This window comes from Ranitomeya imitator, chromosome 4 (genome assembly GCF_032444005.1).
Source record: "Ranitomeya imitator isolate aRanImi1 chromosome 4, aRanImi1.pri, whole genome shotgun sequence".
NCBI lineage: Eukaryota > Metazoa > Chordata > Amphibia > Anura > Dendrobatidae > Ranitomeya > Ranitomeya imitator.
This window is the reverse complement of record NC_091285.1, coordinates 494,291,030-494,435,208: the sequence shown is the minus strand read 5'-3', so window position 1 is coordinate 494,435,208 and position 144,179 is coordinate 494,291,030. Positions and strand designations below refer to the sequence as shown.

The 144,179-nt window shown below is 44.0% G+C and overlaps 1 protein-coding gene across 3 annotated transcripts; it reads left to right on the top strand.

The window, feature by feature from the left end:
* The first annotated feature begins 48,042 nt into the window (after window positions 1-48,042).
* Window positions 48,043-117,911, top strand: LOC138676559 (tropomodulin-3-like). Of its 3 annotated transcripts, none has more exons than XM_069765988.1 (10): window positions 48,043-48,368; window positions 75,188-75,384; window positions 78,134-78,290; window positions 94,580-94,702; window positions 97,867-97,935; window positions 99,985-100,115; window positions 102,499-102,606; window positions 104,486-104,629; window positions 105,592-105,736; window positions 116,009-117,911. In XM_069765988.1, exons 2-10 carry the CDS (start codon window positions 75,259-75,261, stop codon window positions 116,041-116,043), a joined length of 1,038 nt encoding a protein of 345 aa, XP_069622089.1. In that variant the 5' UTR covers window positions 48,043-48,368; window positions 75,188-75,258; the 3' UTR covers window positions 116,044-117,911. The 3 variants fall into 3 exon arrangements, with proteins under 3 accessions (XP_069622089.1, XP_069622092.1, XP_069622090.1); XM_069765991.1 differs by lacking the exon at window positions 48,043-48,368 and adding an exon at window positions 55,182-55,312; XM_069765989.1 differs by lacking the exon at window positions 48,043-48,368 and adding an exon at window positions 55,226-55,275.
* The last annotated feature ends 26,268 nt before the right edge of the window (window positions 117,912-144,179 follow it).

Here is a 144,179-nt window from a genome sequence, read left to right as displayed (position 1 = left end):
ACACTATGTTGATGCCTTTGCCCAAAAAAACTCTACTTTTGTCTCATCTGACCAGAGAACATTCTTCCAAAACGTTTTAGGCTTTTTCAGGTAAGTTTTGGCAAACTCCAGCCTGGCTTTTTTATGTCTCGGGGTAAGAAGTGGGGTCTTCCTGGGTCTCCTACCATACAGTCCCTTTTCATTCAGACGCCGACGGATAGTACGGGTTGACACTGTTGTACCCTCGGACTGCAGGGCAGCTTGAACTTGTTTGGATGTTGGTCGAGGTTCTTTATCCAACATCCGCACAATCTTGCGTTGAAATGTTAGTTTTTCTTTTCCGTCCACATCTAGGGAGGTTAGCCACAGTGCCATGGGCTTTAAACTTCTTGATGACACTGCGCATGGTAGACACAGGAACATTCAGGTTTTGGAGATGGACTTGTAGCCTTGAGATTGCTCATGCTTCCTCACAATTTGGTTTCTCAAGTCCTCAGACAGTTCTTTGGTCTTCTTTCTTTTCTCCATGCTCAATGTGGTACACACAAGGACACAGGACAGAGGTTGAGTCAACTTTAATCCATGTCAACTGGCTGCAAGTGTGATTTAGTTATTGCCAACAGCTGTTAGGTGCCACAGGTAAGTTACAGGTGCTGTTAATTACACAAATTAGAGAAGCTTCACATAATTTTTTCGAACAGTGCCAATACTTTTGTCCACCCCCATTTTTATGTTTGGTGTGGAATTATATCCAATTTGGCTTTAAGACAATTCTTTTTGTGTTTTTTTCATTTAAGACAAATTAAATGAAGATAATAATATCAAATAATTTGTGTTTGCAAACATTTTCAGGAAGAAAATGAGTATTATCTGACAGAATTGCAGGGGTGTCAATACTTTTGGCCATGACTGTAGGTGGGGTCGTTACGGACGTGGCGATACTAAATATGTGTACTTAAACATCTAAATATTTTTTTTTTTAACTTTATAACATTGTCCCAGGGGGGGATATCACACTACAGGGTCAGATCGCTGATCTGACACTTTGCACATCACTGTGTTAGATCAGCGATCTGACAAGCAGGGCTGCAGGCTTACCAGTGCCTGCTCTGAGCAGGCGTTTGTAAGCCACCTCCCTGCAGGACCCGGAAGTAGCCCTGCGGCCATTTTGGATCCTGGGCCTGCAGGGAGGAGACGCTCAGCACAAGGTGAGCACATCGCCTTGTACCGAGGGTCTCGGGGAAGAACGCAGGGAGCCCCCTCCCTGTGCGATGCTTCCCTATGCCCCCGGAACGCTGCGATCATGTTTGATTGCAGTGTTTCGGGTGTTAATGTCCTTGACCGCTCCTAGCACATGGTGCCAGATGTCAGCTGCGATACTCAGCTGACACCCGGCCACTATCGGTCACGCTCCCCCCGTGAGCGCGGCCGATTGCATATGACGTACTATCCCGTCACTGGGAATTAAGTCCAGGTTGCCTCAACGGGATAGTATGTCACATGGGATTAAGGGGTTAAAGATTTCTCTGTATTTTCATGACTATGAAAATTGTACAATCACACTGAAGGCATCAAAACTATGAATTAACACGTGGAATTATACTGTATACTTAAGAAAAAAGTGTGAAACAACGGAAATTATATCTTATATTCTAGATTCTTCAAAGTAGCCACCTTTTGCTTTGATGACTGCTTTGCACACTCTTCGCATTCTCTTGATGAGCTTTAAGAGGTAGTCACCGGGAATGGTCTTCCAACAATCTTGAAGGAGTAGTAAATAGCACAGCCCACGTAGTATATTGCCCAGCCACGTAGTATATAGCACAGCGACGTAGCTTAGCACAGTCATGTAGTATAAAACACAGCCTATGTAGTATATAGCACAGTCACGTAGTATATAGCACAGCCCATGTAGTATATAGCACAGGCCACATAGTAAATAGCACAGACACCTAGTATATTGCCCAGCCACGTAGTATATTGCCCAGCCACGTAGTATATTGCTCAGCCATGTTTTATATTGCCCAGCCATGTAGTATATAGCACAGAGATGTAGTATAAAACACATCCCACGCAGTATCTAACACAGCTCACATAGTATATAGCAATGTGGGCACCATATCACTGTTAAAAAAATAATTAAAATAAAAAATAGTTATATACCCACCTTCCGTCGGCACCCGGATCCAGCCGAGGCGTTTACCGATGTTCCTCGCGATGCTCCGGTCCCAAGAGTGCATTGCGGTCTCGTGAGATGATGACGTAGCGGTCTCGCAGGACTGCAATGCATGGACCGGTCACCAGAGTGTCGCGAGGAGCGGGAAAGGTCTGGGCTGGATCCGGAAGGTGAGTATATAGTGATTTTTTATTTTTTTATAATTTTTAACATTAGATCTCGTGCCAATGTCGCTGATTGGTCGCGCCGGCTGGGCGCGACCAATCAGGGAACCGGGATTTAAATCCCGCGCCAATGTCATCCAATCAGCGAAGCGGGATTTAAATCCCACGCCAATGCCGCTGATTGGTCGCGCCAGCTGGGCACGAGCAATCAGCGAAGCAGGATTTAAATCCCACGCCAATGGCGCTTATTGGTCGCGCCGGCTGGGCGCAAGCAATCAGCGAAGCGTGATTTATATCCCGCACCAATGTCGCTGATTGGTCGTGCCGGCTGGGTGCAAGCAGTCAGCGAAGCAGTGGGACCGGAGCATCGCGAGCCGCAGGAAACGCTGCTGCGGAGGCGACGGAAGGTGAGAATATCACGATTTTTTATTATTTTTATTAGTTTTAACATTATATCTTTTTACTATTGATGCTGCATAGGCAGCATCAATAGTAAAAAGTTCGTCACATAGGGTTAATAGCAGCGTTAACAGACTGCGTTACACCGCGTTATGCCGCGGTGTAACGCAGTCGGTTTAACGGACTGCTACAGCGCTATGTGGGCAGCGGGCGCTGACTGGGGGGTAGTATAGAGGGGGCACTGACTGCAGGGGAGTAGGGAGCGGCCGGACTGTGCCCGTCGCTCCCAAGAGTGCATTGCGGTCTCGTGAGATGTTGACGTACGGTCTCTCGAGACCGCTACGTCATCATCTCGTGAGACCGTAATGCATGGACCGGTCACCGGAGCATCGCGAGGAGTGGGAAAGGCCTGGGCTGGATCCGGAAGGTGAGTATATAATGACTTTTTTTTTTTTTTTTATTATTTTTAATATTAGATCTTTTTACTATTGATGCTGCATAGGCAGCATCAATAGAAAAAAGTTGGTCACACAAGGTTAATAGCAGCGTTAACGGAGTGCGTTACACCGCGGCATAACGCGGTCCGCTAACGCTGCTTTTAACCCTGTATGAGCGCTGACTGTAGGGGAGTATGGAGCAGGCACTGACTGCGGGGAGTAAGGAGCGGCCATTTTGCCGCCGGACTGTGCCCGTCACTGATTGGTCGTGGCTGTTTTGCCGCGACCAATCAGCGACTTGGGATTTCCGTTACAGACAGACAGAAAGACAGACAGAAAGACGGAAGTGACCCTTAGACAATTATATAGTAGATTCTATTCTAACGCATCAGGTATTCTAGAATATGTATGTAGTTCATTTACTAAGTTTTCAGAATAATGCAATTTATACACAGGATTCAGCCTGCTGGCCGCGACCAATTAGCGAAGCGTGGTTCTAATTCTGCGCCAATTCACGGCCAGACTGTGCCTGTCGCTGATTGTTCACAGCCCGGCGTGACTAATCAGTGAAGCCAGGGCCGGCTCCAGGTTTTTGAGGGGCCCGGGCAAAAGAAGTCTCAGTGGGCCCCCTCTTTAACACATACTACGATTCATAATGCACAGATACAGCAGAGAAATATAGCACAGCCAAGTAGCGTATAACACGGCCCACGTAGTATATAACACAGCCCATGTATATACGTAGTATATAACACAGCTACGTAGTATACAGCACAGCCATGTAGTATATAACACAGCCACGTTGCATACAGCATAGCCACGTAGTATATTGCCCAGCCACGTAGTATATAGCACAGCCCACGTAGTATATTGCCCAGCCACATAATATATTGCCCAGCCACGTAGTATATTGCAGACACATAGTATATTGCTCAGCCATGTAGTATATAGTACAGACACGTAGTATATAGCACAGACACGTAGTATATAGCAAAGCCACTTAATATATTGCACAGCCAGGTAGTATATTGCACAGCCACGTAATATATACTACAGCCACGTAGTATACAGCACAGCCCATATAGTATATAGCACAGAGATGTAGTATATAACACAGCCCACGCAGAATCTAACACAGCCCATGTAGTATATAGCAATGTGGACACCATATCCCTGTTGAAAAAAAAGAATTAAAATAAAAAATTGTTATACACTCACCCTCTGTCGGCCCCCCGGATCCAGACGAGACGTTTACCGATTCTCCTCGCGACGCTCCAGTCCCAAGAGTGCATTGCGGTCTCGCGAGATGATGATCTAGTGGTCTTGCGAGACCGCTATGTCATCTGTCATGATCCCAATGGCAGGGGATCACAAAAGGACAAGCACAAAAACAAAACAAGCTCTAGGGTGATGGAACCTGAGCTGACCGCGATCCTGAACCTAAACACACAACTAGCAGTAGCCGGGGAACGTGCCTACGATGATTCCTAGACGTCTCGCGCCAGCCGAAGGATTAACTTCCCCTATAAGAAGAAACACAGACCTCACTTGCCTCCAGAGAAACACCCCACAGAAATAGCAGCCCCCCACATGTAATAACGGTGAAATGAGAGGAAAGCACATACGTAGTTATGAAAATAGAATCAGCAAAAATGAGGCCCGCTAAAGCTAGATAGCAGAGGATACAAAAGTGAACTGCGCGGTCAGCGAAAAACCCTTCAAAAAACCATCCTGAAATTACTTGAACTCATGTGCCAACTCATGGAACATGAGGAGTAATTTCAGCCCACTAGAGAAACCAGCAGCAAGGAATCACATATCTGCAATCTGGACTAAGACAAAAAGTAAGCAAAACGTAGAACAGGAAAATCAAAACTTAGCTTGTCCTGAAGATAACAGACGCAGGGAGCAGAGGTAAAAAGACACGCTGATTACATTGATAGCCGGCGAGGAAATGACAAAAAAGCCAGGTTAAATAGGAAACACCCATAACCTGATGGAACAGGTGGACACCAGAGACCGCAGAGAACACAAGTCACCCAGTACCAACAGTAACCACCAGAGGGAGCCCAAAAACAGAACTCACAACAGTACCCCCCCCCCTTGAGGAGGGGTCACCGAACCCTCACGAGAACCACCAGGGCGACCAGGATGAGCCCTATGAAAAGCACGGACCAAATCGGCAGCATGAACATCAGAGGCAATTACATAGTTACATAGTTATTAAGGTTGAAGGAAGACTATATGTCCATCTAGTTCAACCCATAGCCTAACCTAACATGCCCTAACATGTTGATCCAGAGGAAGGCAAAAAAAAACCATGTGCAAAGAGTAAGCTCCACATTGGGGAAAAAAATTCCTTCCCGACTCCACATACGGCAATCAGACTAGTTCCCTGGATCAACGCCCTATCAAGGAATCTAGTGTATATACCCTGTAACATCATACTTTTCCAGAAAGGTATCCAGTCCCCTCTTAAATTTAAGTAATGAATCACTCATTACAACATCACACGGCAGAGAGTTCCATAGTCTCACTGCTCTTACAGTAAAGAATCCGTGTCTGTTATTATGCTTAAACCTTTTTTCCTCCAACCGCAGAGGATGCCCCCTTGTCCCTGTTTCAGGTCTATGATTAAAAAGATCATCAGAAAGGTCTTTGTACTGTCCCCTCATATATTTATACATTAAAATGAGATCACCCCTTAGTCTTCGTTTTTCCAAACTAAATAGCCCCAAGTGTAATAACCTATCTTGGTATTGCAGACCCCCCAGTCCTCTAATAACCTTGGTCGCTCTTCTCTGCACCCGCTCCAGTTCAGCTATGTCTTTCTTATACACCGGAGACCAGAACTGTGCACAGTATTCTAAGTGTGGTCGAACTAGTGACTTGTATAGAGGTAAAATTATATTCTCCTCATGAGCATCTATGCCTCTTTTAATGCATCCCATTATTTTATTTGCCTTTGTAGCAGCTGCCTGACACTGGCCACTGAATTTAAGTTTGTCATCCACCCATACACCCAGGTCTTTTTCATTGACGGTTTTGCCCAGAGTTTTAGAATTAAGCACATAATTATACATCTTATTACTTCTACCCAAGTGCATGACCTTACATTTATCCCCATTAAAGCTCATTTGCCATTTATCAGCCCAAGCTTCTAGTTTACATAAATCATCCTGTAATATAAAATTGTCCTCCTCTGTATTGATTACCCTGCAGAGTTTAGTGTCATCTGCAAATATTGAAATTCTACTCTGAATGCCCCCTACAAGGTCATTAATAAATATGTTAAAAAGAAGAGGGCCCAATACTGACCCCTGTGGTACCCCACTGCTAACCGCTACCCAGTCCGAGTGTGCTCCATTAATAACCACCCTTTGTTTCCTATCCCTGAGCCAGCTCTCAACCCACTTGCACATATTTTCCCCTATCCCCATTATTCTCATTTTATGTATCAACCTTTTGTGTGGCACCGTATCAAAAGCTTTTGAAAAGTCCATATACACTACATCCACTGGGTTCCCTTGGTCCAATCCGGAACTTACCTCTTCATAGAAACTGATCAAATTAGTCTGACATGAACGGTCCCTAGTAAACCCGTGCTGATACTGGGTCATGAGGTTATTCCTCTTCAGATACTCCAGTATAGCGTCCCTTAGAATGCCCTCCAGGATTTTACCCACAGTAGAGGTTAAGCTTACTGGCCTATAGTTTCCGAGTTCAGTTTTTGTTCCCTTTTTGAATATTGGCACCACATTTGCTATACGCCAGTCCTGTGGCACAGACCCTGTTATTATGGAGTCTTTAAAGATTAAAAATAATGGTCTATCAATGACTGTACTTAATTCCTGCAGTACTCGAGGGTGTATCCCATCCGGGCCCGGAGATTTGTCAATTTTAGTGATTTTTAGACGCCGCCGCACTTCCTGCTGGGTTAAGCAGGTGACATTTAATTGGGAATTTTTATCACTAGACATTTTGTCTGCCATGGGATTTTCTTGTGTAAATACTGATGAAAAAAAGTCATTTAGCATATTGGCTTTTTCCTCATCCTCATCCACCATCTCACCCAGACTATTTTTAAGGGGGCCAACACTATCATTTTTTAGTTTCTTACTATTTATGTAGTTAAAGAATATTTTAGGATTATTTTTACTCTCTCTGGCAATGAGTCTCTCTGTCTCAATCTTTGCTGCCTTGATTTGCTTTTTACAGAATTTATTTAATTTTCTGTATTTATTTAATGCCTCCTCACTACCTACTTCCTTTAATTCTCTAAATGCTTTCTTTTTGTCCCTTATTGCGCCCCTTACAGCTCTATTTAGCCATATTGGTTTCCTCCTATTTCTAATATGTTTATTCCCATACGGTATATACTGTGCACAGGTCCTATCCAGGATGCTAATAAACGTATCCCATTTTCTCTGTGTATTTTTGTGTCTCAGGATATCGTCCCAGTTAATTGCACCAAGATCCTCTCTCATCCGTTGGAAATTTGCCCTCCTGAAGTTTAGTGTCCTTGTAACCCCTCTACTACACATCTTTTTAAAGGATACATGAAAACTTATTATTTTGTGATCGCTATTTCCCAAGTAACCCCCAACCCTTATATTTGATATGCGGTCTGGCCTGTTGGTTAATATTAGGTCTAGCAGTGCCCCCCTTCTTGTTGGGTCCTGAACCAGTTGTGAAAGGTAATTGTCTCTCATAATTGTCAAAAACCGATTACCTTTGCTGGAACTGCAGGTTTCTGTTCCCCAATCTATTTCAGGGTAGTTGAAGTCCCCCATAATAATGACTTCTCCTTGAGTCGCAGCTTCATCTATTTGCTTTACGAGGATATTCTCCATTGCTTCCATTATTTTTGGAGATTTATAACAAACCCCTATCAGTAATTTATTATTTTTTCCCCCTCCCCTTATCTCCACCCACAGGGATTCTACATTTTCATTAAATTCACCTATATTATCGCGCAGGATGGGTTTTAAGGATGATTTTACATATAGACACACCCCTCCCCCTCGCTTATCTGTACGGTCATTTCTGAACAGGCTATAGCCCTGCAAGTTAACAGCCCAGTCATGGCTCTCATCCAGCCACGTTTCAGATATCCCCACCATGTCATAATTATGCTCCAACAACATTAGTTCTAATTCGTCCATTTTGTTGGCGAGGCTTCTGGCATTAGTATACATGCACTTTATGTTCCTCTCTGTACTTCTATTTCTTAAATTATTAACTGTTCTGACCCCACCCCCCATGCCACCGCCACCCCCAACTTCCTTATTTGTGCCCAGGACTCTGTCTGCACTATCTTCCCCTCCTATAAAATGAATACCCTCCCCCCCCAAGAATTATCCTCCTGACTAGAGTTGAGCGACCTTGACCTTTTTAGAGTCGAGCCGGGTTTCGCGAAACCCGACTATCTCAAAAGTCGGGTCGAGTGAAATCGGCCGATTATGACGTAAAGTCGGGATCGACCGAAACACGAAACCCAATGCAAGTCAATGGGGCAGCATAGTCGGCAGTGAGTGGGGGCCAGGAAAACACCTAGAGTGCCCATTTTAATGTCAAAACCATCCATTCTTCTTAATGAAGCTTGTCAAGCGTAATTTACCTTATAATAATTGGAAGGCATTTGAAATTGGGGGTCATTTGGCTAAAGTTGTGTGGGGTAGGGCTGGTTCAAGTAATTAGTGGGCCCAGGAAATCTGGACCACGTCACGGCAGTGGAGCAGGGAGAGGTAAGTATTTCAACTTTGCAAGTGCTGTGATCCTGAGCAAGCAGGGGGGGCCCACTTGTTGGCATTGGCACTGGCACAGGGCCCCTCAAAGTACAGCGGTGTGTTTGCACGGCGGGGGCGCCTCCCACCGGCAGCAACACTTTTGCGTACTATGAGAGGCCCTGTGCCAGTGACGTCGCCAACTAGTATTCCTCCCCCCACCTGATGAAGGAACCTGCACTTTCATCTGCACCTTCCTCTTTGTCCCCGTGTAAGGTGGTATGGTATGCGGGAAGAGCAACCTGACTTTCAGCAGGGTCACAATGTTGTTGTGTAGCATGCACGGGGAATGTTGCGTTATGGGTCAATGTACCAGCAGACTCATCTATCACTGGCTGGGCAATGGGCACGATGAAGTGGAAACACAGATATAGGCCCAAAGAATAAAGTGGGCTAAATGCAGTTCAAAATTGGTAACACAGGAATAACCAGGGGGCATTGCAGTGGAGGACAACTGGAATGAGAGGCTGACACAGAGAGTAGGGCCAAATCAGTAAGTAGTCGAAATGCAGTTCAAAATTGGCAACCGTAGTAAACAGGCGGCACAGCTTTGTTCAGTGGAGGAGAACAGCAAGGAGTGGCAGACACCGATAGTAGGCCCCAACCCAACTAGTAGGCCAAATGCAGTCTAACATTAACAACTACTTAACGAGAGCCTGAAAATGGAATTTCAGGACAGGAAACCAGGAGAACAGCAAGGAGTGGCAGACACCGATAGTAGGCCCCAAACCAACTAGTACGCCAAATGCAGTTGTTCCATTTAACCACAATTTAATGAGAGCCTGAAGATAGAAGCTCAGGAAAGGCAAGCTGGGGAACACCTTGGAGTGTAACACACCATCTCTCTCCACCCCATACCCATTTTGTAGGCCTAATGCAGTGTACTTTTCTACAACTACTAAACGAGAGTCGGAAGACCGAAGCAATGGCAAGGAAACCTGGGGAACACCTTGGAGTGTAACACACCATCTCTCTCCACCCCATACCCAATTTGTAGGCCTAATGCAGTGTAGTTTCCAAGAACTACTAAACGAGAGCCGGAAGATCGAAGCTCAGGAAAGGCAACCTGGGGAACACCTTGGAGTGTAACACACCCTCTCTCTACACCCCATACCCAATTTGAAGGCCTAATGCAGTGTAGTTTCCAACAACTACTAAACGAGAGCCAGAAGATCGAAGCTCAGGAAAGGCACCTTGGGGAACACCTGGGAGTGTAACACACCCTCTCGCTACACCCCATACCCAATTTGAAGGCCTAATGCAGCGTAGTTTCCAACAACTACTAAACGAGAGCCGGAAGATCGAAGCTCAGGAAAGGCAACCTGGGGAACACCTTGGAGTGTAACAAACCCTCTCTCTACACCCCATACCCAATTTGTAGGCCTAATGCAGCGTAGTTTCCGACAACTACTAAACGAGAGCATGAAGATCGAAGCTCAGGAAAGGCAACCTGGGGAACACCTTGGAGTGTAACACACCCTCTCTCTACACCCCATACCCAATTTGAAGGCCTAATGCAGTGTAGTTTCCAAGAACTCCTAAACGAGAGCCGGAAGATCGAAGCTCAGGAAAGGCAACCTGGGGAACACCTTGGAGTGGAACACACCATCTCTCTACACCCCATACCCAATTTGAAGGCCTAATGCAGCGTAGTTTCCAACAACTACTAAACGAGAGCCGGAAGATCGAAGCTCAGGAAAGGCAACCTGGGGAACACCTTGGAGTGTAACACACCCTCTCTCTACACCCCATACCCAATTTGAAGGCCTAATGCAGCGTAGTTTCCAACAACTACTAAACGAGAGCCGGAAGATCGAAGCTCAGGAAAGGCAACCTGGGGAACACCTTGGAGTGTAACACACCCTCTCTCTCCACCCCATACCCATTTTGTAGGCCTAATGCAGTGTACTTTTCTACAACTACTAAACGAGAGTCGGAAGACCGAAGCAATGGCAAGGAAACCTGGGGAACACCTTGGAGTGTAACACACCATCTCTCTCCACCCCATACCCAATTTGTAGGCCTAATGCAGTGTAGTTTCCAAGAACTACTAAACGAGAGCCGGAAGATCGAAGCTCAGGAAAGGCAACCTGGGGAACACCTTGGAGTGTAACACACCCTCTCTCTACACCCCATACCCAATTTGAAGGCCTAATGCAGTGTAGTTTCCAAGAACTACTAAACGAGAGCCGGAAGATCGAAGCTCAGGAAAGGCAACCTGGGGAACACCTTGGAGTGTAACACACCCTCTCGCTACACCCCATACCCAATTTGAAGGCCTAATGCAGCGTAGTTTCCAACAACTACTAAACGAGAGCCGGAAGATCGAAGCTCAGGAAAGGCAACCTGGGGAACACCTTGGAGTGTAACAAACCCTCTCTCTACACCCCATACCCAATTTGTAGGCCTAATGCAGCGTAGTTTCCGACAACTACTAAACGAGAGCATGAAGATCGAAGCTCAGGAAAGGCAACCTGGGGAACACCTTGGAGTGTAACACACCCTCTCTCTACACCCCATACCCAATTTGAAGGCCTAATGCAGTGTAGTTTCCAAGAACTACTAAACGAGAGCCGGAAGATCGAAGCTCAGGAAAGGCAACCTGGGGAACACCTTGGAGTGTAACACAACGTCTCTCTACACCACGGAAGGGCTGATTCTTAGGAAGGAAGGCTGTTGGAAATAAGCATTGCGCGTCCGAGGGTGATTATATTCTTATTAGGTATATACTCACCCTCGGACGCGCCCTGCTTCTTTATTTGGAATGAATGTTTATTTGCAATGTGGTGTTGACTTTCTCTATTATTTTGGTAATTAATGATTTTATTATTTTCATTGTTTTGCATCTTCTCGGCAATAATATAAAGAAGACGCGACAGGACAACACTCGGTGGATGCCATATGTGTGTTTTCAATTTAAAAAACCTTTCAGTTAACTACTTGCAGGAGAAAGTAATTGTAGCTGGTGGCCATTTTTAGTACTGTACCAGATTTTAGTTGTGTGTTTGTTTTTAATGTTAAAATGTCTGCATTTGATATCTCTCCAGTATTTTCTTTTTTGTAAGCAAAATACTTATTTTTATATTTTCTGATGTTGGTTCCAGGGGTACACGGGCAGCAGTGCCCTGGTCAGTGTAGTAGTAGTTGAAAGAATGGACCGCAGACAGGCATCGAAGGCCTAAAATAAAAAAATTGGGCTGGCTGTAGGCAATTTTAAATTGGTTCCAGGGGTACACGGGCAGCAGTGGTGTGGTCAGTGGAGGCCTAGTGGAAGGAGTGACCGCAGACAGGCATCGAAGGCCTAAAATAATAACACATGGCTGTAGGCAATTTTAAATTGGTTCCAGGGGTACACGGGCAGCAGTGGTGTGGTCAGTGGAGGCCTAGTGGAAGGAGTGACCGCAGACAGGCATCGAAGGCCTAAAATAATAACACATGGCTGTAGGCAATTTTAAATTGGTTCCAGGGGTACACGGGCAGCAGTGACCTGGTCAGTGTAGTAGTAGTTGAAAGAATGGACCGCAGACAGGCATCGAAGGCCTAAAATAAAAAAATTGGGCTGGCTGTAGGCAATTTTAAATTGGTTCCAGGGGTACACGGGCAGCAGTGGTGTGGTCAGTGGAGGCCTAGTGGAAGGAGTGACCGCAGACAGGCATCGAAGGCCTAAAATAATAACACATGGCTGTAGGCAATTTTAAATTGGTTCCAGGGGTACACGGGCAGCAGTGGTGTGGTCAGTGGAGGCCTAGTGGAAGGAGTGACCGCAGACAGGCATCGAAGGCCTAAAATAATAACACATGGCTGTAGGCAATTTTAAATTGGTTCCAGGGGTACACGGGCAGCAGTGGTGTGGTCAGTGGAGGCCTAGTGGAAGGAGTGACCGCAGACAGGCATCGAAGGCCTAAAATAATAACACATGGCTGTAGGCAATTTTAAATTGGTTCCAGGGGTACACGGGCAGCAGTGGTGTGGTCAGTGGAGGCCTAGTGGAAGGAGTGACCACAGACAGGCATCGAAGGCCTAACATAACAAAAATGTCAATACAATGGTATTGTCAGTGGCAGGCATTGAAGGATGTCAGCGCATAGACTAAACATTGGTGGAGCTGTGAGATAATTTTGCAAGTGGTAGAGCACTGTTTGAGCTGGGGTGGGGGGAAACTGTCTTGTGGCCGGCGGTACAGGCCCAGGGCCCCTCATATTACAACGGTGTGTCTGACGTTGGGTGCGCACCACCACCACCAGAGACACTTTATTGTACTAGGAGGGACCCAGTGGCAGTGCCGTCGACCAAAAGCGGGCTCACCCACCTCTTCAGACAAACTGCACTCTCACGGGTGCTGTCGCCAAGTGTCGATACCACGGCCCCGTGTGGGGAGTTTGGCCATTTAGTGAGGTGTAAACATGTCGTATGCTGGACAATCAGGTGCTGAAAATTACGAGATTGGAAAAGGCATTCAGAATAGTCCACAGGCAAGACCTTTTCATAGGAAAGCTAGGTGTCAGCCGGGCAAGGTGGGGCAAAAGATTTCGAAATCCAGTTGTGGTTCATTTTAATGAAGGTTAGATCATCTACATTTTGGGTAGCCAGACGAGTCCTTTTTTCTGTTAGTATTGAACCTGCAGCACTGAATACTCTTTCTGATAGGACACTAGCTGCCGGGCAAGCAAGCTCCTGCAATGCATATTCTGCCAATTCTGGCCAGGTGTCTAATTTTGATGCCCAGTAATCAAATGGGAATGACGGTTGAGGGAGAACATCGATAAGGGATGAAAAATAGTTTGTAACCATACTGGACAAATGTTGTCTCCTGTCACTTTGAATTGATGCTGCAGTACCTGTCCTGTCTGCGGTCATAGCAAAATCACTCCACAACCTGGTCAGAAATCCCCTCTGGCCAACGCCACTTCTGATTTCTGCCCCTCTAACTCCTCTGGTCTGCTGGCCCCTGCAGCTCGTGTGAGAACGATCACGGGCGCTGTGTGCAGGGAATGCCAGAAGCAAACGGTCAACAAGAGTTGATTGTTTGGTTGCTAATATTAGTTCCAAGTTCTCATGTGGCATTATATTTTGCAATTTGCCTTTATAGCGAGGATCAAGGAGGCAGGCCAACCAGTAATCGTCATCATTCATCATTTTAGTTATGCGTGTGTCCCTTTTGAGGATACGTAAGGCATAATCCGCCATGTGGGCCAAAGTTCCAGTTCTCAAATCTGCGGTTGTGCTTGGTTGAGGGGCAGTTTCAGGCAAATCCACGTCACTTGTGTCCCTCAAAAAACCAGAAACCGGCCTTGCCGCGCCACCAATTTCCAGTGGCCCCGGAAAAGCTTCCTCATTAAAAATATAATCATCCCCATCATCCTCCTCGTCCTCCTCCTCCTCTTCGCCCACTACCTCGTCCTGTACACTGCCCTGGCCAGACAATGGCTGACTGTCATCAAGGCTTTCCTCTTCCTCAGCTGCAGACGCCTGATCCTTTATGTGCGTCAAACTTTGCATCAGCAGACGCATTAGGGGGATGCTCATGCTTATTATGGCGTTGTCTGCACTAACCAGCCGTGTGCATTCCTCAAAACACTGAAGGACTTGACACATGTCTTGAATCTTCGACCACTGCACACCTGACAACTCCATGTCTGCCATCCTACTGCCTGCCCATGTATGTGTATCCTCCCACAAAAACATAACAGCCCGCCTCTGTTCACACAGTCTCTGAAGCATGTGCAGTGTTGAGTTCCACCTTGTTGCAACGTCTATGATTAGGCGATGCTGGGGAAGGTTCAAAGAACGCTGATAGGTCTGCATACGGCTGGAGTGTACGGGCGAACGGCGGATATGTGAGCAAAGTCCACGCACTTTGAGGAGCAGGTCGGATAACCCCGGATAACTTTTCAGGAAGCACTGCACCACCAGGTTTAAGGTGTGAGCCAGGCAAGGAATGTGTTTCAGATGGGAAAGGGAGATGGCAGCCATGAAATTCCTTCCGTTATCACTCACTACCTTGCCTGCCTCAAGATCTACAGTGCCCAGCCACTCGGACAGAACTTCCGCGGTGTGTCTGTTGTCGCCCAAACACTTCATAGCCAATACAGCCTGCTGACGTTTGCCAGTAGCTGCCCCATAATGGGAGACCTGGTGTGCAACAGTGGCAGCTGCGGATGGAGTGGTTGTGCGACTGCGGTCTGTGGACGAGCTCTCGCTTCTGCAGGAGGACGAAGAGGAGGAGGAGGGGGTGCGAACGGCTACAGCCAATTGTTTCCTAGACCGTGGGCTAGGCAGAACTGTCCCAAACTTGCTGTCCCCTGTGGACCCTGCATCCACCACATTTAACCAGTGTGCCGTGATGGACACGTAACGTCCCTGGCCATGCCTACTGGTCCATGCATCTGTTGTCAGGTGCACCTTTGTGCTCACAGATTGCCTGAGTGCATGGACGATGCGCTCTTTAACATGCTGGTGGAGGGCTGGGATGGCTTTTCTGGAAAAAAAGTGTCGACTGGGTAGCTCGTAGCGTGGTACAGCGTAGTCCATCAGGGCTTTGAAAGCTTCGCTTTCAACTAACCGGTAGGGCATCATCTCTAACGAGATTAGTCTAGCTATGTGTGCGTTCAAACCCTGTGTACGCGGATGCGAGGCTAAGTACTTCCTTTTTCTAACCATAGTCTCATGTAGGGTGAGCTGGACTGGAGAGCTGGAGATCGTGGAACTAGCGGGGGTGCCGGTGGACATGGCAGACTGAGAGACGATGGGAGATGGTATTGTTGCCACCAGTGCCTTAGATGCAGTGTTTCCTACTACGAAACTGGTGATTCCCTGACCCTGACGGCTTTGGCCTGGCAAAGAAACCTGCACAGATACTGCAGGTGGTGCGGAAAATGGTGGCCCTACACTGCCGGAAGGGATGTTGCGTTGCTGACTAGCTTCATTGGCCGAGGGTGCTACAACCTTAAGGGACGTTTGGTAGTTAGTCCAGGCTTGCAAATGCATGGTGGTTAAATGTCTATGCATTCAACTTGTATTGAGACTTTTCAGATTCTGTCCTCTGCTTAAGGTAGTTGAACAGTTTTGACAGATGACTTTGCGCTGATCAATTGGATGTTGTTTAAAAAAATGCCAGACTGCACTCTTTCTAGCATCGGATACCTTTTCAGGCATTGCAGACTGAGCTTTAACCGGATGGCCACGCTGTCCTCCAACAGGTTTTAGCTTTGCCACGCGTTTTGGGCAAGATACGGGCCCGGCAGATGGAACCTGTTGCGATGTTGATGCCTGCTGCGGCCCCTCCTCCTCCGCTTCAGAACTGCTGCCGCCTGCACCCTGTTCCCCCAATGGCTGCCAATCGAGGTCAAGAACTGGGTCATCTATTACCTCTTCTTGTAGCTCGTGTGCAACTTCGTCTGTGTCACCGTGGCGGTCGGTGGTATAGCGTTCGTGATGGGGCAACATAGTCTCATCAGGGTCTGATTCTTGATCAGCACCCTGCGATGGCAATGTTGTGGTCTGAGTCAAAGGACCAGGATAGTAGTCTGGCTGTGGCTGTGCATCAGTGCACTCCATGTCAGATTCAACTTGTAATGGGCATGGACTGTTAACTGCTTCACTTTCTAAGCCAGGGACGGTATGTGTAAAGAGCTCCATGGAGTAACCCGTTGTGTCGCCTGCTGCATTCTTCTCTGTTGTTGTTTTTGCTGAAGAGGACAAGGAAGCGACTTGTCCCTGACCGTGAACATCCACTAACGACGCGCTGCTTTGACATTTACCAGTTTCACGAGAGGAGGCAAAAGAGCTAGAGGCTGAGTCAGCAAGATAAGCCAAAACTTGCTCTTGCTGCTCCGGCTTTAAAAGCGGTTTTCCTACTCCCAGAAAAGGGAGCGTTCGAGGCCTTGTGTAGCCAGACGATGAACCTGGCTCCACAGCTCCAGACTTAGGTGCAATATTTTTTTTCCCACGACCAGCTGATGCTCCACCACTACCACTACCCTCATTACCAGCTGACAATGAACGCCCCCGGCCACGACCTCTTCCACCAGACTTCCTCATTGTTTTAAAAACGTTAACAAACGAACGGTATTTGTTGCTGTCACACAACTTACACGGTGAGCTATAACTTCAGTATGATTTAGCTACCCCTTTACAGGTGGGTGAGACCACAACGAAAATCAGCCACAATGTTACACACTCTGTTGTTGTTGGCAACAAATGAGATGGCACACACGCAGGACTGTCACTGAAGCGCAAATGTAAATATTTATCTCCCACTGATTTGTGTTTGTTTTTTTTAAAAGGGAGACTTCAGAAAAAAAAAAAATTAAAAAAAAATTATTTTTTACAGAAGAATTTATAAAACAAATAAAATGAAATGATTGTTTCAGGGAGAATTTAGGAAAAAAAAAAAAAAAAAGGCTTTGTAGGGCCCACTGAGTGAGAGAGGACGCACACAGGAGTCAGGAGTGGCACACAAGCCCAGAGGCCAATATTAATCTCCCACCGATTGATTTAGTTATTTTTTTTGGTAGATTTTGGAACCCAAATCAAGCAAAAAAAATTAATAGGCTTTCTATGGCCCACAATTGGGGAGAGAGAGAGATGGCACACCCAGGAGTCAAGACTGGCACACAAGCAGAAGGGGCAATATGAATCTCCCACAGATTTTTTTTTTTTTTTTTTTCAGGGAGACTTGAGATAAAAAAAAATACCAAAATAATGATTTTTTTCAGGAATAATTTAGAAACCAAAGAAAATAAAATTATTGTTTCAGGGAGAATTTAGAAAACAAATAAAACAAAAAATAGGCTTTCTAGGGCCCACTGAGTGACAGATGACGCACACAGGAGTCAGGAGTGGCACACAAGCCCAGAGGCCAATATTAATCTCCCACCGATTGATTTAGTTATTTTTTTTGGTAGATTTTGGAACCCAAATCAAGCAAAAAAATTAATAGGCTTTCTATGGCCCACAATTGGGGAGAGAGAGAGAGATGGCACACCCAGGAGTCAAGACTGGCACACAAGCAGAAGGGGCAATATGAATCTCCCACAGATTTTTTTTTTTTTTTTTTTTCAGGGAGACTTGAGAGAAAAAAAAATACCAAAAAAATGATTTTTTTCAGGAATAATTTAGAAACCAAAGAAAATAAAATGATTGTTTCAGGGAGAATTTAGAAAACAAATAAAACAAAAAATAGGCTTTCTAGGGCCCACTGAGTGACAGATGACGCACACAGGAGTCAGGAGTGGCACACAAGCCCAGAGGCCAATATTAATCTCCCACTGATTGATTTAGTGATTTTTTTTGGTAGATTTTGGAACCCAAATCAAGCAAAAAAATTAATAGGCTTTCTATGGCCCACAATTGGGGAGAGAGAGAGAGATGGCACACCCAGGAGTCAAGACTGGCACACAAGCAGAAGGGGCAATATGAATCTCCCACAGATTTTTTTTTTTTTTTTTTTTTCAGGGAGACTTGAGAGAAAAAAAAATACAAAAAAAATGATTTTTTTCAGGAATAATTTAGAAACCAAAGAAAATAAAATGATTGTTTCAGGGAGAATTTAGAAAACAAATAAAACAAAAAATAGGCTTTCTAGGGCCCACTGAGTGACAGATGACGCACACAGGAGTCAGGAGTGGCACACAAGCCCAGAGGCCAATATTAATCTCCCACTGATTGATTTAGTGATTTTTTTCAGGTAGATTTTGGAACCCAAATCAAGCAAAAAAATTAATAGGCTTTTTATGGCCCACAATTGGGGAGAGAGAGAGAGATGGCACACCCAGGAGTCAAGACTGGCACACAAGCAGAAGGGGCAATATGAATCTCCCACAGATTTTTTTTTTTTTTTTTTTTTTCAGGGAGACTTGAGAGAAAAAAAAATACCAAAAAAAGGATTTTTTTCAGGAATAATTTAGAATCCAAAGAAAATAAAATGATTGTTTCAGGGAGAATTTAGAAAACAAATAAAACAAAAAATAGGCTTTCTAGGGCCCACTGAGTGACAGATGACGCACACAGGAGTCAGGAGTGGCCCACAAGCCCAGAGGCCAATATTAATCTCCCACTGATTGATTTAGTGATTTTTTTTGGTAGATTTTGGAACCCAAATCAAGCAAAAAAATTAATAGGCTTTCTATGGCCCACAATTGGGGAGAGAGAGAGAGATGGCACACCCAGGAGTCAAGACTGGCACACAAGCAGAAGGGGCAATATGAATCTCCCACAGATTTTTTTTTATTTTTTTTTTTCAGGGAGACTTGAGAGAAAAAAAAAAAAAATGATTTTTTTCAGGAATAATTTAGAAACCAAAGAAAATAAAATGATTGTTTCAGGGAGAATTTAGAAAACAAATAAAACAAAAAATAGGCTTTCTAGGGCCCACTGAGTGACAGATGACGCACACAGGAGTCAGGAGTGGCACACAAGCCCAGAGGCCAATATTAATCTCCCACTGATTGATTTAGTGATTTTTTTCAGGTAGATTTTGGAACCCAAATCAAGCAAAAAAATTAATAGGCTTTCTATGGCCCACAATTGGGGAGAGAGAGAGAGATGGCACACCCAGGAGTCAAGACTGGCACACAAGCAGAAGGGGCAATATGAATCTCCCACAGATTTTTTTTTTTTTTTTTTTCAGGGAGACTTGAGAGAAAAAAAAATACAAAAAAAATGATTTTTTTCAGGAATAATTTAGAAACCAAAGAAAATAAAATGATTGTTTCAGGGAGAATTTAGAAAACAAATAAAACAAAAAATAGGCTTTCTAGGGCCCACTGAGTGACAGATGACGCACACAGGAGTCAGGAGTGGCACACAAGCCCAGAGGCCAATATTAATCTCCCACTGATTGATTTAGTGATTTTTTTCAGGTAGATTTTGGAACCCAAATCAAGCAAAAAAATTAATAGGCTTTCTATGGCCCACAATTGGGGAGAGAGAGAGAGATGGCACACCCAGGAGTCAAGACTGGCACACAAGCAGAAGGGGCAATATGAATCTCCCACAGATTTTTTTTTTTTTTTTTTTCAGGGAGACTTGAGAGAAAAAAAAATACAAAAAAAATGATTTTTTTCAGGAATAATTTAGAAACCAAAGAAAATAAAATGATTGTTTCAGGGAGAATTTAGAAAACAAATAAAACAAAAAATAGGCTTTCTAGGGCCCACTGAGTGACAGATGACGCACACAGGAGTCAGGAGTGGCACACAAGCCCAGAGGCCAATATTAATCTCCCACTGATTGATTTAGTGATTTTTTTCAGGTAGATTTTGGAACCCAAATCAAGCAAAAAAATTAATAGGCTTTCTATGGCCCACAATTGGGGAGAGAGAGAGAGATGGCACACCCAGGAGTCAAGACTGGCACACAAGCAGAAGGGGCAATATGAATCTCCCACAGATTTTTTTTTTTTTTTTCAGGGAGACTTGAGAGAAAAAAAAATACAAAAAAAATGATTTTTTTCAGGAATAATTTAGAAACCAAAGAAAATAAAATGATTGTTTCAGGGAGAATTTAGAAAACAAATAAAACAAAAAATAGGCTTTCTAGGGCCCACTGAGTGACAGATGACGCACACAGGAGTCAGGAGTGGCACACAAGCCCAGAGGCCAATATTAATCTCCCACTGATTGATTTAGTGATTTTTTTCAGGTAGATTTTGGAACCCAAATCAAGCCAAAAAATTAATAGGCTTTCTATGGCCCACTGAGTGAGAGATGGCACACACAGGAGTAAGGAGTGGCACACAAGCCCTGAGGCCAATATTTTTCTCCCACTGATTGATTGATTGATTTTTTTAGGTAGAATTAGGAACCCAAATCAACCCAAAAAATAAATAGGCTTTCTATGGCCCACTATTTGTGAGAGAGATGGCACGCTCAGGACTGGCACACAAGCCCAGAGGCCAATATTAATCTCCCACTTTTTTTTTTCTTCCAGGGAAAATTTATAAACCCAATAAAAAAAATAATAATAAATAGGCTTTCTATGGCCCACTATCTGAGAGAGAGAGATGGCACGCTTAGGACTGGCACACAAGCCCAAAGGCCAATATTAATCTCCCACTGATTGATTGATTGATTTTTTCAGGTAGAATTATGAACCCAAATCAACCAAAAAAATAAATAGGCTTTCTATGGCCCACTATTTGTGAGAGAGATGGCACGCTCAGGACTGGCACACAAGCCCAGAGGCCAATATTAATCTCCCACTTTTTTTTTTTTTCCAGGGAAAATTTATAAACCCAATAAAATAATAAAAAAATAGGCTTTCTATGGCCCACTATCTGAGAGAGAGAGAGATGGCACGCTTAGGACTGGCACACAAGCCCAAAGGCCAATATTAATCTCCCACTGATTGATTTATTGATTTTTTCAGGTAGAATTTAGAACCCAAATCAAGCAAAAAAATTAATAGGCTTTCTATGGCCCACTGAGTGAGAGATGGCACACACAGGAGTAAGGAGTGGCACACAAGCCCTGAGGCCAATATTTTTCTCCCACTGATTGATGTTGTGATTTTTTCTGGTAGATTTTGGAACCCAAATCAAGCAAAAAAAATAAATAGGCTTTCTATGGCCCACTGAGTGAGAGATGACACAGACAGAGATGGCACTCTAGCAGAAATGTCAATCTTAATCTCCCACAAAAAAAAAAAAAAAGGAACTGTCCTTCAATTACTATCTCCCTGCAGTAATCTCAGCCAGGTATGGCAGGCAGCAATAAGGAGTGGACTGATGCACAAATTAAATAAAAAGTGTGGACAAACAAACAAGATAGCTGTGCAGAAAGGAAGGAACAAGAGGATTTGTGCTTTGAAAAAAGCAGTTGGTTTGCACAGCGGCGTACACACAGCAATGCAGCTATCAGGGAGCCTTCTAGGGCAGCCCAATGAGCTACAGCGCTGAGGAAAAAAAAAAAAAAAAGGAGCTTCCACTGTCCCTGCACACCGAAGGTGGTGTTGGGCAGTGGAAATCGCTACAGCACAAGCGGTTTTGTGGTTAATGGACCCTGCCTAACGCTATCCCTGCTTCTGACGAAGCGGCAGCAACCTCTCCCTAAGCTCAGATCAGCAGCAGTAACATGGCGGTCGGCGGGAACTCCCCTTTATAGCCCCTGTGACGCCGCAGACAGCAAGCCAATCACTGCAATGCCCTTCTCTAAGATGGTGGGGACCAGGACCTATGTCATCACGCTGCCCACACTCTGCGTTTACCTTCATTGGCTGAGAAATGGCGCTTTGCGCGTCATTGAAACGCGACTTTGGCGCGAAAGTCGCGTACCGCATGGCCGACCACGCACAGGGGTCGGATCGGGTTTCATGAAACTCGACTTCGCCAAAAGTCGGCGACTTTTGAAAATGTTCGACCCGTTTCGCTCAACCCTACTCCTGACCATAACCCTTCCACTTGACCAAATACTGGAGTTTCCGTCTGGAAACACGAGAATCCAAGATCTTCTCCACAACATACTCCAATTCACCCGCCACCAGCATCGGAGCAGGAGGCTCAAGCGAAGGAACGACAGGTACCTCATACTTCCGCAACAACGACCGATGGAACACATTATGAATAGCAAACGATGCCGGGAGATCCAAACGAAACGACACAGGGTTAAGAATTTCCAAGATCCTATAGGGACCGATGAGCCGAGGCTTGAACTTAGGAGAAGAGACCTTCATAGGAACAAAACGAGAAGACAACCACACCAAGTCCCCAACAAGAAGTCGAGGACCCACGCGGCGACGGCGATTAGCAAACTGCTGAGCCCTCTCCTGGGACAACTTCAAATTGTCCACCACATGACTCCAAATCCGATGCAACCTATCCACAACCATGTCCACTCCAGGACAATCAGAAGGCTCCACCTGACCAGAGGAAAAACGAGGATGAAACCCCGAATTACAAAAGAAAGGAGAAACCAAGGTAGCAGAACTAGCCCGATTATTAAGGGCAAACTCGGCAAGCAGCAAAAAGGAAACCCAGTCATCTTGATCAGCAGAAACAAAACACCTTAAATAAGTTTCTAAAGTCTGATTAGTTCGTTCCGTCTGGCCATTCGTCTGGGGATGGAATGCAGACGAAAAGGACAAATCAATGCCCATCTTAGCACAGAACGTCCGCCAAAATCTAGACACAAACTGTGATCCCCTGTCAGAAACGATGTTCTCCGGAATGCCATGCAAACGGACCACGTTTTGAAAAAACAGAGGGACCAACTCAGAGGAGGAAGGTAACTTAGGCAAGGGTACCAGATGAACCATCTTAGAAAAGCGGTCACACACAACCCATATGACGGACATTTTTTGAGAGACAGGGAGATCCGAAATAAAGTCCATGGAAATGTGCATCCAAGGCCTCTTCGGGATAGGCAAAGGTAACAACAATCCACTGGCCCGAGAACAGCAAGGCTTAGCCCGAGCGCAAACTCCACAAGACTGCACGAAAGAACGCACATCCCTCGACAAGAAAGGCCACCAAAAAGACCTGGCCACCAAGTCTCTAGTACCAAATATTCCAGGATGACCTGCCAACACAGAAGAATGGACCTCGGAGATGACTCTACTGGTGCAATTATCCGGAACAAACAGTCTTTCCGGCGGACAACGATCAGGTTTATCCGCCTGAAACGCCTGCAAAGCACGTCGCAAGTCTGGGGAGACAGCCGACAAAATCACCCCATCCCTAAGGATACCAGTGGGCTCAGAATTTCCAGGGGAGTCAGGCACAAAACTCCTAGAAAGAGCATCCGCCTTCACATTCTTTGAACCTGGCAGGTATGAAACCACAAAATTGAAACGGGAGAAAAACAGTGACCAACGAGCCTGTCTAGGAGTCAGACGCTTGGCAGACTCAAGGTACATCAGATTTTTGTGATCAGTCAAGACCACCACACGATGTCTAGCACCCTCAAGCCAATGACGCCACTCCTCAAATGCCCACTTCATGGCCAAAAGCTCCCGATTACCAACATCATAATTCCGTTCAGCGGGCGAAAATTTTCTAGAAAAGAACGCACATGGCTTCATCACTGAGCCATCGGAGCTTCTCTGTGACAAAACCGCCCCCGCTCCGATCTCGGAAGCATCAACCTCAACCTGAAAAGGAAGCGACGTATCTGGCTGACGCAACACAGGAGCAGAAGAAAACCGGCGCTTAAGTTCCTGAAAGGCCTCCACAGCCACAGGAGACCAATCAGTAACATCAGCACCCTTTTTAGTCAAATCCGTCAAAGGCTTAACAACACTAGAAAAATTAGTTATGAAGCGACGATAAAAATTAGCAAAGCCCAAGAACTTCTGTAGACTCTTAAGAGATGTAGGCTGCGTCCAGTCACAAATAGCCTGAACCTTGACGGGATCCATCTCAATAGTAGAAGGGGAAAAAATATACCCCAAAAAAGAAATCTTCTGGACTCCAAAGAGACATTTAGAACCCTTTACAAACAAAGAATTGGCCCGCAGGACCTGAAACACCTTCCTGACCTGCTGAACATGAGACTCCCAGTCATCAGAAAAAACCAAAACATCATCCAAATACACGATAATAAATTTATCCAGATATTCACGGAAAATATCGTGCATAAAAGACTGGAAGACAGAAGGAGCATTAGAAAGTCCAAAAGGCATCACCAAATACTCGAAATGGCCCTCAGGCGTATTAAATGCGGTTTTCCACTCATCACCCTGCCTTATCCGCACAAGATTATACGCACCCCGAAGATCAATCTTAGTGAACCATTTAGCCCCCTTAATGCGAGCGAACAAATCAGTCAACAATGGCAAAGGATACTGATATTTGACTGTAATCTTATTCAAAAGACGATAATCTATGCAAGGCCTCAAGGAACCATCTTTTTTGGCCACAAAAAAAAAACCTGCTCCCAAAGGGGACGAAGATGGACGGATATGTCCCTTTTCCAAGGACTCCTTAACATAATTCCGCATAGCAGTATGCTCTGGCACTGACAGATTGAACAAACGACCTTTAGGGAATTTACTGCCAGGAATCAAATCTATAGCACAATCGCAATCCCTGTGAGGAGGAAGCGAACTGAGCTTAGGCTCCTCAAAAACCTCCCGATAATCAGACAAAAATACCGGAACCTCAGAAGGAGTAGATGAAGCGATAGAAATCGGAGATGCATCATCATGAACCCCCTGACATCCCCAGCTTAACACAGACATTGTTTTCCAGTCCAGGACTGGGTTATGAGTTTGTAACCATGGCAGACCAAGCACTAAGACATCATGTAAATTATACAGTACCAGGAAGCGAATCACCTCCTGATGAACGGGAGTCATACGCATGGTCACTTGTGTCCAGTACTGAGGTTTATTCATAGCCAAAGGTGTAGAGTCAATTCCTTTCAAAGGAATAGGAACTTCCAGAGGTTCCAGACTAAACCCACAGCGATTGGCAAATGACCAATCCATAAGACTCAGGGCAGCGCCTGAATCCACATAGGCATCGACGGAAATGGATGACAATGAACAAATCAGCGTCACAGACAGAATGAACTTAGACTGTAAAGTACCAATGGCAACAGACTTATCAACCTTTTTTGTGCGTTTAGAGCATGCTGATATAACATGAGCTGAATCACCACAATAAAAACACAATCCATTTTTCCGCCTATAATTTTGCCGTTCACTTCTGGACTGAATTCTATCACATTGCATTATCTCAGGTGCCTGTTCAGAAGACACCGCCAAATGGTGCACAGGTTTGCGCTCCCGTAAACGCCGATCAATCTGAATAGCCATAGTCATGGACTCATTCAGACCTGTAGGCGCCGGGAACCCCACCATAACATCTTTAATGGCCTCAGAAAGGCCATCTCTGAATTTTGCAGCCAGAGCGCACTCATTCCACTGAGTAAGCACCGACCATTTCCGAAATTTCTGACAATATATTTCTGCTTCATCTTGCCCCTGAGAGAGAGCCAATAAAGCTTTTTCAGCCTGAATCTCTAGGTTAGGTTCCTCATAGAGCAAACCCAATGCCAGAAAAAACGCATCCACATTGAGCAACGCAGGATCCCCTGGTGCCAATGCAAATGCCCAATTCTGAGGGTCACCCCGCAGGAAAGATATAACAATCTTGACCTGCTGAGCAGGGTCTCCAGAGGAGCGAGATTTCAAGGAAAGAAACAACTTGCAATTGTTCCTAAAATTCAGAAAACTAGATCTATCTCCAGAAAAAAACTCTGGGACAGGAATTCTAGGTTCAGACATAGGCGTATGTACAACAAAATCTTGTATATTTTGAACCTTAGCAGCAAGATTATTCAGGCTGGAAGCCAAACTCTGGACGTCCATGATAAACAGCTGAGGTCAGAGTCATTCAAGGATTAAGAGGAGGAAAGAAGCAGTCAAGTTGCAATTAAGGCTAGGCAGCAAACACTGAGGAGGGAAAAAAAAAAAAAAAAACTTCCTCAGACTACTTTTCCTCCTACTTCAGCCAAAACGATGACCAATTTTTTAGGGCCGGCTATACTGTCATGATCCCAATGGCAGGGGATCACAAAAGGACAAGCACAAAAACAAAACAAGCTCTAGGGTGATGGAACCTGAGCTGACCGCGATCCTGAACCTAAACACACAACTAGCAGTAGCCGGGGAACGTGCCTACGATGATTCCTAGACGTCTCGCGCCAGCCGAAGGATTAACTTCCCCTATAAGAAGAAACACAGACCTCACTTGCCTCCAGAGAAACACCCCACAGAAATAGCAGCCCCCCACATGTAATAACGGTGAAATGAGAGGAAAGCACATACGTAGTTATGAAAATAGAATCAGCAAAAATGAGGCCCGCTAAAGCTAGATAGCAGAGGATACAAAAGTGAACTGCGCGGTCAGCGAAAAACCCTTCAAAAAACCATCCTGAAATTACTTGAACTCATGTGCCAACTCATGGAACATGAGGAGTAATTTCAGCCCACTAGAGCAACCAGCAGCAAGGAATCACATATCTGCAAGCTGGACTAAGACAAAAAGTAAGCAAAATGTAGAACAGGAAAATCAAAACTTAGCTTGTCCTGAAGATAACAGACGCAGGGAGCAGAGGTAAAAAGACACGCTGATTACATTGATAGCCGGCGAGGAAATGACAAAAAAGCCAGGTTAAATAGGAAACACCCATAACCTGATGGAACAGGTGGACACCAGAGACCGCAGAGAACACAAGTCACCCTGTACCAACAGTAACCACCAGAGGGAGCCCAAAAACAGAACTCACAACAGTCATCATCTCGCGAGACCACAATGCATGGACCGGTCATCGGAGCGTCGCGAGGAGCGGGAAAGGCCTCGGCTGGATCCGGGGGCCCACGGAAGGTGAGTATATAATGATTTTTTATTTTTTTTATTATTTTTAACATTAGATCTTTTTACTATTGATGCCGCATAGGCAGCATCAATGATAAAAAGTTGGTCACACAGGGTTAATAGCAGCTTTAACGGAGTGCGATACACCGCTGCCCGTTAACGCTACCATTAACCCTGTGTGAGCGCTGACTGGGGGAGAGTATGGAGCGGGCACTGACGGCAGGAGAGGAGGGAGTGGCCATTTTGCCGCCGGACTGTGCCCGTCGCTGATTGGTCGTGGCCGTTTTGCCACGACTAATCAGCGACTTGGGATTTTCGTGACCGACAGAAAGAAAGACAGACAGAAGGACAGACAGAAAGACGAAAGTGACCCTTAGACAATTATATAGTAGATTCTATTCTAACCTGTCAGTGTGTGTAACAACTCTGCGGCATGGCCTCTCATCTCTCACACTATCTTACCCACTGCTCCAGGTCATGATGTGGTTTCTGTTTCTTGCCAGCTCGATTGTGGCCCGATTCTGACGCATCGGGTATTCTAGAATATGCATGTCCCCGTAGTATATGGACAATGATGATTCCAGAATTCGCGGCAGACTGTGCCCATCGCTGATCGAGGCAACCTTTATGACATCATTGTCGCCATGGCAACCATTGACATCTACGTCGATACTGTGCCCGTCGCTGATTGGTCGAGGCGAATTCGCGGCAGACTGTGCCCGTCGCTGATTGGTCGAGGCAACCTTTATGACATCATCGTTGCCATGCTGTGCCTGTCGCTGATTGGTCGAGGCCTGGTTGCCTCGACCAATCAGAGACGCGGGATTTCCAGGACAGACAGACAGACAGAAAAACCCTTAGACAATTATATATATAGATTCTATTCTAACCTGTCAGTGTGTGTAACAACTCTGCGGCATGGCCTCTCATCTCTCACACTATCTTACCCACTGCTCCAGGTCATGATGTGGTTTCTGTTTCTTGCCAGCTCCATATTCTGTGCCTCTGCTCTCTGCATGCTTCCTGGCTGTGTGCATAGGGGGGCGGTGCCTGAACTCTCTGGTTCTTATAGGAATCAGGTGCACCTGACTAATCTGTTCTGACAAATTACCAAGAGACCTCCAGTATTTAGTGCAGCTCCACCCAGTGGACTGGGCCTGTGCAATGTGTTAGCTCAGTTTGTGTTTAGCTTCTCAGTTTGCCAGGCCTTGCTCTGTGTTACTCCCTCTCTAGAGGCTCTTCTCCTTGCCTTGCCTTGATCTTGTTGGTCTGCCCTGCAGGAGGCTGTATATCCTGGTCTCTGTGTCCTTACCTTGTTTAGGTTGTCCGCCCTCCAGGAGGCAGAATATCCTGGTCCCTGTGTCTTTGTTCATGTACCTTTTCTTGTTCCACTACTTTGTCTGAACTTAGTCCTATCTTTGTTTCCTTGTCTGTGGCTTCTTTCCCTGCTGTGTCTTTCCTTGTGTTTTCAGTCTGCTTATGCTTCGCACTCTTGCGGCTCTGCCTGCTCTGTACCTTTGTGGCTTTACCTCTGCTCCGAACTCCTGCAGTTCTGCTCCGTTCTACTCTGCTCTGCTCCTGCTGCAGTATTCTCTTGCTGCAGCTCCTGTCTGCATTCCTTGCAGTTCTGCTTTGCTGCTGCAGAAACCTCTTGCTGCAGCTCCTCGCCACATTCTTTGTGGCTCCTCTCTGCTTAGCTTCTGCAGTAATCTCTTGCTGCAGATCCTCTCCGCATTCCTTGCGGTTCTGCTCTGCTTTGCTGCTGCAGAAACCTCTTTCTGCAGCTCCTCTCCACATTCCTTGTGGTTCCACTCTGCTTAGCTTCTGTTGCTATGCTATCTCTTGCTACTCTTCCACTCCTATCTGCAGCCTTGCACTTCTCTTCCTGTGTGAACAGGTCCCAACCTGTTCCTTCATTCTCCTTTCCTTTTGGCTTCTTTCTGTACCTGCACCTCCAGTGTGAACAGGTCCCTACCTGTTTCTCCTACTACATATCCACCTGTTTCTTCATACACCACACCAACCAGCCCTGTCTGTGCCGTTCCTGCCAGCCCTGTGTCTGTGTTCCTGCCAGCCCTGTGTCTGTGCCGTTCCTGCCAGCCCTGTGTCTGTGCCGTTCCTGCCAGCCGTGTCTGTGCCGTTCTTGCCAGCCCTGTGTCTGTGCCGTTCCCGCCAGCCCTGTGTCTGTGCCGTTCCCGCCAGCCCTGTGTCTGTGTCGTTCCCGCCAGCCCTGTGTCTGTGCCGTTCCCGCCAGCCCTGTGTCTGTGCCGTTCCCGCCAGCCCTGTGTCTGTGCCGTTCCCGCCAGCCCTGTGTCTGTGCCGTTCCCGCCAGCCCTGTGTCTGTGCCGTTCCCGCCAGCCCTGTGTCTGTGCCGTTCCCGCCAGCCCTGTGTCTGTGCCGTTCCCGCCAGCCCTGTGTCTGTGCCGTTCCCGCCAGCCCTGTGTCTGTGCCGTTCCCGCCAGCCCTGTGTCTGTGCCGTTCCCGCCAGCCCTGTGTCTGTGCCGTTCCCGCCAGCCCTGTGTCTGTGCCGTTCCCGCCAGCCCTGTGTCTGTGCCGTTCCTGCCAGCCCTGTGTCTCTGCCAGCCTTCCATTCCAAGTTTCAGCAGTGCTCATCTGCCAGTCGCCCACACCTGTCCTAGTGTTCCTGTCTCCCAAGTGGGATCAGCAGCCACAGCCTGACACTACCCTAGAGTAGCACCTGGCAGCTGCCTGCTGCACAAGCCTGACCTCACTATCAGAGGCTCCAGCAAAAACCCAGGCAGCTGTCTTAGTCACGCTCCTTCCAGGGTAGTTTGGTTTGTGGCTCAGTGGGACCACAAACCCCCCGAGCTCAGGCCCACCAGTCAGGGCGTGAGCATGACAGTGTGATTTTACTGTACACTGCGCTGAATTACCGTTTTTTCTATAGGACACCGGTGTGTATTTCTGGCAAGTCACATGCATGGTCCGTGTGTAATGCGTATTTTTCTCGCCCCCATAGACTTTCATTGTTGGATTTTTTTGTGCAGTATGCTGACAAACGCAGTATGCTGTGATTTTCTCAGCCCGTAAAATATGACCGAGAAATACATGGCTGATGGAAGCTGCCCCATAGAAAAACATTGGTCCGTGTGCAATGCATTGTTTTTGCGCCTCTCACTCGTCCATATTCCTCTCTAGTGCCCACATTGCTATATACTACGTGGGCTGTGCAATATACTACGTGGCTGTTCTATTTAGTATGTGGGCTGTTATATACTACGTGGCTGTGCTATATACTACATGTCCGGCTACGACATGTCAATCAGCGATAGGCGCAGTCCGGCCGAATCCTGTGTATTCAATGTATTATTCTAAAATCTTCATAAATAAACTGCATACATATTCTAGAATACCCGATGCGTTAGAATCGGGCTACCATCTAGTGTATATATATATATATATATATATATATATAATTGTCTAAGGGGTACTTCTGTCTGTCTGTCTGTAACGGAAATACCGCGCTGTAGAGTTAGTCGCGGCCGCCAGGCTGCGACCAATCAGAGACGGGCACTCCGGCCGAGAATTAGTCCCTCCCTACTTCCGTCCAGTCAGTGCCCAGCGCCCGCTCCATACTCCCCTCCAGTCACCGCCTATGCCTATGCAGCATCAATAGTAAAAAGATCTAATGTTAAAAATAATAAAAAAAACAAAAAACCTGCTATTCTCACCTTCCGTCGTCCGCCGATGCGCGCGCGGCTGCCGCCAGCTTCCGTTAGCAGAGATGCATTGCGAAATTACCCAGAAGACTTAGCGGTCTCGCGATACCGCTAAGTCATCTGGGTAATTTCGCAATGCATCGCTGGGAACGGAAGCTGGCGGCAGCAGCGCGCGCATCGGGACAGCTTTGCTGGATGCCGGCGGGTGAGTATATAACTACTAGATGGTGGCCCGATTCTAACGCATCGGGAATTCTAGAATACGCATGTCCACGTAGTATATTGCCCAGCCATGTATATTGCCCAGCGACGTAGTGTACAGCACAGAGCCACGTAGTATATTGCCCAGTCACGTAGTATATTGCCCAGTCATGTAGTATATTGCACAGCCACGTAGTATATTGCCCAGTCACATACTATATTGCCCAGTCACGTAATATATTGGCCAGCCATGTAGTATATTGCCCAGCCACGTAGTACATTGCACAGCCCACGTAGTATATTGCCCAGTCACGTAGCATATTGCCCAGCCACGTAGTATATTGCCCAGCGACGTAGTATATTGCCCAGCCACGTAGTATATTGCACAGCCCACGTAGTATATTGCCCAGTCACGTAGTATATTGCACAGCCCACGTAGTATATTCCCCAGTCACGTAGCATATTGCCCAACCTGTTGTGAATTCTGCTCTTGGGCTCCCTCCGGTGGTTATGAGTGGTAGTGCTGCTGTCTGTGGATCGCAGCATTCATCAGGTGTGTTCAATTTGGACTCAGCTATTTAGTCCTGCTTGATCCTTTAGTCAGTGCCAGTTGTCCATTGTTTTTGGAGGATTCACTTCCCTTCTGGTCTCTCCTGTTTGCTGTGCTTTTCTTCAAAGATAAGTCCTGGCTTTGTTTTTGCTGTCCACCTGCTGTGGACCTTATAGTTCTGTGCATTTTCATGTTTTGTCTTGTCCAGCTTTGTCTGTGAAGGATTTTTGGCAGCCAAGCTGTGTCTCTGGAGATGCAGATATACCCTCCATGTCTTTAGTCAGATGAGGTGATTTGTATTTTCTGTGGTGGATATTTTCTAGTGTTTTAATACTGACCGCATAGTACTCTGTTCTATTCTTTCTTTTTAGCTAGTATGGCCTCCTATGCTAAATTCTGATTTCATGTCTGCGTATGTTATTTCCCTCTCCTCTCACAGTCAATATTTGTGGGGGGCTGTCTATCCTTTGGGGATTTTCTCTGAGGCAAGATAAGTTTCCTGTTTCTGTCTTTAGGGGAAGTTAGTTCTTAGGCTGTGTCGAAGGGTCTAGGAAGTGTTAGGTACCCCCCACGGCTACTTCTAGTTGTGCTGCTAGGTTCAGGGTTTGCGGTCAGTACAGGTACCACCTTCTCCAGAGTACGTCTCATGCTGCTCCTAGGCCACCAGATCATAACAGTACAACTGGCCAACAATGAGTTAATTGCATCTCAGAATAAGGGAGGGAAGGTTTTGATCTATTTTTTTTTTCCTTAGCCTGTTTTGTATTTTCCTCCCTCTTAATCTCTGGGTGGCTACGGAATCTAGTAATAACATGAATGTTCAGGAGTTAGTTTCTCGGGTGGATCAGCTTGCTGCTAGGGTACAGGGTATTTCAGATTATATTGTTCAGACTCCTGCCTTAGAACCTAAGATTCCCACTCCTGATTTATTCTTTGGTGACAGATCCAAATTTTTGAGTTTCAAAAATAACTGTAAACCTTTTTTTGCATTGAGACCCCGGTCTTCTGGTGATCCCATTCAGCAGGTTAAAATCATCATATCTCTGCTGCATGGTGACCCACAGGATTGGGCATTTTCCCTGGAAACTAGCAATCCTGCTTTGCTTAATGTTGATTCTTTCTTTCAGGCATTGGGGTTGTTGTATGATGAGCCTAATTCTGTGGATCAGGCTGAGAAAATCTTGTTGGCCCTGTGTCAAGGTCAAGAAGCAGCAGAATCGTATTGCCAGAAATTTAGAAAATGGTCTGTACTGACTAAATGGAATGAGGATGCATTGGCGGCAATTTTCAGAAAGGGTCTTTCTGAATCCGTTAAAGATGTTATGGTGGGGTTCCCCACACCTGCTGGTCTGAGTGATTCTATGTCTCTGGCCATTCAGATTGATCGGCGCTTGCGCGAGCGCAGAGTTGTGCACACTGTGGCGTTGTCCTCTGAGCGGAGCCCTGAGCCTATGCAGTGTGATAGGATTTTGTCTAGAGCTGAATGTCAAAGATTCAGGTGTCAGAATAGGTTGTGTTTTTACTGCGGCGATTCTGCTCATGTTATTTCTGATTGCCCTAAGCTTACAAAGAGAATCGCTAGTTCTGTTACCATCAGTACTATACAACCTAAATTTTTGTTATCTGTGACCTTGATCTGCTCATTATCATCATTTTCTGTCATGGCATTTGTGGATTCAGGCGCTGCTCTGAACTTAATGGACTTAGAATTTGCCAGACGTTGTGGTTTCCCCTTGCAGCCTTTGCACAACCCTATTCCTTTAAAGGGAACCTGTCACCCCGTTTTTTGAGATTGAGCTATAAATACTGTTAAATAGGGCCTGCGCTGTGTGTTCCTATAGTGTATGTAGTGTACCCCAATTCCCCATGTATGCTGAGAAATAACTTACCAAAGTCGCCGTTTTCGCCTGTCAATCAGGCTGGTCAGGTCGGGAGGGCGTGGTGACATCGGTGGTTCTTCCTCAGCTTTACGTTGGTGGCGTAGTGGCGTAGTGGTGAACAAGCAGCGCGCGATCTGCGCTGTAATCCCTTGCATCGGTGGGGGCGGCCATCTTCCTGGGGCCGCGCGTGCGCAGATCGAGTGCTCTGCTGCACGGGGCTTCAGGAAAATGGCCGCGGGATGCCGCGCATGCGCATTAGAGATCGCGGCGGCCATTTTCCCAAAGCCGAGATGCAAACTCGGCTTTGGGAAAATGGCCGCCGCGATCTCTAATGCGCACGCGCGGCATCCCGCGGCCATTTTCCTGAAGCCCCGTGCAGCAGAGCACTCGATCTGCGCACGCGCGGCCCCAGGAAGATGGCCGCCCCCACCGATGCAAGGGATTACAGCGCAGATCGCGCGCTGCTTGTTCACCACTACGCCACTACGCCACCAACGTAAAGCTGAGGAAGAACCAGCGATGTCACCACGCCCTCCCGACCTGACCAGCCTGATTGACAGGCGAAAACGGCGACTTTGGTAAGTTATTTCTCAGCATACATAGGGAATCGGGGTACACTACATACACTATAGGAACACACAGCGCAGGCCCTATTTAACAGTATTTATAGCTCAATCTCAAAAAACGGGGTGACAGGTTCCCTTTAAGGGGCATTGATGCTACACCGTTGGCTAAAAATAAACCTCAGTTTTGGAGACAGCTGACCATGCGCATGGCGCCAGCCCATCAGGAAGATTGTCGTTTTCTGGTGTTGCATAATTTGCATGATGATATTGTGCTGGGTTTTCCATGGTTACAAGTACATAATCCAGTGTTAGATTGGAGATCTATGTCTGTGACTAGTTGGGGTTGTCAGGGGATTCATGGTCACGTTCCTTTGATGTCAATTTCCTCTTCCCCCTCTTCTGAAATTCCTGAGTTTTTGTCAGATTTCCAGGATGTATTCGATGAGTCCAAATCCAGTTCCCTTCCACCGCATAGGGACTGTGATTGTGCTATTGACTTGATTCCAGGTTGTAAGTTCCCTAAGGGCCGACTTTTCAACCTGTCTGTGCCACAACATGCCGCCATGCGGAGCTATATTAAGGAGTCTTTGGAGAAGGGACATATTCGGCCATCTTCTTCACAATTGGGAGTTTTTTTTTTTGTTGCCAAGAAGGATGGCTCCTTGAGACCGTGTATTGATTATCGCCTCTTGAATAAGATCACGGTCAAATTTCAATACCCTTTGCCTTTGCTTACTGATTTGTTTGCTAGGATTAAGGGGGCTAGCTGGTTTACTAAGATTGACCTTCGAGGGGCATATAATCTTATTCGTATTAAGCAGGGTGACGAATGGAAAACTGCATTTAATACGCCCGAAGGCCATTTTGAATACCTTGTGATGCCATTCGGTCTCTCTAATGCCCCATCTGTGTTCCAATCCTTCATGCATGATATCTTTCGGAGTTATCTTGATAAATTCATGGTTGTATATTTGGATGATATTTTGATTTTTTCCAATGATTGGGAGTCTCATGTGAAACAGGTCAGGATGGTATTTCAGATCCTCCGTAATAGTGCTTTATTTGTGAAGGGGTCAAAGTGCCTCTTTGGAGTGCAGAAGGTTTCTTTTTTGGGTTTCATTTTTTCTCCCTCATCTATAGAAATGGATCCGGTTAAGGTTCAGGCCATTCATGATTGGATTCAGCCCACATCTGTGAAGAGCCTTCAGAAATTCTTGGGCTTTGCTAATTTTTATCGTCGTTTCATTGCCAACTTCTCCAGTGTGGTTAAACCTCTGACCGATTTGACGAAGAAAGGCGCTGATGTGACGAATTGGTCCTCCGCGGCTGTTTCTGCCTTTCAGGAGCTTAAACGCCGATTTACTTCTGCCCCTGTGTTGCGTCAGCCGGATGTTTCTCTTCCATTTCAGGATGAGGTTGACGCGTCTGAGATTGGGGCAGGGGCCGTTTTGTCTCAGAGGAATTCTGATGGTTCCTTGATGAAACCGTGTGCCTTCTTTTCTCGGAAGTTTTCGCCTGCAGAATGCAATTATGATGTCGGCAATCGGGAGTTGTTGGCTATGAAGTGGACATTTGAGGAGTGGCGACATTGGCTTGAGGGGGCCAAGCACCGTATTGTGGTCCTGACCGATCATAAGAATCTGATTTACCTCGAGTCTGCCAAACGGCTGAATCCTAGACAGGCTCGATGGTCCCTGTTTTTCTCCCGTTTTGATTTTGTGGTCTCGTACATTCCTGGTGCTAAGAATGTTAAGGCGGATGCCCTCTCTAGGAGTTTTTTCCCTGATTCCCCTGGGGTTCTTGAGCTGGTCGGCATTCTGAAGGAAGGGGTGATTCTTTCTGCCATCTCCCCTGATTTACGACGGGTTCTTCAGGAGTTTCAGGCTGATAAACCTGACCGATGTCCAGTGGGGAAACTGTTTGTTCCTGATAGATGGACTAGTAAAGTGATTTCTGAGGTTCATTGTTCTGTGTTGGCTGGTCATCCTGGGATTTTTGGTACCAGAGATTTGGTTGGTAGGTCCTTTTGGTGGCCTTCTTTGTCGCGGGATGTGCGTTCTTTTGTGCAGTCCTGTGGGATTTGTGCGCGGGCTAAGCCTTGCTGTTCCCGCGCTAGTGGGTTGCTTCTGCCTTTGCCGGTCCCCGAGAGACCTTGGACGCATATTTCTATGGATTTTATTTCAGAGCTTCCGGTTTCCCAGAGGATGTCTGTTATCTGGGTGGTTTGTGACCGGTTTTCTAAGATGGTTCATTTGGTACCTTTGCCTAAATTGCCTTCCTCTTCTGATTTGGTTCCGTTGTTCTTTCAGCATGTGGTTAGTTTGCATGGCATTCCGGAGAATATTGTGTCCGATAGAGGTTCCCAGTTTGTTTCTAGGTTTTGGCGGGCCTTTTGTGCTAGGCTGGGCATTGATTTGTCTTTTTCTTCCGCATTTCATCCTCAGACAAATGGCCAAACCGAGCGAACTAATCAGACTTTGGAAACTTATTTGAGATGCTTTGTGTCTGCTGATCAGGATGATTGGGTGGCTTTCTTGCCATTGGCCGAGTTTGCCCTTAATAATCGGGCTAGTTCTGCTACCTTGGTTTCGCCTTTTTTTTTGTAATTTTGGTTTTCATCCTCGTTTTTCTTCAGGGCAGGTTGAGCCTTCTGATTGTCCTGGTGTGGATTCTGTGGTTGACAGGCTGCAACAGATTTGGGCTCATGTGGTGGACAATTTGGTGTTGTCTCAGGAGGTGGCTCAGCGTTTTGCTAACCGTCGTCGGTGTGTTGGTTCCCGGCTTCGGGTTGGGGATTTGGTCTGGTTGTCTTCCCGTCATGTTCCTATGAAGGTTTCTTCCCCTAAGTTCAAGCCTCGGTTTATTGGTCCTTATAGGATTTCTGAGATTATCAATCCAGTGTCTTTTCGTTTGGCCCTTCCGGCCTCTTTTTCCATCCATAATGTTTTCCATAGATCTTTGTTGCGGAAGTATGTGGTGCCCGTTGTTCCCTCTGTTGATCCTCCGGCTCCGGTGTTGATTGATGGGGAGTTGGAGTATGTGGTTGAGAAGATTTTGGATTCTCGTTTTTCGAGGCGGAAGCTTCAGTATCTGGTCAAATGGAAGGGTTATGGCCAGGAGGATAATTCTTGGGTTGTTGCCTCCGATGTTCATGCTGACGATTTGGTTCGTGCCTTTCATTTGGCTCGTCCTGATCGGCCGGGGGGGGGGCTCTGGTGAGGGTTCGGTGACCCCTCCTCAAGGGGGTGGTACTGTTGTGAATTCTGCTCTTGGGCTCCCTCCGGTGGTTATGAGTGGTAGTGCTGCTGTCTGTGCAGGGCTGCCACTAGAAATTTCGGGGCCCCATACTGGCAAAATTTTCGGGGCCCCCTTGAAACTCCGCCCAGGCTCCACCCCAGCCCCGCCTCCAGGCTCCACCCCACGAACTGTCCACAGTCCCACCGCTCTCTCTTGGAAAATCTCCACTTCTCACCTATCACACATTAACAGTTCCCATCACCAGATCACACATATAGCCGGCAGCTTTTGTTTTGGCCAAAAGATTTTTTAAGCCGCCACCACAACAAGGTAGACACTTTTGGCCGGGCCCTACTCTACTGTAACCTACTAAATATTTGTTAAAATATGCAATACAATTTAGGTATATTTTTATTTATTTTTCAATTTTTAAAATGACCTATAATACTACATACAAGGAACAAATACCACAGCACTATGACCAGATGACATATTACCACCACAGTGATCGAATAATATAAAATACAAGGAACAAATACCGCTACACCATGACCAGACCACATATTACCACCACATCATGACCAGACCACATATTACCAACAATGACTGAATACTACAATACTGATCAGTAATAAAAAAAAAACCCACAATACTATCACCATCAGTGCCATTATGCACAGGAGATCTGTAATTAGTAAGCAGTGTCTGTGTACAGGTAATACAGTGATCACTGGTGACATTACACACAGGAGCTCTGTATATAATGTATAGATAATACAGTGATCACTGGTGACATTGTACACAGGACCTCTGTATATAGTATACAGTGTATAGTGTAAGTGTATAGGTAACACTGACTCACCAGTGACGTCTCTAGGTGAAGTCCTTCATCTTTCATCCAGCACAGACCGCCATCACTTTATCCAGCCAGGACTCGTCTCTGCAGGAAATAAAACAGTTATCTCGAGTTCCGCTTGTAGAACACATTACTTAATTTTCCCAACTTCTACATTACACCACATGAAGAAGGCAACATAGTATCACTCTACACAGTAACAGGACCGCCCCCCCATTTAAAACAGTATACTCAAAAAATAAAATAAATACATCACTGCAATAATAATATCCCTTAATTAGCCCCTATGGTAATATTCGCCATCCTAGCCCCCGTGTGTCTCATTCCAGGCTCCAGCCATATGTTCTCCCATCCTGCCCTCATGAGTATCCATTCTGCCCCATATGATCTCCCCATCCTGCCCCATCTGTCTCCATCGTATCCATCCTGCCCCATCTGTCTCCAATCTTGCCCCATCTGTGTCCAGCACTCTGCCCCATCTGTGTCCAGCACTCTGCCCCATCTGTGTCCAGCACTCTGCCCCATCTGTGTCCAGCACTCTGCCCCATCTGTGTCCAGCACTCTGCCCCATCTGTGTCCAGCACTCTGCCCCATCTGTGTCCAGCACTCTGCACCATCTGTGTCCAATCCTGCACCATCTCTGTCCAGCACTCTGCACCATCTCTGTCCAGCACTCTGCACCATCTCTGTCCAGCACTCTGCACCATCTCTGTCCAGCACTCTGCACCATCTCTGTCCAGCACTCTGCACCATCTCTGTCCAGCACTCTGCCCCATCTCTGTCCAGCACTCTGCCCCATCTCTGTCCAGCACTCTGCCCCATCTCTGTCCAGCACTCTGCCCCATCTCTGTCCAGCACTCTGCCCCATCTCTGTCCAGCACTCTGCCCTATCTCTGTCCAGCACTCTGCCCCATCTCTGTCCAGCACTCTGCCCCATCTCTGTCCAGCACTCTGCCCCGTGTCCAGCTTTCTGCCCCCCATGTGTCCAGCTTTCTGCCCCCCATGTGTCCAGCTTTCTGCCCCCCCGTGTCCAGCTTTCTGCCCCCCGTCCAGCTTTCTGCCCCCCCCGTGTCCAGCTTTCTGCCCCCCCTGTGTCCAGCTTTCTGCCCCCCCCCGTGTCCAGCTTTACTGCCCCCTCTGTGTCCAGCTTTACTGCCCCCTCTGTGTCCAGATTTACTGCCCCGTGTCCAGCTTTACTGCCCCCCGTGTCCAGCTTTACTGCCCCGTGTCCAGCTTTACTGCCCCCTCTGTGTCCAGCTTTACTGCCCCCTCTGTGTCCAGCTTTACTGCCCCCTCTGTGTCCAGCTTTACTGCCCCCTCTGTGTCCAGCCTTCTGCCCCCCCTGTGTCCAGCTTTACTGCCCCCCTGTGTCCAGCCTTCTGCCCCCCCTGTGTCCAGCTTTACTGCCCTTCTGTGTCCAGCGGCCTTCTGCCCCCCTGTGTCCAGCTTTACTGCCCCCTCTGTGTCCAGCCTTCTGCCCCCCCTGTGTCCAGCTTTACTGCCCCCGTGTCCAGCCTTCTGCCCCCCCTGTGTCCAGCTTTACTGCCCCCTGTGTCCAGCCTTCTGCCCCCCTGTGTCCAGCTTTACTGCCCCCCTGTGTCCAGCTTTACTGCCCCCTCTGTGTCCAGCTTTACTGCCCCCTCTGTGTCCAGCCTTCTGCCCCCCCCTGTGTCCAGCTTTACTGCCCCCCTGTGTCCAGCCTTCTGCCCCCCCTGTGTCCAGCTTTACTGCCCTTCTGTGTCCAGCGGCCTTCTGCCCCCCCCTGTGTCCAGCTTTACTGCCCCCCTGTGTCCAGCGGCCTTCTGCCCCCTCTGTGTCCAGCTTTACTGCCCCCCTGTGTCCAGCCTTCTGCCCCGTGTCCAGCTTTACTGCCCCCCCTGTGTCCAGCTTTACTGCCCTTCTGTGTGCAGCGGCCTTCTGCCCCCCCCTGTGTCCAGCTTTACTGCCCCCCTGTGTCCAGCGGCCTTCTGCCCCCTCTGTGTCCAGCTTTACTGCCCCCCTGTGTCCAGCCTTCTGCCCCGTGTCCAGCTTTACTGCCCCCTCTGTGTCCAGCCTTCTGCCCCCCCTGTGTCCATCTTTACTGCCCCCCTGTGTCCAGCCTTCTGCCCCCCCTGTGTCCAGCTTTACTGCCCTTCTGTGTCCAGCGGCCTTCTGCCCCCCCTGTGTCCAGCTTTACTGCCCCCCTGTGTCCAGCGGCCTTCTGCCCCCTCTGTGTCCAGCCTTCTGCCCCGTGTCCAGCTTTACTGCCCCCTCTGTGTCCAGCTTTACTGCCCCCTCTGTGTCCAGCCTTCTGCCCCCCCTGTGTCCAGCTTTACTGCCCCCCTATGTCCAGCCTTCTGCCCCCCCTGTGTCCAGCTTTACTGCCCCCCTGTGTCCAGCCTTCTGCCCCCCCTGTGTCCAGCTTTACTGCCCTTCTGTGTCCAGCGGCCTTCTGCCCCCCCTTTGTCCAGCTTTACCGCCCCCCTTGTGTCCAGCTTTACTGCCCCCCTGTGTCCAGCAGCCTTCTGCCCCCTCTGTGTCCAGCTTTACTGCCCCCCTGTGTCCAGCCTTCTGCCCCATGTCCAGCCTTCTGCCCCCCCGTGTCCAGCTTTACTGCCCCCCCCTGTGTCCAGCGGCCTTCTGCCCCCCCCCCCCTGTGTCCAGCTTTACTGCCCCCCTGTGTCCAGCGGCCTTCTGCCCCCTCTGTGTCCAGCTGCCTTCTGCCCCCTCTGTGTCCAGCTGCCTTCTGCCCCCTCTGTGTCCAGCTTTACTGCCCCCGTGTCCAGCGGCCTTCTGCCCCCCTGTGTCCAGAGGCCTTCTGCCCCTGTTGTGAATTCTGTGGCTGAATTCACTCCTGTGGTCACAAGTGGTATTGCAGCCTCTGGGCTTCCTCCCTCAGGTGTTTTGGTGAGCTCGTTGGCTGCCTTGCTATTTAACTCCACCTGAGTCTGTCTTCCTTGCTCCTTGTCAATGTTCCAGTGTTGGATCTGAGCTACTGCATCTTTCCTGTGGCCTGCTGCTCTGCTAGATAAGTGTTACTTTGTTTTTGTTTCCGTTTTTTCTGTCCAGCTGTGCTATTCTCTTTTGCTGGAAGCTCTGAGACGCAAAGGGTGCACCGCCGTGCCGTTAGTTCGGCACGGTGGGTCTTTTTGCCCCCCTTTGCGTGGTTCTGCTTTAGGGTTTTTTGTAGACTGCATAGTTCTCTTTGCTATCCTCGCTCTGTCTAGAATATCGGGCCTCACTTTGCTGAATCTATTTCATTCCTACGTTTTGTCTTTTCATCTTGCTAACAGTCATTATATGTGGGGGGCTGCCTATTCCTTTGGGGTATTTCTCTGAGGCAAGTCAGGCTTGTATTTCTATCTTCAGGCTAGTCAGCTCCTCAGGCAGTGCCGAGTTGCATAGGTAGTGTTAGGCGCAATCCACTGCTGCTTTTAGTTGTGTGAGGATAGGGTCAGGTATTGCAGTCTGCAGAGATTCCACGTCTCAGAGCTCGTTCTATTGTTTTTGGGTTATTGCCATATCACTGTATGTGCGCTGATTACTGCACACTGTGTTGCCTGATAGCACAGCATAACATGCCCCCCTGTGTCCAGAGGCCTTCTGCCCCCTCTGTGTCCAGCCTTCTGCCCAACCCCCCCCCCCCCGATCGCCGCTCTCAATAGAAAAAAAAAAAAAGTTCTGCTTACCTGCCGCGCTCCTGATCTCTCCACGCAGCTGCACTGTGCACTCGCCGGCAACTGACAATGACGTCAGACGCCGGCGACATGCACGCTGCGGCTGGCGGCTGTTAACTATTGACGTGCGGGCGCGGGCCCGCATGTCAATAGCGTACAGCTGCAGCGCCGGCCGCCGCTAAGGGCCCGGTTCAGCCTGCGGCTGCCGGTAGGGGCCCGGTGAGCAGGTAAGAGGGGGCCCGATGCGGGACCCCTCTGCTCACCGGGCCCCTTACGCCAGTCACGGCTGTAATGCCCTGATGGCGGCCCTGTGTCTGTGGATCGCAGCATTCATCAGGTGTGTTCAATTTGGACTCAGCTATTTAGTCCTGCTTGATCCTTTAGTCAGTGCCAGTTGTCCATTGTTTTTGGAGGATTCACTTCCCTTCTGGTCTCTCCTGTTTGCTGTGCTTTTCTTCAAAGATAAGTCCTGGCTTTGTTTTTGCTGTCCACCTGCTGTGGACCTTATAGTTCTGTGCATTTTCATGTTTTGTCTTGTCCAGCTTTGTCTGTGAAGGATTTTTTGCAGCCAAGCTGTGTCTCTGGAGATGCAGATATACCCTCCATGTCTTTAGTCAGATGTGGTGATTTGTATTTTCTGTGGTGGATATTTTTTAGTGTTTTAATACTGACCGCATAGTACTCTGTTCTATTCTTTCTTTTTAGCTAGTATGGCCTTCTATGCTAAATTCTGATTTCATGTCTGCGTATGTTATTTCCCCCTCCTCTCACAGTCAATATTTGTGGGGGGCTGTCTATCCTTTGGGGATTTTCTCTGAGGCAAGATAGGTTTCCTGTTTCTGTCTTTAGGGGAAGTTAGTTCTTAGGCTGTGTCGAGGGGTCTAGGCAGTGTTAGGTACCCCCCACGGCTACTTCTAGTTGCGCTGCTAGGTTCAGGATTTGCGGTCAGTACAGGTACCACCTTCTCCAGAGTACGTCTCATGCTGCTCCTAGGCCACCAGATCATAACACCAACCACGTAGTATACAGCACAGAGCATATTGCCCAGCGACGTAGTATATTGCCCATTTACATAGTATATTGCCCAGTGACGTACAGCACAGAGCCACGTAACAGAGCCCAGTGACATAGTATACAGCACAGAGCATATTGCCCAGTTACGTAGTATATTGCCCAGTTACGTAGTATATTGCCCAGTGACGTAGTATATTGCCCAGTGACGTAGTATATTGCCCAGTTACGTAGTATATTGCCCAGTGACGTAGTATATTGCCCAGCCACGTAGTATATTGCCCAGCCACGTAGTATATTGCCCAATTACGTAGTATATTGCCCAGTGACGTAGTATATTGCCCAGTGACGTAGTATACAGCACAGAGTATATTGCCCAGCTACGTAGTATATTGCCCAGTCACGTAGTATATTGCCCAGCGACGTAGTATACAGCAGAGCATATTGCCCAGTTACGTAGTATATTGCCCAGTGACGTACAGCACAGAGCCACGTAGTATATTGCCCAGTGACGTAGTATACAGCACAGAGCATATTGCCTAGTTACGTAGTATATTGCCCAGTGACATAGTATATTGCCCAATGACATAGTATATTCCCCAGCCACGTAGTATATTGCCCAATTACGTAGTATATTGCCCAGTGACGTAGTATACAGCACAGCCACATATGTTGCAGGTTAAAAAATAAAAAATAGATCCGAGGGCCCCTTGTAGTTCTGTCGCCTGTTCGCCAGCTTCCGGTCCCAGGGTGTGATGATGTCGCGGTCACATGACCGTGACGTCATGGCAGGTCCTTCTCGCGCAGGACCTGTGATGACGTTGCGGTCACATGACCGAGACGTCATGGAAGGTCCTTCTCGCGCAGGCCCTATGATGACGTCACGGTCACATGACCGTGATGTCATGGAAGGTCCTTCTCGCGCAGGCGCGCAGGACCTGTGATGACGTCACGGTCACATGACAGTGACGTCATGGAAGGTCCTTGTCGCATACCATCTTTAGCATCGGAGCGTCGCGAGGAGTGGGAAAGGCGCTGGAGGGTGAGTATATGATGATTTTTTTTATTTTTTAATTATTTTTAACATTAGATCTTTTTGCTATTGACGCTGCATAGGCAGCATCAATAGTAATAACTTGGTCACACAGGGTTAATAGCGGCGGTAACGGAGTGAGTTACCCACGGCATAACGCGGTCCGTTACCGCTGGCATTAACCCTGTGTGAGCAGTGACTGGAGGGGATTATGGAGCGGGCACTGACTGCGGGGAGTATGGAGCAGGGAGTATGGAGCAGGCACGGGGGACACTAACTGTGGGGAGTATGGAGCGGAGCGCCGGGGACACTGACTGCGGGGAGTATGGAGCGGGCACTGTGACTGTAGGGTAGGGACTAATCGGACTGTGCCCGTCGCTGATTGGTCGCGGCAGCCATGACAGGCAGCTGCCGAGATCAATCAGTGACGTGGGATTTCCGTTACGGAAGTTGAGGACAGGAAGACGGAAGTACCCCTTTTTTATTTTAATTATTTTTATGGTGGTGCCCACACTGCTATATACTACGTGGGCTGTGCTATATACTGCGTGGCTGCTATATACTACGTGGCCAGTGTTATATACTGCGTGGGCTGTGCTATATATTACGTGGCCTGTGTTATATACTGCGTGGCTGCTATATACTACGTGGCCTGTGCTATATACTATGTGGCTGCTATATACATACATACATACATACATTAGCTAGAATACCCGATGTGTTAGAATCGGGCCACCATCTAGTGTATATATATATATATATATATATTTTTTTTTTTTTCACGAATATTTGAGCCCATTGATCTATTTTATGTCCATTTTGCAAACGGGTGAGAAAATCTCGCCGTACGGGTACTTACATGCGAGAAAATCGCATCCTCGCACTGCACACGGATGACGTATGGATCACTGGTCAGGGAACATTTCCGCGATTCTCGTCTGTGTAAAACGGACTGATTTTTTTTTTTTATACATTGTGTGTGACTCCAGCCATACGCACAAAATGGTAGGACCACATTATAGGCCTGGGTACAGAAGCTCACTTGATGCTTTATAGCTCAGTAAAATTATGTTCACACATCAGCTTTTTTCAGATTTTTTTTGCTATTTCTGCTCCAAAAGACGGCAGAAAAATCACTCAGAAAATTCTTGAAAGAGTTTAAATTCATCCCTATTATAACACAATTGCTGTTCACGTCTCCACAAACACCAAGCGGTTAAAAGAAGAGAGCGAGCGTTCTCCGTGCGATGTGAGGCAGCTCCATCCTGTAGGAACGCTAGAGACCACCGAAGATGCAGCACCGCCTCTGGAGCATTTGTGTTTGCTTCAAAAACAGCAAATTTTCTTCATGTGGTTAAAAAACCGTTTAGCGTTTGCCCCCAAAAAAACTAAAAAGAAGGGTTACAGAAAACTAACATGACATTCACAGAAAAAAAAATATATCCTTGTGGGTAAATTTAGCAACAAATTCACAGAGAAAACCCCAGTACTAAATGATTAAAATATTACCTTTTATTAATTAAATTAAAAAACAAACAAAACATAATTAGTGCACTACATAAACCATCACCATAACAACAGCATCCAATAGGAAAGGCCAAGGTGGTGCCTAACCCTGCACTTCACAACATGCACCCTATCAGCGGAGGTTGGCACCCTATTACTTGCGCAGATGGCGCCCCCGCTCCCCGTCAACTGTCATTATATCGAGGGGATCTGCCCTGAGGTGCTGAAGATCAGATTATGTGAAACCGGTCATCTATGGATAAGCTAAGTAGTCCTGTGGGATATATATTTTTTACTCCTGATGAACCTCAATTACTTGTGGAGGGGAAACGCGTCGAGTTGTTTGAGGGACATACTTATTGATGAATCTTCTAAAGGAAATATTCGGGGTTTGTAGTTTTCTAGTGTGGGTATATATATTTCATAAGATAAAGGTATTGGTATTATCTACTCTGAATTACTCTGAATATGTGGTTGGGCCATTTGATGGCCAGTCCATAAGTTCTGGACGAAGTTGGTACTCTGTCTCGTATATATGAGCTATGAATGATTGTCACACTGAGAGAACCCATATATGTATATATGTAGGAAACTCTGAATATTTCCAATTACTAGCACTAAAGCACCTTATAATTTTTTATCTACCTAATAAGGGATATAGTAGGGTATCAGCCGTCGAGGAGCAGGGGTGCCAATCACGCGTGATTTGTTAATAGGGTGCCAACCTCCGCTGACAGGCAGGGACAAGATAGGGACAGTCCCACGTTGCCACTATATCCTTGAGGGTCAATTTCCAATCATGACAGTCGGCACATTGTATATATGAATAAGTATCTATCCCACCCCATAAGGGCCCAATAGGGTAGTAGGGACAGTTGACGGGGAGCGGGGGCACCATCTGCGCAGGTAATAGGGTGCCAACCTCCGCTGATAGGTAGGGTGCATGAAGTGAAGTGCAGGGTTAGGCACCACCTTGGCCTTTCCTATTGGATGCTGTTGTTATGGTGATGGTTTATGTAGTGCACTAATTATGATTTTTTAAATTTAATGAATAAAAGGTAATATTTTAATCATTTAGTACTGGTGTTTTGTCTGTGAATTTGTCACAGAAAACTAACAAAACCGATCATGGGTAAAAAAAATACTTCCATTTAGTAGCGTAGCTACTGGGGGGCAGAGGGTGCGGGCGCCCCGGGCCCAGTGCTCAGAGGGGGCCCACCCGGAGCTACGCTACTGTAACTGTATTGGCGCGCGCAGCCAATCTCTCTGCTCTGCCGCCCGGCCACTATGGTGCCCCTGAGCAGGCGGGGGGGCCCAGTGCCAGCAGTGGGCTCCCGCAGTCATCGGAAGATCAGCTGTACCAGCATTAAGGGACATACGGCAGCAGCGGCTCAGTATTGGGGTATCAGGTGCAGTAATAGGGACACATACAGCAGCAGCGGCTCAGTATTGGGGTATCAGGTGCAGTAATAGGGACACATACAGCAGCAGTGGCTCAGTATTGGGGTATCGGGCAGTAATAGGGACACATACGGCAGCAGCGGCTCAGTATTGGGGTATCAGGGGCAGTATTAGGGTCACATATGGCAGCAGCGGCTCAGTATTGGGGTATCGGGCAGTAATAGGGACACATACAGCAGCAGCGGCTCAGTATTGGGGTATCAGGTGCAGTAATTGGGACACGTACAGCAGCAGCGGCTCAGTATTGGGGTATCAGGGGCAGTAATAGGGACACATACAGCAGCAGCGGCTCAGTATTGGGGTATCAGGTGCAGTAATTGGGACACGTACAGCAGCAGCGGCTCAGTATTGGGGTATCAGGTGCAGTAATAGAGACACATATGGCAGCAGTGACTCAGTATTGGGGTATCAGTATGAGGAGTTTGTGCAGGTTGGTAATAGATGGGGATGGGGCTGGAATATGAGAAGTGAAATGTGTCTTTGTTGTATTCTCTGCAGATGAGTTGTAGCTGGAAGTTGTCATGTCGGTCTGGGCAATATGGAAAATATGAACGATTCCATCAGAAAGGACGTCAGCGGTAAGTCATTATCCGTAACTGTGCTGTGATCTCATATGTTCTGTAGGACTGGTATCTACCACTGAGCATAAGGAGGTAATATCCATGTTGGTCTTTATATAGACATTATCTTCAGTAACAGCGCGGTCATCTGCTGAGGTTCTCCTCCAGTGTTAGGCTGCCGTCACACAGTCAGTATTTGATAAGTATTTTACATCAGTATTTGTAGCCAAAACCAGGAGTGGAACAATTAGAGGAAAAGTATAATAGAAACATATTCACCACTTCTGTATTTATCACTCACTCCTGGTTTTGGCTACAAATACTGATGTAAAATACTGACCCAATACTGGTAGTGTGAGGGCAGCCCTTGGGGCGCGTCACCCAGCTGTAATCCAGGTTACCTGGTTAGGGGCCCACTCAAAAGCTTCGCCCCCCTGAACCAAAACCCTAGCTACGCCTCTGCCTCCATTGTTTCCTGAATGGTCCCCGCCGCACTACAGGCCACACTCCCTATTGCATGTGACGGGTTGTTGGCAGCCCCGCTCCCCCTCTCTCTCCCACAGATGTCTCTGCCAGGTGAGCGCCACAGTTCTTGCGCAGACGCCTATGAGGCAGCAGCTTGTGAGTACAGCGCACACAGGGACAGTGCCCGGACCGCTGCCTGCACCTCTGCTGCTATATGGACACTATCGCAATCGCACCCATCATCCTCCTCTACAACTGTGCAGAGTAGACATTCCAAGCCGGTGACTCCTCCACACTACAACTCCCGGCGTCCTGTGCGCGCTGGTTTCAGGGCGTGTCTGCGCCTGCGCCCTCCTGCTGCCGGAGCAGCTTGCTCTTGCAGAGTGTCTCCTCGGTCAGTGGGTGCGGGCGGCTTCCTGGCTGCGGTGTTGGGCACGTTACACCGGGTAAGGCGCTGCTTCCGCTGCTGTGCACCTGATTTGTGCCTTACGGTTGTGACCAGTGGGGAGAGGGTGGTTTACGGCAGTGGCAGAGTGAGCTGCAGAGGGGGGAAACTTGTCTCCAACTTCTGGAGTGTATGAGGAAGTGTGCGGAGGAGACACAGCCCTGACTGCACCTGCACTGAGAGCTGCAGCGGCTACCTGAGCGGCAGGCTACTGCTCCCTGGTGTCAGCCTGTGGGATGTCACTGTGTGTAGTGCTGGTCCTGCTCCAGGGGTGACAGCTGGCACCTGCTGGGCTCCTTATCAGTATGGGCACACAGGTGGGGCAGGGTAGGGGGCAGTGCTCCCATCTATGTTACCCCATGTATGTCACCTGCTGGGCATCTTATCAGTATGGGCACACAGGTGGGGCAGGGTAGGGGGCAGTGCTCCCATCTATGTTACCCCATGTATGTCACCTGCTGGGCATCTTATCAGTATGGGCACACAGGTGGGGCAGGGTAGGGGGCAGTGCTCCCATCTATGTTACCCCATGTATGTCACCTGCTGGGCATCTTATCAGTATGGGCACACAGGTGGGGCAGGGTACGGGGCAGTGCTCCCATCTATTTTACCCCATGTATGTCACCTGCTGGGTACCTTATCAGTATGGGCACACAGGTGGGGCCGGGTACGGGGCAGTGCTCCCATCTATGTTACCCCATGTATGTCACCTGCTGGGCATCTTATCAGTATGGGCACACAGGTGGGGCAGGGTACGGGGCAGTGCTCCCATCTATTTTACCCCATGTATGTCACCTGCTGGGTACCTTATCAGTATGGGCACACAGGTGGGGCCGGGTACGGGGCAGTGCTCCCATCTATGTTACCCCATGTATGTCACCTGCTGGGCATCTTATCAGTATGGGCACACAGGTGGGGCAGGGTATGGGGCAGTGCTCCCATCTATGTTACCCCATGTATGTCACCTGCTGGGTACCTTATCAGTATGGGCACACAGGTGGGGCCGGGTACGGGGCAGTGCTCCCATCTATGTTACCCCATGTATGTCACCTGCTGGGCACCTTATCAGTATGGGCACACAGGTGGGGCAGGGTACGGGGCAGTGCTCCCATCTATGTTACCCCATGTATGTCACCTGCTGGGCATCTTATCAGTATGGGCACACAGATGGGGCAGGGTACGGGGCAGTGCTCCCATCTATGTTACCCCATGTATGTCACCTGCTGGGCACCTTATCAGTATGGGCACACAGGTGGGCATGGTACGGGGCAGCGCTCTCAGCTATGTTACCCCATGTATGTCACCTGCTGGGCACCTTATCAGTATGGGCACACAGGTGGGCAGTGCTCCCATGTATGTTACCCCATGTATGTCACCTGCTGGGCTCCTTATCAGTATGGGCACACAGGTGGGCAGGGTACAGGGCAGCGCTCTCAGCTATGTTACCCCATGTATGTCACCTGCTGGGCACCTTATCAGTATGGGCACACAGGTGGGGCAGGGTACGGGGCAGCGCTCCCAGCTATGTTTCCCCATGTATGTCACCTGCTGGGCGCCTTATCAGTATGGGCACACAAGTGGGTCAGGGTATGGGGCAGTGCTCCCAGCTATGTCACCTGCTGGGCGCCTTATCAGTATGGGCACACAGGTGGGGCAGGGTATGGGGCAGTGCTCCCAGCTATGTCACCTGCTGGGCACCTTATCAGTATGGGCACACAGGTGGGGCAGGGTACGGGGCAGCGCTCCCAGCTATGTTTCCCCATGTATGTCACCTGCTGGGCGCCTTATCAGTATGGGCACACAAGTGGGTCAGGGTATGGGGCAGTGCTCCCAGCTATGTCACCTGCTGGGCGCCTTATCAGTATGGGCACACAGGTGGGGCAGGGTATGGGGCAGTGCTCCCAGCTGTGTCACCTGCTGGGCGCCTTATCAGTATGGGCACACAGGTGGGGCAGGATACGGGGCAGTGCTCCCAGCCATGTTACCCCATGCATGTCACCTGCTGGTGTCAGCTGTGTGCAGGGAATAGGGCAGTACTGTGCCTCCAGTACCTTATTACATATTGATATTCTGTATAGGTTTACAATCTGGGTCCTTAAAGTCAGGATTCCATTTTAGACCATGAACAGTTCCCAGACTTAACAGCATGGTGACATTTGATGGAAGGATGGGCGCTCATCTCGGACCCTCGTCCCCTGTGAGTGGCGATGGTCACCGGCAGATATGAGCCTTCTGCCCGTAGTTGGGATGACACAGCATGGTTGCTGGGCTGAGCGCCGCTTTGGATTCTTCTCTGTCCTGCGCTGAGTTCAGTATATTATATCACTCCTTTTGAAGTGTTGAGAAAAAAGTTGATTTCTTTTTTGGATGGCACACTCACACGGATGTGTAAATCTCCCCTTAATTTTCACTATGATAGCCACCAGCACTAATATAATACATTAATGCACATAATGGACACAGATTGGAGCATAACACCCTCTGCTCCCTGATATTTTATGATAAACTTGATTTTTTTTTTTTTTTAAATACTCCCTTCTCCAATGTGTTTCTATTAGCATCAGTTTTCGTCATCCCTTTCCCCCCTGCAGCAGCTAGACTATCTGGACTTTTTTTTATCCATTGACTCTTAACATTGTATCAGTTAAAAATGAACGAGACCAGGATGGCAGCCTGAAGTGCAAAGCCTCGGACCCCACAAACTTTAATGACATATTACGGTAAGTATTTGATGAGTTTTTTACATCGGTATTTGTAAGCCAAAACCAGGAGTGGGTGATAAATACAGAAGTGGTGCATATGTTTCTATTATACTTTTCCTCTCCTGATTTTGGTTTACAGATACTGCTGGTAAAAAACTCACCACTACTCAATGTGTTAATGTGGCCCAATGGTCAAGTCTGATCCCCAAACAGATGATAATAGGACACAAGAGCAGAGACATGGACTCTTTAAAATTGTGTATGGATCAAAGAAACTCTCTGTCCGAGGAAAAGGATCAGATAGCACTAGGACGTGTCACCTGGATTGTCTTGGCTGGAGTGACTCCATACTCTCTTGCTGCAGGTGCTATTCCCAGACTCTTGCAGTGGCACCTAGCGTGTAATAAAAGAAGGTAGATTTAGTCTCTGACATGCCCCTGACATGATTTTTTGCAGGAAACCAAGCATGACCATGTAGAAGTTTGAGTCGGGGCTCATACAGCAAAAACACCATGTAAAACCCAGTATAAGGCCGTAGAAATAGCAGTCTGTGTTCTTGTATATCATCTTTTTGCATTATCCATCTGAACATTTATGATCAATTTGGCAATATCTTTTCCAGGACAGCACCCACATCATCCACCGCTGACACACTGTAATCAAGTCAGTATAGACAGAGAATTGCTGACTGCTCGTTGTTTGGCTGATTATTAGGTTTATGGCCAACTTTTAACAAGAGGTGTTGACGATAGAAGCCACTCCTGTAATGGCTGACTGGTAATAACGCCTCTTCACAGCGGCATGTTCTGCAAGGTGTATATGTAACAAGCTAATGCCCTGTTTACTACTGCGACTTCCAATATATTGTTACAGTATATCCATTAATTCATTATTTCTCCTAATAGTAAAAGTAAGTTCAGCCTTCAAACTTACAGAGAGATATTTAAAGGAAAAACATTTCTGTAAAACAATTTCTAGTTTGATTATATACAGTCATGGTCGAAAGTGTTGGCATCCTTGAAATTGTTCCAGAAAATGAAGCATTTCTCCCAGAAAATTGTTGCAATTACACATGTTCATTTCCTTTGTTTGTATTGCAACAATAAAAAAGAAGAAGAAAGGCAAATTGTACATAATTTTACACAAAACCCAAAATTGAGCTGGACAGAATTGTTGGCACCTTTCGAAAATTTTCGGTTAACAACTTTGTTTCAAGCATGTGATGCTCATTCCCCCGATAAATAGGATACAACTTCATTCAATCTTTGCATGTGTGTCCTACACTAAGCATTGGCGAACAAAAAGAGAAGATGGATAACTTTGTGAGATCTTGAGAACAAAATTTGTTGCAAAATATCTACAATCTCAAGGTTACACGTCAATCTCCAGATCTTGATGTTCCTTTGACCACACAGCGCAACATAATCAAGAAGTTTACAACCCATAGCACTGCAGCTAATCTACCTGGATGGCAGAGAAAAATTGATGAAAGGTACTACACAGGACAGGTCAGATGGTGGAATAGCAGCCCCAGTCAAGTTACAAAGAAATTCAAATTGTCCTGCAGACTCTGGGTGCATTAGTGTCTGCAAACTATCGACATTTGAATGAAATGAAACGCTATGGCTGGAGACCCAGGAGGACCTCATTTCTAACAAAGAGACATAAAAAAGCTAGACTGCAGTTTGACCAAATGTATGTGAGTAAGCCTTCTGGGAAAGTATCTTGTGAACAGATGAGCACAATATAGAGCTTTTTGGTAAAGCACATCATTTCACTGTTTACCGAAAATGGAATGAGGCCTACAAAAGAAATAACACAGTACCTAAAGTCAAATATGGTGAAGGTCCAAAGATGTTTTGGGGTTATCTTGCTGCCTCTGGCACTTGGTACCTTGACACTGAGCAAGACATCATGAAATCTGAAGATTACCAAAGCATTTTTCATTGTTATGTAGTGCCCAGTGTCAGAAAGCTGGGTTTGCATCCTAGGTCATGGGTCTTCCAGCCGGACAATGACTCCAAACATTCTTCAAGAAGCCCCAGAAATGCATGGAAACAAATCACTGGAGAGTTCTGAAGTGGCCACTGGCCAGCAATGAGTCCAGATCTAAATCTCATTGAACACCTGTATAGAGATCTTAAAACTTATGTTGGGAGAAGGTACCCTTCAGATATAATAATCTTTATTTTGAGACCTAGAGCAGTTTGCTAAAGAAGATTGGTCCAAAATTCCGGTTGAGAGGTATAAAAAGCTTACTGATGGTTATAAGAAGGAATTGATTGCAGTTGTTCCAAAGGATATGCAAACAAATATTAAGCTGAAGGTGTCAACAATTTAATTTTCTTGGAGAAATACTGACTAATCCTCATACCGTAGTTCTTACTCTTCTGTAAATTTGGCTTGTACAAGATTTTGGCAACATGGTGTTTGCGTGGGTTTCCTCCGGGTTCTCCGGTTTCTTTTCACACTCCAAAGACATACTGATAAGGAAATTAAAATTGAGAGCCCCAATGGAGACAGTGATGTTGTCTGTAAAGCGCTGCGGAATATGATGGCGCTATGTAAGCAAAGCATAATAAATCATATAGAGGATGGCACAGGGAGGGCCAGAGGAGATGTGGGCAAACTTGATATCTACTCTGCAAAAAGCAAGATGTGTCTATCATGAGGCATGGATACAAGTCAATAGGAGTATGCATGAACGCTTAAATGAGCAGCTCTGGGATAACTTTGTTTTTTTTGTCTATTTTTAATGAGGCTAATTTTTCTTTTAACTTGCTCCATTTTAATGACTTTTTTTTACATGTTATCATTTTACGGAGAAGTTTTGGGGTTTCCAGATGTTTTTAGCTGATTTAAAAAAAAAAAGTTGCATAATTTTTGCGCAAATATACTCCCCCACGCCACCAACCCCTTGGAGTGATTTAATGTGCACCAATTAAGTTGTCACACATTTTGCACCATTTCAGCTGAATTTCCAACTTTTTGGGGCTAAAAATGTTAAAGCCCAAAATAAAGAATATTTTTGTTTTTGCACAAAATTCCTGAACGTTTGAGTTTGCCATTTAGATTAAGTTGAAATAAAAATATCAACAAACAAGACAAAAAAAGAAAATCGACTTAAAAAAAAAAAAAAGAAAAGGAAAAGTACAAATGCTAACTACAAATGATAACTGTCTGTTCCTCTGTTGGACTTGACCAATTCCATTTTTACTTTTTAAACTTACACTATAGATCTCTATACTGTGTTAAACCCCCCCCCCCCCCCCCCACAATGGAGCAAACACCAGCTCACCGGGTTGAGAGATTCCTGGAATAAGGGTGCCGTGCTCTGAGACTTCAGGCTGGGTTCCTTAGTGACTAGAACCGTGAAAAAAATGTGGAAAATCCAGCAACCGCAAAAGTAATAAAATATGATTTATTAGTAGATTAAAACATGAAAAAGAAAAATGTAAAAACCATGATGGTTTAACCGTCTTGATTAAGAGCTAGTGTGGCACCAAACTCGTTGACTGTTTTTACATTTTTTTTCATGTTTTAATCTATATACTGTGCCTGGTATTGTACTGAAGGAAACATTTGACAGCGCTGCCCGTATCGAATTCTCCTGATGATTGAGATCATCTGATGGGTGTTCACCCCGTGCTCCACTAATCTCTGAGAATGAGGAAGGACTTCATCCCACCCTGATGATGTAAATACAAAATGTACTTGTTAATTGCAAGACAGCCGGTAGTATGGATCCTTCACTGTGGCTGTAAATATTTTCCAGGTTTCTTCGTAGTAAGGGTTAGAAATCAGCCCATAGCCCCCCACGCATTATTCACTTCTGCTATTCGCCTGAAAACAACGGCCAGGTCTTTTTTACCATCACCCCTCCAACTCGCCTTTTAGCCTCGTGTACCTCCACCTTTTGATAAGCTCTGAAATCACATTGAGACAGCGCCGTGTAGGAGTTGTATTCACTATTTTGTATTAATGGTCCCAGTACACTTCCTATGGCATCGGTGTGCTGTTCTGAGTCACTGTGAGGAAATTCTTAGCAGTTATTTGTTTCTGGTCCTAATCAACTAGTGACCTCACCCTACTGTTTTGGAATGTTTCAGTCTTTGATGAGATTTTCTCAGTGCTGTTTGTTGATATTGCTCAGTACCGGGACACGCAGCTGTGGGATCAGCCACGGAGCCGTCTTCTGATATTCCTGTAAGTCTTTATATTGTGGCGATACAGGTCCCACAAGGTAGGAATCTTCTCCTGAATACTAATTTTTGGGTTGTCTTCTATCTTACAGTATATATAGTTTGAAATCTATATTTAGAATATATGGAGAAAAAGTAATGAAGGAGAAAAAAAAAAATTGCCATTCACAAAATCCGTCAGCCATTCTGGAGAAACAGGTTTACCTCTGTGGCGGCTTCCTTGTGCTCACCGCGTGTACGTAATGGACTTGTGTATGTTTAGTCTTTTCTCTTGTTGGCCAATGACAACAGTTTGTAGGATCCTTTTGTGATCCTTTTTACTTTTTCTAAGTGTGTGCCTATAGCATGAGACGCTCGGCGCCTTTTGTTCTGTGACCAAGAAAGTATAATATCTTGTAAAGATCTTTATTTTTTTAAAGAACTTCGAAGTTCTGGGGAAATGCACGGGTGCGCGAGGCTCTGGGAACTTTTTTACAAAGGGGACAGGTTTTGTGCTTTGTCGTACTTTATAATAAAGGAATTTTTGATTTTCTGTGGATTGAGAAAAATGTTCATATTGAAAAAATTTGAAGGAGTATTACAGTCTACAGAATTTTTTTAACTATCCAGTAGATGGGTTATGGTTGTTCGGTGTGGGTCTTACTGCATTTAGAGGTTTGGCTGATCCCACTGAAATTGGCAGATTTAGCTGAATGTAACGTCTATTAGGGCACATGTAAGATCTGTAGCTTGAGATCTGTTCTCATAAGGGCTGTGTCAGAAGTCTGTGATTATTGGCCCAAAGTAGGATGGCAATGCACGGGCTGGCCTCACATCTGACCTGAGCATGACAACTTCATAGAAATATATGAAGCTATCACACTTGGTTCAGGATTTGTGCGGCTAGCCGGTGCATTGCCATCCTACATTGGGCCAATAATCCCTTCTGAAACAGCCCTAAGCGTTAATGAGTTCTATTGTTCTACTCCGCCATATTTACAGAGCAATGAAATTGAGGTCCTTGCTGGAGCCTCCAAAGCAGATGTGAACAGATACCCAAGTTGCAACCACAGATCCTACCGGTGTCATAATGAAGCAGCCATCTTCATAGAAGACAAGTAGAAGATGAGCTTTACCCATGGGGTAGTGGCTTAAACTCTTGGGGCCCAAGATATTCACATCAGAATTCTGCCATAAAACGTCTTGAAATGTTGCAAACTTTTTGAAGTAGTACAATTTGTTTTGCAACTTTGGCCTTTTAATGCCAATCCGGTCAGCTTCACCAAAGTGTGTGGAGCTGGGGTGTAGTGAAGCCCACCTGGCAAATTAATCAAAAATTACATCAGAATGGACTGATTAAAGTAACGTTAGAGGACACCCATGCCAGTTTGTAGGAGATGCCTAATTCAGATGCTGCCGGCAGCTTATCTCCAAGGAGAACAAAAGGATCGGCTTCTGAAATTCAGCAGGCTGGATCCTTCGCTCTCCCATGGTTATCTCTTAGGGGTCCCCCATATACATCACACGGTCTGATCATGAGGACCTTTAGACACTGTCCACCCATGAATGTACGTTTTCATGAGTTACATTTTTGTGAGATGAGCATTACTCATTCATCATAATTTGGACTCGTATAATCTAATCACACCCCATAATTGCACATCAAATCTGCATGTGTTGCATGCGTTACTCTGTGGATTTCACCGATGATGCTGCTTTAAAAGGGGTCAAATCTGTGCTGACATCTGCAGTACAGGTCCGTTTCTCTGGAAGATTACAGCAGCATGTGGATGAGGTTTCTAAAGTGTTCTACAAGACATGAAGAAGCCATTAGATATGTGTAGTTTTTATTTTTAACGCATCATTGACCAGCGTCGGACCCTTACCAGCACACGTTCACATTGTCAGATGTACTCTTAAATGATGTATTCTTTTTATAGGACAGAGGAGAATTTGATGTAACGTAAGTTATGGAGAAAACGTTGGCTGAATAATCTGCCAATGCTGCAGGCATTGTGTTAACACTATACATGCCATAACCTCTCGTTACCGCAGCGGATCACAAGCTCCTCACTTCTAGAAGACCTTTCATCACCGCTGAGTCTAAACTGTAATTTGCCTCAGAATGTATAGCTGGTGATGGTCCGCAGATGAGTCGGCCCCATATTTTAAATCCCGAGGTCATAGGGCTCCATTCCTTGTTCCTGGAATGAATTGAGAGCTTTTTCCATCAAACAGCTGGAAATATTTCAGAACAGACAGAGGGAAGCTGGAATGTGATTAATATCAGCTTGTGGACTCCCCTCCGGTTTCCATATTCTATAGTACTGATGATTTACAGGTCTGGAAACACTGGAAAAAACTACAGGTGATAAATGCTGTAAAGGCAAAGTACTACCCGAGCATTTATAAAGCAGTTTCATATATTTTGTGCTTTCAGTAATACGTTTGTATTAAAAAGGCAGCCATTGCAGATGTTAACATCCATTACAGAGGTTGACCCAACAAGACCACCCCGGTATGTCGCTCTGTAAGGGTATGTGCACACGTTGTGGATTTGGCTGCAGATCCGCATCAGTTTTCCATGCGCTGTACAGTACCATGTAAACCTATGGAAAACCAAATCCGTAGTGCACTTGCTGCGGAAAAAAAATGCACGGAAACGTGATTTATTTTCCGCAGCATGTCAATTCTTTGTGCAGATTTTGCAGCGTTTTACACCTGTTCCATAATTGGAATCCGCATGTGAAATCCGCAGGTAAAACGCAGAATCTGCGCGGAAAAATCTGCACACGAATCTGCAACATGTGCACATACCCTTAGGGTTTGTGGATGAGGGGGTTGAGTCAATTGTTTTTATGCTGTTCACTTATTCTGCTATAGAAGTAAATGGGTAAGTAATATATACCTTGCTGTTTTTGCCCTCTCATTCTATGGAAACCCAAATATAGAGCTCTGCGTTGATCATTGTATATTGTCAACATGGCCTTAAAGGGAATCTGTCAACATCATCAACTCCTACCCAGTCTAAACCATTTATATGGGCATTTAGGTCAGTCAAAGATAAACATATCGGTACCTGCACATCCACTATCCATTACCTCAATCTGGACAAATCCATGATTTTTGAATTATGCAAATGATGCATTAAGTGCCTTGTTCCGTCCGGAGCACATAACCAAATTTTGCCTCCTGAGGTTATTTGCACCCATAGCGCCTTCCTCTGTTATGTTTTACAGCTGAATGTGTCTGTCGTCAGGAGCGAGCCAGGAAATCTATTGCCTGAGTAAACCACCGCTCTCCTCGCTTCCACACACTAAGCTGTTCTGCTTCGGGCACTGGCATCAGAGTTCTCCTGCGGATGCCTAGTCACTGTGCACACCCAGACATGCTAAGCGTCGTCCTTCTCTTCTGGGCCCATACCACGGCTGCATACTGATCTGTTTGCATAAATTGTGGATTTCTCTGGACTCAGGCAACAGGTATTGGATGTAAAGGTACCGATGCGATTATCATTCACTTACGTACATGCCTATATAAACAGCTTAGAGGGGTTGATCTTGCCGACAGATTCCCTATAAGGCTTTCTAAATGAGGTTTTAAAAAGGAAATGCTTCCCGCTTTGATTGACTCCGCCTGGCCATGCGCTACTTGATCTGTTATTTGTACAGTTGACATTTCCTTGTCCCGATCAGAAATGTGTGGCCCAAAGCAGCCCAACTCTGTGATAACGACTGAGTGCCAAAAGATTACTATTGTTATTATTATTGACAATCTGATGGAAATAGAACAAACTTTTAGGAAAGGTAGGACATGGTGACGTTGAGGGGCTTGTTTAGCATTCGGAGTACAGATGATGGCAGGAAAAGTCAGCGCCTATCTCTTCCTCTGAGTGTTGTGCTTATCAGAATAATTTCCTGCAGCAGGATTATTCCTAGAGTCAGGCCGTGTTCACACCACCGTATATCATGGTACGAATCCAGACAGCAAAGTTCAGACTGTGTTTTAGATTTCACCTACAGGCTCATAAATGGCTGTAAGTTTGGGGTGACCTGCCTGCAGAACGGGCATTGTGGTCCCTATACGGTCTGTAGAATAGGCTTGTGTGAACCCGGCCTTGGTGAGACACAGGTGCTGAGCTGGTCCTTTTACTGCCATCATCTGTAATAAGTACATTCGATATCAGTGTAGCTACAGGCAGGGAAATTGACCGGTGGACGGAGGGCTTTGAAAGACACTTACATACAATTTTTTTTTTTAAGAGGAATGATGACGAATCCCATAATAACGTGATTTGCAATTTTTCCATGGTGAACAGAAAATCTCCCGTATATGGCTGAATTACTCATTAAAGGTAATGGAAGTGGCAAAGCAGACTACATCTGTGTTTTAAAGACCTGGGATCAGACTGTAAGGGATTTTTTATGGGCATGAGTTATTTGGACTTCTCCTGATGTAGCCATTGACCGCTGAAACCGTAACTGGCAACATGATTTGTTACATGTGACTTTCATTACTCTCATGGACATTCTTCTCTTTGGCTACCAGGGTTTACTAGTGACTGTGTTGCTCCGGGCAATCATCCTGATTCTAGAAGTCATTAGTATTCAGGAGCGAAGAACACAATGAGTGCAGAAACCTAACTGAATTCTGTAGGCACTTACCCACATTCTCTCCTAATTGTGGACGTTGTACGTGTTTATTGTTCCTGTCAGTTGGGTACAAGAAGCGAGAGCTCTAAGAATAAGGCTTTTCTGATTTTTCTAAGGGCATTCTCTTACTGACCATTGCAACCTTTCTTATTTCTTTGTGAAAGGCTTCACGTCATCTTTGATTAGAAATATGAGCTACATGATTATATCACCAGGAGCTGTATTAATGCCAGCAGCACGGTCGGATACAGTCCAGACAAAGCTGCCATATTTTCTCATGAAAATTAAACTTTGAAAAAAAGTTTCCTGCTTTGTCCTGGTAGACTAAGGGGCCTTTAGTCTTCCTGTTTTACTGCCATCTCAGTGCAGTTTTTTTCTCCTAACTCTTAAATAGTAGATATGAAGTGTTCTGTAAGCACATCTATGCAAGGGATATTATCCTGTGAAATTGTGTAATTTCCAAATCTTGCAAAAGTAGTTTTTTTTTCCAGCTTTTAGATCTATCCTAGTCTACACATTAGACTAATGTCGACTGAACCAGCCGATATCGACAGGTTCGGCCCACGGTTATGTATAGGGTTAATGGCTGACTTATGGTCAGGAGATATGTTGATTGCTCATTTACACTGGCCAATTATGGAGAACGAGTGTACTAAGAACACTCATTACCAGGTGAAACTATTTTTAAGCCTAGAAAAATGACAGTATGCGCAATCAGTGGCAATAGAAGTGTGGTCGGCTGTTCTAAACAGGCTAATAAATAACCGCGGTTTGGCTACTATGTAGTAAGTGGGCAGTTATGTAACAGTCGCAGGTCGGACATTCTGAGCATTCCATGAAGCCCCCCCATACTCCTTAGATGGCCATCAACCGAATGGTTTGGTTGTCAGCCACCTACGCCATCTCTCCCATACACAGGTGTGCTCCAGTGTTCTATATGAGGGAGCCGCTGATGGCAATCTGGGAAGGCAGCTCATCTTTGGGAGCAAAAAGGATTGGCAGTCTGAAATCGGATATGCCGGACCCTTATCTTTCCTGAAAATCATCTAATCGGAGACCCCACATACATTAGACTGTCAGCTGAACCAGTCTGTAGTAGCGGGTAGGACAGATGTTAGTCTAATGGGTATGGGGTGGGCTTTACAACTATTTTTCAAAGCTTTAAACTCTATTATCTACTCTCTGCCATTCAGATATGGAAGGGGAAAGGAGAAAGGCATTTTTCTAAGGCCTCTTTCACACTTCCGTCGGAATGTGAACGTCGCAATGCGTCGTTCTGTGAAAAAAACGCATCCTGAAAAGTTGCCCGCAGGATGCGTTTTTTTCACATTGACTTGTATTACCGAGGCATCGCGATGTATGGACACACGTTCCATATGTCGTGCACAGGATGCGTCTGTATTTGGCGGCCCGTCGTTATGAAAAAACGTTCAATGTAACGTCTTTTCGTCCATCGAAACCGCCATTTCCGACCGCGCATGCGCCGCCGGAACTCCGCCCCCTCCTCCCCGGAACTCACAATGGGCAGCAGATGCGTCTGAAAACTGCATCCGCTGCCCACGTTGTGCAGTCCATCGGTACGTGGGGCCAACGGTTTCCGTACCGACGGAAATGTGAAAGAGGCCTAAACGGCACTGTGTTCACATTCATCTTTATTTTTCAAAAACCTGGCCGGCACATCCAAACATAGACTAAGTGTGAACAGGTGCTGAACCTAGAGTCGCCAACTCGTATACAGTCAAGTAAATGAGGCAGCACACTGCAGCGCTAAAACATGCAACCATGAAACACGAAAATTGAACTGCATTACTGCACTAGAAATATGAAAAATGAGAGCGTTTAGCGCATAAAAATGGCCAATTTTATGTGTAACTGGTAGCCCCTTTACGGCATCTCTTATACCAGGTCCTAGGGGCGATCTAATAACCATGTATAAGTATATAAGGGGACAATACAACTATCTCGCTGAGGATCTGTTTATACCAAGGAAGGTGACGGGCACAAGGGGGCATTCTTTGCGTCTGGAGGAGAGAAGGTTTTTCCACCAACATAGAAGAGGATTCTTTACTGTTAGGGCAGTGAGAATCTGGAATTGCTTGCCTGAGGAGGTGGTGATGGCGAACTCAGTCGAGGGGTTCAAGAGAGGCCTGGATGTCTTCCTGGAGCAGAACAATATTGTATCATACAATTAGGTTCTGTAGAAGGACGTAGATCTGGGTATTTATTATGATGGAATATAGGCTGAACTGGATGGACAAATGTCTTTTTTCGGCCTTACTAACTATGTTACTATGTTACGCTTGCCTTACCTCGCTGAGAATAAACGTCTCCATCTGAATGGGTACCTGTGAAACCTCTTCCTAGACTAAAATTCTCTCTCTCTGTGGAGGGGTATTGGACCTGCTGTAATTAAAACACCTGAAGCTAGGAGGCGGAGTGCACGATCAGAAGGCTAAAGAATACATTTAAAAAACCTGACCGGCACATCCAAACATAGACTAAGTGTGAACAGGTGCTGAACCTAGAGTCGCCAACTCATATACAGTCAAGTAAATAAGGCCGCACACTGCAGCGCTAAAACATTGGCCATTTTTATGCGCTAAACGCTCTCATTTTTCATATTTCTAGTGCAGTAATGCAGTTCAATTTTCGTGTTTCATGGTTGCATGTTTTAGCGCTGCAGTGTGCTGCCTTATTTACTTCACACTCATCTTTATCACACAAAGCATTGGTGACATGGCCACTAGCTGTAGTGAAAACATAATGTAGGCAGTAGACCTCTCCCTGGGAATTCGCCTGCCTGCACTTGTAGGTGTTTAGAGATAGATCAGGGTGTATTGTTATGGTGGTACAAAGTCTCAATCACTTCTAAGAACTACGGGTGCTACAAACTAACATGCTCCAAGAACTCTTATGTTTCTTCCATACTCCTCTGCCGCAGTGTAGATTGCACGGTCACGAGAAGTTTCTATTCACGTCTGAATACCATATAGTCCTGGCTTTCCTTCATAAATACACAGACGCTTTCATTTTAAATTTCGTAGATGGGATGAAGTCCACCAGAGTGCAGTACAGCTGATTGAAAGCCGACCTCATGTTATATCACCAGCAGAATGTGAATGCTATGATTATAGCTTGTAGACGGCACCTACGCCATTACCACGCTTTGTTCACCTATTCATTAGGTGCTAGTTACGCTCTATGGAAGCATGCACATCTATGCTATGCCATATTATATCCAATCCAGGTCTTTAAAAGTTAGGGCTTTACCTTAGGAGATTACATTAAACATACATCATTATTAGGTAGTAAATATCAGATATATTAGATACATCAGTATTAGTTTGGTTAGGCTGACCATGATGTTTTATCAGCTCTTTACTACACTCTTCCTTGGGAGGGGGAAGGGTACAGCCTGAGGGCGGATTCTGGAGCTAAGGCAAGATAAGTGGCCCCGGCATCTTCACCATCAGAAGTAATCCAGAGAGCAGGGCAAGCTAGGGCACCCCCAGCGTTAGGGACAAGGAAGGAGCTCCTGACCCTGGGGCACCCGACAACAGTCCTGACACTAAGGATTTAGCTCACATATGTTTTTATATACATGTTAAAAAGTATATAATTGATAGCAATGGAAGAGCTTTTGGTTAAACCATACAGCTGCTGACTGGGCAGCTTTCACTCCTGAAAACCCTAAACAAGAACATGTTCAACTTGGCCAAGATATAAGTACCGTAGCTTCCATAAATATCTGGACTCAGCTTATAGCTTGTGAAAAGAGTTGGGCTTGTTGAAATCCAACATGTGCTACTACTTTCCCCTGGCTTCTGGGAAGATTCAGGACACCCCCATAAACATTAGATAGCCACCAGATCATGACAAACTTGTCATCGTTTCTTTTATGAATGGGCACCTTTCCATTGTTATATAGGACACTGGACCTGTAAAATACTGAAACATTGTTTAGAAATTTAGTTGTTTTCTTGTTGTTGTACATGTCCATTGACCAAAGGAGAAGGTTTCTACCTTCGACAATCTATGAATTGCTAAGCTGATCACTAGGAGAACTTGGTAGTAAGTGTTCAGTTCTCCTACTCTGCCATCATAAGGGAAAGTAAGTTACATGATGTCCGTTGAAATCAGTAGGCGATTTCCATCATGTCAGGCCTTCTTGAGGGAGATACGATGCAAAAAGTCAAATCCACAGTGGGGGTTAAATCTGCTCTCTGACATGGCCCTAAAGTTTAGCATTATAAGACTGCAGTACGGCATGCCGATTACTCGGGAGATACCTGATGAGGTAAGACTTTCCTTCATGGTGAGTAGGAGATCCTTCTTGTCAGATTATAATGCGTTGAATTATAGTCACTTGGGAGCAAATAAACCTGACTCTTTTGAGGCTCTTGGCATACCGTGATCTCCCTCCATGTTTCGGTGACCTCAGGTCTGGCCACCATTCCAGTCTTTGGCTCCTGTACTTGTTTTCAGCTGCTGGAAAGGCTTTTCTTGATGTTGTGCTGATGTAATTTCATGTCTGTCTCTGCAGGCAGGAAACGCTCCCCTCACTCTCATGGTTCACTTATTTTTTTCAGACCTTATTGTAATACTAAACAGTATTGTTATGTCTTTAGAAAGAAACTTGAAGCATGCAGGTTCCTTACTTTTGTCAGTCTTTGGTAGAATTTTTCCATCAATGAATGGACCAATTTTCATCCATTGTCTGTGCGTCAGTTTTTAACCACGTGTGTGTCATCCATTTTTCTTGTATGTTAAAAAAAAAAAAAAAAAAAAAAAAGGACTTTTCCCAAGCAGTCAGTGGAAATTGCTGAGTGCAACTTGGATGGCATTTATCTGCTGTTTTTTTTGGGGGGGGGGTTTGCCGACCCATTCACTTGAGTGGGTGAGTTGGGTCTGTAGATTAGATCAAAGTTACACAAATCAGTTGCCCCCCACCCCAAAAAATAAATAAAAATGACAAATGGAAAGCTCCACAGAATGTCAGTGCCTTCAAGAAAAAAAACGCTACATTCATACGAAGAGCAAATAATCATGTGAATCAGGCCTAATATCTCCTAATCTTTTGACTTTGCTATGCTGTAGTTCTGCAGAAATGTTATGGGAAAGAAATCCTTACTGGAAGAAGGTTTGTGTTAAAGGCCCCTTCACATTAAGCGACGCTGCAGCGATACCGACAACGATCCGGATCGCTGCAGCGTCGCTGTTTGGTCGCTGGAGAGCTGTCACACAGACCGCTCTCCAGCGACCAACGATGCCGGTAACCAGGGTAAACATCGGGTAACTAAGCGCAGGGCCGCGCTTAGTAACCCGATGTTTACCCTGGTTACCATGCTAAAAGTAAAAAAAAAAACAAACACTAGATACTTACCTACCGCTGTCTGTCTTCCAGCGCTGCGCTCTGCTTCTCTGCTCTCCTCCTGTACTGGCTGGGAGCCGGAAAGCAGAGCGGTGACGTCACCGCTCTGCTTTCCGGCTCACAGCCAGTACAGGAGGAGAGCAGAGCGCAGCGCTGGAGGACAGACAGCGGTAGGTAAGTATGTAGTGTTTGTTTTTTTTTTACTTTTAGCATGGTAACCAGGGTAAACATCGGGTTACTAAGCGCGGCCCTGCGCTTAGTTACCCGATGTTTACCCTGGTTACCAGTGAAGACATCGCTGGATCGGTGTCACACACGCCGATCCAGCGATGTCAGCAGGAGTCCAGCGACGAAATAAAGTTCTGGACTTTATTCAGCGACCAACGATCTCCCAGCAGGGGCCTGATCGTTGGTCGCTGTCACACAGAACGATTTCATTAACGATATCGTTGCTACGTCACAAATAGCAACGATATCGTTAACAATATCGTTATGTGTGAAGGTACCTTTAGTGGCGTCCTGGTAGTGAATTCCTGCAGAGTATACATTATTGTGCATTATGCCAGTCTCAAGATGGCTGTGGAGTTCAGAGCTGTGAAGCCTCATTAAACCTCTCATTGGATACTGTTTCTTCCTGGCTGCTTCCTACAGATAAGCAGTACCCAGTTTCTTGCCTTGATAATAACCTGCCTTTATTTTCTATGTTTGGTAATGGAGCACTAATGGCTTTGGCTTGTCACTCTACAATGAGGCTATGTGCACACGTTCAGGAATTCATGCAGAAAATTCCTGACAATTCCGGACATTTTCTGCATGAAATCCGCAAGAAAACCGTGTGCGTTTTTGCCGTGATTTTGCCGCTGTTTTGACGCGTTTTTGACGCGTTTTTTTCCGGACACTTCCCAATGCATTTTGGAGTGGGAAATCCGCAAAAAAAACGCAAAAAGATAGAGCATGTCCGGATTTTGTGCCTGATGCGTTTTTTTTGCGGAAAAAAACGCATCATGTGCACAAAACATCCGGAATTCATTCTAAATGATGGGATGCTTATTGTATGCGTTTTTTTTGCGGTTTTATAGCGTTTTTAGCGGGAAAAACCGCGAAAAAAACGGAATGTGTGAACACAGCCTTAGAGGAACTTGCGTTGCTGAATTGCGTGTTGTTGAAATAGTTACGGTAACTTTATTCTTTAATTTGATAACTTAGTCATCCTGAATATGAAAGCTAGTTGTAGGAAAAAAAATTTGACATACGAGGGGCGATCCAAAAGTAATGATAATCAATACTAAACACAATGAATATAGTCAAAACAATTTTTTATTTTTTTACATAGTCTCCTATCAAGTCTATACATTTAGTCCATCTCTTTTCTAAACTTAGAATTCCCTTAGAAAAAAATTCTTGATCTTGACCCTCAAAAAAAATCCCCAACAGCGGTTATCACGTCGCTATTGTCATCAAATTTCTTGCCCCGGAGGTGTTCCTTGAGTCGAGGAAAGAGAAAGAAGTCACTGGGGGCTAGATCTGGCCAATAGGGGGGGGTGTTCCACCAGTTCAAAGCCCGCTTCTTGAATGGTAGCCATGGCAACTGCAGCTTTGTGAGCCGGCACGTTATCTTGGTGAAACAACACTCCAGCCCGCAGTTTGCCGCGCCTTTTCTCCTTGATAGCCTCCCGCAATCTTCTTATTTGTTCTGCGTAGTAGGAGCCCGTAATAGTGGCTCCCTTCTCCAAATAGTCCACCATAATAATTCCTTCATCGTCCCAAAAAACGGACGCCATAACCTTCCCTGCTGAACTTGACACTTTGAATTTCTTCGGCGTTGGTTCGTCGGCTCATTTCCACGTCATCAATTGTTGTTTAGTTTCGGGATCAAAGTGGTGGATCCAGGTCTTGTCCATGGTCAAAAAACGTGACAAAAAATGTTCCTTGTCTGCTTGGAACTTTTCGAGATTTGCTATTGAAATGTCAACTCGTTTCTTCTTTTGCTCGTCGGTTAAAATTTTTAGCACCCAACGCGCGGAGACCTTTCTCATATACAATTCTTTTGCAAGGATTCTTTGAATACTGCCATATGAGATCCCTGGGACCTCAGCTACATGCCTGATAGTCACTCTTCGATCTTCCAATACAACTTCTTCAACTTTTTTCACGTTTTCTTCATTGAGGGACATGGATGGGCGTCCTTGACGATGTTCATCTTCCGTCGATGTTCTTCCCAGCTTAAATTCCTTGGCCCAGCATGCAACTGTGGAATATGGAGGAGAAGAGTCCCCCAATGTTTCCACCAAGTCGCTGTGTATGTCTTTGGTAGTCATTTTTTTCAAGCAGAGGTATTTGATGACAGCTCTGAGCTCGTTTTTTTCCATTTTGATGTTCACTCCTCGGCAGTTCATATTCAAATGAATGTAGCTCCCGGGAATCGTGGTTTATTTAAGTGATTTTTTTTTTTTTCCTGGACTAGTGGGTACCTAAGAGAGAAGAAAACATTTTATTTTAATTTCTGTGTGCAATAGAAATAACCGATTATCATTACTTTTGGATCGCCCCTCGTAATTCCCATCTTGCACTGATGTTTGAAAGAAACCTGTTATATCCCCGATTTCCCCCTCATAGATTACAGTATCCGATGCAGGATTAGTCTTGGTGAACAAATGCCTCGCCGTGACCTGGTCCCTTTAAAAAGTCATCGCTATCTTCTTACAAGGAGATGGCACATCGCTAGGATATGCCATTACTTTATGACCGGTATGGGTCTGCCCTCTAAGACCCCTAGTGATCCTTAGAATCAGGGGGTCACAGCGCTGTGGCCTCTTTTTCGAAAGAAAAAAAAAAAAAAGATACATACACAAATGAGATTGCTGTTGGTTGAATCATAAAGCTGCCCATATATCTTGGTCAAAAGCCAACTCTCCTGACTCCCCCATGCACATAAACTTTTAACCCTCCGCCGAGTGTTAATGAGTTTTCAGTGGGCCGAGGAATGAAAACAACTCCTGGCGTATTATCTCCCCCTTAATGAACCACTCCCACAAAATTTGTACCATCTTAATATATTGCAGTCCTCATATTACACTGGTCAACGCAGTTTTTCTGGCAAAAGGTTTTAAAACATATTTTAAGTCAATTTTGGCTGCTGATTACGAATATGAACTCCGTTTTTGGCAATCACATCAGGATTTCGAGATATTTTCAATTTTTGATGAAAATTACTCCTAATCTTTTTTATGATAAAAACACATGATTTTCGGTACTACATTTTGTATATTTTTAATCAAGGAATAACAAAGATTACAAAGTCTGTGTACAGCAAATCAAACATACTTACAGAATTAAACTACAAAATATAAAAACACATATATATGGCACCCAGATGAATGACAAATGGCAGTTATTTGAACTTTCTTTTCTTGGCTGATCTGTGATGTACAGCTTCTGGGTTGTCTCTCATCAAGCTCCAGCAATAGTCAGCCATCATATGAGAGTCCCACCGGCCTTGATACCGTTCTTCCATTGTTTTAATGTCCTGATGAAAACGCTCCCCTCGTTCCTCGCTCACATCCCCAAGGTTCTCTGGAAAAAAGTCCAAATGGCTGTGTAAATAGTGAATCTTGATACTCATTCTACATCCAAGATTTTGCAGACTCATTAGTATCTCTTCCACAATCTCTTCATAGTTGTCTGCTTTCTTATTCCATAGAAAATTCTGCACTACATTACAAAATGCATTCCAAGCTCTTTCTTCTGTCTCATTCATTGATGTGATAAAATTTGGGTCTCTCATAAGTGTTCTTATTTGAGGTCCATCAAATATTCCAGCCTTTTTCTTCTCTTCACTAAGACCAGGAAAAGTTGAACATACAGGTCCTTCTCAAAAAATTAGCATATAGTGTTAAATTTCATTATTTACCATAATGTAATGATTACAATTAAACTTTCATATATTATAGATTCATTATCCACCAACTGAAATTTGTCAGGTCTTTTATTGTTTTAATACTGATGATTTTGGCATACAACTCCTGATAACCCAAAAAACCTGTCTCAATAAATTAGCATATCAAGAAAAGGTTCTCTAAACGACCTATTACCCTAATCTTCTGAATCAACTAATTAACTCTAAACACATGCAAAAGATACCTGAGGCTTTTATAAACTCCCTGCCTGGTTCATTACTCAAAACCCCCATCATGGGTAAGACTAGCGACCTGACAGATGTCAAGAAGGCCATCATTGACACCCTCAAGCAAGAGGGTAAGACCCAGAAAGAAATTTCTCAACAAATAGGCTGTTCCCAGAGTGCTGTATCAAGGCACCTCAATGGTAAGTCTGTTGGAAGGAAACAATGTGGCAGAAAACGCTGTACAACGAGAAGAGGAGACCGGACCCTGAGGAAGATTGTGGAGAAGGACCGATTCCAGACCTTGGGGAACCTGAGGAAGCAGTGGACTGAGTCTGGTGTGGAAACATCCAGAGCCACCGTGCACAGGCGTGTGCAGGAAATGGGCTACAGGTGCCGCATTCCCCAGGTAAAGCCACTTTTGAACCATAAACAGCGGCAGAGGCGCCTGACCTGGGCTACAGAGAAGCAGCACTGGACTGTTGCTAAGTGGTCCCAAATACTTTTTTCTGCTGAAAGCAAATTTTGCATGTCATTCGGAAATCAAGGTGCCAGAGTCTCGAGGAAGACTGGGGAGAAGGAAATGCCAAAATGCCTGAAGTCCAGTGTCAAGTACCCACAGTCAGTGATGGTGTGGGGTGCCATGTCAGCTGCTGGTGTTGGTCCACTGTGTTTCATCAAGGGCAGGGTCAATGCAGCTAGCTATCAGGAGATTTTGGAGCACTTCATGCTTCCATCGGCTGAAATGCTTTATGGAGATGAAGATTTCATTTTTCAGCACGACCTGGCACCTGCTCACAGTGCCAAAACCACTGGTAAATGGTTTACTGACCATGGTATTACTGTGCTCAATTGGCCTGCCAACTCTCCTGACCTGAACCCCATAGAGAATCTGTGGGATATTGTGAAGAGAAAGTTGAGAGACGCAAGACCCAACACTCTGGATGAGCTTAAGGCTGCTATTGAAGCACCCTGGGCCTCCATAACATCTCAGCAGTGTCACAGGCTGATTGCCTCCATGCCACGCCGCATTGAAGCAGTCATTTCTGCCAAAGGATTCCCGACCAAGTATTGAGTGCATAACTGAACATTATTATTTGTTGGTTTTTTTGTTTGTTATTAAAAAACACTTTTATTTGATTGGATGGGTGAAATATGCTAATTTATTGAGACAGGTTTTTTGGGTTATCAGGAGTTGTATGCCAAAATCATCAGTATTAAAACAATAAAAGACCTGACAAATTTCAGTTGGTGGATAATGAATCTATAATATATGAAAGTTTAATTGTAATCATTACATTATGGTAAATAATGAAATTTAACACTATATGCTAATTTTTTGAGAAGGACCTGTATATAGTTAAAGCATTCCCCACTGTGATTGAGAGCTTTGACGAACTGCTTCATCAATCCAAGTTTTATGTGTAAGGGAGGAAAGACAATGTCCTTTCTATCCACTAGAGGATCATGGATGACATTCTTATCGCCAGATGCCAAACTCTGTCGCTGTGGCCGTTCAGTTTTCACCCAATGCTCTGCTGTAGCTCTACTGTCCCAGTAGCACAGAAAACAAGGGTGTTATCATAACAAATGGGAATTATGCATGTTCAAAGAAAACAAAGATATTCTCACATTTATTGGAAGACTAAATGAAAACTAAATTTACTTTAGTGAACCGTATAAACCGGCACTTTTCATACACTACTTATATTTATCATGGAACATGAAAATGGGCTATATACCTATAGCGCAAAAATGTGATAGAGAAATTATAAGATCAGATTTGAATTCAGCACCCTCAAATTAGTCTAAGGCTACCTTCACACTAGCGTCTGACTCGGCCTGTCGCAGTGCGTCGGGCCGACGTACCGACGCTAGCAGTGAATGCGCCACACAACGGGGACAGCGGATGCAATTTTCCAGCGCATCCACTGCCCCATTGTGAGGTGCGGGGAGTTCCGGCCGCGCATGCGCGGTCGGAAATGGCCGGACAGTCGGCAGCAAAAAACGTTACATATAACTTTTTTTGCTCACGGCGGTCCGCCACAACACGGCGCAACTGTCGCACGACGGTTGCGACGTGTGTCAATGCGTCGCTAATGTTAGTCTATGGGGCAAAAACACATCCTGCAGACAACTTTGCAGGATGCGCTTTTTTCCCTTAAACGACGCATTGCGACGTATTGAAAAAAAACGCTAGTGTGAAAGTAGCGTAAGGCTACTTTCACACTTCCGTCTTTTCAGAACCGTCACAATCTGTCGATTTTTGAGAATGCAGGATCCTGCAAGAAAATTTGCAGGATCCTGCATTTTCCCATAGACTTGTATTAGCGACGGATTGTGACGGATAGCCATCCGTTTCATCTGTCCTGCACTGGATCCGTCGTAAAATAGCGGTCCGTCGTGCGGAGAAAATGTTCATTGTAACATTTTTTGTGCACGTCGGAAAATCGGTCAGCGACGCATCCTGCGCTGCCCGTCGTCGGCTACAATGGAAGCCTATGGACGCAGGATCCGTCAACTGATCCAGTTTTCCCCTTCTGACCATGGCCAGAAGGATTTTCAAGTCTGGGAAAATCTTTCTCTTTCTTTCTTTCTTTCTTTCTTTCTTTCTTTCTTTCTTTCTTTCTTTCTTTCTTTCTTTTTCTCTCTTTCTTTCTTTCTTTTTTTCTTTCTTTTTTTCTCTCTTTCTTTCTTTCTTTCTTTCTTTCTTTCTTTCTTTCTTTTTTTCTCTCTTTCTTTCTTTCTTTCTTTCTTTCTTTCTTTCTTTCTTTCTTTCTTTCTTTTTCTCTTTCTTTCTTTTTCTCTTTCTTTCTTTCTTTCTTTCTTTCTTTTTCTCTCTCTTTCTTTTTCTCTTTCTTTCTTTTTCTCTTTCTTTCTTTTTCTTTCTTTCTTTCTTTCTTTCTTTCTTTCTTTTTCTCTCTTTCTTTCTTTTTCTCTCTTTCTTTCTTTCTTTCTTTCTTTCTTTCTTTCTTTCTTTCTTTCTTTCTTTCTTTCTTTCTTTCTTTCTTTTTTTCTTTCTTTCTTTCTTTCTTTCTTTCTTTCTTTCTTTTTTTCTCTCTTTCTTTCTTTCTTTCTTTCTTTCTTTTTTTCTTTCTTTCTTTCTTTCTTTCTTTCTTTCTTTCTTTTTCTCTCTCTTTCTTTTTCTCTTTCTTTCTTTTTCTCTTTCTTTCTTTCTTTCTTTTTCTCTCTCTTTCTTTCTTTCTTTCTTTCTTTCTTTTTCTCTTTTTCTCTTTTTCTCTCTTTCTTTCTTTTTCTCTCTTTCTTTCTTTCTTTCTTTCTTTTTCTCTCTTTCTTTTTCTCTTTCTTTCTTTCTTTCTTTCTTTCTTTCTTTTTCTCTCTTTCTTTCTTTCTTTCTTTCTTTCTTTCTTTCTTTTTCTTTCTTTCTTTCTTTTTCTCTCTTTCTTTTTCTCTCTCTTTCTTTTTCTCTCTCTTTCTTTTTCTCTCTCTTTCTTTTTCTCTCTCTTTCTTTTTCTCTTTCTTTTTCTCTCTTTCTTTCTTTTTCTCTCTTTCTTTTTCTCTTTCTTTCTTTCTTTCTTTCTTTCTTTTTCTCTCTTTCTTTCTTTCTTTCTTTCTTTTTCTTTCTTTCTTTCTTTTTCTCTCTTTCTTTTTCTCTCTTTCTTTTTCTCTCTCTTTCTTTTTCTCTCTTTCTTTTTCTCTCTCTTTCTTTTTCTCTCTCTTTCTTTTTCTCTCTCTTTCTTTTTCTCTCTTTCTTTTTCTCTTTCTTTCTTTCTTTCTTTCTTTCTTTCTTTCTTTCTTTCTTTCTTTTTCTCTCTTTCTTTTTCTCTCTCTTTCTTTTTCTCTCTCTTTCTTTTTCTCTCTTTCTTTTTCTCTCTTTCTTTTTCTCTTTCTTTCTTTCTTTCTTTCTTTCTTTCTTTCTTTCTTTCTTTCTTTCTTTCTTTCTTTCTTTCTTTCTTTCTTTCTTTCTCTTCCTTCCTCAAATTTTTTTTTGTTTTGTAGACCAGTGTTATAGGGCACTGTGTGCTTACAATTGTTCATTTTGCCTTTCTACTCAGTTAGTTCTTCTGTTTTACATTAGGCCTATCACATCACATGATTAAAAACTGACTAGCTGATTTCCCGCTTAATTGTAAAGTGCTGCGGATTATGTTGGCGCTATCTAAAATAAAATTATGAACCTTTATTATCCTTCTAAGCTCTATGTAGAAACAGGAGGTCAATTTTTCCTGATTGACTCGAGTCTGCAAACATTTCTAGCCCAAGGAGGGAGCAGCTGCTTCAGGTGTTTAAGGGGGGAATGATTCATGCAGGAACTAGAGACTTCCTGTTTCTACATAGAGCAGAGAAAAGAGAACAATTCACTGGGTAGAAAGGCAAATGAGAAATTGTAGGTACCCAGTACTATAAAATATGATTGCAATAAATTGAGAGGATGAACTCTTTGACGGGAGAAGTGCTTCTTTAAAATGAAGGTTTCAGAACTTCATCTTTCTAGTACTTATCTACCTTGAGAATGGTACTCCTGCCTATACTACAGCTGGTTTCCAGGACACAGATATGCAGAGAAACATTGAAAGTAACATTGCAATAAACTAGTGCTCCTGATCAATGATGTTCAGGATCACTGGGAGTCTGAACTGACCATCACCAATCACTAAAGGTACCGTCACACTCAGCAAATTTCCGACGATGACAACCAGCGATATGACCTGGCCGTGATCGTTGGAAAGTCCTTGTGTGGTCGCTGGAGAGCTGTCACACAGACAGCTCTCCAGCGACCAACGATGCCGAAGTCCCCGGGTAACCAGGGTAAATATCGGGTTACTAAGCGCAGGGCCGTGCTTAGTAACCCGATGTTTACCCTGGTTACCATTGTAAATGTAAAAAAAAAAACAACAACGACAATACATACTTACATTCCGGTGTCTGTCACGTCTCTCGCCGTCAGCTTCCCGCACTGACTGTGAGCGCCGGCCGTAAAGCACAGCGGTGAAGTCACCGCTGTGCTCTGCTTTACAGCCGGCTGGCGCTCAGTCAGTGCGGGAAGCTGACGGCGAGGGACGTGACAGACACCGGAATGTAAGTATGTATTGTTGTTGTTTTTTTTTTACATTTACAATGGTAACCAGGGTAAACATCGGGTTACTAAGCACGGCCCTGCGCTTAGTAACCCGATATTTACCCTGGTTACCAGTGAACACATCGTTGGATCGGCGTCACACACGCCGCTCCAGCGATGTCAGCGGGTGATCCAGCGACAAAATAAAGTTCTGGCTTTCTAGCTCCGACCAGCGATGTCACAGCAGGATCCAGATCGCTGCTGCGTGTCAAACACAACGATATCGCTATCCAGGATGCTGCAACGTCACGGATCGCTATCGTTATCGTTGTAATGTTGTTCAGTGTGAAGGTACCTTAAGTGATGGGATATCCTAGTGATCTGGCTTCAGGCTATAACATAACAATAACCCTTAAGGGACTTCTCTCCATAAACCCCCTTTTAAAAAAGCTGTTAGTTCAGTGAACAGCTGACCACCACGGGTCTGGCTTCTCCTACCCCTCACAATCCGATGAGATCACTTAGGGAAACCATGCCTAGGTTGTTGCAAGAGAAAGGTAGCATGTCATGCCAGTTATTTAAATGGATGGCTGCCTTGTAACGCGAGACATGTCTGATGCCAAGTAGCGACCAGCACATTACTGTCCAAGTAGTTAAAGGTGCATGTGAAATCCCATAATTTTTCTTTCACGTCAGACATTTAGGCCGTGCAGTATATTTTACGACACATTACGAGTAATTAAATTTCTACATTTTCATGTTTGTATCTTCTAGTATTAAAGAAACTGTAAAAAGAAATACAATAGCAGCCGGGTGTTGTGTACACCCAACACGTAGCTGAAACAATGACTATGGCCTTTCGGAAAGATTTGGACAAGTACAGGGACATGGATGATGATGAACTGCTTGGAAACCTCTCGGAAGCTGATCTCAAACAACTGGAAAATGTCCTGGAGGAGATGGACCCAGAGGTGAGAACAGAATTGTATTGGACATTGTTTTATACCGAAAGACAAATGTCTGTCCTAAGTCACATTCTGCTAGTAGAATTGTATCAGAATTTACAAGGACGAGCTGTGTAGTCTGTAACATGGCGGATCATCTTCAGAACGCGGGGTCTCCGATGACGAGTGATTGGTGAGAGGTCCTCCTTGGTCACATATCCATTGTCTGATATCTCCTTTGAAATCTTCTATAAACCTATATCAGACTTGTAAGGATTTGCTTTTGTCTTATTTTCTCAGCTCATAATAGGTGAGCGCAATCTGTTGGCTGAGCAAACAGCTGTGGAAAGCTTTTCCTTTTTTCCACCTCTTCCTATTTTCCAGGCGTCTTGCTTGGTGTTTATACAGAGCTTGAGGTTTGTTACATTCATGGGCCGCTCATAAAGTTATACATAGCATGTGTTAATATTTTGGCTTGGTTGACTTTTCTCACAGGAGCTTACTTTTGTCCCAGAATTTAGTATCCCGTCTAATTATCAATCCCCCTAGATTAGGGTTGCCTTGTCCATTTCTTTAAGATGTTTGCTTTTGCCTTGAGAGCTCCTGCATGTGAAGCGCTGTGTGTTTGGCTTCTGTTCTGCATTTCCTGTAGAACATTGTAATCTTTCCCCAGGGTTTGTACTCGGAGCTTTCCTGCCAGAGTTGTGGAGATCCAAGCTCCACAGTGACATGGTGAAAACATTAACAGTTTAAAGCTGAGCGCCATTTTTCAGGTTTACGTTGCATCGGTTATTAGGCTTTTGCTGTCATAAACTTCTCACATATCGAGAGGTCTCCACTCTCATAACTTTTACCTCAGCCATATCCTCCATTGTGTGCAATCATGTGGTTAGCGTTATCGATGCTACGTGAGACTGTATAAAGCTGGCCATACACGTGAGTTGGTGGTCTGCTGACATGAGTCTCCTAACTCCCCCATACACATGGTTGCTCGTCGAGTGTTCATGTGTTCTCAATCATTAGATGGGAGAAAGTCCCTGCTGGAAACCTCTGTTCCCTCCAGACACTCTTCCTCTCTGAAGAGGCAATTAGCATATTTAATTTCCCAGAGGAGCATGCATGGCTTATAAGTCTCCTCCCTCTTACCTGCCGGGTCTGGTTGGTCACTCTCCACAAGGAGAAACCCTTTGGCTCCAGACACTTCTCACAGCGACTATCTCCCTTGAAAACAAAAGCATTGGGAGTCTGAATTTCCGTTGCCTGAGCCTTATCTCCCCTGACGTCCTCCTTCATCGAAGAGTTGGGAAACCCGAAATTGTCAGGGTTGGCAGACTTTTATGTAATGTGAATTGGGGCATGAAATGTCGCTTCAATGATGAGAGCCGAAAGCTGCAATATGTGTATACATGTGGGGTACTTCAGAAAGGAAAACTGCTGTGTACTAAATTTAAAATGAGTTTAACCCCTTCACGACCTTGCCCTTTTCCGTTCTCGTTTTTCACTCCCCTCCTTCCCAGAGCCACAACCTTTTATTTTTCTGTCAATATGGCCATGTGAGGGCTTGTTTTTTGCGGGACAAGTTGCACTTTTCAACGACATCATTGGTTTTAGCATGTCGTGTACTTGAAAACGGGAAAAAAATTCCAAGTGCGGTGAAATTGCAAAAAAAAGTGCAATCCCACACTTGTTTTTTGTTTGGCTTTTTTGCTAGGTTCGCTAAATGCTAAAACTGACCTGACATTATGATTCTCCAGGTCATTACAAGTTCATAGACACCAAACATGTCTAGGTTATGTTTTATCTAAGTGGTAAAAAAAAAATTAGAAACTTTGCTTTAAAAAAAGCACCATATTCCGATACCTGTAGCATCTCCATTTTTTGTGATCTGGGGTCAAGTGAGAGCTTATTTTTTGCGTGCCGAGCTGGCGTTTTTAATTATACCACTTTTGTGCAGATACGTTCTTTTGATCGCCCGATATTACATTTTAATGCAATGTCGCGACGACCAAAAAACCGTAATTCTGGCGTTTCGATTTTTTTTCTCGCTACGCTGTTTAGCGATCAGGTTAATACTTTTTTTTTATTGATCGGGCGATTCTGAACGCGGCGATACTAAATTTGTGGGTTTGATTTTTTTTTTTTGTTTGTTTGTTTTGAAAGGGGGGTGATTTAAACTTTTATATTTTTTTTTGTTTTTTCCCCTTTTTTTTTTAACTTTTGCCATGCTTAGAAGCTGGCACAACTCGATCAGCTCTGCTACGTACCAGCGATCATCAGATCGCTGCTATGTAGCTGAATTGCAGGCTATGAGCACCGACCACAAGGTGGCGCTCACAGCAAACCGGCATCAGTAACCATAGAGGTCTCAAGGATCTCTATGGTTACCATCCTGACGCATCGCCGACCCCCGATCATGTGACAGGGGTCGGCGATGCGATCATTTCCGGCTGCGTGGCCGGAAGCGCCGGTTAAATGCTGCTGTCAGTGTTTGACAGCGGCATTTAACTGGTTAATAGCGGCGGGTGCATCGCGATTTCACCTGCCGCTGGTGACGGCACATGTCAGCTGTACAAAACAGCTGACATGTTGCGACTTTGATGTGGGCTCACCGCTGGAGCCCACATCAAAGCAGGGGACCCGACCTCCACAGTAATAGTGCTGCGGAGGTCGTGAAGGGGCTATGTTCACACATCGCGTTTTTAACATTGGTTTCTTACTGTAAATTCACTCTGGCCTTCAGTCATCCTATTAACTGCTGTGTTTTTACGTATCACAGAACGCACTGCTGCCCGCGGGATTTCGCCAGAAGGACCAAACGATAAAGAAAGACACCGGTGCTTTTGACAGAGAGCATTTGTTGGAGTTCTTGGAAAAAGATGCTCTTACCCAAAAAGACAGGGAGGACTATATACCATTTACCGGAGAGAAAAAAGGTACAGCAGATATGTTTTTCTGTTATGAAGGAAAAAAACTATGGAAGCCAATGAGATGACATTTCAGGCTACAAACACCATATATTGGGTTCCACAGGTAGTAAAGTGTTAAATTTCATTCATCTCGGCAAAGTTATTGACCCTTTTTTTTTTAGGAGGGGGGAGGTGTTGAGTGTCGATTAATGTATAGTATATGCTTAAGTATTTAGTAGACGCAGGACCCCCCGGACTCGCTATTGGAACCCTGTTTCATGCTGCTGCCAGTGGTGGGGGGGAGGTAGTCAGAATTCCTATACAAATGAATGGGAGTTTTAATCGCCTCTGACAGCAGCACTAATCCAGGCTCCGTTCTCGAGAGATATGCAGGTCCCGTTATTGACCTTTATGGCACATCCCATAGATATCACATTGACATTCAGTATGGGAGTCCCCCTAGATGGGCAGACTGCCTATTAGGGAGCAATATCTTCTTTATATAAAACAATGGGCTTTAATTCAGAGCAGTATGTTACCTTCTAGTGTCTGCGATAAACCCCACAGATAATGATGTATGCATGCTGTAATACATATCGCCTGGGAAGAGGTATATGCACAGCAAGCGTTGGGGGCTATACCCAGGCCAATCGCATGTATTGGGAACTGATTAACCCTGCTTGTGTTCCTTGCCCATGACATGAGTCAGACCTGGCGATTGCTGCTGCCATAAACCTTTTTACAAACCAATTACATCTCCATAAATGGAATCAGAAGGGATGCCCTTACCTGCACGGATTACCGTTTAATCCAGTTTACGACATCACTGCTAATACTGCGACAAGCTGTATAAAGGCAGAGCGTGATCATAAAGTCTCCAATAGGTGAGTGCCATGCCGAGGGGGCGGCAAACAGTTATCCCTGTGTTATCATCATTGGTTTACATGACATTTTACATTAAATCACTATGGCAGAATGTAATAACCATATTAACCCCTTCACGACATGGCCACTATCCATTTTTGCATTTTGTTTTTTCCTCACCTTCTTCCCTAAGCCATAACTTTTTATTTTTCTGTTCAAACAGACATGAAGGCTTGTATTTTTTTTTTGCGGGATGAGTTGTACTTTTGCATGACACCATTTATTTTACCACACAGTGTACTGGAAAGCGGGGAAAAAAAATCCATTTTGGGAGAAATTGTGAAAACCCCCCACAATTCTGACAGTGTTTTTTGGGAATTGTTTTTACGGTGTACGTTGTGTGATAGAAATGACCTCGCAATATGATTGTTCACCAGTACAATTACGGCGATACCAAAACAAACATCTAGATACAAAAACATCATTTTTTTAAAAAAATAAATAAATTTTGTGGTGAAAAAAAAATCAAAAATTTGAAGAAACAAAATTTGTTATTGATTTGTCACCATTTTCTCAGACTCCAAACGTTATCATTTTTCGTTCGATGGAGCTGTGTGATAGATTACTTTTTTATTGTTTATTGTGGGATGAGAACGCCTTTATTGATACTGTTTTGGAATAGATTTAAAGCTGTGATCACTTGTTACAGCATTTTTTTTTTTTGTAATATTGCAGCGAATCCCCGCAAAAAAAATAAAAAGTGTAACTTTGGTGTTATTGAATTTTTGTTTATGGTGTGTACCGATCTGATTAATTTTTAGATTTTGATCGGGCTTTTGTGATGGTGTATTTAAAAAAAAAAAAAATGAGAAGCACGCCGATCCATGCATGGAATGACACGCTCCCATGCCAGCACGCTGTTAATACTTCTCAGTTTGACAGTGGCATTTAATAGGTTAACAATTGCGGGCGGTGTTTGGCGCTACCTGTGATTTGTTAGAGGTAGGTCCTGGGTATAGCACAGAACCATTACCTGCCGAGGATGGGGTGAACTCACCGCATGAGCCCGCTCTTTACACCCGCTACTGACTTGTGCCGTACATGTATGGCGGATATCGTGAAGGAGTTATTGAGATCTGTCGCCTTTCCTGACATGTCCACTTGTATTAAAGTAGTTGTCCAGGCTCGGGGCTCAAGTCTGCAATCTCTCTGACTTCTGTAGATCAGGAGAGCATACTGTCAGTCATTACATGTCTCACACTGGTAACTCCACCTTTCATATAAAATAATTCCTGGAAGCAGATCCTTATACAGACCTATGTCCCGCCCATAGTTCTGAACAGCTCATTTATATATAAGAAAAACCCGGAAATCTCTAGAATAAACATCGGTTTGCAGATATCAAGGTATCATTTTATTCAGCTTCCTATTACTTACATGCCTATGTAGACGGTTTAGAAGGGGTGATCCTACTGAAAGGAATTCTCTTTCAAGTAAACTAATAAAATAACATTGTCATCTTTAGTTTATCCTCTACCTTAAATTGTATGGCTCTTTCAGGTGACTTTTCAAAGTAAGTTACAGTGTACATGAGCAATATTATTATTTCTGGCCATTTTATGACTTTTAGATGTTTTTTTTTTTTTTAGAGGTTTTCCCTTCTGAAGGCTCTAGTCAGTAAAAGCTACATCTCTCTGGGGGTCTCCTCCCAATTCCTTCCTTTTCCCCTCTCCTCAGACTTTTATAGGCATTGTGTGTAATTTGGTCCTTTCCTGAAGACAGATCTGAAGACCAGTTTGAGCAGTTAGATAAGCGGAGGGGAGAAATGACTGTTAATTGGGGAAAGTAGGATTTTTCTTTAAGAAGAAACTTTATAATATATTTTTGTGGATTTTTGGCTTTGTAATGTTGATTAATGAAAAAATCCTAAAAGTGTGGTTACTCGTTAAGTTGAATAGCCTTGACTTGTGGATGTATTTTTTATGTACGGTTTATTAGTGTGTGGCTTATAAAGTGTATTTGGTAAGCCGTAGTCTGCGTTAGTTCTGGTTTGTGTGTTTATCTAGAGTGTTTCTGTATGTAAAGCATAATATACAGGTTCAGGAGGCAGGGATCATAGTTTTATTACAGTGTTTATTGTATAGATGTAACCTTTGCTCAGCATTCTTTCAGTTGCTTTAATATATATGAGGAGGGAAGCGTTCAGCATTGCTTTTGTTGATGACACAGGCATGAACGAAAATTAAACTTCCAAAGTCATCTAGAGGTCCTCTCAGTGTCGGCTTTGAATTAGTTCTGCTTGTATCTATCAAAACACAGTTGTGTTTGTGTTTTGTGCCCTAGTGATTGATTTTGGGCTTGCCTGAAATCAAGCCCTCAGTCTTGACTCGCAGATCTTGCCTTTACCTGCAGACATAATGGGTGCAGGTACATAACCAGATCATGCTCATGCTTGAAAGATCTGATCGTTGTTACTAGTGTTAGTTCCTGCTTGTAAAGACACTGAAAGGGGTTTTCCAGGCTTAGGAGAAGAGTCTGCAGTCATTCTATGTGACTGCAGACTGCTGAATCAGTGTGCAGTGCACAAACTGTCACGACTCCCCAGGATTAACGTCCAAGCTGGTATGCGATTTGCGTACTTGTGGTTACGTGTTGACTAAATGCATTCAGATTCTCTAAATAGAAGTGAATTGAGAGAAACCAGATGAGTCCAGCCGACACTGGACCGCAAGTAACCAGAACTCATGCATAGGATCTCGTGACCACCCACTTGCACTGGTGATACTAAGGACCCCTGACAGTGTGCATGTAGAGTGAGTGCAGACTTTTGTCCCAAGCCTAGAGAACACCTTTAAAGAATAAGGGCACCACATCGATTATCACATGTCAAGGATGAATAAATAGATTTTTTGTGTTGAAACATTAATTCCTTTTTGATATCTGCTTTGCATTAATATTATTTAACTGAAATGTTGCACAATGTAGCAGCTTTTTTTTCGGAAGGTTACTGTATGGAAACTAGTATTCACCATTTTTAGTTTAGTTTTAGTTTTTTTCTTTGCCTTTTATTTTACCTATTGGAGAGGCATTTAACCCAATTTACTTTCTGCCACAAGTCACTACCATTAAATGGGTTGTCCACTACGAGGACAATCTCTTCTCAATCTGAATATTTGCCCCCCCGATTAAAATAAAAACACCCATACTTTCCTCCCGTGCCAGCTCTGTTCCAGCGGTGTCGCCCCTCTTGTTCCCGGGCTCATTTGTCACATGAGCCCTGGCCTGATCTTCCCAGGTGTCCCTGTCATTCACCGCTGGACATATTTAGTAGTCAGGAGGAAGTGAGCGGCCAGACATGGCTCTCCTTTCATCATGACTACACTTCCGAAGGAGGGGGGACAGTGACACCAGCTTTAGTTGGGCACAGGGCTCATGTTACATAACAATGTCACGTGACCCCTGTGAATGCGAGTGCAGACAGCCGCTATTTTATTAGGTGCAAACATTCAGATATAAGATGTTGTCCTAGTAATGGACAACCCCTTTAAGTTATATTATTTATTATTATAGCGCCATTTATTCCATGGCGCTTTACATGTGAGGAGGGGTATATATAATAAAAACAGGTACAATAATCTTGAACAATACAAGTCACAACTGGTACAGGAGGAGAGAGGACCCTGCCCGTGAGGGCTCACAATCTACAAGGGATGGGTGAGGATACAGTAGGCCAGGGTAGAGATGGTCATGCAGCGGTTTGGTCGATCGGTGGTCACTGCAGGCTGTAGGCTTGCCGTAAGAGGTGGATTTGCCTCACATTTGTGGCCATACCCGCAGCTTAATTAGCAGTGGCAATCTACATTGCTGACTTTCTTAGCAGACAGTTGAATGAGATCTTGTGCTTTCAGTATATTGATCCTGTAATATGCGGCATATTTTCCGCACAGCAGGTCAGATGTATACATATGGCAATGTCTCAGTGGCTCCTGAATACTGATATCTTAGCTGTTGCATTAGTCTGATCCCCTGAGGATGGCCTCTTTTACTGTGACGCCTCCTCCTGGCAGTGCACATAGGATATCTGTTCACCAAATGCATATATCCTCTTGCTCCCCAATAAATATTCCGGCTCAGATCGGCCAAATCTACATGACACCTCATACAGAGCCTGTACCCGATATGGAACCAGTGGTCCTTCTGCTTGCCAGGGACTTTCAGACGGTCCCCAATACACAATTGATTATTGGCTCATGTGGCCTAAAGAGGATGTCCACTATCTTGATATTGATCACCTATCCTGAAGGTCAGTCATCCATATCCAAGTAGTGGACAACCACCCTGAATCTTCAGGACTTGGTAACATTTATCTATTTATTGGGCAAGCAAAATTACTGTTTAAACTGGAATCCGCTTGTACAGCATCGGCTCCTGAACTCCAGGGAACATTTAGGAGTGAGTGGGAAAGTAAAGTTCATTAGTGTACACCATTTACTTTCCGGTTATAGGCGAGGTTCATACAGCATCTTTGGTATTGGGGCACGCAATCACAGTCGGCTCCATGAACAAGCTGCTGACTGAGTATCCTCAGGTGTCCTGTCCCTACAGATCACTTTTGCCCTAGCCTAAGGACAAGCCACCCATTTTGGAAACCTCCAGGCTTCCTGTTTGCTAGGTGTATGGTCTCCAGAGTGACAGCTTGGAGCAGAGGTATGGTCCTACCGCTTACCCAAACTGACCACTCTCCGACACGGCTAGCAGAGGCATCTTTGCCCCTGCAGCGCGGGAGAAGTGTAGGGGAACTGAAGATGGCTGGATCTAAAGCAAGTGACACGCTGGCTGCCTAGATTATTTATTTTATAGCACCATTGCCTCCATTCTAGATAACCAGCCTCTGAAACCACAGTGTTGCTGGTAACCTACGCTATGAGACATGCAGAATAGAAGTAGAAATTGTCCCATTATTAAAAATACTTTAGATTTTTAATAAGACACAAATTGCAAAGTTATGTTATTTGTTTTTACAAGCACTTGGCAATTTTACCTATTAATGAAGATGAGAAACCCCATCAACCATTACAATGACGTACTTCTTCCCCAAATCCTGGACAGTTCCACTGTACAGTGCAATGAATATAATGTATACGATCCATTATTGTAGGTAACGCTTATTTATAAAACAGGTTGCCTTTGTGTTGAAAATGTTGACGTTGTCGAACATTGTGAGTTGTTTTCTATTGATGTCAACATTAGCTTTTTTCCAGGCCACTTAAAACTCTTATTGGTTCGAAAATGGTGCAAGTTTTTGTTGCTGCACTTGTCCGAAAATGTCCATACTTGAATATCTCGCTCGTAAAGTACTGTCAATGCTCGAGTATACAGAACATGTCGGGTAACCTGGTGTCGGCACAGGCCTGTGTAGCCTCAGGGCACCAGTGTAGTACTATTGTGTTATACAGCTGTGGATGCAGATTTTCTAATTTTACCAAAACACAAGTCGTAAGGACATAAACCGCAAGGACGCGTGTTCCCTGCCAGGACTGCATACCCCCTTCATGTTTTGTAGCTCGGTGCTTTCCTGCACTTTGATGTGGTCCTAACACATTCCATCCCGACAGGTCTATTCTGCACTCGCACTACATTAATGGATTACATGGCAGATTATAGGGAAAATCTCTACAAAATATTATTACTGTCGCCCTTCATTGGTAAAGTTTTAAGAACCAGATTTTTTATTAAACTACTGAATATAATATATACTGAATAAATGTGATCTACAAAAGTATAATTGGGGGGGGGTCACTTATCGATGCCATAACACCGCATCCATAGATGAGTGTGCTAAAGGTTTCATGTTATTCCCATTCTCCAATAAGAAATGTTAAAATCGTTCAGAAGCCCCTTGGGATTCCTTTTGCCATTTACAAGCCATGTATGCTCAGCCAAGCATGCCGATGTATGAGACTGGGAGTTCTGAGGAATGGCCTAGGCTAGCAACAATTTAACCTCTGTGGCCATCTTTAAGGTACCGTCACACTAAGCGACGCTGCAGTGATACCGACAACGATGTCGATCGCTGCAGCGTCGCTGTTTGGTCGCTGGAGAGCGGTCACACAGACAGCTCTCCAGCGACCAACGATCCCGAAGTCCCCGGGTAACCAGGGTAAACATCGGGTTACTAAGCGCAGGGCCGCGCTTAGTAACCCGATGTTTACCCTGGTTACCGTTGTAAATGTAAAAAAACAAACACTACATACTTACATTCCGGTGTCTGGTCAGGTCCCTCGCCTTCAGCTTCCCGCACTGACTGAGCGCCGGCCGTAAAGTACAGCGGTGACGTCACCGCTGTGCTCTGCTTTACGGCTGTCCGGCACTCACCAGTCAGTGCGGGAAGCTGAAGGCGAGGGACATAACCAGACACCGGGAATGTAAGTATGTACTGTTTGTTTTTTTACATTTTCAACGGTAACCAGGGTAAACATCGGGTTACTAAGCGCGGCCCTGCGCTTAGTAACCCGATGTTTACCCTGGTTACCAGTGACGACATCGCTGAATCGGCGTCACATACGCCGATTCAGCGATGTCAGCGGGAGATCCAGCAACGAAATAAAGTGCTGGACTTTCCCCAGCGACCAACGATCTCCCAGCAGGGGCCTGATCGTTGGTCGCTGTCACACATAACGATTTAGTTAACGATATCGTTGCTACGTCACAAAAAGCAACGATGTCGTTAACGATATCGTTGTGTGACGGTACCGTTAGTTGTTCTTGGGCAATGAGTGTCCCTTTATCTGTATTAGTCACATCCATTTCTTTCATCTGCTAATTGGACACTAACCCAATTATTTGTCTATTAAATGGTGGTCCGATTCTAACGCATCGGGTATTCTAGAATATGTATGTATGTATGTATGTATGTATATAGCAGCCACATAGTATATAGCACAGGCCACGTAGTATATAGGAGCCATGTAGTATATAGCAGACAAATACTACGTGGCCTGTGCTATATACTATGTGGCTGCTATATACATACATACATACATACATACATACATACATACATACATACATACATACATACATACATATTGTAGAATACCCGATGCGTTAATACAGGCCATGCAGTACATAACAGCCCAAATAGTATATAACACAGGCGACGTAGTATATAACACAGGCCATGCAGTATATAACTGTGGCCACGTAATATATAGCACAGGCTACGCAGTACATAACACAGCCCACATAGTATCTAACACTGGCCACGTAGTATAACACTGCCCACGCGGTATATAACACTGGCCACGTAGTATATAACACTGCCCACGTAGTATATAACACTGGCCGCGCTGTATATAACACTGCCCACGTAGTATATAGCAGTGTGGGCACATATCCGTGTTAAAAAAAAATAATTAAAATAAAAAATAGTTATATACTCACCCGCCGGGATCCAGCGAAGCTGTCCCTATGCGCGCGGCTGCCACCATCTTCCGTTCCCAGGATGCATTGCGAAATTACCCAGATGACTTAGCGGTCTCGCGAGACCACTAAGTCTTCTGGGTAATTTCGCAAAGCATCTCTGGTAAAGGAGGCTGGCGGCAGCCGCGAGCGCATCGGCGGACTACGGAAGGCGAGCATAGCAGGTTTTTTTTTTAAATTATTTTTAACATTAGATCTTTTTACTATTGATGCTGCACAGGCAGCATCAATAGTAAAAACTTGGTCACACAGGGTTAATAGCAGTGGTTACGGAGTGCGGTACCCGCGGCCCGTTAACGCTGGTATTAACCCTGTGTGACTGGAGGGGAGTATGCGGGCGCCGGGCACTGACAGCAGGGGAGTAGGAACGGACTAATCGGACTGTGCCCATCGCTGATTGGTCGCGGCACCCATGACAGGCAGCTGGCGAGACCAATCAGCGATGCGGGATTTCTGTGACAGAAGTTGCCGACAGACAGACAGAAAGACAGACAGACGGAAGTACCCCTTTGACAATTATATATATATAGATTTTTTATATTGGGTCGATAATACGGGATAATAATGCACAATAATTTGTGTTATAAGAATGGGAATTCTCGGCTCCAGTAAAGTAACATAGTAACATAGTAACATAGTTAGTAAGGCCGAAAAAAGACATTTGTCCATCCAGTTCAGCCTATATTCCATCATAATAAATCCCCAGATCTACGTCCTTCTACAGAACCTAATAATTGTATGATACAATATTGTTCTGCTCCAGGAAGACATCCAGGCCTCTCTTGAACCCCTCGACTGAGTTCGCCATCACCACCTCCTCAGGCAAGCAATTCCAGATTCTCACTGCCCTAACAGTAAAGAATCCTCTTCTATGTTGGTGGAAAAACCTTCTCTCCTCCAGACGCAAAGAATGCCCCCTTGTGCCCGTCACCTTCCTTGGTATAAACAGATCCTCAGCGAGATATTTGTATTGTAAAGTGGGTATTAGTGTGCGCTGAATCACCCTGAACAGTAAATGTACTTTATATTTGTAGTGAAACAGAAAGGTCTCTGTTCTTCTGTCTCCTTATTGAGGGAGGAGGGCTAAGAGCAAACACCATAGTGCCTTTATTAGGGGTGCGTAGTGTTAAGTGAGTAAGGCGAGGCGTGTGGGAGTGTTATTGTGCACGGTTCAGGCAGTTCATACCACCTGATAGTATGGGATGGCTTGTTTCTGAATGATATCATCCTGGCTACTGCCATATTATATTGTTTAGCTTGGCAGAGTAAAATAACATGCAGGTCTTTGTCTGTCCTACACATTTTTCCAAGTCTCTGGAAGTTTGCCAACCATTATTCCAACCATCACCAGCAGTGTGTGTGAATGGTATAGCATCATTCTGTGAGATTTCTATAGATATTGATTATGGTCGATATGTACAGGGTATGTCATTTATTTTTATTTTCAGTAATTGGATCCCAAGTCTGTAGACTAGAAGTAATGGGGCAGAATTCTAAAAGAAAATTTCTTTGGTTGCTATTGGCGTCAATCACAGCAGAGTTTACTATTTACAAAATAAAATGGGAACTGTGATTGGTTGCTATGGGTATCAGAAGAGGATTTTTGGTACTCACTGTAAAATCTTTATCCTAACCTTTTTTGTAGGACATCATGGACAACTAAAGTATAAATCGGACTAGTGCAATGAGAGGGGGACAAGGGATTTCACTGTGACCAATGTTATTCAATGAAGTAAGACCAACCTGTGAATTTTGTCTCCGCTGTCTTGAGAAAAAAATCGGAGCATGCTGCGATTTCACTCTGAAATCTGATGGGTGTGAGCAAAAACTCGCATGCCATACGGAACCATCAGAATGGCATCCAATTTTTACTGATACATTACAATTCTGTAACAAACTGTAAATGTTCCTGTAAAAGGTTAATAGCTGCTGAGTAAAAAAAAAACGGATTGGACACGGATGTCAACTGTGAAAAAATAAAATCACCCCCCTCTCCTGGATGAGAATGGGGCCTATTTATTTATTTGTTGATGCTCCTCTCAAACAGGCTGCACCAGGACTGCCAACATTAAAAACACTATGAGAACTTGAAGCAAAACCAAGACTACCTAAACAAGGGAGCGTCCTGTGACCCCAAATATAAGCGGTGAGACAGATTTTGCAGTGTATAGTAGTACCAAAAATCCTCTTTTCTCAGACAGTTCATTGGGGGACACCGGAAACCATGGGCCATCCCAAAGCAGTCCTTGTGGTAGGAAAACTAATATTGCAGGAAGAATAACAATCTGATTACCACCCGAGCGACTGACTCTTGTATCAAGACTTCTGTCCGCTGACGAGCTCTGCAAAGATGTGGAGTGAAAACTCAGTAGCAATGACCTTACAGAATAGAAATGCGGTTGGATGATTGGAAGTGAAGTACCATTGGAAAAGGACAGAAACCTGGTCACCAAGGTAATAAAAGAAGGCAGGGGAGGAAAGGGGCAAGGAAATGGATCAGATCCACCGCTAGATCATTGAACAGGAATGCCACAAGGCCGCAAAGATTACATTGCCAGGAGCAAGAGTGAGAGCTGCAAGGCAATGCGGAACCAAAGATGGGGACATGCTCAAATGTCCTGAAGAGGCTTGATCCTGTGGTCCTGGAAGTTCTGGCTCCATCTGCTCCTTACAGTGTGCCACTCTGATGATCAAAAGACAAAAGACTATCCTCACCAGGTATCTGATCACCAACTGCGTCCTGGTATAATGCCCAAGGCTTTCCTGACAAGAGAAGGTGACCACTACAGGCGGTACTTTTCATCACTTGTTGGGGTAAAACCGAGTTGCCCAATCCAGCTCTGTTGCGCAACCTAAAGGGGAAGAGAGAGAGGTTAGTTTCTACCATAACCAACCATAGGCAATAGTGGGTCTGACACTGCCCCCTACTTGACACTAAGCTAAACTGAATAGCTGGGTGTTGGCAGGCCAGGTGTAGCCTGTTGGGGGGGGGGGGGGGCATACATTTTTTATTTTTCTTAATTTCAGCCCTCATATGGCAGGAGACTTTCCATGGTTTTCTAAGTGCTTTAGTGTATAGTATTTTAGATATGGCTGCTAAATTGCCAACAGCCCCATTCTTCCTGCATTATTCCATGAGCCTTATGGCAGCTGATATAAGGCATAATGGTAGACATTAGTATAGTCTCCAGGGAGCGATGAAGTATTGGTCCTTCACCAGACGCACCGCTCCCTCTGTGTATATAGTGTTCCTGTCCTGCTATTAACAGTACAGTAGAGCTGACATATTAAATCTTACATAACAAAGCTTAAAAGGACCCTCCATCCCAGGAATAAAAAACTAACTCTCCTTCTCATGCGTAGTTACCCTACTTGGTGCAGGTCCTTCTCACAGCAATGTTCTGGTCCTCCATCTTCAGGAATGGCTTTGAAGTGTAGTGGTAAGCCTAAACCATGCCTTCCCGGGTGTCCCTGTGCTGTGGATGTAGACCACTGTGATCCCCATGCTACGGTGACCAGCCATCTAGAAAGCAGAAGAAAAGTAAGCAAAAAGGACAGTGGGAGGCGAGCGGAGTGCACCAGGCTATGTGGGACAAATATATGCGGCAGGCACTTACCAGTGTCATGGATGGTCACTATAAAAATGAGCTGCTGAAATCAGGAAGCTGTAGTCTTCTGTGGCCGTTTTGAAAATGTAAAATTTGTAAAAAAAAAAAAAAAAAAGCCAATAAAGCCTTAGAATATATATTTTTTTAATTAGAAATTTCATTTTCTTACTATACTTTCCCTTTGTCTGTCATTGTCTTTATAGCAATTGTAAAAGTCCTAAAGACCTTTTCCTATTTGGAGTGGCACTTGGATTACCAAATTGGCAGGTAACAGCCTGGAATTCCTGCAGTAAACAAAGATCCTCTTTCTCTGTTCTATCGATCACCAAAAATCAGTGCTGCTGACACTTACTCGAGTCGCTGAACCCTTCCCTGTCCGGCATAAGGCGTTATATCCTTGCTATATGGCACCACTCTCTGTATGGAGATAACAACTGTAGCTTGGAATTGGGGAAAACGGAAGTGACTTCATAATACAGCAGTTAAACAAGTTTTATTTTATTTTTACCAGCTTCTCTTTAGAACATACTATTAGCTGCTGTTAAAGGGATGCTGTCATCAGGTTTTTGACATCTATTCTGAGAGCAGCATGATGTAGAGCTAGAGACCCTGATTAAGGAGATGTATCACTTACTGTGCTGCTTGATGTAGTTGTTATTAAAATGCACTGTTTTATCAGCAGGAGATGATCACTACAGTAGTAGTAAATCTGCCATGAAGTCCTCCATAATCATGAGCTCTATATAATTCCACCTCCTTCACTGATTTGCAGCTTCCTGCCTATGCACTGTGTACACAGAAAGCTGCCAATCACTGGTATGGGTGGGGTCATACAGAGCTCAGCTTTCAGAGAACTGCTAGATCTGCAGCAGCCAAAAGTGCTTTTATAAAAACTACAGCGAACAGCCCATTAAGTGTTACATTGCTGGAATCTGTGTCTCTGCCCCTACATCATGCTGCTCTGAAATGAGCAGCAAAAACCTAGATTCCCTTTAAGATTATAGCAACTATTAACATATTTGGCGTCCGATATTGCCATGGCATGTGATTACCGTTTTTTACATTTTATGCTGTAGTTTTGTGGCTCTTGTAACACTCTACAGTTGGTATGGGCACATACTCCCCTATCTGGGCGCGTTTGCTGCCAATAGTGGAGTCTGATCCAAGAGGAGGGTGAGATATAAAGCAAAACCTGACATCTTTCTTCCTTTTGGATCCAATCCCAATTTTGTTGAAAAAGTAGAAAGGGCAGTAAATGTCCCACGTTTTTTTTTTTTTTTTTAAAAGCTCTTGTGTCATGAAGCAAGTTAGGATGAAAAAATGATAGACGGCAGTGTTTGTGGCACGTTGTGTCGAACAGTTGCCTTGTTTTCTGCCATTTTTTCTCCCAACCTTATAGACTATGGTATAAATCCGCTTGTTAGTTGGTAGATTACTCCTGGCATCCTGTGCTTTATGTTGTCTGGGTCCTGTAGGCTGCTGTTAACGTAAGTGAATGGACCTGTTTGTATGAACAATGGGTTAAATGTTTCCTAGCATATGCAAAGTAGTTCCCAGGGTCATGCCTCAGACATTGGTATAGCCTGGTTTTCCCACACTGTCAGCAATTGGGTCATGTATTGTTATCAGTATCTTTGTCTCCCTTTATATTCTGCACACTTGCATATCTGACATTTGCCGTAATCCTGTGCCCATCACAAGCTGACCGTTTCCAGGGGGGCACAAGCTTGAGCTTTATGTCATTGAGTGTTTACGTTTCTACTATTTTCCTATCTGGAATAAGGAGTTGGGGAAGTTTTGGCTGCACAATTGCCATTTGGGAGATTTTTTTTTTTCTTTTTTTTTTTTTTTTACACCACCGCTTTTTTTCCCCAGCAAGTTTGCTGTTGTTTTTGTCCTACCCGTTTTTCTCCTTGCAGTCATTTGCAGTGAATTTCCACTTCCTGGGGTGAAAAGCAATAGAGCTAAAGTGCACGGTGGAAAATCAGAAGACTGTTAATGTGACCTCTCCCAAGAATGCCGAAGATGAAAGCCGTTGTGGCCTGCGGAGATGCCGTACGTGGCAGGAGTCGCCAGCTCATGTCCAGCCTCCCCGTAACGATGGCCCGTGTGATGAAGGCGTTCTTCCTGAGTGCTCCCCCTGGTCTCCGGAGAGCGCATCATATCAGCGTTTGGCCCCTTCCCTTATTTGCATATCACTAACCACATCCATGACTGATTTTCATATGTAAACCTGGAGTAGATAATTTATCAAGGACATTTTAGCGTTTAAAGGAAATGTTTTCCATATCCATCACTGCTACCGTGTTTATGGAGAATTTGTCCCATGTCCATATATTAATGTAGCCTATACCATGCCAATATTGTGAATCCTGCGACATTTGTGATAACAGAATATTCTTGTGGGCATGTTCATGACCTCTTATTCTCAGCTTTGTTGAGGCAAGAGGAAGACCACTGTGGTTTGTTTTTGAACAGTGTCTTGCCCCCATACATCTCACCCCAGCTATAATGGCAGGGAGCTCTGAAAAAGACAGGAATGAGTTACAAGCTGCCTGTCAGTCCATTATAGAGATGGCCAGCTGGCTGACAGTCTCAGTTAACTCATTCAGTAGCCAGAAATACAGACACTATAGGAGGCAAATGATCACAATATGTAATAAAATCCAATTGCATGATTGATTTTTATCCCCAGTTACATGCATTTACGTAAAAAAAAAAAAAAAATGTTCCCAAAGGTGAACCACACTTTTATGGCTCGTGAGTTGGGCGCCTGCTAATTTTTCTTTAAAGGGTTTGCCCACATGTAAAGCGCCATGGAATAAATGGCGCTGTAAAAATGTATAATAATAATAATAATAATAATAAATACTAGGCCAAGCCCTTCTCAATATGGATGTTTGCCCCCGTTAAAATAAAAACACGTCTAGGCGGGTAGAGTGACGCCAGCACTGATTGGGCGCACAGACCTCACGTGACGTAACCGCACAAGAGGCCTGGGAGCGCGAGTGCCAAAATCGGTGAAAAGGCATCGGCACGGGAGGGGAGTATAGGTGTTTTTATTTTAACGGGGCAAACATGGAGATTGAGAAGGTGTTGCACTAGTGATTGACAACCTCTTTTAAAGAAGAGTTGTCACCTGGCCAAAAGTGTATAGTTTTGCTCTTATTTTGCTCTCCCAGCTCAACTGAGTAGTTTTTATTTTTTTTATTCCGCCATACAGTTCCAGAGATTTTTACCTTTTTTATTCAGTGCAATTTTTTTGGGTTTTTGCAAGGGGGCATGGCCCGGATGACAGCCTGGGGACGTTCATTTCTTTAGGCTGCTCTACATTATTTCCCTTCAGGGGAGCAGTGAAATGACTGCAGTGACACGGGGCTGCTGTGGTTTCCAGCTGCGTGCGAATGGAGCCTTGATAATAAGCGATCTTTTAGGGCCTCAACATATTTCCTTGGGACTTAGACTATACAGTTTTTTTTTTTTTTTTTAATACAGACCTAACAGGGAGGTAGCTCTGCTGGCACAGAGTGGTCATAGATCGCTCCTGTCGGCAATTCTGTGGCTTCCACTCTGCTCTGTTAATGTCATGCTGATTGACAACTGACTCCCCACTATAATAATAATAATTTTTATTTATATAGCGCCAACATATTCCGCAGGGCTTTACAAATTATAGAGGGGACTTGTACAGACAATAGACATTACAGCATAACAGCAATACAGTTCAAAACAGATACCAGGAGGAATGAGGGCCCTGCTCGCAAGCTTACAGACTATGAGGAAAAGGGGAGCCACGAGAGGTGGATGGTACCCCACTGCCTATCTGTGGGTAGGCGACTGTCAATCAGCAGGACAACGGCAGGCACACCTCATCGATAGAGCAGCCTGGAAAACGACCACCTCCGTTTTCGTCGGTGACCACTCTGAGCCAGCCCCGGGCAGAACAGGCCAGGCAGATAGTCACACTTTTAGCAACTATCCGCCTGTTAGTTTTTAGGCCCATGGTAAGATAAAAAATATAATGTTCCAGGACAACCTCTTTAAAATAGGACCAGTTTTGCATCAAATTAGCCTGAAATGTTTCTAATCCAACCGAACAGCCATTGCAGAACACAGTCACTGATGTGAAAGTGAATCACTCAGCATTTTAGAGTCTGTGGCTTATTGGATGTGTTCTCTCTGCTAAGCGTCCTGATGGAAGTCATCTGTTTCCCAAATGTCATCTTATGGTATTATGGTAGTTTGTTAATGCAGAACATGAATGGCGACAGCGCCACCTTCTGGTCAGAGATTATGCCAAAATGTCATTGCACTATTGGATTTGGTTTGTATAGAATTCTGACTTTTATTTTTTTATTGTAGGGAAAGCTTTCGTCCCCAAGCAAATGCCCAAAGATTTCCGTGCAGAGGAGAAGATGACTCTTGATCCGGAATTGGAGGAGGCTTTGAGCAGTGCCACCGATGTGGAGCTGAGCGACCTCGCTGGTTAGTAGGCCATGCCAGTAACAACATATGCCATGTCTATAACATCTACTTACTAGCTACTACTGGAAGGGTGGCCATAACAATAAGCATTTATTACCCAACCATATATTGGTGCTACACATGACATGGAAAGAGATGTTTTTGTAAAACTGGAAACCCTTTTTCACTTGGGCAAGCATTGCAAGGATGGCTGGTAGTAATGACTGTCATGTCTGTGATTTAATAACCTGTCACAGTGAAAATCTATATAAAGTTGGGTAACTCTACAAATGTGACCTAACAGCTTCTGCTCGATTCACACCGTCAGTGGGGTGCGATCAGCATCCATAGACTTTAATAGGCTGACAAATACTCGTGCCTGTTATTGGTCAGATCATCTGAACTCTTCATATACTGCTGCCTGCTAATAGGAAGCCAGCCACATTGTAAGGCCGGTGTCATACAAGCGCACATTCCTGGTGTAATGAAGCAGACTAATGGCAGCATAAATCCTGCTGATGGTCAGTGGTCCTGAGGTCGGGGAAGGAAATTGTGGCTGCATGACAAATGTTACCAGCCTAAGTATCTGTTCACACTAGGTGAAAGCCTCTGGAACATAAGCTGAACATACCTTCCGGCCTCATTCATCGGGTGTGTAATATTATTTTGGCTTTCCTTGCTTTGCATTGTATGGATTAGCATAGTACACTGTGGTCTTTTATGCATAGACATGCAGTAAGAAGTAGCATCCTGTGGCATGTGACCTTTTTTATCACAGATATATGTTGGGAAATCCTCCTGATGTATAATTCCATCAGATAACTAAGTAATCACGGTCTAGAGGGTCTGCATACATGTTGGATAAAAGTTGGCAGAAACCTGGTTCAGCCGACCATCTAATTTGTATGGGGCTTCCCAATTCTACCCAACTGGTGATGTTAGGAGAGAGAAGGATCTGGTCATAGAAATTCAACAGCTGCTAGTTTTATCTAATGGTAATAAACCACTGCCAAATGAGTCTGGCAGAGACTTTTTCAAACAAAACAAAGGAACGCACGACCAAGACAAGAAATAGCAATTGGCCAAACTACCGATCTGCCGACAACGATCTAATGTGTACGTCCAGCTTAAAGCCATGGTCACATAATGACTGTGATCTCTATTGTCTCCAGCTCTATGTGTGTGTGTGTATGTATATACAGTGCTCAGCATAAATGAGTACACCCTAACAGATTTGTCAGAAAATCTTAAGTTTCCTTTCAGAATCTACGTTTTGTATGTGATGCCATATAAACAAAATTTGTCAGTTTGCTCGCCCAACTTTTAATCATGACCATGTTGCGAAAATGAGTACACCCCAATGAAATTCTTGGGAGAAGAGCTAAAGTTTAGACTACAGAATTCTATCACAGGTAAGTCTAATTATTCATTGAACAGGTGTCCAGCAGACATGTCATGCTGTCAGCAATGGCACCACATGGAAGAGAAATGTCAGAAGATCTGAGAGAATATAATTTATCTACACAAGAAAGGTGAAGGCTACAAGAAAATCAGCAAGGCATTATCAGTCAGAATACTGTAGCAAAATTGACGCAAATTTTACTAAGATGTAACTGCAATCATCTCGCAGAGACGTTCAGACCGACCATGGAAGTTAAAGGTACCGTCACATTTAGCGACGCTGCAGCGATCTAGACAACGATGTCGATCGCTGCAGCGTCGCTGTTTGGTCGCTGGAGAGCTGTCACACAGACAGCTCTCCAGCGACCAACGATCCCGAAGTCCCCGGGTAACCAGGGTAAACATCGGGTTACTAAGCGCAGGGCCGCGCTTAGTAACCCGATGTTTACCCTGGTTACCATTGTAAATGTAAAAAAACCAAACACTACATACTTACATTCCGGTGTCTGTTCACGTCCCTCGCCTTCAGCTTCCCGCACTGACTGAGCGCCGGCCGTAAAGCACAGCGGAATGTAAGTATGTAGTGTTTGTTTTTTTACATTTACAATGGTAACCAGGGTAAACATCGGGTTACTAAGCGCGGCCCTGCGCTTAGTAACCCGATATTTACCCTGGTTACCAGTGAAGACATCGCTGAATCGGCGTCACACACACCGATTCAGCGATGTCAGCAGGTGATCCAGCGACGAAATAAAGTTCTGGACTTTCCCCAGCGACCAACGATCTCCCAGCAGGGGCCTGATCGTTTGTCGCTGTCACACATAACGATTTCGTTAACGATATCGTTGCTACGTCACAAAAAGCAACGATCATGTCATGATTAAGGGAGCCTAGTCTCCAGAAACGCGTTGAGATTCTTACCCATATGGTTGTGCTGAAGTCTGTATACTCCATTTTTAAAGTTTATGAATAAAGAAAACTCTTTTTTACGGACTCGGTGAAGCTGGACATTCCTTTCTTTTTTTGGACAAAAAAAAAGGCCACCTACAATTTGTCAGGGCCCATGCTGAAACATACGAAGACTACTGGGACTCTACTCTGGAGTGATGAGTTCAAGATCAATTGTTTTTAGAACTGATGGCTTCAAAACTCTATGGCGTCGCAAAGATGAGCAGCACTCATGCCACTGCCACCAACATGTTTCACTGTATGCATCATGCATTTTTCTTTGTACTACTCATCTTTGTGATGATACATATTTATTTCCTGGCTATAATTAAATTTGTGACCATTGTGTATATGGTAACTTTTAGTTTTGTTAAAGTCAACCTGACAGCTGATACATGCCGCCTGATCCACAGGCAGCTTGTATGAGACACCGCTTGTATAATCTCGGCCATGTATGCTTGATTCTACTCTGTGGCATTTCAGAGAAAAACATACCGTACTTTAAAAACTGCAGAGCCATGCTGGAGACTTCTTCTCACCCACTGCCCTTGAATGACAGGTCTCTCCATGTACGCGCAAGCAGGAGAGACCTGTCAATCAAGGGCAGCGTGTAGAGAGAATCCAGCAGCTTTCATAGTATGTTTTTCTGTGAAACACATCAGTTGAGTCATACATGCCTGCCTGACATCCTACATCCAGGATTGGACAGCAATATTACTTTATTGGTTGTCATATGTTCGTACACTTCCTAACCAGTTTAGATAGTTTTAGTTCTGTTATGCAGAGATAATGTTGATAAAACATTATAATTAACCATTTTTTTCTTTTCCTTTTAGCCATTTTGGGAATGCCTGGCATTTATCCAAACAGCACCAGTAATGGGTTTGATAGCCAAGGGTTTCCCAGTGAGTATCTATGTTTAAATGATGTAACGACACATAAAGATCATTAGGAAATTTCTGTCCATGTGCACTATGACATGTTATTATCAGAAATTAAATCTCCCCCATAAAATAATTAAGGTTACTGCTAAAAATTGTTTTTAGCTGGTTAGTACTAATTTGTAAATTGCTGGATTGAGGTTTTGGTGGTTCCCATGAATATTTATGAAAAACTATGGGATTCTGTTCTGATGAGAGCCCTCATGCATTCATTATTCCCTCTATATTAATACATTTCACAACGGATAACCTTTTTTTGTTTTTATTAGCTGCATGAATTTTTTGAAAAATCCGTTTTTGCGATTGCGTCTGATTGCACTGTCTGAAGAATGCATTAACGGAGACCACAAAATTCAGCTCAACTTTCACGCAGTCATAAATCAGCTGAGAGGAGCGCAAAATATAAGATATAGGCCCCAATTCATCACTTCCTGTGTTTTGTCTAGCGTTGTGTTTTCATCTTTTTTATTTTGAAATTCATTATTCTATTTGTGCCAGGACAAATAATGTTAAATAATAATGTTAAAAAACATATACATATTCCAGAGTTTACAAACCCACAAAAAAACTGGTAGGTGAGAAATCCATTGAAACTGTGGGTACCCTGCTAGTTGTAAGATGCTGTCATATTCTAACACAGTATGTGATAAAAAAGTAGACTGGTACTATCTATATAGAGAAATACCTAGTAATTCCACATATAGCCACCATAAATTACCGTATATACTCGAGTATACGCCGACCCGAGTATAAGCCGACCCCCCCTAATTTTGCCACAAAAAAATGGGAAAATTCAATGACTCGAGTATAAGCCTAGGGTGGGAAATGCAGCAGCTACCGGTAAATTTCAAATATAAAAATAGATACCAATAAAAGTAAAATTGAGACATCAGTAGGTTAAGTGTTTTTGAATATCCATATTGAATCAGGAGCCCCATATAATGCTCTATACAGTTCATGATGGGCCCCATAAATGCTCCATATTAAAATATGCCCCATATAATCCTGCACAAAGGTAAATAATGGCCCCATAAGATGCTCCAGAGATATTTGCCCCATTTAATGCTGCACAAACGTTGATTATGGCCACATAAGATGCTCCATAAAGATATTTGCCCCATATAATGCTGCACAAAGGTTAATAATGGCCCCATAAGATGCTCCATAGACACATTTGCCCCATACAGTACTGCATAAAGGTTAATAAGGGCCCCATAAGATGCTCCATAGAGATATTTGCCCCATACAGTACTGCATAAAGGTTAATAAGGGCCCCATAAGATGCTCCATAGAGATATTTGCCCCATACAGTACTGCATAAAGGTTAATAAGGGCCCCATAAGATGCTCCATAGAGATATTTGCCCCATATTCTGTTGCTGTGATTAAAAAAAAAGACATACTCGCCTCTCGTCGCTCAGGCGCTGAAGAGGACGAGGAAGACGGAGCGTCGCTTAAACGTGGGACAGGTGACTATCGCGCAGTGCTCCCCCTCCCCATTATACTCACCTGCTCCCAGAGCGGTGTCCCTGGTTCTCCGGGCGCTGGCTGCTTCTTCCTGTGTTGAGTGGTCACATGGTACCGCTCATTACAGTAATGAATATGCGGCTCCACCCCTATGGGAGTGGAGTCGGGTCCATGTTCATTGCTGTAATGAGCGGTACCATGTGACCACTCAACACAGGAAGAAGCAGCCAGCACCCAGAGACCATAGGAGATGCAGGGACCACGTCATGAGCAGGTGAGTATGTGACAGCTCCCCCTCCCCCGCTGACCCCCCAGGGACAATGACTCAAGTATAAGCCGAGAGGGGCACTTTCAGCCTAAAAAAAATGGGCTGAAAATCTCGGCTTATACTCGAGTATATACGGTAATATCTAACAGCATCAAAAAAGACGTTTTGTCAAGAGGGAAAACTTGTTCAAAGCACTAATGCACAGTTCTAAATAAAGTTGTGTAAATGTATTGTAGTATGTGCCTATTGTTTTATCAATATTTACGGTTTATTTTATAGATGTAGTGAAAGCAGAGCCAATCAGACCAGTGTTGGATGAGCCACCAAACCCAACCAATGTGGAGGAGAGCCTGAAGAGAATAAAGAGCAATGATCCCCGCTTGGTTGAAGTGAACCTCAATAATATAAAGGTAAGGCTAAAGGTTCACTGTCCAGAGTTATGTGGTACCCCAGTCCAAGCCTGAAGGAAGCGTTGCTGATATAGGGATTCCCGGTGCAGTGCCAACATTTTCTCTACTGATTGCCAATAGACTATAATGTGCTCAGTTTTAACTATTACATCTGTCTTAATATGTCTATTGGGATGAAAAAAATATCACAAGTTTCATTTTTAAAGACTTGTAGAAAAGTGTATGTTGTCCGACGTGAACATGGCTGTGACGGTGAGGAGAATGGTGGCACCCAGCCATTTGGAACAAGCTGGCCTACTTGAAGCTTATACTTGGCATTATTAGAAAACCATATTAAAGCGGTACCCAGAGACCACATACGAGTATAATCCTTAAATTAACATGTTATTGAACACAGAAAAATCACAACAGGAATTAGCAAAAATTGTTAGAAAAGCAATGTCTAGTTTCTATTAAATGTCTAGTGTAAAGCATAGTGTTGTGTGTGAGCACAGTGTGTGTAAAAAGGTACAACGCGGGTGACAAATGAGAAATGCGTGATCTGTGCTCTGCTCGTATTGTGCAGGTGGAGCTCCATGGTAATGCTGGCTGCGTATACAGCTGTACTGTACAGCCAAAGACGTGCTATGGACGGCAGCTCTGCAGATTTCCTGTATTAGGGACATGAATTCAAGTCCAACCAGGACAACAGAAACATGCGGATTACATCTGTGCTCCCATGTTTGCATTCACTTCTTTACAGGGGTTGTCTGACTTTCCAAGAAATCACGGTATTTAAAAAGTTCCTATGTTATACAGCTACAACATCTTCATGGTTCTGTAGTGTCAGATAGTATGGGGATAAATGGATGTTTGTTTTTTTGGTTTTACAAAATACAACATGACTGTCTCTAGTGTCTATACTAGAGGCATGGAAAATCTATACCAGGGGTGGGGAATCTTTTTTTCTGCCAAGGGCCATTTGGATATTTATACCATCCTTCAGGGGCCGTACAAACTCTGCCCACAAGGTACATCTTGACTCCGGCACTGGTGTCAGGAGGTAATCTTTCATTGCATGCCCTTCAGTGTTCAGTAGTTAACACTGTGTGTGTGTGCTAACAGAGCAAGAAGAAATTAATGAGCTGGTGGCAATCAAAATACAGCTCCCTGCCTAATAATGCGGTCCCTGAGAATCTGCTGGTGGGGGGGCCTGATAAAAAGTCATCGAGAGCCGTAAATGACCCTGGGGCCTGAGGTTCCTCTCCCCTGAGCTATACAAAAAAGGGGCAAAACAATGCCCACTCTTTAACATATGAGCTTTTGGGACAGAGGGAGAGAACTATGGTACTTAGTGCAGTTTTTTTAATACCAACTTCACTCCAGTATGGCGTGATCCACTCCTACCAGAACCGTGCAAACCTACTGAATTCTCTAATTGGCGGAACAAGGGCATATATTTATTAAGACAATTATTAATTCAGGAGGTATTTGAGTTTAGAACAGATACGTTCGGAATATTCCTCACTTTTTTTTAATCAATACTTGTAGCGTCGCCATGCCCGTACAATATAAATGAAAGAATTAAACTTGAAGATGGATAATTTTATGATAGAATGGTTACATCTGCTAACCTTTCAGTAGGATTAATGTCCAGTACATATAATTATTTACCACTATCACATCTATGTAAATTCCCGATAAATGCCAAATCCAAATGGTAAGCGGACATTGGGCCAGAATCTGATGTAATGTGGGAAAATATCGTGGAACCCATTCCCAGGTTGTCACTGAGTGAGGGAGTTGCTGGGACTGAATTATACCTGATTTACAGGATCTACAGAACCCCCACTTTACTCCACAAAATGGGCCCAATTCACTGTGTCCTAAGTGCGGTAAGGATGAAGCCCATTTAGTGCATATGGGAATGCACAAGAATTTTGGAAAGAGTTAAAACTTTGATTAGATACTGCTATACCAGATAACTACTGTAAATGCCACAAGTGCTCAGTAGCACGGGGAGGGTTGAGCCAGCCCCCGAAGAGCATGACACTGCTGACATTATGTACACTGGAGGACTAACGTCCGGAGGGAAAGTGGTGTACTGAATATCATTACTTCCTATATAAATGTGGAGCACCTTGCGCCATGTGACTGGCTTCCCCATTTTTAGTAGTTGGGAACGGTGGGTAACATAAAAATATAATCTAACAACCTTTTAAAAGCAATTTGTTCTTTGTTATATTACCCAAATATTGACATAGAAGGGAGATGTAGGTAGCGATCTACTATGATGTCTATCTCGTGACTTATTTAACAGTGCTTAATACTGCTGCACAATCTATGCTATACTTATACAAAGCTTGGAACATAATTCTTCACGGTCATGTCTTGTTCCTTGTAGAATATCCCAATTCCCACCTTGAAAGAATTTGCGAGGGCTCTGGAGGCAAATACCCATGTGAAAGCATACAGCATTGCAGCAACCAGAAGCAATGATCCAGTCGCAGTAGTAAGTATCAAAAGAAGTCTGTGTTTTCTACCATCTTTGCTTCTCACGTAAGCTGCCAGTGTTAATGGAGAAGAGGTCTTAGGCTTGACCCTGAATGCACTGAAGGTGCATACTATGTCACGGAAGCGACATAGTCATTGAAATAACTTGAAACTGACAAAAGTAAGGTTCACTTTAAATTTATTGAATTTCAGCAGAAAAAAAAAAACCTAACGAAAATCGCCTGGACAAAAATGATGGCACCACTAGAAAAGACTGAAATTAATTTGACCATAGGGACATGTGAAACTAAGATGCGTCCCGTAATTAGCATCACAGGTGTCTACAAACATGTAATCAGTCAGTCTGCCTATTTGAAGGTTGAAAAGTAGTCACAGTGCTGTTTGGTATCATTCTGTGTACTACACTGAACATGGACCAAACGAAAGCTAAAGGTACCTTCACACATAACGATATCGTTAACGATATCGTTGCTTTTTGTGACGTAGCAACGATATCGTTAAGGAAATCGTTGTGTGACAGCGACCAACGATCAGGCCCCTGCTGGGAGATCGTTGGTCGCTGAGGAAAGTCCAGAACTTTATTTCGTCGCTGGACTCCCTGCAGACATCGCTGGATCGGCGTGTATGACACCGATCCAGTGATGTCTTCACTGGTAACCAGGGTAAACATTGGGTTACTAAGCGCAGGGCCGCGCTTAGTAACCCGATGTTTACCCTGGTTACCAGCGTAAAAGTAAAACAAACACTACATACTTACCTACCGCTGTCTGTCCCCGGCGCTCTGCTTCTCTGCACTCCTCCTGCACTGGCTGTGAGCGTCGGTCAGCCGGAAAGCACAGCGGTGACGTCACCGCTCTGCTTTCCGGCCGCTGTGCTCACAGCCAGTGCAGGAGGAGTGCAGAGAAGCAGAGCGCCGGGGACAGACAGCGGTAGGTAAGTATGTAGTGTTTGTTTTTTTTACTTTTACGCTGGTAACCAGGGTAAACATCGGGTTACTAAGCGCGGCCCTGCGCTTAGTAACCCGATGTTTACCCTGGTTACCCAGGGACTTCGGGATCGTTGGTCGCTGGAGAGCTGTCTGTGTGACAGCTCTCCAGCGACCAAACAGCGACGCTGCAGCGATCGACATCGTTGTCGGTATCGCTGCAGCGTCGCTGAGTGTGAAGGTACCTTTAGGAGAGAGTTGTCTTAGGAGATTAGAAAGAAAATTATAGACAAACATGTTAAAGGGAAAGGCTAGAAGACCTTCTCCAAACAGCTTGATGTTGAGCTTTATGGGTTCTCCAACAGGATAATGACCAAGAACACAGCACTGGGCTGTTCTGAAGTGGTCTTCTACGAGCCCTGATCTCAATCTTATTGAACATCTGTAGAAAAAGCTGAAATGTGCAGTGTGGAGAATCTTTAAACTTGTGACAACTGGATCAGATTGCACACAAGGAGTGAGGTAAAATACCTGTAGACCGGTGGTCTCATTTATAGTGACAGAAATTGTTTGCAGTGACTGCCTCTAAAGGTTGTACAACAAAATAATAAATTAAGGGTACCATCATTTTTGTCCAGGCCAATTTCATCAATTTGGTGTTTTTTTGTTGTTGTTGAACAACAATTAATAAGCAATGTCTGATTCTCATTAGTTTATATTCAGTTAATTTAAATTGAAAAATACTTTTGCTTGTTTCAAGTTGTTTCAGTGACCATTGTGGGTTTTTCTGACTTTAACAGAAGAAAGGTACCAACAATTTTTGTCCACCTGTGTATATCAGTGGGAAGCAGTCGCCTTACTGGGATTGGGCCACCGGTCTGAGTTTCCCCAAATGTGTCTATGCAATACTGACTGTTACTTATGTATTGTTATACTCTGTTTTCTCCCATAGGCATTTGCTGACATGCTGAAAGTAAACCGAACTCTAAAGAGTTTAAATATCGAGTCAAATTTTGTCACCGGTGCTGGCGTTTTGGCTTTGGTTGAAGCACTTAAAGAAAATGAAACTTTGCAAGAAATCAAAATTGACAACCAGGTAGACTTTTTTTTTTTTGTGCATTACATTTTTGTTATCATGTTTTTCTCCTCTGTAGAAGCAGGCTGTAGTCTAATAATGGATTACTGTCATCAGGATGGACATAGGGATAAGCAGTGGCAGATTTACCATATGTGACATCTGTTCACAGTTGGAGAAAGAAATACATTAAAAAAATATTAAGAGATGGATCGTTTATAAAGTAAAATTGCATGCTGTGTTGCTATACAGATTTATTTGTGGTTTATTTTGTTATGTAGGATTGGGGGTTTTCATGAGGCTGCCATATAATGTAGTTCAGTGTTTCTCCGCTTTCTTTGTTGAGTAAAAAGGATGCACAAAGCTGATACATTGCCTAAAGGGCTTGGTTTATATGAGAAATGAATGAAAATTAAAATTGCAGTGCTCCCTTGGACTGTGAATGCTTGGCTGCCCATCATGTAATTCTACAGGGATCTATATATAAAGGTCCCAGCGGGACAAGCTCACAGAAGTGAGTACCTAGCTGGTTTTCTAGTGCCTTCTGTCCTTTCTTAATATCTGCATGCCCAGCAGTGACGTTGTACACTGTTTTGAAAGTGTACTAAAGGGGTTTCCAGAACTTTGACGACCTCCTTCATAAATGAAATGAGGCCCCGTGAAAAATTAAAAATATCTTGCACTATTCTCACAAATCGGCGATGTCGTTACGTAGCATATTAATCAGCGGCCACTAATGGGCAGCACTCGCCCTTCTCACGGATGCCAGGTTTCGTCCTAAGGAAGTGTGAGCACTGCAGCCCGTTAACAGCTGCTGATTGTCTGCAGCACTCGGGTTCCTTGTCAAAGCCAATGCGTTCCTTTAAGAGGTTAACATTTGATAAGTGAGGAAATTCCCTTGATTGTGAAGTACATATAAAGATACTTCTCTTTCTACATTTTTAGTTTTTCTTATTTTTTTCCCTTTATAAATTTCAAAACAGAGGCAGCAACTGGGAACTGCTGTGGAGATGGAGATCGCCCGACTGCTGGAGGAAAACGTCTCAATTCTCAAATTTGGGTATCACTTCACGCAGCAAGGGCCAAGGACAAGGGCGGCTGCTGCTATAACTAAAAATAACGATCTCGGTAAGCTTGGAAGTAGTACGCACTACTTGTTTTAGTAATCATGGAGGATTACATATTGCCCATCAATAGGTGAAGCAGCTGTTCTGTGCGCTAAGAGATTATGCACAAGATTTATTGTGTGTAGTCACATAAGACCTGTGGTATAAAGCGTCTCTTGGGTGTTACTTTTAGTGAATTCAAAATCTGTATAATAGGTTTTGTAGATATTTAGAAGAAAATAAAGAAACCAAGAAATTCCTCAATGTTACAGTGGCTTGTAATAGTTTTGGCGCCCATGGTCAAAATTACTGTTATTGTGAACAGTTAAGCAAGTTAAAGATGAAATGTCTAAAAGGCCTAAAGTTTAAAGAAGACACATTTCCTTTGTATTTTAGGCAAAATAAATATTTTCATCTTTTACATTTTAAAAATTACAAAAAGGGCCAATGCAACAGTTTGGGCACCATGTATCGTTAGTACCTAGCAGCACCCCATTTTGCAAGTATATCAGTTTGTGAACACTTTTTGTAGCCAGCCAAGAGTCTTTCAATTCTCCCATTCTGTGAGATTCCTGGGTCGTCTTGCATGTGCTGCTCTTTTGAGGTCTAGCCATAGATTTTCTATGATGTTCAGATCAGGGGACTGTGAGGGCCATTGTAAAACCTTCAGCTTGCCTCTTTTAAGGTAGTCTATTGTGGATTTTGACATGTTTAGGATCATGATCCATTTGTAGAAGCCATCATCTTTTCAACTTCAGCTTTTTTACAGATATTAAGTTTGCTTCAAGAATTTGTTGAAATGTCATTGAATCCATTCTCCTCTCTATATGTGAAATGTTCCCTGTGCCTTTGGCTGCAACACAACCCCAAAGCATGATTGAACCATCCCCATGCTTAATGGTTGGCAAGATGTTCTTTTCCTGAAATTGTGCCATTTTTTCTCCACACATACCTTTTGATCATTGAGGCCAAAGACTTCTATTTTGGCCCTTCACGACATGCGTCATACTAGTACTGCGCATGTTATGTTTCCCCCTTTGATGTGGGTTCCCGCACTGCGCTGAGCCAACATCTTTTCCTGCACATGTCAGCTGTTTTGAACAAATGACACATGCCTCTAGCAGCTGTGGGTGAATCGTCTTACATAGTCATCTTTACAAAAGACTCCTGCCCACAGACTCAATTAATCAGTCAGACTCTAACCTCTACTACATGGGCAAGACCAAAGAACTTTATAAGGATGTCAGATACAAGATCATAGACCTGCACAAAGCTGGAATGGGCTACAAAACCATAAGTAAGATGCTGGGTGAGAAGGAGACAACTGTTGGTGCAATATTAAGAAAATGGAAGCAATACAAAATGACTGTCAAGCGGCATCGATCTGGGGCACCGTGTAAAATCTCACCTCGTGGGGTATCCTTGATCATGAGGAAGGTGAGAGATCAGCCTAAAACAACACAGGGGGGACTTGTTAATGATCTCAAGGCAGCTGGGACCACAGTTACCAAGAAAACCATTGGTAACACATAATGCCGTAAATGTTTAAAATCCTGCAGTGCCCACAAGGTCCCCATGCTCAAGAAGAAGGCACATGTGCAGGCCGCCTGAAGTTTGCTAATAAACACCTGGATGATTCTGTGAGTGATTGGGAGAAGGTGCTGTGGTCAGATGAGACAAAAATTGAGCTCTTTGGCATTAACTCAACTCAACATGTTTTGGAGGAGAAGAAATGCTGCCTATGATCCAAAGAACACCGTCCCCACTATCAAGCATGGAGGTGGAAACATTGTTTTGGGGGTGTTTCTCTGCTGAGGGCACAGGACTACTTCACTGAATGGGAGAATGGATTTAACCATGTACCATAAAATCCTGAGTGACAACCTCCTTCCCTCAGTCAGGACATTAAAAATGGGTCATGGCTTGGTCTTCCAGCAAGACAATGACCCAAAACATACAGCCAAGGCAACAAAGGAGTGGCTCAAAAAGAAGCACTTTAGGGTCATGGAGTGGCCTAGACAGTCTCCATAACTTAATCCCATAGAAAACTTATGGAGTTGAAGCTCCGAGTGCCCAAGTGACAGCCTCAAAATCTTAATATTTTTAGATGATCTGCAAAGAGGAGTGGATCAAAATTCCTCCCTGACATGTGTGCAAACCTCATCATTAACTACAAAAAACATCTGACCGCTGTGCTTGCCATCAAGGGTTTTGCCATCAAATCTTGTTTGCCAAAAGGGATCTCACTGCAAAATGCAAACGTATATAATGTATACAATGTGATTCAGCAAGGGATGAAAAACTTATTTTCTTCACTGTATGCAGCAGAGCCGATGGGGTTATGGCAGCTTCTAGTCTCCCTTGGAAACTATTGAAGCATGCCAAAAGTAAAAAAAAAAAAAAAAACCGAATCACCCGATCTATCAAACTATAAAAAGAATTAATCCAAATAGTAAACGGCGTAGCGAAAAAAAGTCAAAACGACAGAATTACAGGTTTTTCATAGCCACAACATTATATTAAGATGCAATAACAGGCGATCAAAAGATTGTATCCACACCAAAATGGTTTCATTTAAAAACATCAACTCAGCACTCAAAAAATAAGCCCTCAACCAACCCGAGATCACAAAAAATAGACGCTACAGGTCTCAGAAAATGGCGCAATTTTTTTTGCCTAAAATACAAAGGAAATGTATCATCTTTACTTTAGCCATTTTAGAGATGATTTCAACTTGCTTAACTGTTCACAATAACAGTAATTTTGACTAGGGGTGCCCATACTTTTACATGCCACTGTATTTTTAAAATTGGTCAGCAGAAAGCAGGGATTAAAGTGCCACTAGCAGCCTCTTTTTTTTTTTTTTTTTTCCCTGTGACATCAGCAATTAATGGCAATAATATTCCCCCATCACTGGGTACTATGTAACTATGGGTCTGACGTACTTCAAATGCTACGAAGCTCAGGGCTATTGATAAATGGGCATTCCAATTTTAGGGTGTAGATAGCACATCCACAACTTATGCCATGGATGCCTAATAAACATGGTCCAATCTCTGGTCCGTCATATATGGGGCAAACACATTGTCTCAATTTTTGACACATTCCTTGTATAGATTTGTAGAGTAGTCACCACTAAAATAATCATAATAGTAGTAGTAGCAGAACCAGTACCACAAGACGGATTTCATCAGCCAAGGTATCATTTTTTAATCAGTATAATGGCGCCGACTCATCCAATCCTGTGGACAGGTTCCCTTTAATGGGGTTGTCCTGTGGTAACATATTCCACAGAATTAGTGATATGTTGTTGATTGGTGGATGTCCGACCACTGAGACCCGCACCAATTGGCAGAATTAAACCCTATTAGCCCTGCTATAATGGATTGGCAGAGCACATGCTTAACCACTGTACATCGGTTCTGTGTGGCTGCCAACCGCTGTACTCGGCTTGTCCCGGCAGCCCCATAAAGAATAAATGGAGCGACGGTTGGGCATGATGAAGGTGCCACACTAGTGATAAATATTCTCTGTTCTGCCAATCATTGGAGGTCCAAGTGGTTACACCGCCACTAATAAGTGAGCCATCTCCAATAAAATAGGTGATAACTTGTAAACTAGACAACCCCTTGTTAATTATCGCTGTTTTGTCTCTTCCGAATACTCTATGTACGTACACATAAGTTATGTAGATTTTAAAGCGGTATAGGATGCATTAGGCATAGCCTACGTCTCCGCCGGTAGCACTGTGTAGTTTGGGTCGCTTTCTCTTTCTGTATAACCCTTTCATGACGTTGCAGAATTGTATTCTCCTCTTCCTGTGATATTAAATCTAGGTCTTCACACATGGTGGTCGCACTCCTGTATTATTATTCTGTATTATGGTAATTTCTCAGTGTGGTGGTTACAGGAACATCTCATCAAACCTGACAGCAGGAATACTGAGGAATACAGCAGCCACATAGTGACATCCCTGCTTGTTTTTGGTCTGCGAGGTTCTTTTGCATATTGTGGTCCACAGGCTTTTATACATCTGCTACTAATAGAACTTAAGTTACTGAGAGACATTCGACATGTCATTATCTTATAAAAAGAGCCGAGAACTGCCGTGAATGGTGCATGGGAGCCTTACAAGAAGTACGCTAATGAAAGGAAGTGAATACGGTGATTTATTGCTGTTAGGCCACGTGCACATGTTCAGTATTTGGTGAGTTTTTTTCACCTCAGTATGTGTAAGCCAAAACCAGGAGTGGGTGATAAATACAGAAATGGTGACGTGTTTCTGTTATACTTTTCCTCTAATTGTTCCACTCCTGGTTTTGGCTACAAATACTGAGGTAAAATACTGACCAAATACTGAACACTTGAATGTGGTTTTAGGGTTCCAGGCCTGATGAGTCTGGTGCATATAGTCTATTGTCCTACTGACAACACATCTAACATAGTTAGTAAGGCCGAAAAAAGACATTTGTCCATCCAGTTCAGCCTATATTCCATCATAATAAATCCCCAGATCTACGTCCTTCTACAGAACCTAATTGTATGATACAATATTGTTCTGCTCCAGGAAGACATCCAGGCCTCTCTTGAACCCCTCGACTGAGTTCTCCATCACCACCTCCTCAGGCAAGCAATTCCAGATTCTCACTGCCCTAACAGTAAAGAATCCTCTTCTATGTTGGTGGAAAAACCTTCTCTCTTCCAGACGCAAAGAATGCCCCCTTGTGCCCGTCACCTTCCTTGGTATAAACAGATCCTCAGCGAGATATTTGTATTGTCCCCTTATATACTTATACATGGTTATTAGATCGCCCCTCAGTCGTCTTTTTTCTAGACTAAATAATCCTAATTTCGCTAATCTATCTGGGTACTGTAGTTCTCCCATTCCCTTTATTAATTTTGTTGCCCTCCTTTGTACTCTCTCTAGTTCCATTATATCCTTCCTGAGCACCGGTGCCCAAAACTGGACACAGTACTCCATGTGCGGTCTAACTAGGGATTTGTACAGAGGCAGTATAATGCTCTCATCATGTGTATCCAGACCTCTTTTAATGCACCCCATGATCCTGTTTGCCTTGGCAGCTGCTGCCTGGCACTGGCTGCTCCAGGTAAGTTTATCATTAACTAGGATCCCCAAGTCCTTCTCCCTGTCAGATTTACCCAGTGGTTTCCCATTCAGTGTGTAATGGTGACATTGATTCCTTCTTCCCATGTGTATAACCTTACATTTATCATTGTTAAACCTCATCTGCCACCTTTCAGCCCAAGTTTCCAATTTATCCAGATCCATCTGTAGCAGAATACTATCTTCTCTTGTATTAACTGCTTTACATAGTTTTGTATCATCTGCAAATATCGATATTTTACTGTGTAAACCTTCTACCAGATCATTAATGAATATGTTGAAGAGAACAGGTCCCAATACCGACCCCTGCGGTACCCCACTGGTCACAGCGACCCAGTTAGAGACTATACCATTTATAACCACCCTCTGCTTTCTATCACTAAGCCAGTTACTAACCCATTTACACACAATTTCCCCCAGACCAAGCATTCTCATTTTGTGTACCAACCTCTTGTGCGGCACGGTATCAAACGCTTTGGAAAAATCGAGATATACCACGTCCAATGACTCACCGTGGTCCAGCCTATAGCTTACCTCTTCATAAAAACTGATTAGATTGGTTTGACAGGAGCGATTTCTCATAAACCCATGCTGATATGGAGTTAAACAGTTATTCTCATTGAGATAATCCAGAATAACATCCCTTAGAAACCCTTCAAATATTTTACCAACAATAGAGGTTAGACTTACTGGCCTATAATTTCCAGGTTCACTTTTAGAGCCCTTTTTGAATATTGGCACCACATTTGCTATGCGCCAATCCTGCGGAACAGACCCTGTCGCTATAGAGTCCCTAAAAATAAGAAATAATGGTTTATCTATTACATTACTTAGTTCTCTTAGTACTTGTGGGTGTATGCCATCCGGACCCGGAGATTTATCTATTTTAATCTTATTTAGCCGGTTTCGCACCTCTTCTTGGGTTAGATTGGTGACCCTTAATATAGGGTTTTCATTGTTTCTTGGGATTTCACCTAGCATTTCATTTTCCACCGTGAATACCGTGGAGAAGAAGGTGTTTAATATGTTAGCTTTTTCCTCGTCATCTACAACCATTCTTTCCTCACTATTTTTTAAGGGGCCTACATTTTCAGTTTTTATTCTTTTACTATTGATATAGTTGAAGAACAGTTTGGGATTAGTTTTACTCTCCTTAGCAATGTGCTTCTCTGTTTCCTTTTTGGCAGCTTTAATTAGTTTTTTAGATAAAGTATTTTTCTCCCTATAGTTTTTTAGAGCTTCAATGGTGCCATCCTGCTTTAGTAGTGCAAATGCTTTCTTTTTACTGTTAATTGCCTGTCTTACTTCTTTGTTTAGCCACGTTGGGTTTTTCCTATTTCTAGTTCTTTTATTCCCATAAGGTATAAACCGCTTACACTGCCTATTTAGGATGTTCTTAAACATTTCCCATTTATTATCTGTATTCTTATTTCTGAGGATATTGTCCCAGTCTACCAGATTAAGGGCATCTCTAAGCTGGTCAAACTTTGCCTTCCTAAAGTTCAGTGTTTTTGTGACTCCCTGACAAGTCCCCCTAGTGAAAGACAGGTGAAACTGTACAATATTGTGGTCGCTATTTCCTAGATGCCCGACCACCTGCAGATTTGTTATTCTGTCAGGTCTATTAGATAGTATTAGGTCTAAAAGTGCTGCTCCTCTGGTTGGATTCTGCACCAATTGTGAAAGATAATTTTTCTTGGTTATTAGCAGAAACCTGTTGCCTTTATGGGTTTCACAGGTTTCTGTTTCCCAGTTAATATCCGGGTAGTTAAAGTCCCCCATAACCAGGACCTCATTATGGGTTGCAGCTTCATCTATCTGCTTTAGAAGTAGACTTTCCATGGTTTCTGTTATATTTGGGGGTTTGTAACAGACCCCAATGAGAATTTTGTTACCATTTTTCCCTTCATGAATTTCGACCCATATGGACTCGACATCCTCATTTCCTTCGCTAATATCCTCCCTTAAAGTGGACTTTAGACAAGACTTTACATAGAGACAAACCCCTCCTCCTCTCCGATTTTTACGATCCTTTCTAAACAGACTGTAACCCTGTAAGTTAACTGCCCAGTCATAGCTTTCATCTAACCATGTCTCGGTTATTCCCACTATGTCAAAGTTACCTGTAGCTATTTCTGCTTCTAGTTCTTCCATCTTATTTGTCAGGCTTCTGGCGTTTGCGAGCATGCAGTTTAGAGGATTTTGTTTTGTTCCAATCTCCTCACTGTGGATTGTTTTAGAAATGTTCTTACCTCCCTTCTGAGTATGTTTTCCTGGATCTTCTTTGTTCAAGTCTAATGTTTTTCTTCCCGTCCCCTCTTCTTCTAGTTTAACGCCCTCCTGATGAGTGTAGCGAGTCTTCTGGCGAATGTGTGTTTCCCAGGTTTGTTGAGGTGTAGTCCGTCTCTGGCGGGGAGTCCATCGTACAAGTAATTCACACCGTGGTCCAGGAATCCGAATCCTTGTTGTCTGCACCATCGTCTTAGCCAGTTGTTTGCATCAAGGATCCTGTTCCATCTCCTGGTGCCATGCCCGTCTACTGGAAGGATAGAAGAAAAAACTACCTGTGCATCCAGTTCCTTTACTTTCTTCCCCAACTCTTCAAAGTCTTTGCAGATTGTCGGTAGGTCCTTCCTTGCCGTGTCATTGGTGCCAACGTGTATCAGAAGAAATGGGTGGACGTTCTTGGAGTTGAAGAGCTTTGGTATCCTATCGGTCACATCCTTGATCATCGCACCTGGAAGGCAGCATACTTCTCTTGCAGTTATGTCCGGTCTGCAGATGGCTGCTTCTGTGCCTCTCAGTAGTGAGTCTCCCACCACCACCACTCTTCGTTGCTTCTTGGCTGTACTTTTTGCTGTCACTTGTTGCTGTGTGCCCTTTTCTTTTTTGCTTGCTGGTATTGCTTCATCCTTAGGTGTGCCATCTTCATCCTCTACAAAGATTTGATATCGGTTCTTCAGTTGTGTGGTTGGTGATTTCTCCATGGTCTTCTTGCTTCTTTTGGTCACATGCTTCCACTCATCTGCTTTTGGAGGTTCTCTGACACTTTTTTCACCTTCTGTGACCAGTAGAGATGCTTCTGTTCTGTCTAGAAAGTCTTCATTCTCTTTGATGAGTTTCAAAGTTGCTATTCTTTCTTCCAGACCCCGCACCTTTTCTTCTAAAAGGGCCACTAGTCTACACTTCTGACAGGTGAAATTTAATTCTTCTTCTGGTCGATCTGTGAACATGTAGCACATGCTGCAGCTCACCATGTAGGTTGTCACATCTGCCATGTTGCTCCTAGATCCTGCTGACTTGCTGTGTGTTTTCCTTCTTGTGTAATCTACTCAGCCAAGCTCTCTTGCATTAATGTCCTACAGGCAAAAATTTGGTTTGGTGATTCTTTCCAAGCAGCCGGTCCCGGCTGTACCCAACGATCTTCTAGCTTAGGGAGACTCTTCGCTTTTCCCAGAACGCACCTGGAATATGCAAATTAGCCTCCTCAAGCTTGAATCCCTGGTTTGGTGATTCTTTCCAAGCAGCCGGTCCCGGCTGTACCCAACGATCTTCTAGCTTAGGGAGACTCTTCGCTTTTCCCAGAAGGCACCTGGAATATGCAAATTAGCCTCCTCAAGCTTGAATCCCTGGTTTCTGTCATATTGGAATTGGCATGGGGACATTTTGTGCATCCAAATCAATGTTTACATCATCAGTCAGAGGCTATCCTGTAAATGACTAATATCTGGATAGGTGATACATTATTAATCGCTGGAGGTCTAATCACTCGAAGCCTCAATGATCGAGAGCAAGGGGTCCTAATGTGTGAATGGGGCCATCATGCGTATGTGCAACCACTGCCGCTTTCACTGGTTATGTTCTCATAACCTCTCCACCCAACAGGGAACTTTAGGATATATGGTCTAGGGACGTTGGCCTCTCTTCAGCCATACTCCACTGGATCATACATTAGTCATCTAGCCTGTAGATGGGTGATAAATGTAGTGTATGGGACAACCCTTTTGGGATGTGAATGTTAATATCAGTCTACACAATGTGTCTCTGAAGGAATTCCATTTCTGGAGAACATGGGATGAAGCCCTGTTGTGGGGGATATTAGTAGGCACCCTACAAGCTTCATGTTTGTAACTTCAGTCATTGGTAATGTTACAAAGCCAAACATTCGATAAAGCCGTTGTCTATAAATGACATTATTACGTATCCACAGGATCATGAACACAAGGCTCAAAAAAACCCTGTGTGAATGACGTGATAGTGAAGCATGACCACCTTTCCATTCTCTTTCCAAGTGCTTTATCTCTGTCTCCAGACAAGTGAATGGAGAAGTGGCCATGCTTGCATACTACTGCTCCTGTCAATAGATGAGATATTCTGGCTATATCTGGTTCTCTCCACCGCTTGTGGGAGTTGTCTTTCTATATTATGTATGCCATATGACCTGAGTAATACATCTTACTGCTATAGTTTAGAGGCTTCAGTTAGCTCTTGAAGCACTGTCTCTTCCCAAATATGTTTAAGGTGCATTCTCAGAATTTAAGAAATGAACCCAACTGCAAGAAACAGTATAAAAAAGAAAAAGCACATGATTCACCTGTTAAAACGTTTGCACTCCAGATATCCAAAGGTTTTTATCTTCCTGGAGCAATGAGGTGCCACAGCCAAACACTGTCTTTAGTTGTTATTGTAGCATGTACATGACTGCTAGGACCAGAGAGTGGAAAATAAAGGCCATCAGGGGCTGTGCCAGATGATAACTGCGGTTTCTTTTTTATTTTATAGCATTTCCTGTGGTAGGTTTGTTTTGTGAAACAAGTTTTGTGTTCAAATAACCCTGTTACAAAACCCTGTTTTTTTTACCTCCAGTCCCTGGTCCACCACAGAGTCCCCGCTCTGCTCCCTGTGTCGGTAATTTTCTGCAGTGCTGACATCGTGGAGCTCAACGGCTCATGCCATCAACTGGGGCCGTGCCTCTGAGCTCCGTTAGCGGAAGAGTGCTGGACCTGTGGACGATGAGCAAAGCTCAGTTTATTTTTAAAAAATGCAAACGGGGAAGAAGAGTTTCATGATACTAGAAAGCCTATTTAACTCCTTCAAACGTGAGAAGCCAATAAAGTCTGCTTGTACTAATGAAACTGAGTCAATGAATATTCTCTGTTTTTGTTTCAGTTCGCAAAAAACGAGTGGAAGGAGACCACGAGTAAGCCTTTATTTTATCATGAGAACATTGCTCGGAGGTTCCGACATCACCGGGGAATAATGAGCTTCATTCAGGTGTTCTAGTCTCTGACTTCATGTGCCTGGGAAGAAGGGAAGATACTGGAAAACCACAAACCATTATCTTTTTACTGTCTCTTGATGCGCCTTGCTTTTTTTTATATAAAACCCCTATCAGACCTTAAACTGTTGATTCATACTGAATATTGCAGAGGTGGAGCTGGTAGCCTGCTTCTTCTATGAACAGATGCATTTCCAAGATCTCCATCCAGAAATGTCACAGAGATGCTGGACAGGATGACTGAAACCTCTTCAACATAGTTCTAAATTCTGGCGTTTACACGGGAAAGACTAGATGAAAATAATTTTTTTTTTCTTATATTTTTGAGGGAAGCAGTAGTGCGCTGTCATGTAGAGTATGCCTACAGCCATACACTGCAATTCTGTCTATTGTAGTTACTTTAGATGAAAATAGACATTACAACTTGAATCAGTATCATTGCCCTTAAGCCAAAATGCTATTGGTGACATTGACACATTGTGTTGGTTCTCTGCATTTATGTTTCCTATTGGGAAACATGACGGCATTACATTAATTTGCCAAGAAATGACTGGGTGTATGCTATTAGGCCATCTACTAGTTGTGGCCATGTTAGAACCTTGAGGGCAGCACAGAACCAGTACTTTGTAGTGTTTGGATTCAGTGAACTCTAAATGTTTTGTCTCCTGTAAAGATGCTGAATGATGAGATTTGTAAAATCTCATTTTCACAGTACCAAGCACTCCTACTTGTTTTCTTCCTACAGTTAAGTTTTCTTTAGTAGACATAAGTTCTTCAGGGATGGGTATACAATATATAGGCTTAATATTTTGCTGAAAAGTCATCATGTTGCTGTAGTGTCTTCTTCTATGCAGGATATAAATCAGAGCCATAAAGAATAGCGCTCTTATTTCAGGGAAACAATGTACCAAATATTCAGTCTCAGGAAATTCGAGACCTGGGGGGACTTGGAATATCTTACTACTTATGTCTTAACATTACACATCTCCAAATACCCCATGCCAGGGAACTATGGACCGAGAATATATATGTCTTAACTTCCTGTGTGTCCAGATATAACATTCTGAGATACTATAGATCTGGGAATATATGTTGTAATGTCTTGTGTCCAAATAGCCTATCCCAGATATTTATAGACCCAGAGATATTTAGCATGTCTGTCTTAGTCTGATATACCTCCAAATATCCTAGCCCCGGAATTTATAGAGGTATGTATGTCTGTAGTAGGATATTTCGAGGCATGTGAGAATATTCCAGGGATTTTTTAGAGGTACTTAGTATGTCTTGCCACTTATGCCTCCAAATATCCAGGGAAATATAGAACGGGGGGGGGGTCTTTGGGATCACATAGACAAGGGAATACTTTGTGCGTCACAACCTTCTGTGCCTCCAAATATCCCATCCAAGTAAACTATACTCGCAGGGATGTGGAGGGGATTGGGGGAATCTTAACCTTTTTTACTTGTCTTACTATGTGACACCCCTCTAAGATTTAAAAAAAAAAAAAATATCTTGAATAAAAGGATAGCAATACTTAATGTAGCCTTTTAGCCATGTAGATCATTGTAACATTACTCCATGTTTATCTTCGGGACACATTTTACTTTACCATTCCTGACTTACATGCTGTATTGTATTATTTCTTTTTGTTATAGTGTACACATCATTAAAGGGTGCCAAACACTGTACTATGGCGGTATATATATATATTTGTATGTAATATACATATTACTTGTTAAAGAGAGCCCTTCAGATTTTCAGCATTTATAAATAAAGTTTGTTTTTCAAATTGTCTGTACTGACTGATAATTGATCCGCTACCGAAACCTCCCCCCACTCCCTCCGGCATAATATCATCGAAAAAGAAATGAATTAATCTTGGTACTTGAGTAAAGGTACCTTCACACATAACGATATTGTTAACGATATCGTTGCTATTTGTGACGTAGCAACGATATCGTTAATGAAATCGTTATGTGTGACAGCGACCAACGATCAGGCCCCTGCTGGGAGATCGTTGGTCGCTGAAGAAAGTCCAGAACTTTATTTGGTCGCTGGACTCCTGCTGACATTGCTGGATCGGCGTGTGTGACACCGATCCAGCGATGTCTTCACTGGTAACCAGGGTAAACATCGGGTAACTAAGCGCAGGGCCGCGCTTAGTAACCCGATGTTTACCCTGGTTACCATGCTAAAAGTAAAAAAAAACAAACACTAGATACTTACCTACAGCCGTCTGTCCTCCAGCGCTGTGCTCTGCTCTCCTCCTGTACTGGCTGTGAGCCGGAAAGCAGAGCGGTGACGTCACCGCTCTGCTTTCCAGCTCACAGCCAGTAAGCGCGGCCCTGCGCTTAGTTACCCGATGTTTACCCTGGTTACCGGCATCGTTGGTCGCTGGAGAGCGGTCTGTGTGACAGCTCTCCAGCGACCAAACAGCGACGCTGCAGCGATCCGGATCGTTGTCGGTATCGCTGCAGCGTCGCTTAATGTGAAGGGGCCTTAATACATAGTAAAATGAGTTGTCTGTCGTCCTCCCTTCATCAGCATTCAGAGCAGTGCTGGTCGGTAAGAACTCTATTGTCCTGTATCCTACAGCAGCAGTTCCTCCCTCATATCGCCTAGGTCACAGCAAGGTGTCCTCATTTATATAATCCACTCCAGCAATGAGTCCTCAGCAGGTCACAATTTAATGCTTTTATTATTTTGTGAAAGACCTCTTTAACTTGCCTTTAGTTAAAATAAGATTTGCCTTTCAATTTTTGGGAGGGGGAAATGTGAAAGGCGCACACCAGCCATGCATGTGTTCCAACAATACTGTTCACCTAGTAACAAAAGATCCTTTACTTTGTCTAGACCTACAATAATTGTATCATGGAGAAACAAAGTAGAAGAAAATATCTTTAGAGATGGAGCCTCCTACTTATTGTGCCAAACATTACCATACCATGTAGGTACAGCATATACTTGGGTCCAGATAAATATATGGACAGTGACACAAGTTATGATATTTCAGCTGCTTACCAAAAAATATTTGAGATACAGTTGTATAATCAATATAGGCTTAAAGAGCAGACTCTCTGATTTAATTTGAGTATGAGTAAGTGTTTAGGAATTACATCTCTTTAATATGTAGCTGCTAGTGATGAGCGAATATACTCGTTGCTCGGGTTTTCCAGAGCACGCTCGGGTGGTCTCCGAGTATTTGACTGCTTGGAGACTTTTTTCAATGCCGCAGCTGAATGATTTACAGCTATTAGCCATGCAGAGTACATGTGGGGGTTGCGAATCCCCACATGTACTCAGCCTGGCTAATAGCTGTAAGTCATTCAGCTGCGGCGATGAAAACTAAATCTCCAAGCAGTCATAAATACTCGGAGGACACCCGAGTGCGCTCTGGAGAACCCGAGCAACGAGTACACTCACTCATCACTAGTAGCTGCCTCTTTTTAACCCCTTCCCGACCTGTGACACAGCGTATGCGTCATGAAAGGCGGTGCCAATCCGACCTGTGACGCATATGCTGTGTCACAGAATGATCACGTCCCTGTAGATCGGGTGAAAGGGTTAACTCCAATTTCACCCGATCAGCAGAGACGGGGAGTGGTACTTTAGCCCGCGGGGGGGGGGGGGGGGGTTTGCCCCCCCCCACGTGGCTATGATTGCTCTGATTGGCTGTTGAAAGTGACGTTTCACTTTCAATCAGAGCGATAGTAATATTTCACCAATGAAAATTGGTGAAATATTACCATCAGGCCGATGCTGCAATAGCATCAGCCATGGCTGGAGATCGCAATCTGCCCCACCGCCACCGATCTGCTTCCCTCCGTCCTCTGTCCTGTCATTTCCTGTCCTCCACTCCCCTCCGTCCTGTCCGCTCCCCCCGCAGTCCAATCCCCCCCCCCCCGCTGTCCGATCCCCCCCCCCCCACATCATACTTACCGACCTCCCGTGTCCCTCCTAGTGTCCGTCCTGCTGCTGCATGAGCGCCGCCATCTTGGAAAATGGTGGGCGCATGCGCAGTGCGCCGGCCGGCCGGCAGATTCGTTACAAGTACATTTTGATCGCTGTGATAGGTTCTATCACAGCGATCAAAATAAAAAAAATAATGAATAACCTCCCCCCCCTTTATCACCCCCATAGGTAGGGTAAAAAATAAAATAAAAATATTTTTTTGTCCCCCACTAGGGTTAGGGCTAGAATTAGGCTGGGTTCACATTGCGTTAGTGGTAGTCCGCTAACGGAGTCCGTTACATAGCGCCACTAACGCAATGTAATGGATCCGTTAGCGCAGCCATTGACCACAATGTATCTAACGCATCGCTAACGTATGCCATTTTGGCATGCGTTAGCGATTTCCCGTTATTTTCTGACGGACCTCGAACGCTGCTTGCAGCCTTTTTGGATCCGTTCTCGCTAGCGCAGATCAGGATCCCTAAACGCAATCCCTTTTTGTACATTACGTTAGCGCATTCCGTTAGCATATGTGCTAAACGGATTGCACTAACGGAATGTGAACCTAGCCTTAGGCTATGTGCACATGGCGCGGATTTGGTTGCGGATCCGCAGCGGATATGCCGCTGCGGATTCGTAGCAGTTTTCTATCACGTTTACAGTACCACGTAAACCTATGGAAAACCAAATCCGCTGTGCCCATAGTGCGGAAAATACCACGCGGAAACGATGTGCTGTATTTTCCGCAGCATATCAATTCTTTGTGCGGATTCCGCAGCGTTTTACACCTGTTCCTCAATAGGAATCCGCAAGTGAAATCCGCACAAAAAACACTGGAAATCTGCAGGTAAAACGCAGTGCCTTTTACCTGCAGATTTTTCAAAAATGGTGCGGAAAAATCTGACACGAATCCGCAACGTGGGCACATAGCCTTAGGGTTAGGGTTGGAATTAGGGCTAGGGTTGGAAATAGGGTTAAGATTAGGCTTGTGGTTAGGGTTATGGTTAGGGGTGTGTTGGGGTTAGGGTTGGGATTAGGGTTAGGATTAGGGTTGGGATTAGGGTTAGGGGTGTCTTGGGGTTAAGGTTGTGATTAGGGTTATGGCTACAGTTGGGATTCGGATTAGGGGTGTGTTGGGGTTAGTGTTGGAGTTAGAATTGAGGGGTTTCCACTGTTTAGGCACATCAGGGGTCTCCAAACGCAACATGGCGCCACCATTGATTCCAGCCAATCTTGCGTTCAAAAAGTCAAATGGTGCTCCCTCCCTTCCAAGCCCCGACGTGCGCCCAAACAGTGGTTTACCCCCACATATGGGGTACCAGCATACTCAGGACAAACTGGGCAACAATTATTGGGGTCCAATTTCTTCTGCTACCCTTGTGAAAATAAAAAAATTCTTGCTAAATCATCATTTTTGAGGAAAGAAAAATGATTTTTTATTTTCACGGCTCTGCGTTGTAAACTTCTGTGAAGCACTTGGGGGATCAAAGTGCTCACCACATATCTAGATAAGTTCCCTGGGGGGTCTAGTTTCCAAAATGGGGTCACTTTTTTTTACATAGTTAATACATAGTCATTAACCCCTTTCTGCCATTGGACGTAATATTCCGTCCATGTGGGGTGGGCCTTAATTCCCAAGGACGGAATATTACGTCCAGCGCGATCGGCCGCGTTCACGGGAGGAGCGCGGCCGATCGCGGCCGGGTGTCAGCTGCTTATTGCAGCTGACATCCGGCACTATGTGCCAGGAGCGGTCACGGACCGCCCCCGGCACATTAACCCCCGGCACACCGCGATCAAAGATGATCGCGATGTGTCGGCGGTGGAGGGAAGCATCGCGCAGGGAGGGGGGCTCCCTGCAGGCTTCCCTGAGACCCCCGCAGCAACGCGATGTGATCGCGTTGCTCCGGGGGTCTCTTACCTCCCTCCCTGCAGCAAGTCCCGGATCCAAGATGGCCGCGGATCCGGGTCCTGCAGGGAGGGAGGTGGCTTACCAAGTGCCTGCTCAGAGCAGGCACTTGGTAACGCTGCAGCGCTGTTTGACAGATCGGTGATCTGACAGTGCTGTGCAAACTGGCAGATCACCGATCTGTATTGTCCCCCCCTGGGACAAAGTAAAAAAGTTAAAAAAATTTTTTACAAGTGTGTAAAAAAAAAAAAAAAATCCTAAATAATGAAAAAAAAAAAATTATTATAACCATAAATACATTTCTTTATCTAAATAAAAAAAAAAACAATAAAAGTACACATATTTAGTATCGTCGCGTCCGTAACAACCCGACCTATAAAGCTGTCCCACTAGTTAACCCCTTCAGTAAACACCGTAAGAAAAAAGAGGCAAAAAACAACGCTTTATTATCGTACCGCCAAACAAAAAGTGGAATAACACGCGATCAAAAAGACGGATATAAATAACCATGGTACCGCTGAAAGTGTCATCTTGTCCGCAAAAAACGAGCCGCCATACACCAACATCAGCAAAAAAATAAAAAAGTTATAGTCCTCAGAATAAAGCGATGCAAAAATAATAATTTTTTCTATAAAATAGTTTTTATCGTATAAAAGCGCCAAAATATAAAAAAAAGATATAAATGAGGTGTCGCTGTAATCGTACTGACCCGAAGAATAAAACTGCTTTATCAATTTTACCAAACACGGAACGGTATAAACGCCTCCCCCAAAAGAAATTCATGAATAGCTGGTTTTTGGTCATTCTGCCTCACAAAAAAATGGAATAAAAAGCGATCAAAAAATGTCACGTGCCCGAAAATATTACCAATAAAAACGTCAACTCGTCCCGCAAAAAACAAGACCTCACATGACTCTGGACTCAAATATGGAAAAATTATAGCTCTCAAAATGTGGTAACGCAAAAAAATATTTTTTGCAATAAAAAGCGTCTTTCAGTGTGTGACCGCTGCCAATCATAAAAATCCGCTTAAAAACCCGCTATAAAAGTAAATCAAACCCCCCTTCATCACCCCCTTAGTTAGGGAAAAATTAAAAAATTAAAAAAATGTATTTCCATTTTCCCATTAGGGCTAGGGCTACGGTTAGGGCTAGGGTTGGGGCTAGGGTTAGGGTTAAGGCTACAGTAAGGGTTGGGGCTAAAGTTAGGGTTAGGGTTTGGATTACATTTGCGGTTGGGATTAGGATTAGGGGTGTGTCTGGGTTAGAGGTGTGGTTAGGGTTACCATTGGGATTAGGGTTAGGGGTGTGTTTGGATTAGGGTTTCAGTTATAATTGGGGGGTTTCCACTGTTTAGACACATCAGGGGCTCTCCAAACGCGACATGGCGACCGATCTCAATTCCATCCAATTCTGCATTGAAAAAGTAAAACAGTGCTTCCCTTCCGAGCTCTCCCGTGTGCCCAAACAGGAGTTTACCCCAACATATGGGGTATTAGCGTACTCGGGACAAATTGGACAACAACTTTTGGGGTCCAATTTCTCCTGTTACCCTTGGGAAAATACAAAACTGGGGGCTAAAAAATAATTTTTGTGGGAAAAAAAGAGATTTTTTATTTTCACGGCTCTGCGTTATAAACTGTAGTGAAACACTTGGGGGCTCAAAGTTCTCACAACACATCTAGATAAGTTCGTGGGGGGGTCTAGTTTCCAATATGGGGTCACTTGTGGGGGGTTTCTACTGTTTAGGTATATTAGGGGCTCTGCAAACGCAATGTGACGCCTGCAGACCATTCCATCTAAGTCTGCATTCCAAATGGCGCTCCTTCCCTTCCGAGCCCTCCCATGCGCCCAAACGCTGGTTCCCCCCCCCACATATGGGGTATCAACGCACTCAGGACAAGTTGGACAACAACTTTTGGGGTCCAATTTCTCCTTTTACCCTCGAGAAAATACAAAACTGGGGGCTAAAAAATAATTTTGAGGGGAATTTTTTTTTTTATCTTCACGGCTCTGCGTTATAAACTGTAGTGAAATACTTGGGGGCTCAAAGTTCTCACAACACATCTAGATAAGTTCCTTGGGGGGTCTAGTTTCCAATATGGGGTCACTTGGGGGTTTCTACTGTTTAGGTACATTAGGGGCTCTGCAAACACAATGTGACGCCTGCAGACCATTCCATCTAAGTCTGTATTCCAAATGGCGCTCCTTCCCTTCCGAGCCCTCCCATGCGCCCAAACGCTGGTTCTCCCCCACATATGGGGTATCAGCGCACTCAGGACAAATTGCACAACAACTTTTGGGGTCCAATTTCTCCTGTTACCCTCGGGAAAATACAAAACTGGGGGCTAAAAAATTATTTTTGTGGGAAAAAATTTTTGTTTTATTTTTACGGCTCTGCATTATAAACTTCTGTGAAGCTCTTATTGGGTCAAAGTGCTCACCGCACATCTAGATAAGTTCCTTAGGGGGTCTACTTTTCAAAATGGTGGCTCTCCAAACGCAACATGGCGTCCCATCTCAATTCCTGTTAATTTTGCATTGAAAGGTCAAACGGCGCTCCTTCCCTTCCGAGCTCTCCCATGCGCCCAAACAATGGTTTACCCCCACATATGGGGTATCAGAGTACTAAGGACAAATTGTGCCACAACTTTTGTGGTCCAATTTCTTCTCTTACCATTGGGAAAATAAAAAATTGGGGGCGAAAAGATAATTTTTGTGAAAAAAAAAATGATTTTTTATTTTTACGGTTCTGCATTATAAACTTCTGTGAAGCACTTGGTGGGTCAAAGTGCTCACCACACCTCTAGATAAGTTCCTTAGGGGGTCTACTTTCCAAAATGGTGTCACTTGTGGGAGATTTCAATGTTTAGGCACATCAGTGGCTCTCCAAACGCAACATGGCGTCCCATCTCAATTCCAGTCAATTTTGCATTGAAAAGTCAAATGGCGCTCCTTCCCTTCCGAGCTCTGCCATGCGCCCAAACTGTGGTTAACCCCCACATATGGGGTATCAGCGTACTCAGGACAAATTGTACAACAATGTTTGGGGTCCATTTTCTCCTGTAACCCTTGGTAAAATAAAACAAATTGGAGCTGAAGTAAATTTTTTGTGAAAAAAAGTTAAATGTTAATTTTTATTTAAACATTCCAAAAATTCCTGTGAAGCACCTGAAGGGTTAATAAACTTTTTGAATGTGGTTTTGAGAACCTTGAGGGGTGCAGTTTTTAGAATGGTGTCACACTTGGGTATTTTCTATCATATAGACCCCTCAAAATGACTTCAAATGAGATGTGGTCCCTAAAATAAAATGGTGTTGTAAAAATGAGAAATTGCTGGTCAACTTTTCACCCTTATAACTCCCTAACAAACAAAAATTTTGGTTCCAAAATTGTGCTGATGTAAAGTAGACATGTGGGAAATGTTACTTATTAAGTATTTTGTGTGACATATCTCTGTGATTTAATTGCATAAAAATTCAAAGTTGGAAAATTGCGAAATTTTCAAAATTTTCGCCAAATTTCCGTTTAAATAAACGCAGGTAATATCAAAGAAATTTTACCACGATCATGAAGTACAATATGTCACGAGAAAACAATGTCAGAATCACCGGGATCCATTGAAGCGTTCCAGAGTTATAACCTCATAAAGGGACAGTGGTCAGAATTGTAAAAATTGGCCCGGTCCATAACGTGCAAACCACCTTTGGGGGAAAAGGGGTTAAGGTTGAAGGAAGACTATAAGTCCATCTAGTTCAACCCATAGCCTAACCTAACATGCCCTAACATGTTGATCCAGAGGAAGGCAAAAAAAAAACCATGTGGCAAAGAGTAAGCTCCACCTTGGGGAAAAAAATTCCTTCCCGACTCCACATAAGGCAATCAGACTAGTTCCCTGGATCAACGCCCTATCAAGGAATCTAGTGTATATACCCTGTAACATTATACTTTTCCAGAAATGTATCCTATCCCCTCTTAAATTTAAGTAATGAATCACTCATTACAACATCATACGGCAGAGAGTTCCATAGTCTCACTGCTCTTACAGAAAAGAATCTGCGTCTGTTATTATGCTTAAATCTTTTTTCCTCCAAACGGAGAGGATGCCCCCTTGTCCCTGTCTCAGGTCTATGATTAAAAAGATCATCAGAAAGGTCTTTGTACTATCTTCTCATATATTTATACATTAAAGTAAGATCACCCCTTCGACTTCGTTTTTCCAAACTAAATAGCCCCAAGTGTAATAACCTATCTTGGTATTGCAGACCCCCCAGCCCAAACTTCTAGTTTACATGAATCATCCTGTAATATAAAATTGTCCTCCCCTGTATTGATTACCCTGCAGAGTTTAGTGTCATCTGCAAATATTGCAATTCTACTCTGAATGCCCCCTACAAGGTCATTAATAAATGTTAAAAAGAAGAGGGCCCAATACTGACCCCTGTGGTACCCCACTCCTATCCGCTACCCAGTCCGAGTGTGCTCCATTAATAACCACCCTTTGTTTCCTATCCCTCAGCCAGCTCTCAACCCACTTAACCATATTTTCCCCTATCCTCATTATTCTCATTTTATGTATCAACCTTTTGTGTGGCACCGTATCAAAAGCTTTTGAAAAGTCCATATACACTACATCCACTGGGTTCCCTTGGTCCTGTCCAGAACTTAACTCTTCATAGAAACTGATCAAATTAGTCTGACATGAACGGTCCCTAGTAAACCCGTGCTGATACTGGGTCATGAGGTTATTCCTCTCCAGATACTCCAGCATAGCATCCCTTAGAATGCCCTCCAGGATTTTACCCCCAGTTGAGGTTAAGCTTACTGGCCTATAATTTCCGAGTTCAGTTTTTGTCCCCTTTTTGAATATTGGCACCACATTTGCTATACGCCAGTCCTGTGGTACAGACCCTGTTATTATGGAGTCTTTAAAGATTAAAAATAATGGTCTATCAATGACTGTACTTAATTCCTGCAGTACTCGAGGGTGTATCCCATCCGGGCCTGGAGATTTGTCAATTTTAGTGATTTTTAGACGCCGCCGCACTTCCTGCTGGGTTAAGAAGGTGACATTTAATTGGGAATTTTTATCACTAGTCATTTTGTCTGCCATGGGATTTTCTGTTGTAAATACTGATGAAAAAAAGTCATTTAGCATATTGGTTTTTTCCTCATCCTCATCCACCATTTCACCCAGACTATTTTTAAGGGGGCCAACACTATCATTTTTTAGTTTCTTACTATTTATGTAGTTAAAGAATATTTTGGGATTATTTTTACTCTCTGGCAATGAGTCTCTCTGTCTCTTTTCCAATGTTTTTATTTTCATTTTAGCAACATAACAAGATTCAAGTTTGAAGGCATTGTTTGTCATTAGGTAACATATAACATATAATATTCCATATTATAATAGACATTTGACATATAATGGGTGTCTATAAGACTTTGTATTGTTTCATTAACAATTTTAAGCGTATCAAACGCTTCATATCGTTTTAAAGATATAGAAAAAGTACATTCCAATATTTTCGTTTTCGTAACAAAACATGACTCATTTTTATAGGCATTTTTGCCAATATGTAACATAACATACCATATAATATTTTTATATTTAATCATTCTCTATAAAGCTTTATTTTGCTTCAATATCAATTTTGGGTATTATAAACGCTTTATATCACTTTATAGATATACAGTAAAAATAAACTGAAATGTACAAAAATAAAGTAAACTTTATACAACAATTTTTATGGTACGTATATTAGATATATATCTATGAGAATAGATGTTATGGATATATATTGTCCCAGTGAGACCACTTATTTGTATATTTCACCAGTTGGTTATTCGCTAGGGCGAAGGATAACTCATATGTCCTATGGAGAGATAGTTGTTCTATTATGTCTGAAAATGAAGGAGGGAGATGATGTTTCCAGTTAAAAGCTATGCTGTTTTTTTACTACCAGTAGTATTTGTATAATCATATTCCTTTTATCTAGACTAAGGTCCTCGAGGCCCAGGGAAAGCAAAGCTATATGGGGAGTTAAATTTAGTGGTTTGCCATAAATTTTGTCAATAAGGGTAGATATTTGTGTCCAGAGAGGTTTTAGTGTTGGGCAATGCCAAAACATGTGAAGGAGGTCCCCTTTAATGCCACATTTTCTCCAACAGGAGGCAGATCCATCTTGGTTAATATGAGCTAATCTTGCTGGAGTATAGTACCAGCGGGTATTTACTTTGAAATGACATTCTTGAAGAGACATAGATAACATGGAATCATATGTGGAAGACAGAGAGTCCTCCCAATCTTCTCTGGTAAAGGTAGACTGCAGTTCCCTTTCCCACTTGCGTATATAGGGGTGTTTAGGCATTTCCCAATCATGATTAAACCAGTCATAAATATATTTGTGACTCCAAAAGACTCCGTGTTCCGTGTTACTTACTAAGTTTAAGGATGCTTCGGAGAATTTAGGACCCTTCTGGAGAAACTTCATGACTTGTTCTTTTAACATTACAAATTGTAAAAACGTCGATGACGGGAGTCTAAACTTCTCTTTTAGGTTGCTAAATTTTATGAAAGAGCTACAGTCATAGACGTCTCCCAATCTCGTAATTCCCCTTTCTTCCCATAGAGTTGGAAGTGTAATATTGTTACATGTAGAAATAGTGGAGAGAGGAATTTTAACCAAGATAGATTTTTTGGATGTTCCCTTTCTTGATCTGGACAATTTTTCCCAAGCATGTATGGTGGCCTGGAATATTGGGTGAGTCACTGAGTTGAGTTGATGACCAGTTAGTGTTTTTATAATTAAATCTTTGGGATGGTTGTTTTATTTAGAAGGGTTTCCATATCTAACCACGCTGGGGGTTTTGATACTGTTAGCCAGAATCTGCTTTGTTTTATTAAGGATGTATAATAATGGGCAGCTATATTGGGAATCCCTAAGCCCCCATATGCTCTTTTTTTGTAAGTGATACTTGAGGGTGTCCTGGGTTTTTTATTATTCCAAATAAATTTATTAATGATGGTTTGGAGAGATGTAAGGTATGATACCGAAATGGGAAGAGGAATGGCGCTCAGAATGTATAGAATCTTAGGTAGCGTAAAGATTTTTATTGTAAGGACTTTGCCCCACCAGGAGAGGAATTTATGCCCAAAGGTGGTAGTGTCATTATTGATAGTTTTAATTAAGTAATTAATATTATTTGTTACTATGTTGTTTAGATTTTTAGTGATCTTAATCCCTAAATAGGTAAGTTCTTTATTAGCCCAGGTAATGGGGGAAGAAGCTTTAATTTTTTTAATTTGCTCTTCATCTACATTTAAGGGTAGGATTTTTGATTTTGTTGCGTTAATTTTGAAATGGGAGACATTTGAAAAAGAATCCAATATCTTGTGAAGTTCTGACATGGAGTTGATAGGGTCTGTTAGGGTGAGAATGATGTCATCAGCAAACATACTTAGTTTGTATTGGCGAGAGGGGGTTTCCAATCCCTTGATGTTATTATTTTCCCTGACCATTTGTGCAAAGGGCTCCATGGCTAAGATAAAAAGGAGTGGGGATAAGGGACATCCCTGCCTTGTACCATTTGTTATAGCGAAGGAGGGAGATACATGATTGTTAGCAACGATTTTTGCTCTAGGGTTGGAGTAGAGTGCCATAATTGTAGTAATAAAGGAATTATCAAACCCAAATTTGATCAGGGTCTGTCGTAGGAAGCCCCATTCCAGACGGTCAAAAGCTTTTTCTGCGTCTAGAGAGACAATCCGGGTGCTTTGTTTTGTTTGATTAGCTATTTTGATGGCGTTGATTCTCCTGGTACCGTCTGGAGCGTGGCGACCCACGACAAACCCGATCTGGTCATTATTTATTAAGGTGGGAAGTATCAGAATAAGCCTATTAGCTAGAATTTTGGCATATATTTTGATGTCGCAATTGATTAAGGAAATGGGTCTAAAATTGGCAATGTCTTCAGGGTTATCTTTGAGCTTGGGAATTAAAACAATAGAAGCTTCGAGCATTTCAGTAGGGAAGGTACCCAAGGATGAGGCCATGTTAAATGATTGCAAGAGATGGGGGGAGAGAGTTTTGTAGAAAGTTCTATAATAATCGTTGCCAAAGCCATCGGGACCTGGGGATTTTGATGGCTTTAGTTGCTTAATACAATCCTCTATCTCCTCTACATCAAAGGGAGCTGATAGGATTGACTTGTCTTCGGTTGTTATTTTTGGGCGGTTGATTGAAGAAAGGAATGAGGTTATGGCATTTTGGTGGAGTTGGGAGGGTTTTTTGGGGGGGTCGATGTTATAGCTTCTCGTAGAATTTTGCAAATTCATTTACTATGTCTTGGGGGTGGGATAGTGTTGTTCCTTTTGAATTTTTTATTTTGTCAATTCTGTTATGGAGCCTTCTTTTTTTAATGCGATTGCACATAAATTTAGTGTGCTTGTTTAAAGATGTATACAATTTATATTTAGAGTTTTTGACTGCTGCTTCATAAGGGGAGAATAATAGTAATTTTAGGTCTTGTGTCAGTTTCGATATTTCAGACTGTAACGTAGAAGAAGGGGAGGGGAATGCAATTTGTTCATTAATTTTATTTTTTAGAAGAGTTTGGATTCTTTCTGTTTCCGCCCTTTTTTCTTTTTTCTGGAAGAAATCTGGATCAGCAAACCTCTAATCACTGCCTTGTGGGCACACCATCTAATGATGGGGTTAGTGGAGTCAGAACAATTTTCTTTAAAGTACAGTTTAATCGAGGATTCTATTGAGGATTTATGTATGGGGTTGTTGATTATATTAGAGTTACATTTCCACAGAGTTTTGTTGTTTATTGGGGGTCCCAGAACGAGCTCTCCAACCACCGGGGAATGATCTGAAATTGTTCTGTCTTTTATATAAATTTTTGTAAACCTCGCCAAAGTAAAGACGTCGGCGATGATTAGGTCTATTCTGGACGCTGATTGATGAGTCTCTGAGAAGGAGTATTCAATGGAAGAGGCGTTGATACATCGAAATGTATCGTAGAGCTCATTCTGGAACAGCCAAGGGTTGAGATCTCCTGTTTGTGGTCTCTTTTTGGAAGAAGAGTCAAGGAAGTGGTCTGGGGTGGAGTTAAAGTCTCCCAGTATAATGGGTATACCTTTTATGTTTTGGTCGAATTTTTTAATGAATTTATTTAGAAATGTTTTTTATTAGGAGCATAGATGTTGGCGATTGTGCAGGTTATGTTGTTAATATGGCAAATTAAGATGTGGTATCTGCCGTTATTGTCCTTGACTTCTTCAATAAATTCAAATGGGATCGAGTTTTTTATTATTGTCATTACCCCCGCTTTCTTTTTTGAATTGTTAGATTGGTATATATGTGGGAAATTTTTGTGTTCAAATTTTGGGTGGTCTTCATTTTTAAATTTGGTCTCTTGGACACATATTTTGTCTGTTTTAGAGTTTTCAAGTTCTCTCCATAGGGAAAATCTTTTCCTAGGACTGCTGAGTCCTTTAATATTGTATGTCATGATTTTAAGGTTCATGTTTATAGTGTCTTGTGTAGAAAGAGTTGGGGAAAGTGGAAGTTAAAGTAGAAATAAAAGTCTCACTGGTCAATACTAGAACGTACCTCTATTGATCAAGAATTAAGGTGTATGTGGTACACCTATAAATGAATTAAATATTTACAATTCAAAAATGGGGTGTATAGAATACACCAACAATTGAGAAGTTTGTTTAATACAAAGAACCCACTCACAGTGGGATATATCTTCTTCTTGGGGGTATGAACTAAATGGGAACTGAGGAAGAAGAAAATTAACCTCTTGTATAGGTAAGCAAACCATATGTAATAACAGCTTATGATGAATGAATTATCTAAACCGAAAGTTCAAAGACAAGATCATGACCATGTCCTATGTATTTTCAACGGTAACCTCTATGTGAGGGGTTGTCTTTTAATGAGGCAATACATTTTTGGCCTTCTTCAGGTGTAAAAATTGGAATGGTTTTTCCATTTGAAAAAACTATGAGTTTAAAAGGGAATCCCCATCTATATGGGATATTTTTGTTTCTGAGTGTGGAGGTAATAGCGTTAAACGTTTTCCTGGAATGCAGTGTCTCCTTGGACAGGTCCGCAAATATTTTGAGGTTGTTATAAGGCTCTGGAAAGGTTTTTTTCATTTTTTAAGTATTGCAATATTCTTTCCTTGGTGTTGTAGAAATGAATTTTGAGAATTACATCTCTGGGGATATCTGGTGCAATTTTTGGGGGTTTTGGGAGTCTGTGGATTCTATCTATGATTAGATCTGAGTCTGATAGAGTAGGAATAGCTTTTTTAAAGATGGATTTTACATGGTTTAAGAGGTTGTCTGTGTGGATATGTTCCGGAATGCCTCGGATTTTTACGTTATTCCTGCGATTACGGTCTTCTATGTCACCCAATTTGATTTTTAGCCTTTTGACCTCTGAAGATAGATCATGGATAATATTGGAGGATTTTGTAGTAGTTTTTTCTACTGCATCAATTCTTGTTTCGTGATCAGAGATTTTTATGTTAAGTTGTTCAAGAGTGGTTTCAAACCGTTTGGCTTGGATGTCGAAGCTTTTTAACATATTTTCGTTTATTTTGTTAGCTAGATTAAGCATATATGCCTCAGTACTAGTGTTGTTGCTGAGGGATGAGATTTGATTAGGGTTTGTGGCCAATAAGTTCGGTGGGGTTGTATCTTGGTCATTGTCTAACTTGAGTTTATTTTTTAGTGGACTTGTGTAAAGGTACCTTCACACTCAGCGACGCTGCAGCGATACCGACAACGATGTCGATCGCTGCAGCGTCGCTGTTTGGTCGCTAGAGAGCTGTCACACAGACAGCTCTCCAGCGACCAACGATCCCGAGGTCCCCGGGTAACCAGGGTAAACATCGGGTTACTAAGCGCAGGGCTGCGCTTAGTAACCCGATGTTTACCCTGGTTACCAGAGTAAAAGTAAAAAAAACAAACACTACATACTTACCTACCGCTGTCTGTCCCCGGCGCTCTGCTTCTCTGCACTCCTCCTGCACTGGCTGTGAGCACAGCGGCCGGAAAGCAGAGCGGTGACGTCACCGCTCTGCTTTCCGGCTGACCGACGCTCACAGCCAGTGCAGGAGGAGTGCAGAGAAGCAGAGCGCCGGGGACAGACAGCGGTAGGTAAGTATGTAGTGTTTGTTTTTTTTACTTTTACGCTGGTAACCAGGGTAAACATCGGGTTACTAAGCGCGGCCCTGCACTTAGTAACCCGATGTTTACCCTGGTTACCAGTGAAGACATCGCTGGATCGGTGTCACACACGCCGATCCAGCGATGTCTGCAGGGAGTCCAGCGACGAAATAAAGTTCTGGACTTTCCTCAGCGACCAACGATCTCCCAGCAGGGGCCTGATCGTTGGTCGCTGTCACACAGAACGATTTCCTTAACGATATCGTTGCTACGTCACAAAAAGCAACGATATCGTTAACGATATCGTTATGTGTGAAGGTACCTTTAGCGGAAGAGTCACTAAAGCTGGAGTAATCTTCTTCCCCCTTGTTCTGTTCCTTGAGATGGTGTGGAGATTTTTTGTCTCTCCTCCTCTCGTTCTTTTCTTTTGTTGGACTGAGATGAGTCCATACTTTCAGGTTGACCCTCTATCTCAGGTAATTTTGGAGGATTCAATTTTTTTATTTTTTGAAGGGTATTATAGGTTTTTCTCTCATCTATTATGGGGGATCTGGATTTTTCAGGGCTCAAAGTGTTAACCTTGTCCACTGGAGAGTAGCAGTGGTAATGTATTCTTTCCTCTCCTTGCGTTTTGGTTTGCTTAGAGAGTTGGGGAATGTTCGATTTAGGAATGGTTCCCTCTTTTTTTCCCATGGTGATGATGCTATACAGAGTATCTTCGTCAACAATAACTATCAAATATGCTTACAGAACTACCACAGATATTTAAACCTGTTGAGAAAAAGCAGAGTACTGATAGTAATTTATGACAATTAGATCTTATCAAATCCTGTCAGGAGGGAAGAAAAGAAAAGAAAATATATTGCAGCAAATATAAACAAGAATTTAAGCAAGTGTATTCAGTAGTAATCTACCTCTCCAGAGGTTAGGGTCAGGAGCCTGTAGAGAGAGTACAGTAGATGTAAAAGAATTCTCTAGTCTGACAAGACTGGAGGAAGGGGAACCACAAGGCGCAGCAAGCTCTGAAAAACGTTGCTGGTGTATAAACTTGTGGCCTGATGCCAAAGGCCTTGCCAATGTCTGTTTATAGTGCTCCTGTATCAGGGGTAAGAGGGTGTGTGTTTTCCCACAGCCCCAATGGGGGGGGATTTAGCAATTTGTTTGTTGGAATGCAGACTGTGGAAAGAGGGGTAGCACAAGGCGCAGCAAGCCCTGATAAACACCGCTGTAGTATAAACGTGTGGCCTGATACCAAAGGCCTTGCTACGGACTGTTTATAGTGCTCCTATATCAGGGGAGAGAGGGTATTTGTTTTCCCAAATCCCCAGGGAGGTTTAGTATAGCAAATGTCCAGTTCCTTTGTTGGAAGACTGTGAGAAGGGGGGGTACCACAGGGCGCAGCAAGCCCTGAAAAACGCTGCTGTAGTTTAAACGTATGGCCTGCTACCAAAGGCCTTGCCAGTGCTGTTTATAGTACTCCTGTATCAGGGGTGAGAGAGTACTTGTTATTCCACAGCCCCAGTGTGATTTAGTACAGCAGATGACCTGCAGATCCTTTGTTAGGAGTACCACAGGGCACAGCAAGCCCTGAGAAACAATGCTATAGTATAGCAACTATCTTGGGTTAGTACCCTGATAAGGTGAAGTTACATAGTTACATAGTTATTAAGGTTAAAGGAAGACTATATGTCCATCTAGTTCAACCCATAGCCTAACCTAACATGCCCTAACATGTTGATCCAGAGGAAGGCAAAAAAAACCCATGTGGGAAAGAGTAAGCTCCACATTGGGGAAAAAAATTCCTTCCCGACTCCACATACGGCAATCAGACTAGTTCCCTGGATCAACGCCCTATCAAGGAATCTAGTGTATATACCCTGTAACATTATACTTTTCCAGAAAGGTATCCAGTCCCCTCTTAAATTTAAGTAATGAATCACTCATTACAACATCATACGGCAGAGAGTTCCATAGTCTCACTGCTCTTCCAGTAAAGAATCCACATCTGTTATTATGCTTAAACCTTTTTTCCTCCAACCGCAGAGGATGCCCCCTTGTCTCTGTTTCAGGTCTATGATTAAAAAGATCATCAGAAAGGTCTTTGTACTGTCCCCTCATATATTTATACATTAAAATAAGATCACCCCTTAGTCTTCGTTTTTCCAAACTAAATAGCCCCAAGTGTAATAACCTATCTTGGTATTGCAGACCCCCCAGTCCTCTAATAACCTTGGTCGCTCTTCTCTGCACCCGCTCCAGTTCAGCTATGTCTTTCTTAAACACCGGAGACCAGAACTGTGCACAGTATTCTAAGTGTGGTCGAACTAGTGACTTGTATAGAGGTAAAATTATATTCTCCTCATGAGCATCTATGCCTCCTTTAATGCATCCCATTATTTTATTTGCCTTTGTAGCCGCTGCCCGACACTGGCCACTGAATTTAAGTTTGTCATCCACCCATACACCCAGGTCTTTTTCATTGACGGTTTTGCCCAGAGTTTTAGAATTAAGCACATAATTCTACATCTTATTACTTCTACCCAAGTGCATGACCTTACATTTATCCCCATTAAAGCTCATTTGCCATTTATCAGCCCAAGCTTCTAGTTTACATAAATCATCCTGTAATATAAAATTGTCCTCCTCTGTATTGATTACCCTGCAGAGTTTAGTGTCATCTGCAAATATTGAAATTCTACTCTGAATGCCCCCTACAAGGTCATTAATAAATATGTTAAAAAGTAGAGGGCCCAATACTGACCCCTGTGGTACCCCACTGCTAACCGCTACCCAGTCCGAGTGTGCTCCATTAATAACCACCCTTTGTTTCCTATCCCTGAGCCAGCTCTCAACCCACTTGCACATATTTTCCCCTATCCCCATTATTCTCATTTTATGTATCAACCTTTTGTGTGGCACCGTATCAAAAGCTTTTGAAAAGTCCATATACACTACATCCACTGGGTTCCCTTGGTCCAATCCGGAACTTACCTCTTCATAGAAACTGATCAAATTAGTCTGACATGAACGGTCCCTAGTAAACCCGTGCTGATACTGGGTCATGAGGTTATTCCTCTTCAGATACTCCAGTATAGCGTCCCTCAGAATGCCCTCCAGGATTTTACCCACAGTAGAGGTTAAGCTTACTGGCCTATAATTTCCGAGTTCAGTTTTTGTTCCCTTTTTGAATATTGGCACCACATTTGCTATACGCCAGTCCTGCGGCACAGACCCTGTTATTATGGAGTCTTTAAAGTTTAAAAATAATGGTCTATCAATGACTGTACTTAATTCCTGCAGTACTCGAGGGTGTATCCCATCCGGGCCCGGAGATTTGTCAATTTTAGTGATTTTTAGACGCCACCGCACTTCCTGCTGGGTTAAGCAGGTGACATTTAATTGGGAATTTTTATCACTAGACATTTTGTCTGCCATGGGATTTTCTTGTGTAAATACTGATTGAAAAAAAGTCATTTAGCATATTGGCTTTTTCCTCATCCTCATCCACCATCTCACCCAGACTATTTTTAAGGGGGCCAACACTATCATTTTTTAGTTTCTTACTATTTATGTAGTTAAAGAATATTTTAGGATTATTTTTACTCTCTCTGGCAATGAGTCTCTCTGTCTCAATCTTTGCTGCCTTGATTTGCTTTTTACAGAATTTATTTAATTTTCTGTATTTATTTAATGCCTCCTCACTACCTACTTCCTTTAATTCACTAAATGCTTTCTTTTTGTCACTTATTGCGCCCCTTACAGCTCTATTTAGCCATATTGGTTTCCTCCTATTTCTAGTATGTTTATTCCCATACGGTATATACTGCGCACAGGTCCTATCCAGGATGCTAATAAACGTCTCCCATTTTCTTTGTGTATTTTTGTGTCTCAGGATATCGTCCCAGTTAATTGCACCAAGATCCTCTCTCATCCGTTGGAAATTTGCCCTCCTGAAGTTTAGTGTCCTTGTAACCCCTCTACTACACATCTTTTTAAAGGATACATGAAAACTTATTATTTTGTGATCGCTATTTCCCAAGTGACCCCCAACCCTTATATTTGATATGCGGTCTGGCCTGTTGGTTAATATTAGGTCTAGCAGTGCCCCCCTTCTTGTTGGGTCCTGAACCAGTTGTGAAAGTTAATTGTCTCTCATAATTGTCAAAAACCGATTACCTTTGCTGGAACTGCAGGTTTCTGTTCCCCAATCTATTTCAGGGTAGTTGAAGTCCCCCATAATAATGACTTCTCCTTGAGTCGCAGCTTTATCTATTTGCTTTACGAGGATATTCTCCATTGCTTCCATTATTTTTGGAGATTTATAACAAACCCCTATCAGTAATTTATTATTTTTTCCCCCTCCCCTTATCTCCACCCACAGGGATTCTACATTTTCATTAAATTCACCTATATTATCACGCAGGATGGGTTTTAAGGATGATTTTACATATAGACACACCCCTTCCCCTCGCTTATCTGTACGGTCATTTCTGAACAGGCTATAGCCCTGCAAGTTAACAGCCCAGTCATGGCTCTCATCCAGCCACGTTTCAGATATCCCCACCATGTCATAATTATGCTCCAACAACATTAGTTCTAATTCGTCCATTTTGTTGGCGAGGCTTCTGGCATTAGTATACATGCACTTTATGTTCCTCTCTGTACTTCTATTTCTTAAATTATTAACTGTTCTGACCCCACCCCCCATTCCACCGCCACCCCCAACTTCCTTATTTGTGCCCAGGTCTCTGTCTGCACTATCTTCCCCTCCTATAAAATGAATACCCTCCCCCCCAATTCCTAGTTTAAACACTCCTCCAACCTTCTAGCCATTCTCTCCCCCAGCACAGCTGCACCCTCCCCATTGAGGTGCAGCGGGTCCCTAGCGTAGAGCCTGTAGCCAACTGAGAAGTCGGCCCAGTTCTGCAGGAACCCAAACCCCTCTTTCCTACACCAATTCTTGAGCCACTTATTAACCTCCCTAATCTCCCGTTGCCTCTCTGGCGTGGCACGTGGTACCGGCAGTATTTCGGAAAATACCACGTTGGAGGTCCTTGCTTTCAGCTTGCAGCCTAATTCCCTGAAATCATCTTTAAGGACCTTCCACCTACCTCTAACTTTGTCATTAGTGCCAATGTGCACCATGACCGCTGGGTCCTCACCAGCCCCTCCCAATAATCTGTCCACCCGATCAGCGATGTGTCGGACTCGAGCGCCAGGTAGGCAGCACACCGTTCGACGATCCCTGTCTTTGTGACAGATTGCCCTATCTGTTCCCCTAATAATTGAGTCGCCCACTACCAGCACCTGTCTGGCCTGCCCTGCTCTCCTATTTCCCTCCTTACTGGAGCAGTCACTCCTCCGGCTTTCAGAGGACATGCCTGGCTGCAGCAGTGCTACCCCTGTACTGGCACCCCCCTCATCTGCCAACTTAGCAAACTTATTGGGGTGTTCCAGATCAGGACTAGCCTCCCTGGCACTCTTCCCTCTACCCCGCTTCCTAACTGTCACCCAGCTTGCTACTTCATTGTCCTGCAGCTCCATCCCACCATCCCCCCCTCATCTGTCCCATTGAGCGTCTGCTCCATGAGCAGAAGACTCCTCTCCATATTGTCTATGGATCTCAGTGTTGCCAGCTGCACATTTAGAGTCAGAATCTGGGTTTCCAAATGCACAACGTGCTCACATCTCGCACAGCAGTATGCACCCTCGATCGGCTGCTCAAGGACTGCATACATGTGGCAAGATGTGCACTGGATGGCATTAACAATCGTGGAGCACATTTCCTAATGGGGATTGCACCAGACAGAACAGTTCAATAAAAAAAATAAAAATAAATACAAAGTATTAATAAAAATCAGACAGCAATTCAGTAATTCCTCCCTTGAAAACTCCCTGACTCCAAAGTCACTGAATCACAAGTCACACTTACCGCCGTCCACACTTACACTCAGGCCACACTCAGCTCGCTCACACTCGCTCTGCTGAAGATTTATAGATTTTTTTTTTTTTTCTAGTTAGCAAAAATAAGTAAGCTGAAGGGAGATGGGGACCATAAGGCCCAGCTTACCCTGAGAAGTATTGTTAATGTGACATAAAATATGCAAATAACATGCCTCCTTTGGCAGATTTAACAGCCCCAGGGAGGTATGATAAGTTAATGGAGCCACAAGTGTGGACTCTGAGTCCGGGTATATTAAGCGGGGTACAGCCGGAGTATTAATGGCACCTCAGTGTGATCGAGCGTACCTGAGTTGACTGGAAGGCAGGAAGGCGGGAAAACGTGAAGGAAACCGATATTCCTCTGGTAGCAGGGAGGGTGGGAAATCACTGCAAGGCCTCACCGCAGCGTTGATGTTCGGTGTCCGGAGTGTCCTCTCTGCTGGTGGTCCTGCTGGTGGTGTGGAGGGTAATCCTGATCTTGTATTCGGGTGCAGCGATGGCGTCCCTGTTCACCGCAGCGTCGATGTCAAGAGCTGCAGCCGTCTCCTTGTGTTCTCTGCAGTGGCGAAGGCTTCCGGGTCTGTGCTACGGGCAGGAGTGTGCTTTGGGGTTGAAGACACTGTTGTTGATGGCGGCAATGGCTGTCCTCACACGCTCCTAGTAGGCCTCAGATTGCCATGAGGTAAATAAATCTTCCTGGGTGAAGGGCCAATTTTTGTTCTTTTTGGTCTAAAATATGCCTGGGGGAAGGCTTTATCAGTCACCCATATAAAATTGTGTGGATGGTTTGTAAAAGTAGGGATTAAAGTTGGATTGGAGGTTTTTACCTCAGGAGCTCCCTGATCGCACGTCTCACATAGCCAGAGACCGAAGCCACGCCAGTCTCTCTGTCTCAATCTTTGCTGCCTTGATTTGCTTTTTACAGAATTTATTTAATTTTTTGTATTTATTTAATGCCTCCTCACTACCTACTTCCTTTAATACTCTAAATGCTTTCTTTTTGTCACTTATTGCGCCCTTTACAGCTCTATTTAGCCATATTGGTTTCCTCCTATTTCTAGTATGTTTATTCCCATACGGTATATACTGTGAACAGGTCCTATCATTAAAAACATCAGCTCGGCACACAAAAAATAAGCCCTCACCCAACCTGAGATCACGAAAAATGGAGACGCTACGGGTTTCGGAAAAAGGCGCAATTTTCTTTTTAAGCAAACTTTGGAATTTTTTTTCACCACTTAGATAAACAAATAACCTAGACATGTTTGGTGTCTATGAACTTGTAATGTCCTGGAGAATCATAGTGGCAGGTCAGTTATAGTATTTAGTGAACCTAGCAAAAAAGCCCAACAAAAAACAAGTGTGGGATTGCACTTTTTTTGCAATTTCATCACACTTGGAATTTTTTTCCCGTTTTAGAGTACACGACATGCTAAAACCAATGATGTCGTTCAAAAGTACAGCCCGTCCCGTAAAAAATAAGCCCTCACATGGCCATATTAACAGAAAAAAAAAAACTTACAGCTCTGGGAAGGAGGGGAGCGAAAAATGAAAACGTAAAAATCTTCGGTCATAAAGAGGTTAATAGGCTGCATGGGATATTCCCTCATTAGTCAATCAATCAACAATCAAGAGGACTGGAGCTGATTCAAGGTGTGGCATTTCCTTTTGGAAGCTGCAGCTGTAAACCCACAACAGGAGGTCAAAAGAGCGCTCAATGGAAGAGAAACAGGCCATCATTAGGCAAAAAAAAAAATTTCATCAGAGAAATTGCAGAAATCAACAGTTTGGTACCGCCTACAAGAGTGCTCTGATAAGCTTGGGAATTTTAAAAGGTGTGGAACTCCATGGAAGACAACAGTGGGGGAATACTTTCCATACTGAAGAAAAACCCCTTCATAACACCCACCCAAGTAAAGAACACGCTCCATAAAGTAGGTGTTTCAGTATCTACACTGCATGCAGATTTATTAGGCAAGTTGTTTTTTTGGATCACATGATAATTTTTATACATGTTGTCCTACTCCAAGCTGTTCAGGCTTGAGAGCCAACTACCAATTAAGTAAATCATGTGATGTGCATCTCTGTAATGAGGAGGGGTGTTGTCTAATGACATCAACAACCTATATAAGGTGTGCGTAATTATTACGCAACTTCCTTCCCTTTGGCAAAATGGGTCAGAAGGGAGATTTGACGGGCTCTGAAAAGTCCAAAATTGTGAGATGTCTTGCAGAGGGATGCAGCAGTGTTGAAATTGCCAAACTTTTGAAGCGTGATCACCGAACAATCAAGCGTTTCATTGCAAATAGCCAACAGGGTCGCAAGAAGCGTGTTGGGCAAAAAAGGCGCAAAATAACTGCCCATGAATTGAGGAAAATCGAGCGTGAAGCTGCCAAGATGCCATTTGCCACCAGTTTTGCCATATTTCAGAGCTGCAACATTACTGAAGTATCAAAAAGCACAAGGTGTGCGAAAGGGACATGGCCAAGGTAAGGAAGGCTGAAAAACGACCACTTTTGAATAAGAAACATAAGATAAAACGTCAAGACTGGACCAAGAAATATCTTAAGACTGACTTTTCAAAGGTTTTATGGACTGATGAAATGAGAGTGACTCTTCATGGGCCAGATGGATGGACCAGAGGCTGGATCAGTAAAGGACAGAGAGCTCCACTGCAACTCAGACACCAGCAAGGTGGAGGTGGGGTACTGGTATGGGCTGGTATCATCAAATATGAACTTGTGGGACCTTTTCGGGTTGAGGATGGAGTGAAGCTCAACTCCCAGACCTACTACCAGTTTCTGGAAGATACAAGCAGCAGTGGTACTGGAAGAAGTCGGTATCGTTCAAGAAAAACATGATTTTCATGCAGGACAATGCTCCATCACATGCCTCCAACTATTCCACAGCGTGGCTGGCCAGTAAAGGTCTCAAAGAAGAAAACCTAATGACATGGCCCCCTTGTTCACCTGATCTGAACCCCATAGAGAACCTGTGGTCCCTCATAAAATATGAGATCTACAGGGAGGGAAAACAGTCCACCTCTCGGAACAATGTCTGGGAGGCTGTGGTGGCTGCAGCACGCAATGTTGGTCGTAAACAGATCAAGCAACTGACAGAATCTATGGATGGAAGGCTGGTGAGTGTCATCATAAAGAAAGGTGGCTGTATCGGTCACTAATTTTTTGGGGTTTTGTTTTTGCATGTCAGAAATCTTTATTTCAAAACTTGGTGCAGTTATATTAGTTTACCTGGTGAAAATAAACAAGTGAGATGGAAATATATTTGGTTTTTATCAAGTTGCCTAATAATTCTGCACAGTAATAGTTACCTGCACAAACAGATATCCTCCTAAGATAGCCAAATCTAAAAAAAAACAACCCACTCCAACTTCCAAAAATATTAGGCTTTGATATTCCTGAGTCTTTTGGGTTGATTGAGAATATACTTGTTGATCAATAATAAAAATAATCCTCTAAAATACAACTTTCCTAATAATTCTGCACGCAGTGTAAGTCTACCCTAAAGAGAAGACTTCATGAGAGCAAATACAAAGGATTCACCACAAGGTGCAAACCATTAACGAGACATAAAAATGCAAAGGCTTGATCAGACATTGCTAAAAAAAAAAATCTAAAGAAGCTAGCCCAGATCTGGAAAAACATTCTTTGGACAGATGAAACTAAGATAAACCTGTACCAGAATGATGGGAAGAAGAAAGTATAGGCTTGGAATGGCTCATGATTCAATGCACCCCACATCCTCTGTAAAACATGGTGGAGACAATGTGATGGCATGGCCATGCATGGCTCCCAATTGCACCGAATCACTAGTGTTTATTGAATACTAGATGGTGGCCCGATTCTAATGCATCGGGTATTCTAGAATATGCATGTCTACGTAGTATATTGCACAGCCCACGTAGTATATTGCCCAACCACGTACTATATTGCCCAGTCACGTAGTATATAGGCCAGCCACGTAGTATATTGCCCAGTCATGTACTATATTGCCCAGCCACATAGTATATTGCCCAGTCACATACAGTTGTGGCCAAAAGTATTGACGCCCCTGCAATTCTGTCAGATAATACTCAGTTTATTCCTGAAAATGATTGCAAACACAAATTCTTTGGTATTATTATCTTCATTTAATTTGTCTTAAATTAAAAAACACAAAAAGAATTGTCCTAAAGCCAAATTGGATATAATTCCACACCAAACATAAAAATAACTGACAGAATTGCAGGGGTGTCAATACTTTTGGCCACAACAGTAGTATATTGCCCAGCCACGTAGTATATTGCCCAGCCACGTAGTATATTGCCCAGTCACGTATATTGCCCAGCCACGTAGAATATTGCCTCATCGAGCAGCATTTTCCATGCTTAAGATAAATATTAAGGCAGAAAGACCCACAAACATGCAACAAATGAAGTCAGCTACAGTAAAGGTCTGGCAAAGTATAACAAAGGAGGAAACACAGTGTTGATGTCCAAGGCTCCCAGATTTCAGGCTGTCATTGCCTACAAAAGATTATCTGCAAAATATTAGAAATGAACATTTTATTTATGGTAAAGTTAATTTGTCCGATTACTTACGAGCCTCTGAAATGAGGCTTTGTAGAAAAATGGTTGAAATTCCTTTGAATGGTTGAAATTTAACTGAACCTGAAAGTTTACACTCCTCTCAGTTGTTTCACTTTAACTCCTTCCCGACCTGTGACGCCACGTAGGCATCATGAAAGTCGGTGCCAATCCGACCTGTGACGCCTATGTGGCATCATGGAGGGATCGCGTCCCTGCAGATGGGGTGAAAGGTTTAACTCCAATTTCACCTGATCTGCAGGGACAGGTGGAGTGGTACTTCAGCCCGGGGAAGGTGGCTTCGCCCCCCGTGGCTACAATTGCTCTGATTGGCTGTTTCACTTTCAACAGCCAATCAGAGCAATTTGTAATATTTCACCTACGAAAAGTGGTGAAATATTACAATCCAGCCATGGCCGATGCTGCAGTATCATCGGCCATGGCTGGAAACCCTGATCTGCCCCCGCCACCGTTCTCCCCAGTC

Bases quoted from the DNA above. Each gene is read 5' to 3' on its own strand.
- LOC138676559 (XM_069765988.1), top strand. From the start codon at position 75,259: ATGACTATGGCCTTTCGGAAAGATTTGGACAAGTACAGGGACATGGAT. The intron at 97,936-99,984 runs GTGAGTATCTAT...TTTATTTTATAG, and splicing joins TGATAGCCAAGGGTTTCCCA to ATGTAGTGAAAGCAGAGCCA. The intron at 105,737-116,008 runs GTAAGCTTGGAA...TTTTTGTTTCAG, and splicing joins AACTAAAAATAACGATCTCG to TTCGCAAAAAACGAGTGGAA.